Genomic DNA, 139,616 nt, shown 5'->3' with positions numbered 1-139,616 from the left:
AAGGGTTTTTTCTCTTGTATTAAAATCCCTCCTTTGCTGGCTGGCAGGAAAAGCTGCACTTCCCATGCTCAGCTATTTCCAGAGGCAAACCCAGAAATGAGGCAAGGGAGCCTTTGCCTCCACCCTGCTCCCTTAGCAAGAAGATTTTTATATTATTTTATCTACCACTGCTCATTCCCAAAAGGAAAACCTACAAAAGATTCCAGAAAATTTTGCCCTGTGGCTTTGGCCTTTCTATTTTGGTATTGTTAATTTGTACTGGCCAAAAACTTATTGTACTTGTAAGGGTTAAATGACAGATAAGCCAATAATCCTTTCAAACTTAAAACTTAAAATACAGAGATTTAAAGCACCCAAGAGCAAATAACAAATTTCAATAACAAATAACAATTTTTTTATTTGTTCAAATAACAGAAAAATATTGTAACAGGTGTCTCAGTTCTGTGTGATAGCAGAAGCACAGTGAAAATCAATGCTCTCCTTCAGAATGGAACTCATTATTTCTCAGGCAGGGTGGATTTTAAATATCATCTTTTGACCTCGTGCAGCTCCTTAGCAGAATCTAAGAGCTGTTAAATCACTGCCAGGCTGAACCAAGGGGAAATATTCAAGCCCGGCTCAATTATGATGTGCAAAGCAATCTGTGGAGAGGTGTTGGGTTTCCCACTGGGCACCTCAGGTTTGCTTTTCCTCAGGAAAGCTGCAGAAAGGGCTTGGCTTTCCTCTGGTTGATGCCTTGCAGACCAAAGCGGGACTTAAGTGGCGCCATGGACAGAAGGAACAGGATTTCTGATTCAGCCACCAAAGCCTGCTGCTCAGGAGATCTCATCCCGCAAGGGGAGATATCAGGGAATATGCAGGGGACCCCACACCTTCATCAAAGTCAAATAATGGAGCTGGAAAAGTTGGCAGGGTGGATATTTAGCAGCACTTTCAATAGAGAGCTCGGGGAGCAGAATTCCCTGGGAGAGCTGGAGCTGTGTGACAGTTTTGTGCTTTGTTTTCTTAAATGCTGTCCCTTTGGAAGCTCTCCTTAATGAAAAATTATTCAGCTATCCTGAAGTAATGCTTTCCTTTTAATGTGATAATTACTACCAATTTGCTGTCTAACTGGTGAGCAGAAAAGGCAAATAACTTGTGAGGCATATGCACAAATATTGCTATTGGGAAAATTAAATCACTGCTGGACTGCCCTTCCTTGCCCTGTTGGGAGCTGGAATGAGCAGGACATGCAACACAAGGTCTAATATTACTTTTTCTGAAGAGATAAGTGCATCTGGGCAGCTCTGTAAATGGTGAGCAAGAGCCCTCCATGATCAAAACCACCAGATCAAAGAACCTGGAGCAATCTGATATTCTCAATAAAGGCAAAGATGGAATTAACTAAGAGTACAGCTCCCACATTGAAGCAGCAGTGAATACAAGGTCATTAAGCCACCTGCATAATCAGTGAGCATGTATTAAAAGCAAAAAGTAATTTCTGTAAGGGAGAAAAGTCTGGAAAAAGGCCTTTTCTGATTGAAAATTTGTAATTGTTCCCAAAAAAATTGCTTGGCATGCTCATGTTAATGCTGTAATGAATGGATTTCAAACATCATTTTGTTTTCTTTGCGGTTCCAACAGAGCCTTGTCCAGTGTGCTGGAAGCTGGATAATCACACCCACTCTGGCTGGATATTTAAGGGGTCTAAGTAGCCAAAATGGGCATTTTCACATCATGCAACTGGTAGCTCACAGTGAAAAGTAGCAGCAGAACCTTCCAGTTACCATGAGTTATAGATGCATTTATACATATTTATATATATATATATATCTATGCATTTATACCTGTGTGTGTATAAGCCACGTTTCATTTTCCTTATGAAGCCACACTTGGAATCAGAGGCTGACAATTCACAGAAAATCTGGAATTATCTTGGTTTTGCAGTCACGTTTGTGCCTTGCACACATGAAAGCTGTTTTTGTTCATGTTGTTTTAATGAGAATTTAAGCACCCTCCGTTCTGCTGCCTTACACCCAGCTAGTTTCAATTAAAATGTGGAAAACAAACGAGACCCACACATTTACAAGGGTCATTTGAAGAGAAACTGGCACAAAGCAATTTAGAATTTACTTAGGAAGATGAACCAAGACCAGGAGAAGGACCAGGATCAGAATCAGGAGCAGGAGCAGGAGCAGGAGCAGGATGAGGACCAGGACCAGAATCAGGATCAAGATGAGGATCAGGGCCAAGACCAGGACCAGGACCACAACCAGAACCAGGACCAGTATCAGGATCAGGACCAGAACCAGGATCAAGATCAAGATGAGGATCAGGGCCAGGATCAGGATCAGGATCAGACCAGGACCTGGAGCAGGAGCAGGACCAGAACCAGGACTAGAATCAGGATCAGGATGAGGACCAGAATCAGGATCAGACCAGGACCTGGAGCAGGAGCAGGACCAGAACCAGGACTAGAATCAGGATCAGGATGAGGACCAGAATCAGGATCAGGATCAGAAGCAGGACCAGAACCAGGGCCAGGACTAGAACCAGGACCAGAACCAGGACCAGGATCAGGGCCAGGACCAGAACCAGGACCAGGATCAGGATCAGGATCAGGATCAGGATCAGGATCAGGGCCAGGGCCAGGACCAGAACCAGGACCAGGATCAGGGCCAGGACCAGGACCAGGATCAGGGCCAGGACCAGAACCAGGACCAGAACCAGGATCAGGATCAGGGCCAGGACCAGAACCAGGACCAGAACCAGGACCAGAACCAGAACCAGGACCAGGATCAGGGCCAGGACCAGGACCAGAACCAGGACCAGGACCAGGACCAGGACCAGGCTCTCCACAGGCTCTCCACAAAGGCCCTGTCCTGCAGGAGGGCCTGGTTTTAAGCAGCTCCCATCAGCAGTTCTGCTTTCTCCACCTGGCCACAAGTGTTTATGGACTCAGTGTTTCCCTGAGATTCATGCTGATCAACTCTGGAAGGAAATCAGCATTAGGAAGCAGAACAACAAATAATTGCCACAGACCCGTACTGCAAAACAGCCAATTTGGCTGAGATTCAAATGAAAAATTACTATTGCTCGGCCTTCATTTGCTATCTGCTGTATCAGAAGCTGTTATTAATCATATTCCCAGTTCAGACTCCAGAAATCATACCGTTTAATACCCAGCAGGAAGTGATACATCCACATAATCACCAGAGTGTACATATTTTGGCTGAATAATTGCTTTCTTTCGAGGGAGGAAGATTGTGGCCCATCACAATTCTTGTTTTGACAAAAAACTTCATTTTAAACAGACACCAGTATGGGAAGAGTCACTCAAGTGGAAAAATATAAGTATTGGATGGAACAGTGCACATTAAATGGCAATTAGAGCAGTTCCTTATTAAAAGCCAAACCCAAACCAAACCACAAGCCCAAGACAAATTACAAATCAATTACCTCTTGCTGTCAAGCACATGATAATTAAAGCTTGCTTGATGCCACACTGTGAGAGACTGGCAGGGGTTTTCTAATCTGAAAAACTCTGCAAGCTCTGACTTGTTACACTGGCCCACATCAGTAACAAAAATGCTTGAGAATGCCCAAAAACTGCTCCCAAAATCCATCAGAGGGCTCAGGGTGCTGCTGGGAGCCTCACTGGGAGGAGAACCCCAGAAATGGGACTGGGAGCAGCCACAAGCCACAACAGCAATGCAATGGACCATTGGTCACTGTGTGGTGTGGCTGCTGAAATGCAAATATTTACAACTCCAAACTCTCCATTTACATTTTCCAAACAAAATCAAACAGCCACTGCTGGCCATGGACATTGAAGGAAGTGCCCATGGGGGAAAATAATTTCCAGTGCATCAGCACCTCTTATATCATCAGTGATTCTGTTCATGCTGCTTTTATTGTCCTGGATGGAGGCAGTGGCACCTTCCCTGTGCTCCCTCAGGAAGCAGATTTGTGCTTTGGTTGTCCCCTGGCTGCTCTCTTTTGTGACACGCTGCCACAATTCCACATCCGTGCCTCTCGTTCTCCTGTTCCTGTTAGAAAATGCGGGTTTTTGGACAACAGATGATTGTTCTCTCTCTGGGGGGCTCCTGCAAAGACAGAAGAAACAGCTGTGAGGCTCACAGTGGTGTTTCTGAACAGTGGGAAGAGATCGTACCAGAATTTCACTCTGATTTACCCTGGCTGTGCCAGCCTGATCACATTTTCACTGCAGCCATGCTGACACTTAAAAGTTTGCCATAATGCACCGCAAAGGGATTTTTTTTTCCTCCTCCAAATAAAAGTAAGGAAGACTGGAAAGTTCCTGCTGCATCTGTAATCAAAAGCAGACTTCACACACTTTACAGCAAATTTCATTACACGTTTCAAAATGACCAAGACAGGATTTTGTGATTACTGCTGCAAGCTCTAGGTCTGAGAAGAGTTAAATAGTTAAAGGAGGAAGGCTTGTGCCACACATGGTAAATATTTCGTGCTGAATTTATCTAAGAGACCTCTTTTCCTCCATACCTTGTTCAGCTGGCTGTTTTCCACACAGGTTTGAGGTAACTCCCCTCAGGAGGTGCTGCAGGAGAATTCCTGTTGGCAGAGCAAGTGGGGAGGCCCAAAACAAGAGGTTCCTCCAACCCCTTCAAAAACTGAAGAATCAACCATTTTCCTGCCCCTTGCCAAGGCTTTTGATTGTTTTTGATGTTTAGAGGTGGACTTTGATGTCTAGAGGCAGTGTTGGGTTCGCAATTAGAAGAGCTTAAAGCACCCTCACCATTATTGATCCATCCTCAGTAATTCCATGGCTCTACAAACTCCCCCTGACAGCTGTTCCAAGGGCTTGCATCCTCTTTGTTCCCCACCCACCCTGATGGTGCAGCTCATGCCAAAGCTTTGCCATGATGCAGCTCATGCCAAAGACCAGCAGCTCCATGTCAGAACCGGGAAGAGCTATAATACAAACACTAATTTAATTTAGAGACTTATTATTTCCTTCTCTTCAGTTCTCTTGTCCTCCAGGAGATGAATTCATGTTTTATGGAGGTATTTTTATGCTGCAGGGATAAGGGTGTAACTACAGAGTAAAACAGGACACGCCAAAAGTTCCAAGAACCACGAACACTCAGTTCTTTCCTTTCCTAGGACCTATTGGCACAAAAGGATGGTGTGGGGGTTTTTTTCATCTTCTCACCTCTACTATCAATAGCAAAGATCATCCTCACAGCAGTTTCAGAGGAGGAGGTGACTGGAGGACATAACACAGCGCTGTTTTCAAGGAAAATTGTTTTCAGGTCCCTGCCAAGCACCATCAATACATTAATCATGGTTGTGCTGACACAGCCAGGCAGGTACAGCCCTCCAGCAGTGCTCTGCTCACTGGCAGGTGCTGGGGCTGCTTTTATCATCTTGAATATATAAATCACTAACTGGTTTATCACAGAAAAACTTCTCAGTGTCCACCTGGTGTTGGTTACACAATCCAAGACCAGCATGTAGGAAACAGAAGCAAAGATAAATAGCTCCTGCAGATTGTTTTTCATTATGATGAAAATGGGATTCTTGATGGAAGCTTCAAACCAAGCACTACTTGGATAACCACAGAAAAGTTAAAGCTGGGGGAATCTTTGCAGCCATTCAGTTCTGCAGCTTCTACAAGAAATTCACCTGCACAAGAAGAAAACAGGTGGGTCCTGGCAATGTGCTCCAGCCTGAGCAGCTGGGCAGGAGCTCGGTTTGGTGGAGCTCTGGGATCCATCCAGGCCTTTGTGCAGGCTGTGAGTGACCCTGCAGGGAGCCAGAGCTGGATCCGTGTGCAGGTAGGCACACCTGAAACTCCTCCAGATCCTCTCATCAGCCCCGGCCTCAAAACAGGAGCAGCCTGGTGGCCTTGCACTGGAGAGTTCCCTCCTTGGAGAGGGAACAGGGAGTCCTTGTCCGTGTCTGCTCACAGAGACAGGCACCCCAGCATGCAGGGACAGTGTGCAGGGACAACGTGCTGTGACAATGACACTGTGCTGTGACAGTGCTGTGACACTGCTGTGACATTGTGCTGTGACAATGACACTGTGCTGTGACAATGTGCTGTGACAATGACAGTGTGCTGTGACAGTGCTGTGACAATGTACAGGGACACTGTGCTGTGACAGTGCTGTGACAATGTGCTGTGACATTGTGCTGTGACAATGACACTGTGCTGTGACACTGTGCAGGGACAATGTGCAGGGACACTGTGCTGTGACACTGCTGTGACACTGTGCTGTGACATTGTGCTGTGACAATGTACAGGGACACTGTGCTGTGACACTGCTGTGACACTGTGCTGTGACATTGTGCTGTGACAATGACACTGTGCTGTGACAGTGCTGTGACAATGTGCTGTGACAATGACACTGTGCTGTGACACTGTGCAGGGACAATGACACTGTGCTGTGACACTGTGCAGGGACAATGTACAGGGACACTGTGCTGTGACAGTGCTGTGACACTGTGCTGTGACATTGTGCTGTGACAATGACACTGTGCTGTGACAGTGCTGTGACAATGTGCTGTGACAATGACACTGTGCTGTGACATTGTGCTGTGACAATGACACTGTGCTGTGACAGTGCTGTGACAATGTACAGGGACACTGTGCTGTGACAGTGCTGTGACATTGTGCTGTGACATTGTGCTGTGACAATGACACTGTGCTGTGACAATGTGCTGTGACATTGTGCTGTGACAATGTGCTGTATCCCTTCCTCTATGGAGACATGGTGCTTCAATATTAACCACCAAAACTGAGGAATTTCTGTTATCTTGCTCAAGCTTTTTGCTGTCGGATCTACAATCCTTAGCTGGAAATTTACAGCTTTCAGAAACCTTCCCGAATCATAAATATACGGTAAGAAAACTTTTTTGGTTGTTTGTTTGGCTTTTTTGTGTTTTGGTTTTTTTTCTTTTTTTTTTCATGATATCTAAAGATAAAATAATTTTTCATGTAGAACTTGAGTGTTAATCCTTCCCCATGTCTTGTAGAGGAACTTTTTTTGCAGTATCTAAGCAGGCTTCAAGAGAGCTGGAGAGGGATAGGGACAAGGAGTGACAGGGAATGGCTTCAAGCTGGCAGAGGGAAGACTGGGATTAATTACAAGGAAAAAATTCTTTATTTACTCACAGGGTGGGCAGGCCCTGGCACAGGTGCCCAGAGCAGCTGTGGCTGCCCCTGGGTCCCTGGCAGTGCCCAAGGCCAGGCTGGACGGGGCTGGGAGCACCCTGGCACTGTGGGAGATCAGGGGGTGGAGATCCCTTCAAGCTCCCTCTCAAAGCAAATCGTTCTATGAATGGAAATGTTCCAGACAAGAACATTTTCTGTTTCCTGTGCTGGTGACGTGGATGTTATGGCACACTGCACTCCAAGCACTTGCAGCAACCATTTAACGCTTTCATTTTTTTTCATTATATGTAATTTGGGACTCCTGGACAAGGAAGTGAGGAGTGCATGGATAACCAAACCAGCTAAAAGCTTTCAATTAGCTCAGTACATCGTTCAGTGCAATTAACATCAACGGGAGTTTGGATTTATACTTTTGTAAGCCAGTTTCTGAAACAGCTGCAGTGCTTAACTTTTAAAATCATTTCAGCATCACAACAACCTCAAAACTCCTGCTGCACTCAGGGAACTGAAGTAGACTCCTTTCCACTAAAATTAGTGCAATTATAGCTGCCTTAATGATGCCCCAAGCAGAGTGGAGAGCCTGTGGGCATTTTATTTTCTGTCCAAGAACAACTTAGACGCTATTTCTCCCTCTAAAAGCCTCAGGGAATCAGGAAGTTTTGTGAGAGAAGGAAAGCGGCAGAATGGAGACTTGTTCAATCTCTGACCCGGCATCCTGTGCCACACACAGAGATAAAAGTCTTTAAAAGAGAAGAAGCCAATCCATGCCAGGGTGGAAGACGTGCCCACAGCTCTGGGCACTGCCAGCCCAGCTGTCCCTGAGGATGGCTCCACCCAGGGTGCTGGACACTGCTGGCAGGGCAGCAGAGCTGTTTGTACAGCCTGGGGGAAATGAGGTCCTCAGAACCCACCTGGAGATTCTCCTGCAGCTCCTGAACTGCCTGACATGACCAGCCCGAGCTTCTCCTCCCACTGAGAGGGACCAGCCCTGCTCCGAGCAGCACAAATTATCAGCAAAGCCTCCAAAAGCACTGCTGCATGCTGCTTAAATACTTTGCATGATTAATGAGGAAAAAAATCACAGCTTCATTAAATGCCACTGCCCAATTAGAAAGACCAAGAAACACAAATGCCCAACATTTATACTGCTTTTTTATAATGAGCTGATCCTGAGCATAATGTGGGATCCCTGAGCTTATCCAAAGTGCCTTTTCCCCAGCTGGATCTGTAATTCCTTTTGCAGGATAACTGATCATTTAGCTACAGAGGATGCTCTGCTTTTTTGTGCTCTCCTCTGACTGCTGCAAACTCTGCTTTTCCCCCCAGAGCAACTTAATGAAGTTACTCTGCATTGTATCCAGCCTGCCAAGGGACACAGGGAGAGTGCTCAGCCTTCATTTGAGCTCAGAGAGAGGCAGAAACAAAAATGTGCAGAAACAGGAATGGGAATGGGAAAGGGAATAGGAATAGGAATAGGAATAGGAATAGGAATAGGAATAGGAATAGGAATAGGAATAGGAATAGGAGCTGGAGCTGGTGTTCCTGTGGGAGGACACAGCCTGCAAGCACAGAATTCCTGGCTACAGCTACTCAGGCAGCAGGACTGGGCTCCAGATATCCAAAACCTAAAAAGCTCTTTGGAAATCTGAATATTTTTTTTTTTTTTTTTTTTTTTTTTTTTTTTTTTTTTTTTTGTGTAAAGAAGTGCAGTGTTTAATCCATTTATTGGTTTAATTAACAAGTTATCGTGGCTGGCGGTTTGTCCTTATGGCTCACTGAGAATGGAGAAGTCAGTGGCACCAATGCCAAGGTCAGACCCAGGGTGTGGGGGACAGCTGTGGTGGCTCTGTCACTTCTCTGTAGCTCGTGGCCGCTCTGGATGTCACAGGCAGGAAGAAGAGAGATTTGGCAAAGCTGGAAAATTTTATAGCTGGAAAATTTTGTTGTTGTTACAGAATCACTGAAGATGGAAAAGACCTCCAGGAGCCCAAGCTGTGCCTGATCCCAGCTTGTCACCAGCCCAGAGCGCAGAGTGCCACATCCAGGGGTTCCTGGGACACCTGCAGGGCTGGGAAAGCAGAGGGGCACCAACCCCAAACACATCAAGTATCGGCCCTCAAGTGACCAAAAGTGCTCAGACACAATTCTGTAATTGCCAATTTGTTCCTTAACTGCTCTGCTTCCATTTTCTTTTATTTTTACATGGTGAACCAAGTGCTAATGAGCCTTGTGAATGGGCGAGGAAAGGCAGAGCTGTGTCACTTCCTTGGCGTGTGCTGGATTGGAGACTCTCCGGGCACTCAGCTTCATTCTCTGCTCCCTCCTGATTCCCTGGAGCTCCATGACACGGCAGGGAGAGACCAGGAACAGGCAGGAGTGGTGTCAGCCTCAGCGCTGAGAGCTCTTGCTGATCACCAAAGGACTTGTGCAATCTCTGCCTATATTTAGGAAATGGCCCCGTGAATGTGTCAGGTGCCTCCTTCAGGAGAGACAGCATCCTACAGACTGGCAGAGCTTCAGGCTGGGAAATGACACAGGAATGGAAAACAAAGATCCTTAGGAAAGGATTTTTCACATGGAATGGAAAACAAAGATCCTTGGAAATGGATTTTTCATAAGGAATGGTAAACAAAGATCTTTGGGAAAGGATTTTTCACAAGGAATGGAAAACAAAGATCCTTAGGAAAGGATTTTTCACAAGGAATGGAAAACAAAGATCCTTGGGAAAGGATTTTTCATAAGGAATGGAAAACAAAGATCCTTAGGAAAGGATTTTTCACAAGGAATGGAAAACAAAGATCCTTGGGAAAGGATTTTTCATAAGGAATGGAAAACAAAGATCCTTGGGAAAGGATTTTTCACATGGAATGGAAAACAAAGATCCTTGGAAATGGATTTTTCATAAGGAATGGTAAACAAAGATCTTTGGGAAAGGATTTTTCACAAGGAATGGAAAACAAAGATCCTTGGAAATGGATTTTTCACAAGGAATGGAAAACAAAGATCTTTGGGAAAGGATTTTTCATAAGGAATGGAAAACAAAGATCCTTGGGAAAGGATTTTTCACAAGGAATGGAAAACAAAGATCCTTAGGAAAGGATTTTTCACAAGGAATGGAAAACAAAGATCCTTGGGAAAGGATTTTTCATAAGGAATGGAAAACAAAGATCCTTGGGAAAGGATTTTTCACATGGAATGGAAAACAAAGATCCTTGGAAATGGATTTTTCATAAGGAATGGTAAACAAAGATCTTTGGGAAAGGATTTTTCACAAGGAATGGAAAACAAAGATCCTTAGGAAAGGATTTTTCACAAGGAATGGAAAACAAAGATCCTTGGAAATGGATTTTTCACAAGGAATGGAAAACAAAGATCTTTGGGAAAGGATTTTTCATAAGGAATGGAAAAAAAAGATCCTTGGGAAAGGATTTTTCCAGACCTGGTAAGGGCCTGCTGGAAAAAGGAGCAGATCAGGGTAACTGTTAGCACAAGCAAGTTCAAATCTGCTGCCTCAATCCATTTATTGGGCTGCTTGGATGCAAAGCTGAACTAATTTGCATTGATTTGTAATAACTTGCCCAAACTCACTCAGAAAATCCATCTGATGACCTAATATATCCTTATGGATGGAGAATGGCCCATTCTCTTCCCCCTCCCAGTTTCCAATAACTCTGAACTGGGAAGAACAGAACTGTGTTGCTTGAATTTCTGTGGGAGGCTTCTCAGAGTGCAGCATCTGTGCAGATTTCAAAGGTTTCTGAATGAAAAGAATCAGGAGATAAATGAGAATGAACTAACTCATCAGCATAATCAAAATAATAATTTAGTCACATTACAACTCAGACAGAAACAACAGCCCAAATGGGAAGCAGGATATAATTAGCCTCACTTTCCAGCAGTATTAATGAACCTAACAATGTGGTTAACATAACTGCTTAGTAATTGATGCATGCAAATTTAATGTTTCTCTCGCCATCAGCGGCAAAGAGAAGTTTGAGAGGAAATGACAGAATATGTTTGAATGAATGCTCTGCAAGGTGAAAGGCAGAGCCCTGAGTGCTGTTTTGGCAGCCTGAATCCCAGCCTGATTCACCAGCTCAGGAGCAGCTGCAGGACCCGGCCCGACCTGGGGACTGGGTGGGTTTGGGTCCCATCCCCACTGGGTGGAGTCTGAGCTACCTGGGAATGGTTCAAGATTGTGCTGAATCCTCGGCTGGGTCAGGATTCCACATCCGACACCCATTGCTGCTTTTTGGGAGACATGGAATTGGATGTACAGAATCTTTACATGTTTACAAAGGCTGCTCTGAAAAAGCAATAAAAGCAATCCTGTGTATTTTTAAAGAGCAGGGTTGAATAGGGGAGAAATAAATCCATCAAACCACAAATGAATTTGCCACACAAGTAAAATAAACGTCACTATTTGATCATCACACAAGATTCATCACAATGAAAAAAAAAAGCCAAAACCAAGAATAATTAAGCCAATGTGCATATCAGATTCTGAACTGAGCAAATTTGCTGCACTGAGCCTAGAATTTAAATGATCTTGTCTGTGGATGACTAAAGGTTACTGCTCTCACAATTCAAATGGAAAAATGTGTTCATCAAAAACATATCTATTAGCCTCACAATAGTAAGCACTCTGTGAATACAAAGAAGTTTCTTACGAATAGGTAATGCTGAAGGCTTACCCAGAAATGGGGAGCTGCCAATTTTCAGAAACAATTACTCAATTTGCCAGCAAACATATTTTCCTTCCTAGCTCTGGAAGGAGAGGCCTGGTTGTACTCACTCACTAATGCCCATGTTTGCAGCTCTATATACTTCGGTATTTTTAATTTTCTGGTAACTTGTCTTGATATAATTTTAGAGATTCTATTAAATATTTTATAGAGCAGCCCATTGTAAATCAATCTCCGACATAATGTACCATTATTTCCCATAGATCTTTTTCTGCAGCTCAAAAGCATTTCAATAAAGCTCTAAAAGCCCTGGCAATGACAACACTCCGTGTTGTGCATCACCATGGCAATGCTTCAGAAAATAGCTTTGATTTGGGGTCGGAAAGATCAAACATTAGATTAGATTGAAAGTACAGAGTTCATCCTGATACAACCTGAAACTATCATGGCCTAACTGGGCGTTCTCAGCTGCTGAGGCTGCAGGCAAGGCTGGGGCAGGAGGAATCCTGCTGGATGCTGAGGGGATTCAGATCTTCTACAGGACACGGTCAGAAAGTCTCAGAGCAGGGTTGAGGTCCAGTTTCCCAGAGCCTGGAATTCAAAGTTTGAGCCAAAAGGCAAAATTTCAAAGGAATTAATAAGAATTCAAAAGAAGAAATTGTTCTGGATTGTCTGTGGCTTTGTGTATCACTTAACCTTTCACTTAATGCTGCAGTGATGCAGCTGGACTGCTCTAAGGTGTGAATGGTGCTTTTGCCTCGGTGTGAGAGAGAAAGTAACGTGGTACATTTGAAACTTTTCCTGCTCAGTTGTCACCCCCAGAGCCCTCTGTGGGTCAGCCCTGCTGTGACAAACAGCCCTGCTGTGACAAACAAACAGCCCTGCTGTGACAAACAAACAGCCCTGCTGTGACAAACAGCCCTGCTGTGGCCTGGGCACAGCCTGCATGTGCTTTGGGTCCCCTGAGAGCAGATCCCAGCCCCAGCTCTTCTGCAGTTCATCCCTCCACACCCCCAAACCCTGACAGAGCTCCCCCAGGCTGGAAGCTCCATGGTTAATCTCAGCCCTAGAAAAGCATAACAGCAAGAAAGGAACTTTTTTATTATTAGAAGGGGTTGGTTGAGAGGTTTTTCGTGTTGCTTTATTGTGGGCTGTTTGTTTGGTTGTTTGATTTTTTTTAACCACAGATATTTTTTAAAGCACAAAAAAAAAAACCCCATCCTTGTTTGTGGGGTCAAGGTGGGTAGAAGAAACCCACAGATTGTTTCTTCCTTCTTTCCTCCTCCCCTCATAGGATAACTTCACAACTTGATTCAAAGGAACAGGCGTTGTTTCAAGTCTAGTGAAGTTCCTTCCTGCCCTCTGCCATGCAATATTCTCTCTCCATGGGAAGGATCCCTCTTCAAAACCTCCTCTCGCTCTGCCTGCACTCAGGGCACTCAACCTCAGGGTGTCCCAGCACTCAGAGGCTGCTGCTCTCTGCAGACAAAAAAGTAATCAAGGGCTCCGTGGCAGGAATTTCTCTTTATCACACAAAGGATTTTTAAGGACTCTTCCAGAGCTGGCAACTTGCAGAGGTCAGTTCTGTCACCCCAGGGTACAAAACCACAGCAGCACAGAAAATGGAAGAAGGGAACAAAGGATGGATGTGGAGGAGGCAGGGAGTTATCACCGGGCAGTTCAGTCCCAGCTCTGTGTGTGTGATACGGCTGCTTCAATTCAAAAATGGCAAAAATATGTGAAGGAAGAAAAATCCTGTGTTAGTTTGGAGGCTGGGGTGGCCACCCTGGAGAGCCCGTGCAAGGTTTCATCAGTGCCAGAAGAAAATCAAACACAGAGACAAAGAAACAAATGACCTATGAGTGATACAGGGGAGAATTCATCAGCAATGCTTAGCTGCAGACTGAGGGTGACTCAGAGCCAGGATATACAAAAGAGAGATGTCAAAGCATGGAAAAACAAAAGAAAATTTAAAATATTCCCTGGTCTTTCCAAAAGCTTGTGTCATCCATGTACTCTTTTATAAACACAAAAGCAATTGAAATTGTAAGTATTCCATTGGACGGTAAGGCTGTGTTTAAGAGCACTGTCCAGGCTCCATTCTCATCCAGGGACATAAAATGAGACATGGAGCTGCTCATGCAGTAATGCCAGCTTTGTAAAACCAAGAGATGACTTATTTACTGGTTAGTACTCTGCCAGACTATCACTTCTTCCTGGGAAAGCCAGGATTTAATGTGAGCTTTGCTGCCAGCAGAGCTGCAGGATGGGGCATTCAGCCTGTTCCCTCCTGGGGATAATTCAGAATATCCATGTGTGAGCCTCCTCTCTGCCTTCTCAGAACCCCAGAATCCCAAAAAGCCCATCCAAAGCCACGGGAAATCACATTTCCTTCAGCTTTTCTTCCACCGGGCAGTCCAAAGCAGCCAGAGTTTTCAAATTGGAAATCATTCTGTTAACTTCAGATTCTTTGCTCATTTCTATGGGCAGCTCTCTGCTAAAGGAGATGAGGTTTTTGACTTCAGCTCCGTGAATTTCAATCACTTCAGCTAAATTCAGATTACCTGATAATGGATGAATCACATCTAGGTCATTAACAACTGCACCTTCTGGAGCTGGCACTGAGCTCCGAGGGGAATTTGAAGGAATTGGATTATTTTCTCCTTCACCTTCCCGGCCAAGAGAGTGCCCAGAGCTCAGGAGATATCCCAGTGAGAGCCTGAAGGTGCACCAGGCTGCTGAGGCTCTGCCAGAGCATTAATTAGTCCTTCATTAAGGCTCGGGATCTGCATATTGGATTAATGCTCGGAGCAGCTGGCCAGCAAGGAGCTGTCCCACACCCCATGGGCAGCCAGCAGGACACAAGGCAGCTCCAAGCAGCCCTCAGTGCTCGTTAAAAAGCACTTTACAAAAGGATTTAGTCTTCAATAAAAACAAAATTTCATGTGAATGAGGAAGTAGCCACGTTCAAACGTTTCTGCAGCAGAGGACAAGAGTTGTTTGGGTTTTTTACAGAGATGCAAATACAGCTTTGAAGTACTTGCTCACCACCAGAATTCTTTTTATGTGCTTCAAGAAGTGTTCAAAAAAGCCACCAAATTTTTCTGAGGCACAATTAAACCTGAGCCTGAGAGCTCACAGTAGTCTTACACTGAGGTTTAAGGAAGAAAGTGAAGAAGAAATCTGAATTATTTGCAAACCAGTGACAAATCTGTTAATCAGATTTTTTGCTGTGCTTACACACCCCAAGTAACCCCAAAATCCCAAAGTACAACCAGTATTCATTACAGGTTATTCATCTGGGTTTGTTTTCTAGTTGCCAACCTCTGAGCACTCAAATGTGCAACCTTCAGGTCCTTTCATATTAACAAAGATATGAGAATGGGAATCTCACAAACTCTGTAACCTTTATGAAATGCACAACTGCATGTTTAGAATAAAATTGTATATTTAGAAGAGAAAAACAGTTGGTAATGTTCCATGATCTTCAAAAAATGTCCAGAATGTTGAATATTGGACATTCTTGACCTTTCTAATACACAAATTCTCCAGCTACAGAAGAAAAATGTAAAGTTTGCCCCTGGTATTCCACAGCAGGAAATAAAAAGCTGGATGAGGTGAGGTTTTTAAGTTAACATTAGGAATAGGTGAGGTTTTTAAGTTAACATTAGGAATTTTTTTTTCCTAAAAATAAAGGTGCCTTCATTCATTTGGAGCATTTGTAACAACTAAATTAAAAGCATGTAATCATGTAATAGAGACCCTAATTTGTGAGCACCTATGGCTGCTGCCTTAGAAATTCAATTCAGATGTTGATACCAACCAGTTAAATACAATGCAGGTACCCACAGAAATTATTCCAAATTTTATCTTCACTCCATTTAAAGCTTGCAGGAAATTATTTTAAGCACTTTTTGAAAGCTCCAGTGGCTTATGCAAGAACCCCTATTCTTAACCTAGATGGGAAACACTTTTCTAGCTGGCATTTTACATCATTTAAAAAAAAATAAATCTACTGCTGAGCGCGAATATACAGCTTAACATTTCAATTGGATTGGCATTGTCCACTGAAATATTCCCTGTGAACTGATTATCTCCTCATTCCTTCAACTAAAAATGTGAACAGCCCCAAGGTTTTTTAAGCATTTCTTGCTTAGACCATGGTTTGCTGCAAGGTCAGGCTGTGTTTGGCAGCGTGGGCAGAGGCAAATGTTGCCATGTGCACCCAGGGTCACATTTTCTGTCTGTTCCAGCCTAAAAGGGAAACTTTCTGAAAGGAGGGAAACTCCAGTTCCTGGTGCTGGAGCTGCTCCGTGCAGAGCAGTCCAGAGGAGCAGGCAGGAGTGGCACAGGGGTGTCACCCTGGTTTTTTAAGATTTTCTAAGCCTTCTGATGTTGACATTTTGTAGTGAACTTTCTCACTTTCTGTAAATAACTCATTGTTTTGCATTCCTTTATGGAAGAAGAGAAATTTGATGGACTGTTGGTTTGTCCAGTGTCATTGGAGAGGTGGCACTGTCACCCTCCAATCTGCTGTCACTTTTGGAAATCTATAAATGTTAAAGTAAGAAAATAAACTTCCCCTTTTTCCTTCACCTTGAGAACAGCAGCGTGAGCTTGTGTTCTTTCATGTCCTATAGGGACACAGGGGAGCCAGGGCTGCCTCTCTGCTTCTGGGGACAACATCTGGTTCTGGAGAAACAGCTGTGCAGACAGCTGGGGAGAAATCCTGCTCCAAGAGAAACTGTGGGAGACACCTGAGGAGAACATCTGGTTCTGGAAAAACAGCTGTGGAGACATCTGAGGAGAAATCCTATACCAAGAGGAACTGTGGGAGACACCTGGGGAGAACATCTGGTACCAGGATAAACAGCCATGGGAGACATCTGGGGAGAATATCTGGTTTCAAGAGAAACAGCTATGCAGACACCTGGGTACAATATCTGAACAGCTGTGCAGACACCTGGGGAGAATTCCTATTCCAAGAGGAACTGTGGGAGACAGCTGGGGAGAATTCCTATTCCAAGAGGAACTGTGGGAGACAGCTGGGGAGAATTCCTATTCCAGGAGGAACTGTGGGAGACAGCTGGGGAGAATTCCTATTCCAGGAGGAACTGTGTGAGTCTGGAGAAAAAAGAGCTGCACCAGAGCCACTGTGGGCCCTCTGAACGTCCCCCACTCTGTGACACCAGAGCAGCACAAGCTCCAGACTATTCCTTCCCAATTTCACATGTGCACACTTGCTGGAGGTGACTCAGGAGCTGCTTTATGTAAGTTATTGATCTGGGGTCTATCAGCTGCTAAAAATTCCTGTCTGCCACTGGCGGGTGAGAAAATCTACTCAGCTATCACAGCTGGATGACACTGTCACCAAAAGCAGAGGACAGCTGACCTGGCTCTTAATTAACATGCCCAGTTTCTATTAATTTCATCATCCCCAGCCCTGGTGGTGATGTCACACTGGAGCAACAGTGACCCAGCTAAAAGTGACGCTGCCCAGGCAGTTCCAGTCTTGTTGCATTAATAAAGGACATTTTCTGTGGTCACTATCCCCTGGCAGCTGCTTCTCAGATCATTTCTGTCCCCATCCCCAGCCTGTTCTTTCCCTTCCCTGCCCCTGCAGTTACCAGGAAAGGCAGAGGGTTTTTCCAGGCTGGTTTCCTCCTTTTTCCACTGCCTGTTTACATGCCAGGTTATTATTCTGGGGTCTCTGTGAGTGCTGAATGCTCTGTTTTTCACTTCAGTGCCATCTCCTCAACTTCAAAATGGACCAAAGGGTTCATAATTTCCTCCTAAATTCTTGAGTTGATTCTGGAAACAAAAAATAAATAATCTGAACTAAGCCCAAGCCCTTTCTGCTTGCTGAGAATTAAATATTGATATTAAATACTGGCTTACAAAAACTGCCATGTTCATCAGGAGAGTTCCTCTGCAAGTAAAACGAAGATAAAACAGAATTATAAATGCTCATGAAACTTCTGTCTGCACAGTGTTCTCCTGTCACAAGCATTTAGAAACACTTCACCCCTCACAAAACCAGAATTAAACATTTCTGGGCCCCATTGCATCAGAGTGTGAACTGCTTCACCCCAGCTTTTAGAATCAATTATTTTGTTGTAAAAATCCATAAAAGATGTGTACATTTTTCTTCCATTCTTTAAATAGATTTTAATGTTATTTCCATGGAAACCGCTCAGAAGCACATGCCTGATGTTTGTGGGTTCAAGGATCATCCAGGAGCTCCAAACCCCAAAGGCTGCATCAACAAGCTGAATTCCTAAGGTCCATTCCCAGCAATTGAGGCACACTGATGTTTATCTACTTCCCAAGCCAGCAGAAAACAGAGCTGCTTAGCCCAGAGAAGTTTAGAGCAGAAAATGTGTATTTTAGGCCTTTTTCTCCAGCACAATTACTTGTCCTGCAGTACTGTCTGAGGCAGCTGAAAGCTTTTAAATAACAGGCAAAATTGGGTTTTGTAACACCAAAAATGAGGAATTTTTTCTTTTCAGACCAGCAAAATTTGTTCCCACATTGGCAGCAGCAGGACTTCTCCCAAACCAAAGCCTCTTGGTTAGCTGTGGTGAATGTCACATCCATTAAAAGCTGATTATTCCCCAAACAACTCAGAACAAAGCAGGCAGCACCAGAGAAAGCTGAGGGTTTCTGGTTATTAGCAAACTCTTCAGTTTCTCAAGGGTTTAATACATCTGACACCCAATTAGAAGCAAAATATTCTCCCAATTTATTATTTTTCTTAATTATCTTGAAAGCATTTCTAGAAGACAAGTGACCAATTAGTCTGTGGGGTGAGACACCACAGAAACCACTTGGGGCTTGCACAGGACTGGATCTGCTCTTCTGTCAGACTGGCAATTAAGGCACAGATCACTCTGATTTACATCCATTTTATAATTGCAGCACTACTCATGTCACTGAGTAGCACCCAGCTAAACCAAGAGTGTTTGCAGGTTGTTTCTTTAGGATCTTTTGGAATTGGGTTATTTTTAGGACTTATCCAGGTTTCTGGAAAAAGAAGATCTGTTCACAGACAGCTTTTCTTCTGACCTTCCCTTGCACTTCTTCTGTTTCTTCTTTGCCTTGAATGCTTAATAACTTTGTACAACATTCAAGGTCCTTATAGCTTTCCATTTTTCAGCTCTCCTTTCTGATTGCCCTTTTAAATTCACCTTACTCTATGTCCTTGCTCTTCTTTCCCATTTTACCAGCTCTGGGATCACAACGGTGTAACTAAGAATTTGCCTCAGTGAGGTCAAGCGAGCAGTCTGCGACAAACCAATAAATTTGCTAAATCCATGAATAATAAGTGAATTCTCACGCCCTATCCCATAGGATAACAAATAATGAAGAATGCGTTACTCATTATTAATAAGAAATAATGAATAATGGGATATTTGGAAGAAATTCCTCACTGTGAGGGAGGTGAGATCCTGGAACAGAGGGCTCAGAGGAGCTGTGGCTGCCCCTGGATCCCTGGAATGTCCAAGGCCAGGCTGGACAGAGCTTGGAGCAGCCTGGGGCAGTGGAAGGTGTCCATGGCAGGGGTGGGATGGGCTGGTCTTTCAAATCCCTGCCAACCCAAACCATTCCACTCCCCACAAGGACTGGGCAGTGAGGGTGCTGTGCTGGGGCCACTTTCACCCTGGCAGAGCCCAGGGCCTGTCCCCATCCCTGCTCCAGGATCTGGCTGCCCCAAGGCTGCTGGAGGAGCCCCTTCCCAGCGGCTGGTTTCACAGCCAGCAGTGAGTCACAAATGCACTTCACAATTCAGCTCCCCAAAGCAGCCCAGCTGTGGAAAGCCAGCAGTGCCATCCACTGACTGAAGGATGTAAGGCAAGAGCTGGCAGGGCACAAATACCATCAGCAGGCTGGAAACATCCCTCTGGCGCAGGGATCTTGGCAAAGTCTTCCTGACTGGAGCCTGGTCTCCAGCAAGTTCCTGCAGTACATGTTCAGGTTTGTTAAAGGCTATGACAGCTGTCAGGTATGTTAAAGGATGTGTCAGGTATGTTAAAGGATGTGTCAGCTGTCAGGTATGTTAAAGGATGTGTCAGGTATGTTAAAGGCTATGACAGCTGTCAGGTATGTTAAAGGATGTGTCAGGTATGTTAAAGGATGGGTCAGCTGTCAGGTATGTTAAAGGATGTGTCAGGTATGTTAAAGGATGTGTCAGCTGTCAGATATGTTAAAGGATGTGTCAGGTATGTTAAAGGATGTGAAAGGATTTCACTGATACACACAGAGCATCTCTGCTCACACCCAGTGTGAGGGATGGGCACCTGTGCCAGTGTGACAGAGAACACACCAAATCACAGGTGGGCACACTCCCAGAGCCGCAGAGCAGGCTCTCTCCTCCTCCTGAGATCACACAATCAGGACCACGATGAAGCAAGAACAGAACACTCCTGGCACTATAACACAGCTGGGAGCATACCCAGAGCCCCAGGAAAGGTTCCTTGTTTTGTAAGATCTCAAAGCCAACAACCTCAGACACAATGACTCTGTTTATAGTGGTTCTACTTCACCAATTCACACTTGAAAGCATGGCATAAATCTTTTACAAATGATAGGTTAGATGCTTTAACAGAATGTTCCCCATTGTTAAATGTTACAAAGATCAGCAGACCAAAAAGCTGCTTAGAGCTGTGGCTGCAATTGACATTGTTCCCTAGCCATGGGCTCATTATAAGCTACCCACATCTGTGAAATGCCTGTATAGATGCAATATTGTCATTATTTAGAGTCTGGTTATTCAAGTAGTTACAATTTTTGGTGTATCTCAAATTCTGGCTGAAAAGGAGAGCAGAAGAAGATACCAAAAGAAGGCACCACCTCTCCTGCTGGTGTCAGGACACTCAGAATCACAGAAACATGGAATGGTTTGGGTTGGAACCTAAAGCTATGGCAGGGACACCTCCCACTGTCCCAGGGGGCTCCAAGCCCTGTCCAGCCTGGCCTTGGGCACTGCCAGGGATCCAGGGGCAGCCACAGCTGCTCTGGGCACCTGTGCCAGGGCCTGCCCACCCTCACAGACATGAATTATTTTCTAATATCCCATCTAACCCTGTGCCAGGTGCAAGAACAGAGATAAGGTGCAAGCCTGGGACCTCCCCTTGTGCAGAACTTGCTGTTTGTCCTTCTGCAGAGCGTAGGGCTGGCGGGGTTTGAGGACCCCTTGGTCCCTTTCTCCTGCTGTAGGGCTGTTCACAGGTGGGTTTCTCCTGGCCAGTCCCACCAGGACCTGCTGTACAAAGGTGTGTGTCCCTTGGAGCACAGAGTGCGTCACTCCTCCCCAAGGCCGTGTCCCAGCACAGCACCTGCAAGATGTGACAATTTCCAGTAACCTCGGACAAACAGGGGCTAATCACCGTGCCCAGCAATTCACAGCAGCCTTTTACGAGTTTTAACAGATTGAATATTGCATTGCAGTGAACCGTCTGACCAGAATCTCATTATGGCATTATGCAGTGAGAGGTGGAAAAGAGGGAATGTGGCCTTGGCTGGTACTTGCTCCATCTAAATGGACTGACAATTGGCTTTACAGTAATATTGGAGAGGAGCAGAGGGCAGCAAAATCTGCCCTTGGGAATGCGAGTTATGGGCTGCTACAAGAGGATGTTATCAACTATTTACACAGCTTTCCAGCCTGAAGGGGAAAGAACAACTGGCTCTTATGCTGGGAAAACAATTTGAAATTGCTGAACATTTAGAAAAACAAACACAAACCACGTAGAATGGTTTGGGTTGGAGGAGAATTTCATGATCATCCAGTCCCACCATGGTCAGGGACACCTCCCACTGTCCCAGGCTGCCCCAAGCTCTGTCCAACCTGGCCTTGGACAATCTGTTCCCTAACTGCCTGGAACATTTCTTGCCTAATTTTTCTTAAGTTCTCATGAAGCTGAATTATCATCAGTAGTGAGAGGAATCAAAAATTAAATCTAAAGTAGAAGCTTTTAAACTTAAAGAAGAATCTCAATGCAAATTTAAAAGTCTATGGGAATCAAATGAGGTGTGAAATGCCTTGGTGAGGCAAAGCAGTTTAAGCACTCAGCTGCCAAATTTGGCCCCATCATTTTTCACGTCACAAAATACCACTTTGCCTGTGTTAGTGGCAGCAGATGTTAAACAGAACTCAGCACACAGCATCATTTGCAGTCTCTCTGTGTTTGGCAATCAGCACAAGACACTGCTCTTTTGCTGGGCTGCTCCAAGTTTGAAAGCTCATTTCTAGAGGTGCAGGTCTGGAGCAGACACCTCACCTCAGAGTGGGCTGCACTGAATGATAAATAAATAACCATCAAAAATCTTCTCCAAATGCCAAAGCCCAGGCACAGGAGTGACTGTTTGCACTTCGGTGTAACATAAATATCAATCTAAGGGTAGAAGATGATAAATTCTTCACAGACATGAGTTATGCAAACTTTGCTGAGTACCAAAATGTGGAGGGATAGAATGTAAGGAAATAAAGACAGTGCAGAAGGTGGTCTCACACCTGAGGAGTTGCAGCTGTACCAATCACCAAAGATCAGGAACAGGCCTGCCCTTAATAGGCCACAGCTGTGTCCAATACAAAGAGTCCTGCAAAAGAGTGGGTTAGCTGGGTGAGGAGAGAGAGATGGAGTTTGTTGGCTGCATTGTGAAGAAGAAGGGGTCAGTGCTGTGGGGAGCTGTCCATGAGAAATCACCGAGAAGTTATGGGACTTTTGCAATAAGATGACAGCACCAAAAAAGATGAGTTTATGTTACAGCCTGTGTTCCAGTGGGGAATGGCTCCATGGCAAGCACATCTCAAGGAACCAGCAGTGGGTACAGCAGTCATTGCTCCTCACACGTAGCCCAGGTGAATGGTTTCAGCAAGGTGAGAGCTGCAGTGCTGCTGTGAAGGGAGGTTTGTGTGCCCCAGAGCTGCCAGAGCCAGGGCAGAAGGAGCTGAGCCACCCTTAGGGTGACACACAGCGGGTGCCAAGGAAGAGGTTCTGCTGTCACTCCTGTAGTTCAGCTGCTCCGTGAGGAAATAACCTCCCTGCGCTGCCGGGCTGTCAATCCCACACCCGGCAGGATGTGATTTGCACTCACACGTACCCAAAAGGCTGCACATCACACCGGCCAAATGGAAAAAGGTCTCATCAGAGGATCCCTGGTGAGGATCTTGTGGAGAGGAGAATTAATGCTGCTGCCTTGTGTCAACCAAGGTGTTGGAAAATATACCAAGTTTATTTTTTTTTTTTATTTTATAACTTTATTCAGTTTTCACAGAATCACAGAATGAACTGGGTTGGAAAAGGCTTTTGGTATCATCAAGTACAGCCTGTGTTCGCTTTTGCCCTGGGGAAGGGAATTAGAGTTCCTATCATGGGCATTGTCTCAACAGACTGAGAGTGGCACAGAAGACACTCAAAGGAGAACATCCATCAACGGCAATTAACGAACCATCAGCTCCAAACAACAGCCTGGGGTGGTCTGAGCACCTGGTCAGGGAAGAAGAGATAAGAATGAGGAGCAAATTAGCATCAGAAGCGATCTGTACCCAATAGGAAACCAAACATTGATAACTACGTGGCTTGCAACCAATCAACCTTGAACCAATGAATCTCTGTGGGTTTTGACTGCATAAAATTGGTGGAAAATCCAGTCAAATACATGTGTCACGGAATGATTTTTTCTGCAAACCCGGGCTGTGTGTAGATGAAATTATTTCTGTGATACACCCTGGCCAGAACAGCATCGTGGCCAGAAATAGAGTAGGGTTAAAGAGCAAGACCTGCTTGGTAGGGGAAGTTCCCCCCTGTGCACAGGATCCCACAAGTGATCATGTAAATTTCCCGATTAAGGAGGATCTGAGTTGCACCCACAGGTCCCCTTGCTTGGACAATCAGGGATTCCCACATCTCCAGGACAGGCCCACACAGCCCCGTTCTTCAAGGATTTCCAGGTAAAATAAACAAATAATTCCTTCTTTGCTGTCCTGTTGAGAAGTTTTTCTTGCCCTGAAGTCCTCTCAAAGATGAAAATGCCTGGGCTGGATTTCACTTGATTTAGCAATCCTAGCACTGCAGTCTTCTCCCCAAGAGTTAATGACTTTCTACTGGTTTTGCTTGAGGAGAAAGAAGTCCCTGAAAGCTGATTGTACGTATTCAAGGATCCGTGATCCAGAACTTCACTAATAAGTATGTTTATCAACTGCAGATGGATATTCCTTTCCTGATATCATTTTTATTCTTATTCAACTTATCAACTACCCCATTATCTTGTCTTCATGATTCAAACACTCTGGGAACATGATGTGAAAAAGCCAATGTACTAAAGAACAGGGCTACTTAAAACTAGTTCACATGCCATGCCCTTAATTTACTATAATATGAAAAAATTTACCTTAGCTTCTGTTCTAAATGAGGCTCATGATCAGTTCACAGCTCATCTCATTACATTTCTATGCATGACATTACTACATCTGTAATAATGCTAAATGACACAGCTTCCAGCACGAAGAAGAAATTGCCTCCCACTCTCACACAGGAACCACTTCCTACATGTCCATTAGAAGGCATTAAATTTTGGTGCCAGCACATTCACAATCCCTGAATTATTTGTAGATTAAATAATTCTAAAAACATGTAATGAATCTGCTCTCATGCAATTTAGAAAACTTAGCAGACTTCTAAGATTTCTTCATCATCAAAACATCCTTGTAGGTTGGCTAAGACATTCTCCCAAGCTGTTACTGAATTACTGATCTCATTATCCCTGCAAATGGATTTAACTCCTAAAGCTGCTCACTGCAGAGTCCCACAGGCAGCAGTGGTTGTATTTAGCTTGGGCTCTCAGCAAAGCTCAGACTGAACAACTCTGCATCCTGGATTTCTGGTTACAGAAATTGTACATCAGAGCACACTTCAGTTCTGGCACTGTTCCTCCAACGCTGTCAAACCACGAGAGATTTTGACTTCAGAAAGTCAAATTATGGAAGGGAAATTGTCATCTAAGAGCTTTATAATAGATACCTTGATAAAGAGTACCCCCTGTGTTACTACATTATACACATTCTGATAAAAACATGACAAACCTTTCTGACAAATTATAGAGCATGGTCATTATGGAAAAGTCTTTGCCTCACAGGAATTCAAATGCATCTCCTGGTGACATTTTACCTACTGCCTCTTCAATAGCTCTCAGCTCAAATCCCAGCTTCCCTTTTACTGATGATAAACAGTGACTGCAATAACACAAATAACACAAAACCAGAGCAGCACTCTCTGCCTGTAGGAAAATTGCAAATGGAAAATAAGAATTTATCTATGTAAAGACAGGCTGAGAGACGGAACAGGGGTTCAGACAGAGCACAAATGTAGTACATAAAGTATGTCAGTAATTTAGGTTTATTTTTAAATAACATATCCCTGAGCCATCTGGAATTGGGGTTCACATCTCCACACCCCACACTTGTGTTTCAGGACTGCAGGACACACTGTTGAGATCTGTGCATTTTTTTAGCAGCATGCATTTTGCAGCATGCCTCTTTTCAGTTTATCTTATATTTAGTGCAGACACCAAAACATTTTGAGATGTGTTTGTAAATATGTGTGTCTGTGCAGAAGCCTTTCCTTGAGCTGTTTCTGAAAGCTGTACCTTCTCCCCTTGGTTTTAGTTACAATGAGCAGGACAGATCTAATGTCTTTTTCTTATAAACCATCTTCACATTAAGGTGTCTCCAGCCTGGCTGTTTGCTCCCTTTTCACTAAGCATCTATCACTGGCTGTTTATCATATTGTTCCTTCCTGCTTCCAAACAAAACCTCCCACTGAGATTTGGGGGCAGCAGACAGCCGGGCTGTGCATATACAAGTGCCAGCCCTAATGCTTTCATGCCTCATTAAATGACCTCCTGCTCTTTTCTGCACTCGCCCAGGATTTTTGGCTGTCCAGCAGCAGCCACACATCTGTCACAGGAGAGCAGCTCCGTGGTCTCTGTCCCAGAGAGGCTCTGATGGATCTCCCAGACAGACACAGAGCCCAGAGCTGCCCCTGACATCTCCTTCGCTGAGACCAGAATTAACTCCTGGGATTTTTTTATTATTTAGAAAGAAAATGGACAGAGCTGTAGTGTGGTCTGCTCAGAGCACTGCCATGCCAATATCACCTGTCTGCTCCAGTGGTGTTGGTGTGCAAACAGTCACAGAAAACACACAGTCACAGCAAACTGCTTTGCAGCAGTAATAAACATTGAGATTGTGTTCTGAGAATTGTGTTCTTCTCCAAAGCATCCAGAGAGGGGCTGGATTTATGAAGCAAGAACTACAGGCAGTGTAAAGCGTGGAACTGGCAGTGCTGTTGAGACAGAACAGATTGTTTCAATACAAGAAGAGCTCTCAACCTCTCTTCCCCTGAGATCCTTTCTGAGACCCATCTGTTCTGTGGAGCCTTGCACTTGACAGCAGCCACCCAGCAGCACTGCACCACGCCGTGCTGGCCTGTGCAGCTCCACTCCGGGCTCCTGAACGGCAAATTCCTCTTATTTATGGACACAGTCCTCCCATTGTCCTCAGGCCTGTGTGCTCACATGGCTGTGGAAACACAGCGTGCCTGAAGAGGACAGGCTTTGCAGCTGGCAGAGAGCAGGATCTCATTGCTGGGGCTCCACCTGGGGAGGCAGCGTCAGGGATATTCACCCTTCACCCTGCCATGAGCAGCCGTGTCTGTGGTGGCACAGCAAAATGCATTTTTGTCTGCATTTCAGAAAAATGCAGGGATGAAACAAACCCTTGTGACCACAGTTGTGAAGGCAAGCTTGTGACAGCTCCCAGCTGTGTCGGGTGGTCATGGAGGAATGGATGGCATCCAGAGGGACCTGGACAGGCTTCAGAGGTGAGACTGCGAACCTGGTGAAGTTCATTCAGCAAGGCCAAGTGCAAGCTGCTGTGACTGGACCCAGGGAAGGGCTGGAGCTGTGCCAGGGAGGGTTAGGCTGGATTTTGGGAAAGGTTCTTCACCCAGAGGTGCTGGGCACTGCCCAGGCTCCCCAGGGAATGGGCACGGCCCAAGGTGCGCATTCAGACAGCGCTGCCAGGGATGCCCAGATGGGATTGTTGGGCTGTGAATTTCCCCCCTCTACATTTGAAGCCATCCCCCCTCGCCCTGTCACTGCAGTTCCTGAGGAAGAATCCCTCTCGTTTGTTGGGGAGTGTTGGGGCGTTCTGTGCAGAACCTGGAGCTGAACTGGATCATCCTTGTGGGTGCAGCCCAACTCGGGATATTCTGTAGCTCTGCGACCATTTATAAGTGCTTGCAGTGACATGACGAGAGGACATGACTTCAAAATGAAAGAGCGAAGGATTAGACTGGATATTAGGACGAAATAATTGGCGGTGAGGCCCTAACCCAGGCTGCCAAGAGGAGCCGTGACTGCCGCATCCCTGAGGAGTCCAGTGCCGGGCTGGCCACGGCCGGGACGAACCCGCTGTGCCACAGCACATATCCGCGCCTCGCCAACGCGAACGCTGCGGCTTTAAGGAGGCGGTCGGGGCGTGTGCCCGGCCCGTCATGCCGCTCGGGGGGCCGGGCCGCTGCCGTGTGCCGGCGGTGCCGCCATGTACCGCCTGTGCCGGCCGTCCCCGGTGCTGTCGCCGCTGCTGTCGCCGCTCCGCCTGCCCCGCTCCCCCTGCCCCGCCTGGGCCGCGCTGCCGCCGGGGCCGGGCCCGCGCCGCGCCCGCACCAAGGTACGTGAGGGCTGAGGGGCCGCCTGCCCGGCGGCGCTGAACGCCCCGATCTCACCCTGCTCCTCAGCTTTTCGGGGTGTATTTCAGTGTTTTTAACCTCAATCCCCTCTCCCAGCACCCATGGGATCAATAAATCGTGTTTATCTTGTTTTTGTGGGAGCTGGTTCGCACCTGCTGGTGGGCACGTTGGCAGTGTGAGCTTTATGTCTGCAGTGTAATTTGCAGCGTGGTTTCTGCTGCCTCGTTGTGAGGTGTGTTCTAGATGTGTTTTCATGCTTTGAATCGCCTGAATGATGCGAATAAAATCGGCTTTTTAGCTGAAATATTGTCGCAGAGTGACATGGAAATTGGCAGCGGCTTTACTTGCTAAGCTGGGCATTATTCCCTACGTGACTGCCCTGGGTACTCCAAATAATATCTCTTGAAATGGTTCTTTTTTAATGTTTTGCTTCAATACCATTCCTGGTGTGTGAGCCTGTGAATACAGGGGAATTGGAATGGACTTGAAAGATCAGAACAAACAATTTTTCAGTCCTTATGATCCATCCCAAAGACCCAGAGCTCATGCGTCACAAAAGAAAAATCTAAAGTTTTAAAACGACAAGAATCAGGATAAGCTAAGCTACACAATTTCCTGTTTCTGTGTTTGTATGACTTCCTGTCAAAATGAAATACAAAGTTACACAAATAATTACAAAAGATAAAAACAGCAAACAAATGTGGGGTTAGGGTTTGGGCGGGTGGTGTGCTTGCCTTGAGGGTTGTAAGACTGTCTTGTATGCTAATTTACACTCTTAGCAAGTGCAATAATTAATCAAGAATATTTTTCTTCGGGTTTGTATGCCTTGAAACCACAGTGGGACAGTGGTGGCAGGCACCTGGTGGCTCTACCTGTCCTGTGGTGGTGTCACATTGCCACAACTGCTGCTGAGCTCAGCTGGAAAGAAAGGACTCCTCTAATGTTTCCTGACTAATTAAGAGACAAATCCTGAGGTTTTTGTGGAAATGTTTTCTTCCTGTCAGTATTTCTTCTCTGGCGAGCATGGGGAGTTTCCCACACAACTGCCCTCCTTTGATTTCTTTTCAGATTGCTTTGGGATATGGCTTAGTACAAAGTTCTGCACTTGAAAGGTACCCAAATAGAAATCTATCAATGACTTCTGCTGTGACAAATATTTTCAGTGCAGCTGGGCGCTCCACACCAGCCCTGGCATGTCCCTGCAGTTGTTCCCTACATCGTAGCAACAGAGTTACTTGTGGCTGTCAACACTTGCAGTTCTCCCTTTGATCAGCTCATCCATTACGGGTGATTTAAAGGAACTTAAACTTTGGATCTCTTCCATCGGGGAGCTGTTGTGAGGTGGTACCAGGTGGGCTTGCAGTGCCCCTGGAACAAAGAGCTGTGCTCCGGGGAGTCACTGGGTGAAGCTGGGCAGTGGGTGGAAGCAAATAGCTCTCACACCTCAGTCTCATGGCTCCAGCCGCTGTCTGGGCGTGCCTTGGCACACATTGGGATCAAATAATCTGGTTTTAATTATGAAACCTGAATTGTGTAAGAATTTACACCAAGGTCAGTGCATTCCTTTGACAGGAATAGGTGGGAGAAGGGAGCTTGTCTGGGCTCTGCCACAGCATCTGCTGTGCTGATGTGCAGGAGCAGAAGTGAGTTTCTGTCTTCCCAAATCACTCTGTGTGCAAAACACTTCTTTCATAATTTCAGCTAACTGTAATATGATCTTTGCTTTATGCTAACAAATACTTCTAATTGTTTTCTTTTTAGGATGCAGCTGAGCCCCTCAAAAATGCAGCCACTGATCCCAGTGCTGAAAACAAGAAACTCAACAAATCCCAGCAGCTGAAGCAAGTTTTTAAAGAGTATGGTGCTGTAGGGGTTTCCTTCCATATTGGAATTTCCTTAGTATCTCTGGGAATCTTCTACCTGGCTGTGTCAAGGTGAGGTTTGTACAGCTGTCTGTCATCTCTAGATAGTGGTAAAAGTAAAATACATTTACCATTGTGCTCATCCCTGACAGGAGACAGGCACTTCATGCCTGTTGGACCTTCCCTCCTGCATTTTGAGTATGGATGGGTCCATAAATGGACCTGATCTCCCATCAGGCATGAGACAGCAGAGTTGTACATGGACATTTTGCACAGGTTCATCAGCAGGGAAAACAGCAGGCACAGCACCACCATAACTGACCAGGCAGAAAATGTATTTGTTCTGCAGATAGCTTTTATTCTTGTTTGGTCTGGGGAGATAGAGCCATGCAAAAGTTCTCTGGGGCTTAGAGATAAAGGTATTTTTCAGGGTGTTGAACACAGTTTGTGCAGTTGAAGTGCAGAAAATAACAGCCACTAGAAGAGGATTAGAGTGAAAATACAGGAGTCAGGTGGGGAATTGTGTGTGGCTTTGTTGGAATGCATGTTACACAAGGTATTCCAGCTGAGGAGACGGGAATGTGTTATTGCCCCAAACATTCCCTGCTGCTCATTCCTGACTCCAGTGGGAATAGGTGAATGCCTCATTTCTCCTGTTTACTACACTGTGGCACAGGGTGACAACATTTTTTTTCCTTCAGGTATGGTTGAATCCCTGATGAAATCTGCTATGTCTGTATTAATGAATTTGGTGGATAATGCCTATTTGAGCTCCTTAACACCTCCTTCAATTGGTAGATTTTAGACAATTTGTCATTTTGTAACACTAAGCCTACCAGCAGATACCTCAGGTGGTTTGTGCTTAGATGATACATTTCCCCAAGACGCAGAATATAGTTTAATATAAATTTGGGAAGATGAAATTCCAACAGAGATTCACAGTAACTCTTTAAAAATCACTTTGCAGAGAAACTTCATCTCTAAAGGCTGAGTAGGAATGTGACACATGAAGCTTTGTGAACAAACCCCCAGCAGTTTGTATTTTTAATCCTAACCTAAAGCAGCGTCTCTGCAGCAGCGTGGACCTGAGCACAGTGCTCATGGGCTCTGCCACAGCATCTGCTGTGCTGATGGGGAGGAGCAGAAGTGAGTTTGTCTTCCCAAATCATTCTATGTGCAAGACACTTCTTTCATAATTTCTGCTAAGTGTAATATAGATTCACAGTAACTCTTTAAGAATCACTGCAGAGAAGCTCCATCTCCAAAGGCTGAGTAGAACCATGATGCATGAACCCTTGTGAGCAAAGCCCCAGCAGTTCATCTTTTTAGTCCTAACCTAAAGCAGCATCTCCTCTCTGCAAACTTCACTTAAGTTACTTCACAGTAACTCTTTAAGAATCACTGCAGAGAAACTTCATCTCTGAAGGCTGAGTAGAGGCGTGACACGTGAGCCTTTATGAGCAGACCCCCAACAGTTTGTATTTTTGTATTTTTCATGCTAACCTAAAGCAGCACCTCCTCTGTCTCCGCAGCGGCGTGGACATGAGCGCGGTGCTGCTGAAGCTGGGTTTCAGCGAGGCCTCTCTGCAGTCCCGGATGGCAGCTGGCACCAGCACCTTCGTGCTGGCCTATGCTGTGCACAAGCTCTTCGCCCCCGTGCGCATCAGCATCACCGTGGTGTCCGTGCCCCTCGTGGTGCGCGCCTGCCGCAAGGCCGGCCTCTTCAAACCCCCTGCCTCGAGCCCCTGAGCCCCTGGCCGGCCTCTTCAAACCCCCTGCCTCGAGCCCCTGAGCCCCTGGCCGGCCTCTTCAAACCCCCTGCCTCCAGCCCCTGGCCAGCCTCTTCAAACCCCCTGCCTCCAGCCCCTGAGCCCCTGGCCGGCCTCTTCAAACCCCCTGCCTCCAGCCCCTGAGCCCCTGGCCGGCCTCTTCAAACCCCCTGCCTCCAGCCCCTGAGCCCCTGGCCGGCCTCTTCAAACCCCCTGCCTCCAGCCCCTGAGCCTCTGCCCGGCCTCTTCAAACCCCCTGCCTTGAGCCCCTGAACTCCTGAGCCTCTGGCCGGGCTCTTCAAACCCCCTGCCTCCAGCCCCTGAGCCCCTGGCCGGCCTCTTCAAACCCCCTGCCTCCAGTCCCTGAGCCCCTGGCCTGCTCTCCAGGGCAGCCACACAGCTCTGCAGGGCAAACGTTTCTTTCAAAGACTGCTCTGGGTTCAGGTCGATCTCATCTTGGTTTCTCACTTGTTCCTTCAGGTAAATGTCACTGTGAAAAGTGCTGTCCTTGTCTCCTGTCCCTTTTGCTGCTTATTCTTAGGACAAACCTGTTCAAATGGGAATATAAATGCTTGACAGTGAGCACAGTTCTGGGTCTTTATAAGCCAGCTTTTGAGCCTTTTTCTTTCTTTTAAAAACAGTCATAGCTTTCATTTATTGCTGTGTAGCTGAGAAACTGAGTCTCTTGCTAGCAGAATAAACAAAATCTCACTAGATGGGTACTTCTCTTGATAAGGGTAGGTATTGGAATCTAAAGTAGCAGGGTGTTTCTTTTGTTAGAAGAGGCTTTTGTTATAGCCCTTCTTGCAGTACAACACAGGCACTGAACTGACTTCAGTAGGAGCACCCACATGGAAAATTATTGCAGTCATACTTGGTTTAGGCACAATAGGTGAAGCACTGTTCTGAAACTATGTGTATTGCTTCCATAGTCCAAGATTTTATTGTTTGAAAATGTGCTGGCTGGGAGCCAGCCTTACTAAAGTCCCTTTGTTTTTAAATGTCTATAGACTCAGAAGAAACCCTGAGCCTACTGGGATCAATGTAACCAGAATTACCCATGTGAACGTACTCCAAACAGCATCAGGGCAGAAAGGAGCTGGGGGTTTTTAATAGTTTGAGATCTGGCTTTGTACTGGAAACACTTTTTAACTGCAAACATTCCAATTCCCAGCTTCCCAGGAAGAATTCCTGTGCTTTGGGCTGAGACTGGTGAATGTAGCAATGAGGGGGCTTTGCCTTTCCTTATGGGGGGGATACTGTGGTGTTAGAATGTAGTTACAGGGGTGGATATCCACGTTCCACTCAAGCTGCAGCCTGATCCTACAACTGATAAATTATTGTCACACTGGGGTAGGCCTGTGCTGCTGTGAGAGCCTGAGCAAGAGCTGGGGCTCTTTGGGACCTGCTGCCTGCTCCTTTCTGAGTTCTCTCTGTGCTTGCACTCACCCCAAGGTGGCTCTGACAGATCTGATTATGCAAAACTCTGATTTAAGTAAAATAGCAGGAAAATAGTCCAAAATAGCTTTCTAGTTTTGCTAAAATTTAGTGAATAGAGGAAGAAAGGGTGGAGTTTTGATAAGAGCTGGCTGAGGGAAGAAGAAGGAGCAAATAACTTCTTGTTATGAGCAGCCTCTTGCCTCCCCTCAGCCAGAACATTAAATTGCACCTTAACTCCTTCCCCCCCCAGAAATGCCCAGGTTTCATATGGATCAAGGATAAGAATTCCAAAATAACTCCAAGGCAGCCTTGTTTACTTCAGTTAGAATAATTTCTGAGAAAGATGCTTTGTCTTAAATGTAATAAGGAAGGAATATTCAAAGTTTTTTCAAAATCATAGAAGGCACCCAGCACTAGAGTTTTCTTCTATAAAGAAACAGCTTCATATAAATTGTGGCCAGAATTCTGATTACTTTTGTGGTTGTATAAACTACTGGCAGTTTGTTTAGATGAAGATTTTTGCAAAGTATATTTTAAATTAATTTGAGAATATATTTTGAATTCTGGAATCCTTGCTTGTAGAAGGATCATTTTTTAAAACTGTTTGTAAAATAGCAAAGTCTTATTCTGAAAAGACAATAAATTGCTTTCTCTTAGTTTGCTTTAAGTGTTTTCCTGGAAAAGAGTTGGCATTGATTTTGGTGGCAAGGGGCCTGACCCTTGGTGCATTTTAAGGAGTGTCCTATAAACATCTGGTCTTGCTATTTGCTGTTACCCAACATAATCTGGAAGTACTTCTGAGAGAAAGGGCTGGAAAATGTTTGAATAAATTAATTGGAAAAAGGACAGAGCAGGCCAAGCTCTCAATAAACCAAGCAGGTGAAGTAGCAGCACATTTGGTACTTACCTTGCACCCCTAAAGTGGGGCTGTGGGATGGTCAATGACTGTGTGGCACCAGCACTTTGAGCTTGCCTTCTGACAGAGGTGGGAATTCTACTTTGGGAATTCACCCCTGGGAGCAGCAGCTCAGCTGTGCTGGTGCTGACCAGGCAGTGCCACAAGGAAGCTCACCCTGCTGGATGCAGTATAACAAGTCTTTATTTTACAAAGTGAGTGCTCACATTTAAAACTAGAGACAAAACCAATTGCCACATCATTTTTGGAACACTTGAAAAAGGCATTCAGCTCAGTTGCAGGTTACACCACAGGTTACACCCTGAGCAGCCCAGGGAGGGAGGAGCAGGCATCTCCAGGATATTGCACTGTTCCAAAACCAGAACAACTTCCTCGTGGTGGAACAACAACCATTTCAGCACAAGAGCCTCCAACAGCTTCGTACTTACCCCAGCAAACTGGCCCACATGGAACTGGTTCCAAGTACATGAAATATTCCACAAGCTCCAGAGAAAAGTCAAATAATTTTATGCTGCAATTCGAGTTTAAGACACCAGCCAACCCAAGGATTTGCATCCCAATTGCCACTAGATTCCAAGACCTGCTTTTCCTATTGTAAGCATTACAGTAGTCACAGTACAGGGCTCCTCTTGTCCATCCCACAAGTCACCCTCCTCAAGCTATGTTTTGGAGGGGGCAGCACCATCACTCTTCCTGCTGGTGGGAGTCTTGGTGGAGTTTGCTGTGATCCAGGGATGGAGCAGCACATCCTTCAGGGGCAGCCGATGGAAGGGGTTGTGCTTCAGGAGCTTGGAAATTAAATCCCTTGCACCTTCTGTTACAAATGGAGGAAACTTGAATTCCACCTAGGGAAAAAAGGACATTAAAAATGATGCAAAAGTTCTTTAGCAATAACCAAATGATAGAACCAAAGGGCTCTATCCAAATTACCCCTTGAAAGCTGTGCCAGCCTTGTAAGCTGTGCACTTTCTGCCTATTGCTAAAATAATTTCATTATAACCCCATACAAGCTTCTCACTGCTTGTGAAAGTATTTGTATATTCTTGTGTTTGTCTTCATTATGCTTCAGAGTTTGCTGAAACCCTTCTAGAACTAAAAGCATGGCCCAGCTAATCCAGATAAGCACTGGCACTTACCCTGGAAATAGCTCTGTAGGTTTCTTGATAGGTTTTTGTTTCAAAAGGTGGTTTCCCTACAAGGAACTCGTAGCACAGAACTCCCAGGCTCCAAATATCCACCTTTTCATCATGTGTTCTTCCCTCAATCATTTCAGGAGGTAGGTAGTCAAGTGTCCCACAGAGAGTTGTTCTCCTGAAGAAAAGTCCAAGTTAATTATTGATTAAGATAATTAGAGGATATATTTCAAGAGCCAGATAAGAAGTAATGCTGGTAATCATCTGTACCTCAGCACCACCCAGAACAGCTGGGAAAGAAAAGCCAGCAGGGCATTTTCTACTTCTCCTGAAAGTATCTCAGTCCCTGCAATCAGTCAGTCCTAGCTCCTTTCTTCATCCCACATGCTAGAACAAACCTGTTCCTCCCTTCTAGGGTGCAATTTCCCACTGTCTCAGCAATAACCAAATTGCCAGAATAATGTTTGAGTCCAAGTGCAGGTTTGCCATCTCAGAGACCACGGTAACCCAACACCAACGTTCCTCTGAGGGTCAGCAAGGTTTGAACTAAAACCCAGGATAACAACCCTCTGTCACACCAGGTGCCTGTCAGGCCCTTTGTCACAGCAGCATTTCCCCAGGATTTCAGAAGCTCCCAGGTACCTCCCTTCCACAGCTGTGTGACAGAACTGACTCTACAGAAGGTTTCAGTGCACAAGAGAGTGAATTCTCACCTAGAGGATGGAGCATGCACAGACCACCCAAAGTCAGCAATTTTTAACTCTCCATTGGACCCCAGCAGCAAGTTCTCTGGCTTGATGTCCCTGTGGATCACACGCTTGGAGTGACAGTACGAGAGGGCATCTGCCAGTTCTGTGATGTACTGGGTGCAGAAAGAACAGCCTTTAAGCCACAATCTTTAAGATACTGTCACCTGAGTTTATCTGGCTGCAGCACAGCCTTTTAACCCATAATTATAATTTTTAGTCAAAGCAATTATTCCTTAACCCTTAACAGGCTTTGCCTTGCAATATTAAACAATTCTGAACATAAATTCTTGCACAGCCCTACGTCTCCCCAGTGATTCCCTGCCCAGATGCCAACCAGCAGCTAAGGAATCTCAGTTCCCCCAGAACTGAAGGGCTGGCTCTGTCCTGCAGAGATCCCAGACACAAGAGGAATGGAGAGGAAGCTGGAACAACCTACAGTAGCAGTTCTTTGCTCATCAAACTTGGTGAGCCTCTGGAGCTCCCTGTAGACCTCCCCACGAGGTGCATGCTCCAGGATCAGGTAGACTCTTGTCACATCATGGAAGTAGCCATATAATCTGAGAATGTTGGGGTGCCTGCAAAGAGATTTCAGTGTTCTTCTGAACCAGGTGTTTGTCCAAAACCTTTAATTTCCCTGTCCTGCTCCCCCCACTTCCAAGGCAAGCACAGGAATTTCAGCTCATCCATGTTCCTTCAGTTCACAACACACAAAATTTTATCGTAAAGAAATCTTATCATAATGAAGGTTACTTTGTTTATTTGCATGCAAAGAAAGCAGAGTAAATAGCCACTAAACCTTACCTAAGGTGAGACTGTATTTCCACTTCTCTTCGCAGCTGATGCTCCACACCAGCCTCCTCAAGCTGTGTTTTAAAGAGCACTTTCAGTGCAAGAATGAATTTGCTCTGTTTTTCACGTGCCAGGTACACATTCCCAAATTTTCCTTTCCCCAGAGGACGACCAATTTCAAAATCATCAAGAGACCACTGTCTTCTGCAAGAGGAAAGTTAAAAGTTGGAGTTGTGTTGGCTTTGACTCAGATTTACAGTTTACAACATTCCTGTTCAAAAGATGTTAGGTGCTCTAAACTAAATTTTAGTCTTTATGAAAACACCAAGAGAATGAAGGCATTGAGATTTCAAAAGGAAGTTCTGAAAGCTATTTTCTTCCCTCCTGAGGCTTCTGCAGACACTGCACCAACCACACTAGAACAAAATGAAGACTGTTTACCAAGCTGGGCTCTTTAGATACTCCTAACCCAGACGCATCACCAGGGCATGGCAAAACAACCTAAAGTTGCCATAAACAAATCCAGCTTCATCCCAAGTTAGCCTGCAGCCTCCTGCCCAGATGAAGGAGGTTTTGTTTTCAGGAGCACATCTCGTGATTGGGGCAGAGCTATCAGTGCTCTCTCTCCCCTGGGATGAGCTACTCTGCATTTAGCCCAAAGTTTTCTTTAGATTACAGCCAAGTCCTTGCTCCTGGCAATTACCAGGTCAAAGGCTGCTTTCCTTGTGTGTGCCTGCAGTGTGGGGGTCACCAGGCTCCAGAGCAAAGGAGCTCCAGCAGGGCTCAGTTATCTAGAGGTTAGGCACAGAACTTACTTTTTAGTCTCTTCACTTTTCTTATTGGTCTCTTCAGTTTTCTGTTTTGAGGTGTTTTCTCCTTCAGGATTCTGTGCTGTGTACAGAGAAGGAAATCAATTCATGAACCAGACCCATGGGAACACCTCTAACCCCTGAGCATCATCTGGAGCAGCTTTTAGAATCCTTTCCATGACAATTTAAGCAACCTAGCACAGCTGACTGCTGGGAAACAAACAGCCCTAGCAAAATGCAACTTAAAAAGCTTTCTGAGCATAAAAACCCATTAATTCTTTCCCCTCCCCAAACAAAAGTATCCTTGTGCATGAATCTTGGAGAACCTGTGAGGTCTCAATGCAAATTACATTAACTCCCATCTGGCTGTTGAGCACCTGGAAGTTTTTAACACCATATTGGCTCTAACTGGTTAATTCAGAGATAAATTCACAGGGATGGTGCAGCAACACCCGAGGCGAACCATGTGCTGCTCTTCTGTTTGGGGGCACCACCAAGAGCTTCCCTCCAGGACTGTCCCTGGATCAGCAGCAGCTTTAGGAGCATCCTGAGTGTCACAGCTGGGCTCACAGGGAAATCACCCTCGCAATTACCAGGTGCTGCAGCCTGTGGAGGTTTCTCACTGCTCTTGCTGGCAGCCTGAGGTCTCACAGTGGCCTGCTGGGGCGCTTTGGGCCGGGGCTGCTGCGCTGTTTTGTTGCTGGGTGGTTTTTGGGCTGTCAGTGCAGGTTTTTGGGGCTGCACGGGGACTCTCTGGGCGAAGTTTGCAGGACACAGAACTCGGGCCGGAGCTCCACTGGTGAGTGAGCGGCTCTGGGATGAGTGCTGTGACACAGGGACACGTTTGGGGGCATCCCCGATGGGATTGGTGACCTTCAGAGAGAAAGGAGAACGTGTTAATTGTGCAGCAGCACAGCAGAACCTTCACAGCCCCACTCAGGATGGCAAAACCACACAAAAGCACTTCAACAGAAACACTAAAAAACATGCATTGAGTAGTTAATTAAAAGGAAATTTTGCTTATGCTATTCAAAAACTTACCAGGCCTATTTAGTTTTATTTAAACTAGTCAGACAGTGTCTGTATTTCTAAATGTCCATTTTCTAAATGGAAAAAAAGACACAAATCAGGGTGATCTTGAGCACTGCTGCACATGTGTATCCACAGTAACGTTTGCACAGTGCTTGCTTTTAGAAACTGTATCTAAAACAATTTGATTATACACATGCACTTTCTCTTTAAGGGCTCTTAAATACTTATAATATAAAGAAGATTTCCCCATATAATAAGATATGCTAACATTAACAGTAATTTTTAAAAACCAGCTATGGGTTGTTTTCTCTAGGTGAAAGCTACTGAAAGACAAATTACTAGTTTGAAACCTGTAATTATTATGAAACAGGGAGAAACAAACCCAAAAAGTAAAAACTAAAGACCACCCCTAGAACAGACCAGAATTTTAATGGCAAACTCCCAGGCATGGAGACCAAGGGTGCAGCAGAGGAAGCTCTCAGGAAGAGGCACACAAACCGCGTATTTCGCACCATACCTTGGCAGCGCGGCCTGGGTACGCGGCGTGGTTCTCCTTCATGTTCCTGTCCATAGCGCCAGAGCGGGAGCGGCCCGTGCGGCTCGGGCTGAGGGCGAGAGGGGCTCGGTGAGCGGAGCACAGGGAATCCGGGTCCCTTATCGATTACCACTCGTTATCGACAGTGGGCCGGGATCGATTCCCCCTGCCCGCCCCACGCTGCCGCGGAGCCGCCGCCGCCTCAGGGCCGCCGGAGCTGTTTGAATTCAAACTGCCGCGCCTTAAATACCCCTTTAAACCCCCGCCGCCCGCCATTGGCCGCGCTCCCGCGGCCCGCGCACGCTGATTGGCTCATCCCGGGGGCGGCCCGCCCGCCCATTGGCTGCCGGACGCGCTCCGCCGCGTCGCGAGGGGCGCACGAGCCGCGCCCGCCCCTCGGCCGGCGTTGTCGCCGCGCGGCGCGTTACGCACTTTGCGTAGCGCCGCTCCCCCCGGCGCGCGCCGCCCGCGCACTTCCCGCCGGCCGAGCTGCCGCTTCCGCTACGCAAATCGCGTAACGCGCCGCGCTCCCACCTGTGGCCGCCGCCGCCTCCGCTCCGCTCCGCGCCCGGGAGCGCCGCCAGGTCAGTCCCGCTGCCGCCAGACTCCCCCCGAGACACCCCTGTCCACCCCCGGGCCAAACCGGGGAGCGGCGCTGCTGCCACCGCGCGTGGGGCCGAGCGCGAGCGGGGCCATTGTGTGGGTGCCCCCCCGGACGGGCCGAGCAGGGCCGGAGCCTCCCGGTGCGTCCCGGCCGAGCGGCCCCGGGCAGCGCCACGTGCCGCCAGCGCTGCGGGCCGAGCGCCAAGCGCCGAGGCACCGCCCGGGCCGGACCCCTCGCACCGCAGCCCCCGGCAGCGCCCAGAGCCGCGCGGCTCCCGAGGGGACGCCGGGACAGCGGGAGCGCGGCCGGTCAGCGAACGCGGCCCGCGAGCAGCGCAGCGAGCGCGGCGTGAGGCGCCGCCTGCCCGGAGCCCGCGGGTCCCTGCGAGGCGCCGCGGAGCGAGGAAACTCCAGCCGGCGCTCGGGGCTCGCGAAGAACTGCGATCCAAGGGAACTTTTCAGTGTCTCCGCGGTGCTGAAAACAAGAGCGAAGGAGAGCCTGGTTGTGTGTGTTGGTGTTTACAAGTGGTTCAGGATAGGTAAAAAGAAGATGTCGGGTCGCCGTGTCGCTGCAGCGTGTGACAGACGACAGCTGCCCCGGGGCATGGGGAGCATGGCAGCCCCGCTGCTCGACCCGCGCCCGCTCCGGCTGCCCTTTCTCGAGGCTGACGTGAGTAGCACTCGGGGAGGGGACGGTTTGCCTGGGGACGGGGCCGGGCCGGGCAGCAGCGCCAGCCGCTTCATTCCCAGCCCGTTCACGTCGCCGTGTTTGGGATCCGGGGTCTGGCGGAAGCGGCGCTCCGGAGCTTTGCGGCTGCGACACAAAAGAAGCCCCGGGCTCCCCCCGCGCCCGCTGGGGGCCGGGCCAGCGCCGCTCCCCCGCCCGCGGTCCCGCCCCGAGCGCGGCTCTGCGGCCTCCGCCAGGGCCCCGCTGCCCCCGGAAGGGGAACGTGGATGGACCCTCGGGATCCCCGGAAGGGGACGAATGGGGAGAGCGACCCCCGGGATCCCTGGAAAGGAGAATGGGGAGCGGGACCCCCGCAGGGGCCGGAATGGAGAGAAGGGACCCCCGGAAGGGGCGAAATGGCGAGAGGGGCCCCCAGGACCCCCGGAAGGGGGAACGGCGAGAAGGACCCCGGGATCGCCATCGCGGCGAGGGGGGCGGAATAGGGATCGGGGTCCACAAAGCGGGGTCGGGGTCCACAAAGCGGGGTCGGGGATCGGGACCCCCAGAGCGGGAACGGGGATCGAGGCCCCTCAAAGTGGGGTTGGGGATGGGGGTCCCCAAAGCGGCGTCGGGGTCCCTGGAGCGGGGTTGAGGATGGGGGTCCCCAAAACGGGATCGAGGCCCCCAAAGCGGGGTCGGGGTCCCCAAAACGGGACCGGGGTCCCCGCGGTTTCGCCCCCGTCCCCCATCCCGGGGGGCTCCCGCCTCCCGCACGTGACGCGGGGGGTGTGGCGCTCACGTGACGCCGCCCCGTTGTGTCGCCCCCCCCAAGAGCCGCCTCCCATCGATGTGCGGGCGCTCGATGCAGCAGCCTTCGCGGAGGAGCGTCCTGCGAGCCCGGCCGCCCCCGCCGCTGCCGCCGCCGCCGCTCGATGCGCTCCGCGCTCCCGCCGCCATCTTAGGGGCAGAGCGCGGGCGGCAGAAGGAAGGCTCGGTACGTACCGGCACCGCCGGGGCCGCCCGCCCGCGGCTCCGGCACCGCCCGCGCGGGGCCGCGGCCCCTCCGCGCCAGCGGGAGGGCGGGGAGGGCGCGGGGCGGGCGGCGGGCCCGGCGCGGCGCTGGGCTGTGCTGTCCTGCGCGCCCCGTGCATCCATCCATCGGAGCCCGGGCCCGCCGGCAGCACCGGCGGCTCCGCTGGCACATGCTGCCGGCTCTGCTCCGCTCAGCACGGCCCGCCTCGGTGTGTGGGCCAGGTTTGCATTGACACAGAAAACAAGCGCAACAGGTTTTTTCTTCCCTTTTCCCCCTCTTACCTCCCCCTTTTCCTCTCATTTTTCTCCCTTTTCTCCTCTCTCTTTTTCCTCTCTTCTTCTCTGTCTTCCTCCCCATCTCCCTTCTTTTCCTCCGTTTCCTCCTGCTTCTTCCTCCCCCTGCTCCCTTTTCCTTCCCTTTCTCCCACCTTTTCTTCACCCTTTCCTCTTCTTTCTTTCCCTTTTCCCTCCTCTTTCTCCACACTGTCCTCTCCCCATCTCTGCTCTCCACCAAAACCACAGCAGTATTTAGTGCCTGCCCTGAGGTTTGTTCCAAGGTTCTGGTGGTTTCATGCAACTCTCTTGTATGTGATTTCTGTTCTTCATTCCAGGCCCCCCCAAGGCAGTCCCTGCTCACAATGTATAGGACAAAAGTCAGTTTGAAAGACCGCCAGCAACTTTACAAACTGATAATTAGCCAGCTGCTCTATGATGGATACATCAACATTGCCAATGGCTTGATAAATGAGATCAAACCACAGTCTGTGTGTGCACCCTCTGAACAACTGCTGCACCTAATTAAGTTAGGTAAGCTGGAATCAAAAGCTGACATGAAAGTCTAGTTTCTAATTCCCCAGTGCATTAAGAGGTTGGTGTCACTGCAAAGACACCTTTGATGCAAAGGTGGTGTCTGGTAATAGCACAGCACTTGTACATCTGGTACAACCTTGGCCTCTGTGGGGTTTGAAGGGCATTCCTGTTTCATTACCAACAAACCAGATCCCTGAGTGCTGCCCAAATCTGTTTGGACTCCTCTAAGGACACTCAGGATTCTGGGTGTCTTCTGAAAACATCCCAGTGAATGGGGTCACTGAGCCCCCAGATCTGAGGGAAGATCACACCCTCACAGTTCTGCTGACTTCAGAAAGAAATAATTCCAATCTGGCTGTTCCTGACAGTGTCGGAGAGGGAGCAAGTCCTTCCATTGGCAATCTCTGCTGGCTTTTATAGATCAGTCCCCAGGGAACAGCTGCACACTCTGGGGTCTCAGCAGGGCTGTCACCTGCTGTCTCCCTGTGCTTCCTCTGGAAGTGCCACAGTGTGGGGAGAACAGGGGAACCCCTGAGCTGCTCTTGGAACAAGCTGGCCAAATCCTGGAAGAGCTCTGGCCATGACACCATGTGTAACTCAACTGGTTCTGCTGCCTGAACTAGCTGAGTTCTGAGGGTATGAATCTGTGAAGCTTTGTGTCTGTTTGAAATGCAAATTCTAGACATGAAAGAAGCAAAAAGATCACCACTGGGCTGAAAACTCTTGTATCTGCCCTGTTGCCTCTTCCAGTGCTGAACTCTGGTCTGTAGCTGCATCCTGGAAATAAAGATAAAAGTCTGGGAAGTGGGCTTGGACACCAGCAAGCTTTTCCCTTGCAGTGCAGGGATCGTTTGGCTTCAGAGTAATTAAATAGGAAAAGAATCAGTAAATACTTTGGGTTTTATACTTTAAAACTCACGTAATAAGGGTTGGAGCTTGTTGCTCCTCTGTGACCAGAGGCCTGTGACTGATGGTCAGTGCATTTATCAGCACTTCCCAATCTGATAAATCCCCAGAGCATTGATTGATCAGCCCTTCCTAATCCTGACTGGGGTATTCCCAGAGCATTGATCGGCACTTCCCAGTCCTCACTGGGGTATTCCAGACCATTGATCAGCCTTTCCCAGTCCTTACTGGGGTATTCCCAGACCATTGATCAGCCTTTCCCAGTCCTTACTGGGGTATTCCAGACCATTGATCAGCACTTCCCAGTCCTCACTGGGGTATTCCCAGACCATTGATCAGCCTTTCCCAGTCCTCACTGGGGTATTCCCAGACCATTGATCAGCCTTTCCCAGTCCTCACTGGGGCACTCCCAGAGCTCGTGAGGAGCTGTGCCTGCTCCAGCCCAGCTGTCCCTCCCTCCTCCCCAGAGCTGTGGGACCCAACCCGCTCTGCCAGCTCAGCTCTCCCCCCAGGGCTGCCTTTCCCAGGAGCGTGGCAGGCTCTGAGGAGCAGTGCTGAGTGCCACCCTGCTGTCCCCAGGCATGGAGAACGATGACAGCGCCGTGCAGTACGCCATCGGCCGCTCAGACACCGTGGCGCCGGGCACCGGCATCGACCTGGAGTTCGATGCTGACGTGCAGACCATGTCCCCTGAGGCCTCTGAGTACGAGACCTGCTACGTGACATCCCACAAGGGACCCTGCCGCGTGGCCACCTACAGCAGGGACGGGCAGCTGATAGCCACGGGCTCGGCCGACGCCTCCATCAAGATCCTGGACACCGAGAGGATGCTGGCCAAGAGCGCCATGCCCATCGAGGTGAGGGCTTGTACCATGATTGGAACTGTGTTCATGCCGTGCCCATCGAGGTGAGGGCTTGTACCATGATTGGAACTGTGTTCATGCCGTGCCCATCGAGGTGAGGGCTTGTACCAGGCTGGGAATTGTGTGTGTGCCATGCCCATCGAGGTGAGGGCTTGTACCATGATTGGATTGTGTTCATGCCATGCCCATCGAGGTGAGGGCTTGTACCATGATTGGAATTGCGTTCATGCCGTGCCCATCGAGGTGAGGGCTTGTACCATGATTGGATTGCGTTCATGCCGTGCCCATCGAGGTGAGGGCTTGTACCATGATTGGATTGCGTTCATGCCGTGCCCATCGAGGTGAGGGCTTGTACCATGATTGGAATTGCGTTCATGCCGTGCCCATCGAGGTGAGGGCTTGTACCATGATTGGATTGTGTTCATGCCATGCCCATCGAGGTGAGGGCTTGTACCAGGCTGGGAATTGTGTGTGTGCCACGCCCATCGAGGTGAGGGCTTGTACCAGGCTGGGAATTGTGTCCGTGCCATGCCCATTGAAATAATGAGTTGTAATCAATTGAAATCCTGTCCATGCCATGTCCATTGGGATAATGGGTTGTAATCACTTCTGGCATCCTATCCATGCCATGCCCATTGGGATAATGAATTGTAATCAATTGGAATCCCATTCATGCTATGCCCATTGGGATAATGGATTGTAATCACTTTTGGGAGTTCTCTCCATTTCATATCTGTACCTTGTGGCTGCCTCAGTGGGTTGGACTAAATACCTGTCTCAGCATATTCCCTACTTCAGCAGCTGCTCATAAAGTCCCTTTGAAGGAGGAAGAACCAGAGCAAGGACATGGTGTCACCCCTGGCAGCAGGGAGAGAGCTGAGCCAGGAGTGGCTTCTGCTGGGTGCCGATGGTGGCTGTAATGTCTGAGCACAGTTCATGTAAAACCCACCTGTGGCCTTGTAGCCCCCCTGGCCACCTGTGTTTTCTCTGGGTATTTCAGAACTGTTTCACACATTGCTTTGCTTTATCTTTCTCCAAGGCAGTTATCAGGTGGCAATGAAAAGTGAGACTTTTTGCACAGAGCACACCAGATTCTCAGCAGAGAGCTGCAGGTTTGGTGCAGCTTCTCTTGATTCTTCCCAGCAGTCAGTGTTTTGCTTTGGGCTGTTTATGAAGGTGATGTTTTCTTGCACCAGTTGTCTGCTACTGAAGTAGTTTGTCCTTGAGCCAAGTTGTTTTGACCTTCATAAAGACACAAGGATCTTATTTGTTGACATATAAAGGGCCTTCAGATAACCAAGGGAGCAGATTGTGTGCCTGCTTGTGTCAGAGAGGAGCTGCTGTTCAGCCACTCTGGCAAGCCTAAAACCTACTTTTCCTGTCAGAAAGCTGCTTTATTTTCCAAGAGCAGCAACATGTTGAGTGTTGTTTGTAGGTGATGATGAATGAGACAGCCCAGCAGAACATGGAGAACCACCCGGTGATCCGGACTCTGTACGATCACGTGGATGAGGTGACGTGTTTGGCTTTCCACCCAACAGAACAGATCCTGGCTTCTGGCTCAAGGGACTACACACTTAAATTGTTTGATTATTCAAAGCCTTCTGCCAAAAGAGCCTTCAAGTACATCCAGGTGAGACGCTGCTCAGAGCAGGCACAGCTCAGATGTCTGAGTGCTGAGGTGGTGTGGGCTGGGCTGTGCCTCAGGTTATCAGGGGTGCAGGAGCACACAGGAACAGCATTTGCAGAGCTTACAGAGATTGTGTCTTGATACTGTGCATCATGGACACTTGTATTTAAGAACAGAACCTGCCAGATTTTTATTCATTAGACCAACTCTAATCTGAATTGACTTGGAAGTCAGTTCTGTTATCTGTGATTTGGAGGAGCATTTGGGATTAGGTGTTGGGCTTGGGGAGGGTGATATCCTAAAATCAGGGGGCACTGCAGGCTGCTCTAGGACAGAAACAGTGCAGCCAGGAGCAGCCTGTCATTTCAATCCCACAGGAAACATTTTCCATTTTCTGCTGATAATTCCAGAAGGTTTTTTAGCACTTTACCAGCACCAACCCTTCCAGCTGAGCTTTTTCCCCTCCTCACCTCGCCGTGTGTTTCTAACCCCACAGGAAGCAGAGATGTTACGCTCCATTTCTTTCCACCCTTCTGGGGATTTCATCCTGGTGGGGACCCAGCACCCAACCCTTCGTCTGTACGACATCAACACCTTCCAGTGCTTCGTGTCCTGCAACCCCCAGGACCAGCACACGGACGCCATCTGCTCCGTCAACTACAACGCCAGCGCCAACATGTACGTGACAGGCAGCAAGGATGGCTGCATCAAACTCTGGGATGGGGTCTCCAACCGCTGCATCACCACCTTTGAGAAGGCACACGATGGAGCTGAAGTCTGTTCTGCTATTTTTTCCAAAAATTCCAAGTATATTTTGTCCAGTGGGAAAGACTCTGTGGCAAAGCTCTGGGAGATATCCACTGGGCGGACGCTGGTGAAATACACAGGTATGTGGCAGGTGACCTTCCAGACACCTTCTTTTCCAGGTGCTGAGCTGTGGCAGGGCTGGAAATACTGTCAGAAAATAATAATTCCTAAAGGCAATGGAGAAACTGCTGCTTTGAGAATAAATTGCCCAGGATTTTTAAAAATATTTCCATTAGACCAATTCCAGAAGAGAAGCTTGAAGCTTCTCTGTATCAGTGTACAAATATTTCAGTCTGAGTAGATTTTGGAGAATTTTCTGACATCATTTTTCACTCCATTATTCTGGAGGGAAGTTATCACTGAATTGGGGAAAAATAAGAAGAAACACTGAGGCTACTTCAGGGCAGTTGATTTAACCATTAACTCTGTGGCTCTGTAGCCATGGCAGTGCTCTGAAATGTACCTGCAGCTGGTTTGTTCCCTTTTTTGTGTATTTTTCCCCAGGGATGCAGTTGTGTGCAAGGTACTCTGACAGTGCCATGCCTGGATCTCAGCAGGATTTAGGGAATGATGAAGGCTGTGGAAGCTTTGCATGTGACAGCAGCTGTGTGAGAGGCTTTGGGGTCAAGCACTGAGGTGCTTAAGCAGTAGGAGCACAAAAGATGCTGGAAATGGAAATGGTGTGTGTCATCTTTTGGGGTTTGCAGGTCCCTGTTTGCAGTCAGCTCTGCTGGGAGCAGCCAGCAGGGAGCAGCACCTTCCCGGGAAACCTGCAGGATCCCAGGAGGGTCTGTGGGAAACACTCTTTATCTGAGGGCATGGCCCCTGTGCTGTGTGAGAAACACACTGAAAGGTCCTCAAGGATTGTCAGGCTCTCTGGGTTCTCCTCTCCTTGGTCACAGCTGAAAGCCTCATGCAGAAATACCAGGCAGAAATACTCCTAGGTAAAGGATTGGACATGGCGCAGCTGGAGAAGGTATTCCTTCTGTCCCCTTAGGAATTTTAGCATATATACATGGATAGCAGGAGGAATTTCCCCCTGGAAAGGGTGGTCAGGGGCTGCCCAGGGAGGTATGGAGGTATCCAGGGAACACCTGGAGATGGCACTCGGTGCTCTGGTGACAAGGTGGGGATGGGGCTCAGGCTGGACCCAAATCTTTCTGGTCCTGTGACACAACTACCAAAGAATATTTGTTACTGCACCACCTGTTGCTTGTGGAAGTGGTTGAACAGCAGAGAAAATTGATAGAAAATTGATGCTTAGGGAAAATGACTCACAGATGTGGTGGTGTTCATAGGGGTCCCAGGACGAGGGAAGAGATGAGAATCTTGACTCCGTGTTTCAGAAGGCTGGTTTATTATTTTATGATATATATTATATTAAAAGAGAATGATGTATTATATTAAAGGAGAATGATGTATTAAAACTCTACTAAAAGAATAGAAGAAAGGATTTCATCAGAAGGCTAGCAAGGAATAGAAAGGAATGATAAAATCTTGTGACTCTCAGAGAGTCCGAGCCAGCTGGACTGTGATTGGCCATTAATTAAAAACAACCACGTGAGACCAATCAAAGATGTACCTGTCGCATTCCACAGCAGTGGATAATCATTATTTATATTTCATTTCTGAATTAATTTCTCCTCTCAGCTTCTCAGGAGAAAGAATTTTTCATAAAATACATCTGTGACACATAGCTATGAAAACTCCTAACCCCCTGTTGTGCTGTGTGTGTATAGAACATGTCTGTGACACACATGTGTGAAAACTCCTAACGCCCCTGTTGTGCTGTGTGTGTATAGAACATGTCTGTGACACACATGTGTGAAATCTCCTAACCCGCGCTGTGCCGTGTGTGTATAAAATACATCCATGACACACATGTATGGAAACTCCTAACGCCCCTGTTGTGCTGTGTGTGTATAAAATACATCCATGACACATGTATGAAATCTCCTAACCCCCGCTGTGCCATGTGTGTATAAAATACATCCATGACACAAATGTATGAAATCTCCTAACGCCCCTGTTGTGCCGTGTGTGTATAAAATACATCCATGACACACATGTATGAAATCTCCTAACCCCCATTGTGCCGTGTGTGTATAAAATACATCCATGACACACATGTATGAAATCTCCTAACCCCCATTGTGCCGTGTGTGTATAAAATACATCCATGACACACATGTATGAAAGCTCCTAACCCCCGCTGTGCCGTGTGTGTATAAAATACATCCATGACACAAATGTATGGAAACTCCTAACGCCCCTGTTGTGCTGTGTGTGTATAAAATACATCCATGACACACATGTATGAAATCTCCTAACCCCCATTGTGCGGTGTGTGTGTAAAATACATCCATGACACACATGTATGAAAGCTCCTAACCCCCATTGTGCTGTGTGTGTATAAAATACATCCATGACACACATGTATGAAAGCTCCTAACCCCCATTGTGCCGTGTGTGTATAAAATACATCCATGACACACATGTATGAAAGCTCCTAACCCCCATTGTGCTGTGTGTGTATAAAATACATCCATGACACAAATGTATGGAAACTCCTAACGCCGCTGTTGTGCTGTGTGTGTATAAAATACATCCATGACACATGTATGAAATCTCCTAACCCCCTGTTGTGCCGTGTGTGTATAAAATACATCCATGACACACATGTATGAAATCTCCTAACCCGCGCTGTGCCGTGTGTGTATAAAATACATCCATGACACACATGTATGAAATCTCCTAACCCCTGCTGTGCCGTGTGTGTATAAAATACATCCATGACACACATGTATGAAATCTCCTAACCCCCATTGTGCCGTGTGTGTATAAAATACATCCATGACACACACGTATGAAATCTCCTAACCCCCATTGTGCCGTGTGTGTATAAAATACATCCATGACACACATGTATGAAATCTCCTAACCCCTGCTGTGCCGTGTGTGTATAAAATACATCCATGACACACGTATGAAAGCTCCTAACCCCCATTGTGCCGTGTGTGTATAAAATACATCCATGACACATGTATGAAATCTCCTAACCCCCATTGTGCCGTGTGTGTATAAAATACATCCATGACACACATGTATGAAATCTCCTAACCCCTGCTGTGCCGTGTGTGTATAAAATACATCCATGACACACATGTATGAAATCTCCTAACCCGCGCTGTGCCGTGTGTGCTCAGGTGCAGGTCTGAGCGGGCGCCAGGTGCACAGGACTCAGGCTGTGTTCAACCACACGGAGGACTACGTGCTGCTGCCCGACGAGCGCACCATCAGCCTGTGCTGCTGGGACTCGCGCACGGCCGAGCGCAGGAACCTGCTGTCGCTGGGCCACAACAGCATCGTGCGCTGCATCGTGCACTCGCCCACCAACCCCGGCTTCATGACCTGCAGCGACGACTACCGCGCCAGGTTCTGGTACAGGAGATCCACCACGGACTGAGGCGGCTCTGCGGTGCTGGCCCGCTGGGATTCTGTCACGCCCGGCAGGAAATGGCAAATATTGAGACTTTGCACCCCACGCTAATTTTTTTTATTAGCGTGCGTGGTTTAATTTTTGTAAGTCGTCTCTAATTGTACTGAAGGAGGGGGTGGAGGATGAAATGATCCTGGCAGGAAGGGCTAAGCTTGTTCCCCTGCCTGGAATCACACACGTGATAATGGGACTGTGTCCTGCTCAGAAGGAGCCGGTTCTGCTCTGTGTTGTGTCTGTGCAATCCCTCTGAACTCTGGCAGAGAAGAGATCACACAAAGAGCGGCAGAACTTGGTGTAGAAACTTTAACAAAGCCTTAAGCTGCCTTCAGCCACAATTCATTATTTGTAAAGCTCTGGTTTGTATCCTTCAGTCTGGGGTTTTGGTGAATTCTTTTGTGTTTTTTGTTTCTTGGCCGAGTAGGCCTGCAGTTCTGAGTTGTGCCATAAGAATTCAAACAGGATTTTCAATTGTTTAGATGAATTCAAGAAATGGTCTTCTAGTTCTCGTGTTAAAGTCAGACTTCATCTCATCCTCTTCTGAATTTATCTTAACAAGTGGGACCTCAGAGTGAATTCCTAATAGTTTTAAGGAATATCCACATTGCAATTAAATGTGACAGTGCTGCTGCAAGTGAAAATAATTTTGCCTTAGAGACCTTTAATATCCTCTCAAAGAAAGAAACCTGTGCATCTGAATTTTTGTTTGTGTACCTCAGAAATGTCACTGTTTCATTTGACTGAGAAATCTTTATCTATGTCTTACACAGCGCTTCAATGACATTCTTTTTTAATTAGTCACAAACCCAGTGCCCATTGTTGAGAAACTGTGCTTAAAACTTCTCCAAGTTGGAAAATTCTCTACTTATTCTCCCAGAGATCTGCCTGAGCAGAGCCTTAAATTTGTTTTTTGAGGCCTCCTCGTGCAGAACTCCTGGGCATCACAGCTGGGAGGCTCCTTGGGTCAGAGCTCAGCACTTGCCTTGGTGAGGGTTGTGAAATTGAGGTGGTTCTTGCTGCTGGATTAACTTCCATTATGACACTGAGGAATTGTCAAGGGCTGGTGAGGGTACAGGTTTTGTCTGTATTTAAATAAAGATTGCCTTTTAAAAAGCTCTTTGATACATAAAGAGGGAATTGTGTTTGTTTTCTGTATAACAAATGAGAAATGGTCAAATATGGGAGGCTGGGGCTTGGGGACTTGGGAATGATGCATTTGTTGTGTTCCACCTGAATCAGGTACAGACTCGAGATGTAGAATGTGGGAGATTTTTATTTAAATAATGAAATTTAATTTTCTCTTGAAAGCTCCCTCTATGCAGAACATTTCTGAGGCTGGATCCTCTTTGCTCCTGCTCTGCCTCTGTGTTCTGAGCCTTCAGGGGCAGTGGTGCCGAGGGATGGTGGTGCTGGTGCCTTTTTGGTGGGGCAACAGGAGAGGCAGAGCTGGGGGCAGGGAAAGGGAAGTCCTGGCACAGTCACTGAGGCGTGATGTGGGATGGGTGGCAGCAGTGGCTTTTTTAGTTTTGGAGTGCCACCTTTTTAATTCTGCTGAAGCACCTGTCTGTAATTCATGCACTTGTTACTGGTGTTTGGAATCTGCTTTTACCACCCTCTTTTTGTGGTTTATGTGTTGAAGCACCGCTGTGGCTGTGAACTGGGGGAGCTCTCACCTCAAGTTTCCGTAGCTCTGGGGGCTTGAACTCACAGGGCAAGAGCAAAAAGTCACTTCTATAACACAAAACCATCCTGCCATTGGTACCCCACTGCCTTTCCATATCCTGGGCATCCTCCTGAGGCCACGAGGTTGTTGGAGAAAGAAGGGCTGGGAAAAACAGCTAATCCTGTTGAGGGAGAAAACCCCAGGGTGAAATTCAGTGTGCAAGGCCAGGCTGGATGGGCTTGGGACAGCCTGCTCTGCTGGAAGGTGTCCCTGCCCATGGAATGAGGTGGTCCCTGAGCCCCTTGCAAGCCAAAGCATTCCCTGACTCTGGGAACACCTTTCCTGTGTGACTCTGGAGGTGCCAGGAATTGCTGATGCTCCTGCTCCTCATGCTGTGAGAGCTGAGACTGCCTGGAAAGCCGGAGGAGCTGCAGTGGAATCCTGCCCTTATCAGGGCTGTGCAGCTCCTCAGTGTGCCACGGCCCTGCTCTCACTGCTGCAAAAGAGGAAACAGGAGCCCGGGCAGAGGGCTCACACTTCCCACTGCTCAACTGCGACAAGCTGCTGCAGGGAGACCAAGGAAAATCCCGCTTGACACGGCGCTTTCTTACTTCAGTCGCCAAAAGGGCTTTTCTTGGGTTTTATTCTGCCCTCCTTTCATCTCTGCTGTCTCAGATATTATCTCACATGAGCAGCTTGTCTGCAGGCTGTGAGTGCTGCTAGGGCAGAGCTGTCAGATGGACTTTGCTGAGGGGAGTTCCCCACACGGGCACGGCTCGAGGGTCCCCATCCCTCTGGTTCCTCTGGCTCTCCGTGCTGCTCCAGGTGCACAATGACAACCATGGATAAAATCCCCAGGAGCAGCACACCTGCAAAGGTAGGGCTGGGTTATGGGCAGGGAAGGGTTTGGTGTTTGAATTCAGTGGGATTCTTGGTGATGTTGGAGTGGCAGCGATGAGAGCCCTCCAGTTCTGGCTCTTCATGGCCAGAGAGACACTGAGGGGCTGGAGCTGTCCAGGGCAGGGAATGGAGCTGGGGAGGGAATGGAGAATTCCTGAGGAGTGGGGAGGGAATGGAGAATTCCTGGGGAGTGGGGAGGGAATGGAGAATTCCTGGGGAGTGGGGAGGGAATGGAGAATTCCTGGGGAGTGGGGAGGGGCTCACCTGGAGCACAGGAGGATCCCCAGGGATCTTTTCCCTCTCTGCAATTCCCTGCCAGGGGGGGACAGGGACAGGGACAGGGACAGGAGCAGAGGGAACGGCCTCAGGGCAGCTCAGGGTGGGCACAGCAGGAATTTCCCCATGGAAAGGGGGTCAGGCACTGGAACTGCCCAGGGAGGGTTCAGTGCCCATCCTGGAGGTGCCCCAGGAACTCCTGGAGGTGGCACCCAGAGCTCTGGGCTGGCACAAGGTGGGGATGGGGCACAGCTGGGACTCAGAGGTCTCTGCCAGCCTCAGTTCTGTGGCTCTGAAGTTTTTGGGTTCCTCATCTCAAGGGACAGAAGGCTCCTGTACCTGATGTCCCCCTGTGCTTTTCATGGTGACAAAACCACTGACTGGGAGAAACATCTTCTGCTGAGGATGCTGGATAAAGCAGAATTGTGCTGGAAATAAACACATTTGTGAAATTATAAAGATACAACGTCAAGGTTGCACCTTACTGCTGTGCTGCAGTGACATCAGAGACACAGATCCTTTCTCTGCCAGCCCTGGTGCCCTCTTGCATGACAGAATTTCTTTCTGTTACAAGCAAACCAGAAAACATTTTGAAACACTCTGTGTTCCTATTTTGAAAGACAGGACCCAGTGTATAAGGTTTGTTGCATTTATTCCTGTATCCACATTCCATCTAGATTAATTCTCTATAGATCAGAGGCCCTGCTGCAGCTGTAAGGGTTGGAGAATGCTGAAATCTTGATTCAAAGTCAATGCCTTGCTGTCCTGCTGTCTGCAAGTCTAATAAGTGACTGGAATTAGGATTTTCATTGTGGATTATGATCTCAGTGTTTACTGTAAACAAACTGCCTCCTGGAAATTTAATACAAAGTGTAGTGGGGGGAAAGCTTAGTAGGAGCTCAATGAGTCATGTTTTTTACACTCCGAATTTTCCATCAAGGCTCGTAAAGATTAGGGGGCAACTTTTCACACTGAGTCATCAGTAACTGAGGCAGGGTATTTTTCATCTCTGTATAGAAGAATTTTCTATTTCTACATATATTTCCAGTTCTCTAGAGTGGATTGTCAATAAATCAATGTAATGGTGGCAAACTGATTGCCTGTTCTGCTGTGAGCACTGTAGACATGGCCAGAGCCCACCCAGTCAACTTCAGCTGAGTAATAAAACACCAAAATTATTTCTGCAACATCATTTACGAACTCTTTATAAGTCCCCTACCACCCTGGCAGTATGTTTATTATCATACTTGAATGATATAAAAATACAAATGGTTTTTTTATTTCTCTCTGGACTCGGCAGCGTTGCTGTGACAGGAAATGCTCTGCAATGACGATCCCTGTGCCCCAGCTATTGCACCTGCAGGGGAAAGCCCCTGTGAGGAGCTGGGGGTGAGTTCAGCAGGGCTGTTGTTGTGTTTGGTTGTTGTTGCTGCGTCTCCAGGGCCAGCACAGGAAGCCTTGCAGCCCTTGCTGCAACCTCAGACCCCTCCGAGCTCCTGCAGGGCCACAGCTTTGGCCGAGGGAAAATGGGAGAGGATTTGGGTGCGCTCCGAGTGGGTTTGGAGTTTTTCTCTCCCGGTTCACATCCTCACAAACACGGGCACGGGGGTGACAGAGACTCTGTGCCCAGGTCAGAGAGAGCTCCCCTGCCCAGCCCTGGCGCCTGGGAGGAGCTGGAGCTGCTGGGGAGGGCCCAGAGGAGGCTCCAGCACGGGCAGAGGGATGGAGCAGAGCTGGCATTGCTCACCTGCACAGGAGAAGCTCTGGGGTGAGCTCAGGGTGGCCTTGCAGGGCCTGGAGGAGCTGCAGGAAAGATGGAGAGAGAGGATTGACAAGGGATGGAGAGACAGCACACAGGGAATGGCTTCAAAGGGACAGAGAATAGGTTTAGGTGGGATATTAGGGAAAAATCTTTCCCTGTGAGGGTGCTGAGCCCTGGCAGAGGTGCCCAGAGCAGCCCCTGGATCCCTGGCAGTGCCCAAGGCCAGGCTGGAGCCCCCTGGGACAGTGGAAGGTGTCCCTGCATAGCAGGAATTCCCTCTGGGGTTCATTCATGGGAACGTTTAATTGCATTTTAAAGCAGTTCTGTGGCCACAAGCTGTGGGTTTGTAACTGATACCACCCCATCACTTCGAATGCTGGAGCACCTGAGAAACTCCAGGGCAGCAAATGAACGGCTCCTGATCAGCTGCATGAGGCGTCTGAAGGGCTCAAACTGCTGCTTCTGATGTTTAAAACATAAAAAAGAAAGAAGAGAAAAACCACAAAGGCATTGAAATGGGCTGGTTTGTGCCAGCAATTCTTTCTCCTCTGGACAGCAGCTCCCACCCCAGAGGTGTAGATTTGGTTGATGAAGGTTTTCAATTCAGCATTTTCTATTCAAGTTATTAAAGTCTTTTCTAGCTGCAGGATTGTGGCTTTGGGAGCCAGTGTCTAATTTAATCTTGAAGCTACTATGGAAAGAGGAAGGAAGAGGCTTTTACCAGAGAAAAGCCAACGTGTACAAAGGCAAAACCAGTAAAAATTTGCCAACCCTCAAGATATCCTGAGTCCAAAGTGGTAAAACCTGTGCACCAGCATGACCAGGACTCAGCTGCTGCCAAGCAAATAGCAACGAGTAATAATTTTAAATAACATTATATCTTAATAATATTCAAGGAGGTTTTTTTAAATAGTCTAAGAAAGAAAGCCCTTCAGCTGCAGGTCATGTTTAGCTTTCCTCCTTGGCTTTTCTGCCTCTGCAGGGTGAGGTGGTTTTGCAGGGGATTTATAACCACAAAGGAGATCTGTTCCGTTTTCTAAAGACTGATTAGAAGTGTATCAAAACTCACAGCACTTTGAAGTTAAAAAAAAAAAAAATTAAAAACCTAAACAAACAAACAAAAAGCCAAACACAACAAACCAGGAGTAAAAAACGCTGCAGAAAAACGCTTCCCAATGCAGCCCCTTTCCTGGTGCAGCCCTGCAGCCCGGGTTCTGTGTTCGAGCCGGGCAGGCTCTCCCTGCAGGGCAGCCCGTGTGTCCTGCACATCACCAGCTGCAGCCAGAGCTCCCTGCAGACAGCTCTGCCAGTAATGAGCTCCCCCCCCTGCCAGCGCTGCTGTCCTGGGGCTCCCAGAGCAGGAGGAGGCAGAGGCTGAGCTTTGCCTCCCCAGGCTCCCAGGCAGAGCCTCCAGAGCTGCTGAGCCGCCGGCAGGGCTGGGACATCCTCCTCATCCTCCTCCTCATCCTCCTCATCTTCCTCATCCTCCTCATCCTCCTCATCCTCCTCATCCTCATCCTCCTCCTCAGGTGATGGACTAACAGGGACACACAGCAAAATGAAGGTCAGTGTGAGTACTGGGCTCTTTTCTTTCTGCTGCAGTTGATTTATGGACTTTTCCTGATTCCATTTGTAGTGGACAGAGAGTAAAATCTGCATCTGGTGGGGTCTCTTTGCAGCGTGTGTGTTCAGCTGCTTTGCGCATCACTAACTGAATTTTTAAAATATAACCCAAATTAACTGTTTCTCAAGAGCACCGGCGTGGCAGAGGAGGGTGAGGGTTTGCTCTGTGTGCATTGAGTAATGACAAGTTTATTAGAAATGATCATGAGTGACTTGCACTGGTCACTTCCACATTTTCTTGGGGAAAAAAAAAACGAGGTGAAGAGTTGAGCAGTGCATTACCTCAAAGGAGATGATGGTTTTGCATTGACTCCCAGAAAATGGGTAATGGAAATGTCTCAAGAATTGAGGTCACTGTGTGATGAGGAAAAAGCCAAGTAATTTCAGTCTGAGCTCTGTGAGCCTGGGAAAGCCTTTGCACTCGAGGGTGAGGACTGGCCACATCCTGCAGGGGAGGAAAGCAGTGCTCATTTTTGGGAAATAGTCATTTTTGGGAAATAGTCATTTTTGGGAAATACTCTTTTCTCCTGGTGTATTGGGGGGATGAGTGACGGATCAAAGCCACTTTGCAGCCGTTTGTGCCTGGGCTTTGTGCAGAGCAGGGCTGGGGCTGTGGCAGGGGTGGCTCAGCTGGGCAGGCAGGCAGGGCTGGGCTGTCCCCATGTGTCCCCGCTAATGACAGCCAGGGAGCAGAGCCCAGCTGCTGCCCGGACCTGGGCACTCTCACCAGGGATTAGCCCAGCTGGAAACCCTCTCTGCCCGGAGAAACGGGACAATTTCAGCGATACTCGCGCAGAAACCATCCACTCCTCAGTTTATTCAGTGCATCTCATTCATCTCACAAACACCAGCTTTGCAGGGCTGCGCAGAGGGCAGGGTCAGGACAAGATTTTGGGGGTGAGGACGAGATTTGGGGGTGAGAACAAGATTTTGGGGGCTGCTCAGTGCAGCCAGGAAGATGCAGCGGTGAGAGTTGTGCTGCTGCTGCTTCTTGGTGGATCAGAATTGCCCACCCTGCCCTCAGCTCCCCACTGCTGCCACACCAGGGAAAAAGGGCACAGCACGCAGGGACAGCAGCCTGGCACCTCCAGCAGCAGGAATTCCTGAAAAATTCTATTTTTCAATGAAAAATGTCCATTTGCTCCTGCTGAGTTTCTTTGGGTTTCACAGGAGGGTGAGGACGCTGCTCTGAGGACACTTGTACTCAGCAGGACTTGCTGTAGAAGAAATAAACTACATTTAGACTACAAATAGAAATAAAATAGACTAAATTTAGAAATAAATGTAGTCAGGTGTAATTAAGAAACGAAAAGGTTTAAAAATTTTTAAAACCCTGAAGTGATTGGGTGCATATGGGAAAAAGAAAGGTTGAAGGACCCACACCCCTGGAATGGGCAATTTATTTTCCCTTGAGCATGGGCATGAGAGCACCCCTGTAAAAATGCTCTGAGTGGGGTGAAATCCTGGCTGAAATTTCCCCTTCTTGTGATTTTAACACACACAGCATTTGATTGACTTCATTTGTGGAGAAAAGAGAGTCTGGGGCAAATTAGCACAACTCCAGCTTGTAATTCCCACCTCTGCAGCAGTGCCCTGTGTGAAGCTGCAGGATTTGTAAGCTTCCTTTTTTTAAGTGCTGCTTCTGTATTTGATCAAATTTAGAATTCAAAACCTGTGATCAGCACCTGCTTCCACCCCCACAAAATCAATTAAAGCAACAAAAACAAGTCCTGATGTTCATCCCTCCTCAAAGCTCACACAAAACTTCTGCATGAGCTGAACATTTATTTTCCAAAATACACAAACGAAGCAAAGAAATGCAGAAGGACTTTCTGCAGGTCACAGGAAATGCAGCACATGCAGGTGGAGAATGATCTGAGCTTTTAAGGTAAATTTTCCTTTTTTTCTGTGCATGTTGATTTGAACTCTCTACAATTAACTGAGCAAAACTTCAGTGACTCAGAGTGGTCTGGGGTTTACAGGGAATTCTCAGGGAAAGCTGTTCCCAGCTCAGGGATGCTGGGGAATGTTTATTTCTGCAGCTTTGCTGGGAGGTGAAGAGATTAACTGGAAGCTGCTCTGTAAACATGTCCGAGGTGTCTCTGATGGATGAGCAGAACTGTTTAGCAAACACAGCCCTCTATCTCTTCCTCCTCAAATATTTTAAGTCCCACTTTCCTGCAGTAAAAGAGCTCACTCATATATTGATGTGCAACATGAGAAATATTTCAATCCACAAAAACTCCCAGGATTAAACTGGGAGTTTATTCTCAGTTTATAGAGAATAAACTCCCAGTTTATTTACGTGATCTCAATAGGGGTTTTTAGGAAGCAAATTGAAGATAATAAATGAAAAATATATTTTTTATCTGAAATGCTGTGAAATAGTGCAGTACCCATTCACATGGAATAATAGAGGGTAGCAAATTGAGATTTCTAAATACAAATTGAGTGGGACAACGGCATAGAGAAATTATTTTGTGAGGCTTGTGGGCAAGATGCCGAAATTATCACGTGCTGAACATCACTGTGTCCACTTGGATTTTTCTAGCAATGTTTTTATATATTTAATAATGATATTTTTTTCTCTGTTGCATGAAGATCAGGCTTGGGATAGGAGAGGCACCAGGAGATTTTAGTAACAGTGGGATGTTCCATCCTTAGCATAAATATCTATTGTGTACACAGAGCACAGATGTCGCTCTGAGGGTATAAAATTTTACATTATAGACCTGGGCACTGATCAGCTTTACTGCCCTTAATTACAATTTCTCCATTAATAAACATGAGGGAGCAGCTTTCATCCCTACTGCTCCCAGGGGCTGCCAGGGCTTTGTAGGGGAGCAGGGCTGGGCGAGGATCTGCAAACAACAAAGATGGGACCAGTCCAGTTTGGAGGGGAATTACTCTGTCCACATCTGAGCCACAATCCCATAAAGGAGATGCGCTTGCAGCAGGATGAGAACTTTCGGGGTGAGGCTGTTCCAGGGACCTGCACTGTCAATCCCCCAGTGTGGGACCCTCCTGCCTTGCCCTGTGGGCTCTGGGGGTCCCAGTGCCTCGGCAGGGGCTGCAGGGGACACTCTTTGCTCTTTCCCAGGTCTGTGCTTGGTCAGCAGCTTGTGTAAACCCACCCAGCGAGAGCAGAGCCCCAGCACTGCCTCTCAAGGTGCTTTTTGTGGGGCTTTTTGATGTTCTCTGTCTTAGGAGAGGTTTTACAAGGCTGCTGACGGGAATGGGGCAGCAAGCAGAGAAGGAAAATCACTTGGACCTCACCTGTGCTGCTTTAGTGCTCTTTACACGTTGGGTATTGAGGACACAACACACAAGGCACCAGAGAACACTGCACAGCCAGATATCAGGGATATCAAGGTATCAGTGCTGGGTATCAGGGAAATGCAGCTCCCAGTGCCCCCAGCACAGCCCCTGCTCACTGAGCATCCTGGAGGGCTTGGGATCTGGGAATGCAGCCCTTGTTTGGAGCCAGGGCAGGGATGTGGGGCTCACAGGAGAGGAGGGGGGATCCCTCACACACCCCCGGGGAGCTGGGGGACCAGGCAGGGCAGGGCTCTGCCTCACAGCCCTGCAGAGAACCCCAACCATGGCCCTGCAGGCACAGGGGCAGCGAGCACTCACCCCCTGAGCTGCTGCTGGGCTGCTGAAATGCTCTGCACCTTCCTGACACACTCTATTCCTTGCTGACATACTCCGCACCTTCCTGAAATACTCTACATTTTGCTGAAATACTGAAATACGACGGGGGATGGCAAAGATGTGCACTCCAGATCCACAGTATTGAGGGTTTGTCCTGAAACTTGGAATTTAATTTAATTAAGCCCTGCCTTAGCTGGAAAACCTTTAGGGTTTGTTTTTTGGGTTTAATTTCCTTTCTAATCTCTTCTTTTTAAGAGCTCCACTGACCCTGCCTGTGCATGTTCTGACAATCTCAGTTCAGTCATGTTCTACAGACTGGAGTTTAGGGCTTCTCTCCATCACTTCTTTGGTCAAAGCCTTCATTTTTCCATTCCATCTCTCTGGATGGGATATGAGATGATCCATGAACAGATCCGTTCTCTAGCCAGGTCAGGTTCCCCAGAGTGCCCTATGATTTAATTGATTCATTAATAATCTCCTGCTTGGCTTGATTTGGGATGATTCTAGAGGTTCCTGGGTTTGTGTTGATCACAGATGTGGTCAGCAAAATCTGAGCCACAGTGTCCTGCCTCAGCCTGGCTCGGGCTGGGGGCTGCTGGCCCTGGGACATTTGGACATTTTTATTGGCCAAACCAAGGGAATGTGTGCTGTGCCTCCAGCAGGGACCCCTCTGATGGAAAGGTTTGGGTCTCTGGTTATAAAATGAGGCTCAGCAGCATCTTGAGGGTGCTGTTTCCACAGGAAAAGGGAAATGTCAATATTTAGATGCCTTCTAAAACCACAATGTGAACCAAAGGTTTCTCTCAGCTGTGTGGGTGCACGTAGGAAGGGCAACCTTGCTGCGTGTGCCCCACCAGGCTCACGCCCTGAGCCCAGCCTTGCTGGCCCTTCACCCTTTTCCTGTGTGTGCCTGGATGAGGCTCTGCATGTGGAAAAGGGGCAGAAGAAGAGGGTCTGTCCCTCAGGAGTGTGTCTGTGCAGCACCCAGCCCAAGGAGCAAGCAGTGTTGATGGATAACATGAAAAGTTGGCTGTTCTCCATTTTTTTGAGAGGGTCTGTCCCTCAGGAGTGTGTCTGTGCAGCACCCAGCCCAAGGAGCCAGCAGTGTTGATGGATAACATGAAAAGTTGGCTGTTCTTCATGTTTTGTCAGTGTGGAGCCCAGGCCTGGCCCAGGGGGGGATTCCTGACTCCAACATTTGGCATTGTCCCCATCCAAAGTGACTCCCATGTTCCAGGCACGAGCCAGGCTGGAGCAGGAGGCCAAGGGGGCTGCTGTCCCCCCTGGCAGCTGCCCTGTCCCACAAAAAGCCATTGTTCAGGAAATGCCTGCAGCCGACAGCGGGCCCTGGTCGTCAGCTGAGCTGACACATTTGAGTTCTTGTGCTGCAGCCTCAGGCCAGCTGCTGCCCCACAGCAAATGCTCTGCACAAAAATACAAGGCATCACGTTTCCTATTTGGGTGCTATCTCTCTGGACATTACTTGCCCTTTCTGATAAGAAATTCATGCTGAGGCACAGCCAGTGTCCCACTGACCGGGGAGGATACAGTCCATTTTAAAGCTAAAAGCAAAATCTATCTTGTACTGAAAAGAAACCTAAAAATTGCCATCCACAGCTTTCTCTACCCTTTGCAAAAATGCCTCAGGTGACTAAAGCTACCTGCTGGCTCTGGCTGCCCCATCCCTGGAAGGCTGGACAGGGCTTGGAGCAGCCTGGGACAGTGGAAGGTGTCCCTGCCATGGCAGGGGTGGGATGGGATGATATTTAAGGTCCCTTCCCACCCAAATCATTCCATGATTCTGTGATCTTGTAATGAATAATTATGAGATGAAGAATTCACAGAATGACAATGGGAAAAACACCTATTTTTTATATAGGAGACACAGAATAGATCCCTATTTTATATAGGGATCACAGAATAGATCCCTATTTTTTATACAGGGATCACAGAATAGATCCCTGTTTTTTATATAGGGATCACAGAATAGATGCCTATTTTCCATATAGGGATCACAGAATAGATCCCTATTTTTTATACAGGGATCACAGAATAGATCCCTGTTTTTTATATAGGGATCACAGAATAGATGCCTATTTTCCATATAGGGATCACAGAATAGATCCCTGTTTTTTATATAAACCATTAGGGTTGAAAAGGACCCCTGGAGATCACCGAGTCCAGCCCCAGTGCCAAGGCAGGGTCACCTGGAGCAGGTGGCAGGAATGCATCCACCCAGGTGGGTTTGGGTGTCTCCAGAGAGGGAGATCCACATCCTCCCTGGACAGCTGTTCTTCCAGGGCTCTCACAGAAAGAGGTTCTTCCTCATTTTGAGGTGGAACTTCTTGTGTTTTAGCTTGCAAATTCAATATATGTAAGTCTAATATAATAAATCTAAATAATGATTAGGAGTGCTCTTTAAAGGCCTTGAGGAGGAAAAGGTGATGAAGAAATGTATCACAGTAATATTATTATCTATTTCTTTATTGCACTGACCATAGCAGACACAAAGTATGGGAATAAATCACATGGACTCCATTTTCTTCATGGTGGAACAAGCCCATTCTTTATTCACACAACTCCTTCTTATACAGTTTTACAGACCTGGTGTGGGACTCCAATTGGTCGGGAGCTTTCTTGTTAATTACTTTATTGGTCATTAACAAGTTGTTATCCTGTATTGACTGGTCACTCAAACCCTGGTGTGGACATGCAGGAAAAGTTGTTTGTGAGAGATAGTTTTCATTTTTCTATCTAATGGAGTAAAAACTGGTTGTTTTTCACCCAGGAATAGATTGTTATGTTAACAAACTGCTCACACCAAGATTGCTTTACATGGGAACTTGCAAAGTGCCATCTTGTCTTAGAAGAAATGACAGACAGCAGAGCAGCTTGATTTTATGAAGCCTTTCTTGATGATTTTCCTGCCTTACTGCAACAACCAAGTGCCACACTTAACTGTGATGGCAAAGATGTGCTCTCCAGCTCCACAGTATTGAGGGTTTGTCCTGAAAGTTGGCATTTAATGAAGCCCGGCCTTAGCTGGAAAACCTTTAGGGTTTGTGTTTTGGGTTTTATTTCCTTTCTAATCTCTTCCTCCTAAGAGCTCCACTGACCCTGCTTGATGATTTTCCAGCTCAGTGCTGCAGAGAGGCTGTTCAATGTGCAAAGGGGTGGGTGAATCAAACCGAGACCCAGGTGGGGAAAGGATCCCAGCAGGGTGGGAACAGCAGGGTGGAAGCAGGGAGCCTGGCACGGTGTGACAAAGTGACAAAGTGACACTGTGTGTGCGCTCGTGTCCCCAGCACAGCCTGGCCAAGGCTCTCTACGACAACAAGGCGGAGTGCTCGGACGAGCTGGCGTTCCGCAGAGGGGACATCGTGACGGTGCTGGAGCAGCACGTGGCGGGCAGCCAGGGCTGGTGGCACTGCTCCCTGCACGGCCACCACGGGCTGGCCCCTGCCAACCGCCTGCAGCTCCTGCCGCCCTGCCCGGAGCCGCCAGCCGCACACGGCATCTACCAGGTGCCCTCCGTGCCCTCTGCGCCAACAGTGCCCGCGGTGCCCACGGCGCCCTCGGCCACCTACGAGAAGATGGAGGGCTGGGTCCAGCCCCAGCTCGTGTACCAGGTGCCAGCCCTGGCAGCACAGCTGCTCAGTGAGAGGACCAAGCGCTCCACGCACCAGGTGAGCTCTGGAATAACCTGGTGTTGGTGTTAAAACAATGGCTGGGAGGGGGGAATAAGGACGATGGGATTTTCAGTGGGGTTTGCAACAGAGGGAATGATGGGTTTTAGGAAATTCCCATCAATTCATAGCATGGGTTAAGAAATGCTGCTCAGCGAGAGAACCAAATGCTCCATGCGCATTCTAAAAAACCCAGATGTTGCTGTTGAAACAATGGCTGGGAGCAGGGAAATAAGAAAACCTGAGATGTTCAGTGGAGTTTGCAGCAGAGGAATGATGGTTTTTAGGAAACTCCCATCAGCTGCTCAATGAGAGGACCAAGCGCTCCACACACCATTCAGGTGAGCTCTGAAAAACCCAGATGTTGTTGTTAAAACAATGGCTGGGAGCAGGGAAATAAGAAAGCCTGAGATTTTCAGTGCAGTTTGCAGCAGAAGAATTGATGATGTTTAGGAAATTCCCATCAGTTTATAGCATAGGGTGAGAAATGCTGCTCTGGGGGACAGATGAGAGTCTCTACGTTCTGTGCTCCCTCACCTTTCTGACAGTTTGAAACAGCTGTAAAACAGGGCAGGAAGTAAAGAATATACCATTTGTTTGGGAGAATCTATAAATTATTTACAAAGTTAAAATAACAAGACACAGAGCTTTCTCCAGCAGCCATCCAGAGCCCTCCGGGCACATGTGGAGTCTTTACATCCATCTGCACAGGAACATGATTCATAATTTTTAAAAAATCACCCTGTGGTGTGTGATTGCTGGGTTTGGTCTGGGTTTTACTGTCTTCAGCAGCTCAGCAAGCTCAGAATGCTGCTGCCTGTCTCTTGTGCTGTCCCTAGGCTTGCACCAAGCAGCAGCCCCTGCCAGACACAGAAGGACACAAAGTTTTGCTCTGTGCCCTCAGTTTCTCTCCCAGCCCTTTATTGCTGCTGCTGAGACGTTGACCAAGGTGTACAGGAGGAGAGTTTGCCACCAGTTCCCCCAGTTATAGAGGAGAACAAACTGGTTTTCCAGGGTTTCATTACAGCTCCATGGCCTGGCTCTTCGTTCTCCCAGCTCCTCGTGTTTGACACTCAAACATACACAGAACATGCAATTTGATTACATCTCACTGGTTTTTACCATCAAAACCTTGTGCTTTCTTCAGGAAAAAAATGAGTGGGGAACGTTTCGTAATGAAAGGGAAATAGAGCAGGTGGGGACAGAGTTTGAGTGTGAGGTTTTGTTCAGTCCTGTGAGCTCTCCAGCCCTGGGTGCCTCTTTATTCTGTGTATGGAAATCACATTTGAAATTCTAATTGAGAAAGGAACAGGAAGAAGATTCAGCTATGTGGTGTTTTAGGCTGATTCAATGATGGTTTGATTTATGGGGCTCATTGAGCCCCCTTGCCTCCTGCTGTGGGGAAGGCCAGTTGATGGAAACCTCCTTGCTGCTTCCTGCTGGGTGCCAGCTGGGGGCTGGAAAACAACAAACTCAGGGCATCCCTGGTGACCAAAACCTCCTTTTCAGCTGCAGTGCACGACCACAGCTCAAACTCAAACTGAGTACAGCTACACGAGACTCTTCTGCACTTGCTGTCATTGATTTCCCCACATTCCTGACCCTAAAGGAGCCTCTGGCAAACTGTATCAGAGATTGGCATCCATTTTCCATGTTGTGCCAGCAAATCAGGTGGAAAATGTCATCTATTCATTATGTGGATGAATGGTCTGGCAGAGCAGCTCCTTGGCTCTCCCTGCCTCATTTCATGAATTTATCCACCTAAGCTGTGCCTAGTCTGAGAATGACAAAGAATGGAGAATGAAAAAGAATGAAGAATGAAAAAGAAATGTCCTTTTTGATGGTTATCCAGAAGCTGAGAGTGGGGCTGCCTGTGGCACAGTGTCCCAGCTGTCCCCACACCAGCTGCACCCCGGTGGTCACAGGCTGTCCCCAAGGCAGGGGAGCTCAGGGAGCACAGAACAATCCAGACCATCTCACAGAGATCCTGTGGCACAGCTGGCAAAGCTCCTGCCATACTCAGCTGTGCTCTGAGCAGCTGGGAAAAGCCACTGTGAGTCTTTGGGGGAGCTGACTGAAAGCAGTGAAACAAGAATGAATCCCTCAGAGCCGGGGTGTTTCACCCCACAGAGAAACCTCCTTGCTTCTGCCTCACACCCAGGGCACTTTCTGGTTCTACTGCCACTTCCAAAAGTGCCAACAGGTGATATCCAGTGAGTTTCCTTTCTGCTGGATTCTCAGATTTGTCCATCTGGAAGCAGACCTGGCCTAAGGATGGCTTTTACCTTTTACCCTTTCACTCAGGGAAGCTGTGCCCCTGTTTGTGAGGAAGATGCTCCTATTCAGGCACAGGCTGCCCAGGATTCCCCATCCCTGGAGGAGTTCCAGGGGTTTGGAGCAGCCTGGGATGGTGGAAGGTGTCCTTGTCCTTTGCAGGAGGTGGAAGAGATGGTCTTGCAGATCCCTCCCAACCCAAAGCATTTTGTGGCTCTGTGATTCTCTGTCACAGCACTCAGGGGATTTGTGCTCACTCCTCATTCCCTGTTCCCACATGAGAGCTGAACCGGGCAGAGTGAAGCTGCACTCTTCCTCCTCTCCCATATTTCCCCTACATTTAGCTGCTGCAGGACTTGCTCAATGGGAATCACTCCCTCCAGTTTAAAACCAATTTAACATTTCCTGTAATATCTCACCCCAGCAGTGTTTCTGGAGGTCAGTGCTTTGCAAGGGCCCATTTATAAATCAGCTGAGGGCAGCCAGGCTCAAGGCAGGCTGGATGAACAAAATTCCGTCTTTTGGTGATTGATTCTAAAAAAGAAAAGTCCTAACCCAGCATTCATATTTTGTGACATTAATTGTCCCACAGATCTGGTCATGGCTGCTCAAATTATGTTTTAATCAAGCTGACTGCAAAGATACAATTCCCTGTTTATGGAGCTGGACAGGACATCAAGGTTTAATCCTTCCAAATGAGTCATTTGTTCATAACTACAGAATAATGCTCAGCCTGCACTTTTCTGCTGCTCTGACATTAAATTGGCTTGACCCAATGACTGTGGCCTTGGAGAAGTCAAAATTTCCCCACTTCCTTTTTTAAGTGGTTCTGCTTTTGGGCAGTTTAAAGCTTTAAGTGATAACTGCAGCTGGATTTTCTCCAAACCTTTTCTGCCCTGTGGTTAGTAAGGCAGATTGTCTTTGTGCCAGGTCAGATCTTATCTAAAATGTACCAGAAATGCTGGTAAGGGAGAATTATTTGAGAATAAACATGCTATTGTCTGTGAGGTCAGCTCCTGTCTCTCACTTTCAGTGAAGAGCTGAAGGTTTTTATCACTTAAGAGTGATTACTCCAGCAGTGGATTTTTGTGATTACATCAGTGGATTTTTCAGCTGAATGACTTTTCGAAGCTTCCTGCTGATGCAGTTTATTGTTTATTATTATTATCATTATCATTATCATTATTAAAATTAACATTAATATTTTTTCTCCCCTCCAAGCACCTGTCTACCCTGCCCAGAGCCTGCAGGGCCTCAGCCCCCAACATCAGGGGTGAGGTGTACGATGTCCCCTCCTCGCAGCACCGAGGGTCCCCCCTGCCACAGGTGAGTCCTGTCCCTCCCTCCTTGGAGCACCTCAGAGCACATCTGCAGCTCAGTTCTACTCCCACCCTGTTTGCTTTTTGCCAAATTGGGAAGAAAATCATCTGGTTTTAGCTCAAAACCTCAGTTCTCCAGAGTTTCTTAAATATTTAGAGCAATGTGTCTTAAGTCTGCTGCATATCTAATAAATATTTCCATTTTTTCTGTCAGTAAGGCATTTCCCCATGGATTCTGAAGCAGAGGGGTTGACACTGATACAGAAAATTCAGTAAGACATCAGTAGTGTCACTCTCTCTGCCTGAGAATTATAACAGAAAAAATGGAAGTGCTTACTAGAAATGCACCAGATTTAAGACATGTTGCTCTCTAAATTTCTAAGAAACTCAGGAGAACTGAGGTTTTGAGCTAAATATAGATAATTTTCTTCCCAATTTTACAGAAAGCAAATAGGGCGACAGTAGAATTGAGCTGTCACCCTCTCTGCCTTGGAATCCGTGAGGAAATGTGGTGCTGTCATTTGCTGGGGGTGATTTGGGGGTGTTCAGAGAAGAGTCACAAGCCCACGTCCACAAGGAATTAAATGTCACCCCATCACCTTCCTCCTGGGAAAAACACACCCTGGATTTGGTCACACCACTGTGACGTGTCCTGTTACACAATCCTGTCCCTGCTGCTGTCCCACTGCCCTGGGCTCAGTGAATGTCACATGTCACATGTCACCCTGATTTTTTTAAGATTTTCTAAACCTTCTGATGGTTACATTCTTGTAACAAACTTTCTCACACACTTTATGTAAATAACTCATTGTTTTGCATTCTTTTATGGAAGAGGAGAAATTTGATGGACTGTTGGTTTGTCCAGTGTCCTTGGAGAGGTGGCACTGTCACCCTGCAATCCACTGTCACTTTTGGAAATCTATAAATGTTAGAGTGCAGGCTTGAGCCCACCATTATCCACAGATTTCCTGGGTGATCCTTGCTCAGACCCAACCCACTCATGTCTGGCCCAAAGCCTTTGATCCCACTCAGGGCCCCAGTGGGCTCTAAAAGGATTAAAAGAAATAATTTATTTTCCTTTTGAGCAGAGTGGTGCCACTCCCCCCAGCACAAGGAAGGGCTCCATGCTGGGCAGATCCACTGAGAGCTTCCAGGCAGAGCAGAAGCAGCTTTACAAGATGCCATCCAAGGCAGAAAGAGGAGGAGCTGGCAGCCAGGACTCACCAGCAGGCAGTGTAAGTAAGGCTTGGTGGGCACACAATAATCTGTCACTCCTGCCTTGGAGCAGGGACAGGTTTCCCATCTCTTCCCCACTGTTTCTTACACAACAAATGGTCCTGAATGCCCCTTTTCCAGCTTAGACTCCAGCTGTACGCACAAATATTTGTATCAAGCAAAAATTAAATTTATTGAAGGTGTTTGAGCAGAGTCAGTGGTGTCTGTTGGTGATTTATTGCTTGAAAGGGTGTGCATGTGAGTGGGGAAAAATCAAGTGTCTACAGATTTCACTGGCTATGGATTCTGCTGTAGGATCTATCACCTGTGCTCCAAATATTTTACCTTTTATACATGCAGCTTGGGCATGTTAGAGAATAAAAAATACAGGCAGCCTTTCTGGGGTGCTGTTCCATTGACATCAGTGGAGCTGCACACATTTGTGTGCCCTGAGAATTCAGTTCTGCTTCTCATTCTCGTTTATAAAGATGGCTTATGAACCCTCTGTGCTCTGTTGCAGTTATATGATGTCCCTCCCAAAAGAGAGCCCGATGACTCAGAAAATAAACCTCAGAAGAAGTTCTGGGGCCATTACAACACCTTGCCAAACCCTCGGAAGTCCGAATGGATTTACGATATTCCAGTTTCCCCTGAAAATTCCGGATTCAAACCCAGCCCTCCTGGGCAGGCTGGGGAGAAGCAGATGCTGTATGACATTCCCCCAGCCAGGTACAAGGCTCCAGCCGAAGCCAGGGCTGGGAACCCACAGCTGTACGACATTCCACCACCAGCACAGCGGAAATTAACGCTTCCAGAAATCCCCCTGTACGACGTCCCACCCTCGCGGGACGCGCTCCTCCTGCCACAGAACGGCAGCTCTGAGCTGCCCCCGAGGCTCCTGGCTGCCAAGGCTGACAGTCAGATCTCTGAGGAGAGCGTTTATGATATTCCCAAAGGTTTGCCCAGTGCTGGGCACTCCAAGAAAGAGATGGAAAACAACAGTGACCAAGCACACGGTGCTTCTCCACAGCTCTGCGTGGATGCCAAGTCGGAAAATGACAGTTTGTGTGTCTCTAGTGTGGACAGCAGAAGCAGCACTCTCTCCTCATCCTCCAGCTCTTCTGCTGAGTCGTTTTCTAGGCTGTCACCATCACCAGAGCCTGTCCAAGAAATCAAACTGGAGCTGGAAGCAGCCATCGAGACCCTGACCCGGCTGCAGCACGGCGTGTCCAGCTCCGTCGCCAGTTTAATGATCTTTGTGAGCAGCAAGTGGAGGTTGCAGGAGCACCTGGAGAAAAACCTGGAGGAGATCCACAGAGCAGTGGACCACATAAAGGTGTCACTGGGAGAGTTCCTGGCCTTTGCTCAAGCCCTGAAGGGAAACGCCTCCAACCTCACGGATAGCAACCTGCAGGCCAGAATTAAAAAGCAGCTGGAAATCCTCATGAGCTCCTACAAAATATTGACAGAAACGAGGGAAGCGCTCAACAGCTGCAGCTGGGCCCTGGAGGCTTTGGTGCTCAGGAAGCCCCAGAACAACCCTGATGACCTGGATCGCTTTGTTATGGTGGCCAGGACAATTCCAGATGATATCAAGAGGTTTGTGTCCATCATCATTGCCAACGGGAAGCTGCTCTTCAGGAGGAACGAGAAGGAGCAAGAAAAGAAGCAACCAAAAGTGAACCTGGAATGCAAAATGGCAAAACAGATCCCAATGCCAAGAAGAGTAGAAATTGAGTCACTGCAGAGAAATGCTCCTGAGAAACCCAGCCAAAGCCAGGTCCCTGTGCAGAAACCAGAAGAGAACTGCAGTGAGGATTGTGATTATGTCCAGCTACAGGTCAGTGATACCGGCGTTTCCTCTCTGAACTCCTCACCCTCTGCAGATGTTGGGCTGTTCACTAGCAGCACTATTTTACTTTGCAGTGCCACATTCAGTTTGCACTACATCCCCTTTCCAGATTTACACAGATCCAGGATTTTGGGACAGTGCTGGATGGCACGTGTACAATGAGCATTAATTTTAATCAACAGAGGAAATCAAGCATTTTTATCATTCTTGCCAGCTTGAATTCATTTGGGAAGTAGGTTTCATTGGAAGTTAGCAATACCTTACTTCTCTTTTTTCTCTTCCTGCCACTACACTGTGTTTGGCACGACAAGAGATGTTCCTTCCTAACTTGGATGGAAATCCCATTTGCATAGAAATTAAACTCTGTGAATTATCACATTTATTTGCTGGAATAATTCTGGATGATTGTAAGAATCTCCTTAGAATCACTAAAGTATCTACTAAGAATATCTCCCTTAGTTTCCCAAAGAAATGCTGTTTGTCCTTAATATTTAGGGAATGTTACACTGAAATGTTTTGTTGATGTTGGTTCAGTCTCAGATCTTGCAGGATCATTTTTAGGAGGAAAAAAGCTGCAGCTCCTTCTAAAAAATCCCCCATTTCTATTTGCAACATGAAGGCTGCAGAACAAGTAGTTGTTTCCCTATGAAATAAGAGAAAACCACATTTATATTTAAATACTTTATGTAGTTGTTTCAACTTTGCTTTCATTTTAATTTGCAACAGGCACAGAAAGTCATTTCAGGTAAAGAAGTAGCAAAGAAGAGTACAGAGTCAAACCCAAAGGTATTTCTGACTTTGAAAATATTATTTAAGAGGGCTTTTAATCCTTGATTTCTGTGCTTGCTAAAACTCAGAGTAATTTGCATTCAGACATGCATCTCTACACATACAGACCTATCTGCTTCTCAGAGATCATTTCCCAGAATTACTGCTGAGAACCTGTGAAGAGCACTTATTTTCCTCAATCAAACAACTCTAGTTTAAAGTCATACAGTTTATTTTATTGCCTTTCAGCATCATTTGAGATAAGACTGCGAGAATCAGTATTTCAAAGTATCTTATCATGCACTGGCACTAAACTGACTCTTGTCTTGTGCATTTTAATCATTCATAACCCCAATTAAGTCCATTAAAGATCAATGTTTTGTATTATTTGAAAGCTTCAAGGCCAGACTGTGTAAAGGACTGATGTTTAGCTGCAGCACTTTGTGTGCTATCCAATATTAAAACTGTATTTAGGGGAAAAGAGCAATCAGGAGAATTTCCAACACTTTATGGAAAGAGAAATTACTGTAAAGGCTCCAGGGTGTGGTGATTTGGAGACCACAAAAATTCAGGGTAGAGCAACCAAAGAACCACCAGCGTGTGACACCAGGCTGAATATTTTCCTGTTTTAACCCTTCCTCCAGGTCTTGCCATGCGCAAAAAAGACTGAAAACGGCAGCAGGCAGGAGCCTGGCAGGAGAACGCCCCTCCCCGAGCACTGCAGGCTGTGCTTCGCCGCCCTGCACAAGGCCCTGGGCGTGTTCAGCGCCAGCCTCAGCAGCCAGCAGCCCCCCGAAATCTTCATCTCCCACAGCAAGCTCATCATCATGGTGGGCCAGAGGCTGGTGGATTCCCTGTGCCAGGAGAGCCAGGACAGGGAGGCCCGCGGCGACATCCTGCACAGCAGCAGCCGCTTCTGCAGCCTGCTCAAGAACCTGGCCCTGGCCACCAAAAGCGCCGCCCTGAAATTCCCCAACGCCGAGGCCAGCCGGGAGCTGCGGGAGCAGGCCGAGCAGCTGGCCCAGTACACGCAGCAGTTCAGGGCCATGATGGACTGAGGGGCCACTGCTGCTCCCGGGCACCTGAACTCCACCAGGAACTCCCTGGGTGCTGGTGCAGATCCCCACACTCAGAATTCCCACCAGGAATTCCCTGGGTGCTGGTTCTGGGGAACATCCCCTCACTCACAACTCCCACCACGGATTCACTGTGTGCCAGTACAGGTGAAGACCCCCAGTCAGAACTCTTACCAGGAATTCCCAGGTTCAGGTGAAGATCCCCTCACTCAGAATTCCCACCAGGAACTCCCTGGTATCAGGTGAAGATCCCCTCACTCAGAATTCTCACCAGGAATTCACTGTGTGCCAGTGCAGGTGAAGACCCCCAGTCAGAACTCTTACCAGGAATTCCCAGGTTCAGGTGAAGATCCCCTCACTCAGAATTCCCACCAGGAACTCCCTGGTATCAGGTGAAGATCCCCTCACTCAGAATTCTCACCAGGAATTCACTGTGTGCCAGTGCAGGTGAAGATCCCCACATTCAGAATTCCCACCATGAACTCCCTGGGTGCTGGTGAAGATCCCCACACTCAGAAATCCCACCAGGAATACCCTGGTTCAGGTGCAGATCCCCTCACTCAGAATTCCCTCCAAGAACTCCCTGGTAGCAGATGAAGATCCCTACTCAGAATTCCCACCAGGAGTTCCCTGGGTGCTGGTTCAGGTGCAGATCCCCTCAAGCAGAATTCCCACCAGGAATTTCCCTGGTAGCAGGTGAAGATCCCCACATTCTGAACTCCCACCAGGAATTCACTGTGTGCCAGTGCAGGTGAAGATCTCCCCCACTCAGAATTCCCACCAGGAACTCCCTGGTAGCAGGTGAAGATCCCCCCATTCAGAATTCCCACCAGGAGCTCCCTGGGTGCCACTGCAGTTGAAGATCCCCACAGCAGCTGATGCAGAAGAATTAAATCTGCACTTTCTTCTCCACTGTTCACATCCTGCCTGGAAAATGTCATTGTCACAGTGGCTGGGTGGGAATGTTTGCTGTGTATTGGAGCAAAAGTTGTTGATTATTGGACTGATTTCTTATTTTTTTTTTTTGTTCTCTATGTATGTCTGATAAATGTATTTTCCTTTTTAATTGTTTTTTCTACTCCTGTAAAGTCTGTCTTTAAAAGTAGCTGCATAATGTTCTGTAACTTATGATATCCCAATATCAATTGTTTCTCGAGGACTTTACTCAAAGGTTTTAATTACAGGGTTGTTTTGTTGTTTTTTTTTTTTTTTTTTTTTAACAGCTACAAAGCTAATTTTTGGTTTTAACAAATGTAACACAGTACAAAGTCTGGTGAATAGGAAATGCACCAGGCTGGTACCTGAGCACAGAGGGAAACTTTGGGAGAAGCCCTGACTCTGATAAATCCACAGGGAGCACACCATCCTGTCACAATCCGGAGCTCAGAGCACTTATCCAGCTGAGAAAAACCCATTTATTTCTAAATAAATAATCACTAAAGGCGCAGAGGCTTGGGGCAGCTGGACAGGAGATGTTGTTCCTGCGGGGGGGCTCCAGCCCAGCCCTCAGAGCCTCGGTCTGTGCAGCTTTTTAACTTTATCCCTTAATTTTCTGGACATGAACATTTCTGGGTGTGACAAAGACACTGCAGCCTCGCGGGGCTACACCCGTGCTAACTGTAGTCCTAATTAATTTATTTTACGGCTGCAAAAATGGCCTTTGCTGGGTGTCCGCCCTCACAAGGGACAATCACGGTGTGAGCGGCCCCGACGACCCGCTGCCCCCTCAGCATGGTTCTCCTTGTCCCCCCCGTGTTTTCGGGTGATTTATCGCCGACATGGGTCACTATATCGCGATATCGCTCTCGGGGCAGCGCTCGCACCCCACAGGGAATTCCTGTGGGTTAAACTCGCTCCAGTACCGCGGTGACAGCGCTGAGGGCGGGACGCGCCTCCTCAGCGCCCTCGCCAGCCCTCACCGCCCCGGGAGCGCCTGGTTTGGCCGCAAATGCTCCCGAAATGGGTATCCCGGGGGATTTCCTCATAAAAATAAAGGATAAACCTGCGGGAAAGGGGCGGGAAGGGCGCTGGGAACACCTCTTCCCCCCCGCCCCCCCCCCCCCGCGCTGAGTTGGTACGTTCCGCACACCCCCGGTCCCGGCGCGATGGGCTCGCCCGCCTCGCCCCGCCCAGGCAGCAAGGCCACGCCCCCAGCCAGCCGTTGCTAAGCAACACTGAACGCTTCTAAGCGATCGTTGCTAGGCAATAGCGTCATTGGAGTGCGCCGGAAATGGATCGGCGTACCCGGAAGTGCGCGAGGAAGGAGAACCCGGAAGAGCCATGGGATGCGATGGCGGCACCATCCCCAAGCGGCACGAGCTGGTCAAGGGGCCCCGCAAAGTCGAGAAGGTCCGGGGGGAGATTTCCGTGAGGGCTGGGGGGCTGCGGGGCTGCGGGGACGGGGAGGCACAGGGGCCCCTGTGTTAGTGTGGCGCTGGGGGCGGCTCAGGGCGGGGCCTGTGTGCTGTGGGGAGGGAATGGAGAATTCCTGAGGAGTGGGAAGGGAATGGAGAATTCCTGAGGAGTGGGGAGGGAATGGAGAATTCCTGAGGAGTGGGAAGGGAATGGAGAATTCCTGAGGGGCTGGGAAGGGAATGGAGAATTCCTGAGGAGTGGGAAGGGAATGGAGAATTCCTGAGGAGTGGGAAGGGAATGGAGAATTCCTGAGGGAGCTGGGAAGGGAATGGAGAATTCCTGAGGAGTGGGGAGGGAATGGAGAATTCCTGAGGAGTGGGAAGGGAATGGAGAATTCCTGAGGGAGCTGGGAAGGGAATGGAGAATTCCTGAGGAGTGGGGAGGGAATGGAGAATTCCTGAGGGAGCTGGAAGGGAATGGAGAATTCCTGAGGGAGCTGGAAGGGAATGGAGAATTCCTGAGGGAGCTGGGGAGGGAATGGAGAATTCCTGGGGAGTGGGGAGGGAATGGAGAATTCCTGAAGAGTGGGAAGGGAATGGAGAATCCCTGAGGGAGCTGGAAGGGAATGGAGAATTCCTGAGGAGTGGGGAGGGAATGGAGAATTCCTGAGGAGTGGGGAGGGAATGGAGAATTCCTGGGGAGTGGGGAGGGAATGGAGAATTCCTGGGGAGTGGGGAGGGGCTCACCTGGAGCACAGGAGGATCCCCAGGGATCTTTTCCCTCTGGAATTCCCTGCCAGGGGGGGACAGGGACAGGGACAGGAGCAGAGGGAACGGCCTCAGGGCAGCTCAGGGTGGGCACAGCAGGAATTTCCCCATGCAAAGGGGGTCAGACAATGGAAATGCCCTGGGAGTGCTGGAGAACTGATCAGGAATTTCACCAAAATCTTTGGCTGAAGTTATTTTATGAATTAACTCTGCACAAAGCAGGTTTGGTAAGAAACCTGGGGGTTGTTGAATGCTTCGCGTATGAGCTGATTTTATGCTTAAATAATTTACAATTTTTTCAACTAATGAGTGTTTTTCTCCCTGCAGGTTGACAAAGTTGCTGAGTTGGTGGCCAGGTGGTTCTACTGTGCCCTGAGCCAGGAGAAGCTGCGCCGGCCCATCGTGGCCTGTGAGCTGGGCAGGTGGGAATGTGCCAGGGACTCCTCAGGAGCTAAAATAAAATTATAAATTCTAAATGCAACACTAAATAATGTAAAATTAATTCAAGTATATTAAATTTATTTTATATAAAAATATAAAATCAATTAAAATTATAAATATGATTTATAACGACAAAATTAAATAATTTAAAGTTAATAAAAATATATTAAAATAATTTTATATAAAATATAAAATAAATTAAGATTATAAATATAAAGGTACAGATACAAAATTAAGTAATATAAAATTAATTGAAATATATATATAAAATTTAATGTAGTATATTAAATATTAATTATGTAATAGATTCTATTATAATGTTATAGTAGTCTATTAAAATTAGATAACTATATAATCAATTATTTAAATATTTAGTAATTTAATTTATTAATAATCGATTGAACTTATAAATATAAAATATTGAATACGAAATTAAGTGATATAAAATTAAATTTATTAAAATAAAATCCCATGTATTATATTAAATACTAATTATATATAATATTATATTATATTATATTATATTATATTATATTATATTATATTATATTATATTATAGCATTATATTAAAATAGTAAAATTAATTAAATACGAAAATATAAGAGCTATTACAGTTATAAATATAAAATTATATATATGAAACATTATGGCAACCCAGTATAACCACTGGGATTTTTATGTTGCAGGCTGTACAACAAAGATGCCATCATTGAATATTTGTTGGACAAATCCCCTGATAAAACCCCCATGGAATCTGCATCCCATATCAAGAGCATTAAGGTAAACAGCTTGTGTTTAACTTTGTGAGAAGTTAAAACAAAATGTTAATTCATGAGTCCTGCTGTAACTACAGATTAATGTGTTCAAACAACAAAACACAATGGCAGAAATGTTAAGGATTGTTATAAGGATGGCTCAAAAATCACAGGGAAAAAAGCTTAAGGTTTCACAGAATTCCTAAAATGACCAGGTTGGAAGAGACTTTCCAGATCATTGAGTCCTGCCCAGCCCCAGCACCTCAACCAAACCCTGGCACCCAGTGCCACATCCAGGCTTTGTTAAACACACCCAGGGATGTTTAATTCCCTGGGCAGCCATTCCAGAGCTTTCTCACCTTTCTGGAAAAAACCTTTTTCTAAAATCCAGCCTAAATTTCCCTTGGCACAGCTTGAGCTGGTTGTGTCAGTTCCTGGAGAAGGAGCCCAGCCCAGCTGAGCACAGGCACCTTTCAGGGGGGGTTTAAAGAGTGGTGGGGGCACCCCTGAGGGCACCCCTGAGTCTCCTTTTCTGCAGGCTGAGCACCCCCAGCTCCCTCAGGGCTCCCTCTCAGGGTTTGTGCTCCCAGCCCCTCCATGTCCTTCCCAGACTGAGGGCCCAGAGCTGGCACAGCACTCCAGCTGTGCCCCCAGCAGTGCCCTCCCGTTTCTGATGCAGGTTTGTGTTTTTCCTTTGCAGAACGTGACAGAGCTGCAGCTGGTGGATAACCCAGCCTGGTGTGGGGACAAGGAGAGCATCAAGGGGGACAAGTACGACGACCTGCAGGCTGCACGCTTCATCTGCCCCGTGGTGGGGCTGGAGATGAACGGCAGGCACAGGTCAGGGCTCTGCAAGCTGCACACAGAGCAGGGAAACTGCCTGGGAATGGGAGCCAGGAGCTAACCCAGGGCTGGGGGGAATATCTGCCTGGCTGGCAGCTTTAAAGGTTGAACTTTCAGAGCTCAAGAGGCTTCTGGGTGTTCTTTCATGGTATGTTTAAGAGGAAAGGTAAAAGTTCACCTTTTCCTGAATGAATTGAGATGTGTAATGAAGGAGAAAGGGCAACGTTGGCAGAGGAAAATGCCTAAAGGTTGTTGGGGGCTGAAGCACAGCAGATGGGATGTGACCTCCCTTAGAGTCACACCAAGGAGTTGGAATCATGGATTGATTTGGGTTGGGAGGGACCTTAAAGCTCCTCCAGTGCCACCCCTGCCATGGCAGGGACACCTTCCACTGTCCCAGGGGGCTCCAGCCCATCCAGCCTGGCCTTGGCACTGCCAGGGATCCAGGGGCAGCCCCAGCTGCTCTGGGCAAGGATTTTCCTGCCCAGTATCCCATCCATCCCTGCCCCCTGGCAGTTTGAAGCCATTCCCTGTGTGCTGTCCCTCCATCCCTGTCCAAACCTCTCTCCATCTTTCCTGGGGCTCCTCCAGGCCCTGCAGAGCCACACTGAGCTCACCCCAGAGCTTCTCCTGTGAACAATCCCAGCTTTCCCAGCCTTTCCTCACATTCTGTCTCTCCCTGTGTCACATCAGACTGGAGATGGATTCTCTGTCCCAGCCCTGCAGTAAATCTGTATTTTACTGCTCTGGGGCAGGAGATTTCCTCACAGCCTGGTTTGGGCAGAGCAGCAACTTCTGTGTCACCTGAGGGATGACAAGAGGAGGAGTTCACAGCTTAATGGTTGCAAAGAATTTCTTCTCCAGAGAGGGATTAGCCAGGAGATACTCAAGATAAAAAACCAAAATACCTCTTGTGATTTAATATAGCCAGTATTTTTCATTCATTTTTTACATTGTGCAAATTAATAATAAATTAATTACCCACTTAACTATGCTGGTTGTTTGATTAGGTGCAAGAACTTGTAAAGAAGGTGGGCTGTGACCTGCTAGCACTGCACAGATTTCGCTTAATTCCACAAAAATTATTGTGTGTTGTCTTTTGTTGGCAGGTTTTGCTTCCTGAGGAACTGTGGCTGTGTGTTCTCTGAGCGTGCTCTCAAGGAAATTAAAGCAGAAGTTTGTCACAAGGTGAGTTTTGCCAGCTGTGGAAGCAGCTGGGCCACGTGTGTGTTTATACAATTGCATTCACTGCTCTAAAAAGGGAGTTTTTAATCTCAGTACGCAAGTTGAAATGGAACTTGTGAAAGTTCTGTTCCATGATGGCCTTAAGTATTTCTACATGGCCTTTTAAATTAAAAAAATATTCTAAATAATTATAAAAATCAGTATTTTTGTTCTCAGAGTTCAATTGTGCAGTAACTACTTTTTTTTCCCAATATTTGGTACTAATTTCAGTTCTTAAAAGGGTGATTGGTTTGGTTCTGGGAGTTTTGTTTGATTGGTAATTTTTTCTTCCTGAATGCACATTACTTGTGTTTTCTCATTACCTGTTCTATGGTTAAACTGGTTGTATGTTCAGGTTATGTTTTGTATTTTTGAGGACATTGGGCATTGCTTTTTTTATTTTTGGGTGGGGCCAACTTTGTAGAATTCTCAGCAGTTCTGTAAATTATTGTAGAAAATACTGACCTAATTTCACATAGCTGATCTCATTGTACAGGGGTTTTTTTTGTAGCTAAGGACAATGATAAAATGAGCAAATACCCTTTTTTCCTATCACTGCTTTCATTATCAGCAAGATTGGGCAGTTATTTAATTTCTGTGAACACCCTGATATTGTATAAAACATGGAGTATATTTACATTAAACAAGACTTGGGAGAGAAACACTTTTGTCTTGGCAAATTTTTGAATTTTGTAAGGTTTAATCTCATATTGCTGCTTTCAATGCTCATTTTGTTCTGTCCTAATGGCTTTGTTTCCTCTTGGCAGATATTAATTTATTTTTAATGAGTTTTTTTTGTTTGCATCTAAATTTTTGTTGATGGATGGGTGTAACCAGAGCATAAAATGCAGGAGTGAGATGTTTTGCCCATGGTTTGGCCAGTCTGATAATTTTATAAAAACCAAATGAATCTCACATATTTTTTTCCTGGCATTTTTTCAGTAATGAGTATTTAGCATGCAACTGGAAATTCTTCATAATATTCAGAAAGATTCTTCTAGAAATAATTGATAAAGAAGTTCCTGTGCATGTAAAATATGTTAGAAGTGTGTGGGGACAGGAATGAGGTTCTGGGATTGGTGCTGGAGTCCTTCTGGGGGTCACTTTGAAAGTCACATCCAACTTCCAAAAATGTACTCAAAGATTACATTTAAAATGTACTTTCTTGGATCACTCCAAAGTTTATTCTGGACTTGTTTTCACAGTCAAGTAAACACAAACTTGAACCAGTGCCCTAAATATTCAGCTCTGTGCCATACCAAACACTTAACCCCAGGTTTAATTTAGATATGAAGCTTTTCTGAATTTATGCCCATGGCTGTCAGATGCAGAGCTGGGTGTGCAGCAGTGGTTCCTGGGTCACTTTGGAACTTTCTGCTCCTAGGGCACCAAATTAACAAATATTTGCTGAGGTCTGATTGAGAAGTTCTTAATAACACAGAATTCATGTGTGAAGGCTTTTCATGTGTGTTTCAAGGTGATGTGGTCATGTAATCACAATAATGAGTTGAATACTATTTCTTATTACTTGAGAATGGTTTAATGATGATTTTCCTAAAATTTTGTTTCAAATCCAAAATCCTTTAAGCAAAGAAGGTCATGCTGCAAAGAAATTCCAAGTCATACCACAATTGTATTTTCAGAGGCCTTTTTGTGCAGGTTTTTTGCCTGGTTCAGTTTCTGCAAAAGGAGCCCATGATACACAGTGCCTGGCTATTGAACTTTTCATTTTAATTCAATTTGCAAGTGATGCACAACAATTTTTGTGTGTGGTGGTGCCAGGGGTGAAAGCTGGAGACTGGATTTGCTGCACTGATGGCAATGAGGAACCTTCCATTCTCATTGTAAAAGACATCATGGAGTAGATAAATGCTGGCAGTGCCCCACAGTGGACTGGAGAGAAATTAATTATGAATATTGCCGTGATTAGTACATGCCAGACACCCATTAGCTTCAGTCATGGTTTGGAGAGAGACTCTCAACAAGCTCAGCATGAACATGTGCCTGGCTTTTATTTTCCTTTTCTTTTTTAGCTTTTTTTCCCTCCATAAAAAAAACTATCTCCAGCAATATTTAGCCTCAGGATAAGTCCTGGATTATCCATGAAACCCAGCACAGGCCTTTGGGTTGAGTTTGTAAATAAATAGGGACCAGCTGGCCTTTCTTTAGGTTAAAGTTCATTTGCAGAAATGATGTTTCCAATAAACTTGTGTGGGAAAATGAGGAGTTCCAGCAACCTGGGAATAAGTTGGGAACAAGGAACTTGCATGTCCTGTTGTTGGGTCATTTGATTTTTTTGGGAATAGGCTCAATCAAAATAGGCCAGTTTTCTTGTAAAAACTCAGGGATGTTTTGGGTGCATATTGAAGATTGCATTGAAATTGCTCCATTTAAATTTTTATTATTTCATTTTTATTAATAATTTGCAGTTTTTAATCAAGTGAGTTGTCCAGGTGTTACTGCACTTGCTGCAGGCTCTTTGCTTCTCTCAGTCAAGTATACTGGGATGGAGAAACATTTGAAAAATGGCTTTTTGCTCAGTTTTTCTGTAATCCCTGGCCTCAAATCTTCCCTGTCTCCTTGCCCTAAACTCCTGCAGAGACTCAGAACAGAGACTTGGAGATAAACATGTGCTGCACGATCCTTCTGTCATTAGGAGCAAAGCCTGGAAGGGCAGCAGTGATGTTGCCATGCTACAAAATGAAATTAGGGATGTGGCTGGCCATGGGAAACAAAAACAACCCCTCACCCCCCAGTGGCATGGGCTGTGTCACAAGCTGCTTGTCACTTATGTACAATCTCTGAAATTTTAACATCAACTTCGTTATTCAAAACATTTCACGAGACATTCAGTGGCCAAGACTTTATTCTGTTATTTCTCCGTATTTTATCTTTGTTCAGTCACTGCTTCCATTTTATTATTTTCATGCTTTGGCTGTGAACATGAGGAATATTAATTTTCCAGCTAAACAAGTCACTCAATGAATTATGAACTTCCCCCTTCGAATTCAGGCATTCTTTGGGAACGAACCCATCGCGACCAGAATAAATAAACCCATTTACGTGCAGGATTGTGCTTTACCCTCGATGCACAGAGAAGCTGTGGCTGTGCACACGCACATTTCCTGCTGTTTGCTGCCCAGGACGTGCTGTGAGGGGCTGGCTCACACATCCAGCTGCATGTTGAAGGGGCTGTGCTCCTGCAGGCGCCAGTGCTGCTCGACGGGCACCCGAGCCTGGCGCAGCGCCTTGAGCCGCAGCCGCCGCTCCAGGCACTCCAGGGCCAGCGGGTTGCTGCCGGCCTCAAACTTGTTGGCAAACAGGTGGGGGGACTCAATAATCCACTGCAGGTCCCCCAGGCCATAAATGCAGATGTCTCTGACGTAATGACCTGCAGAGATAAATTGGAGAGGTGTGGCAGCAGCGGGAAGATGAGCAGAAGCGTTTTTTTAAAAGAGTTTTTCTCACCTTTGGGTTTCTCCATAGAAATGGAGCTGGAGGATAATGCCACAATTTATAAAGACATTTAGAATGTTTATGTTTTACATAAATAGATGTTTGTTACCTCCAGCTGCTTCCCTGCCATGTTGCTCTGCTCAATAAAATCTTGTAGGTGGGCATCAGATGTTCTGAGCTCCTGCTGGGATTCCCTGCTCGATCACACCCGGCTTCAGCTTGCACACTTGGGGATTTTAATTATTTCTGCATGCTTTCCATGTGGCCAGCACTATTCTGTCCTATTGTTGTTCAAATTGAAGGGATTCAAGCCAATATTGATGAAAGTTCCTGACAAACATCCTTGTCAGGTAAAGCCCCTCCACTGAGACTTGATCAGTCAAATTAGTGCATTGGTAATTAGGGGCTGAAAGAAGCGTTGTCAGTGTATGGATACTGTGCTCATCTCAAAATATATAAAATATGCAACTAACATACATTAATATAACATTTATCTAAAATCTCTTCAATTGGATATAGTGCAGTAATTTATAGGGTGCCTTGTTTTATTTAACACTTCCAAAATAAATTATATATGACCACTGATGCGCATTTAACAGCTGCTTTAAATAATATGTAATCAATTAATGCTCACCAGTGAATGAAATTTAAGTTAATGATCAAAACTGACGTTACCTTTGCAGCCTTTGTGTGAGAGCCCTTCTTGATCTTTCCATTTAATGGCTCTTAGGTCTCCGTCCCAGCCTGCATTGGGTGTAGCCCCTGGAGCATCTTTCAAAACAAAAGGCTCTGATAAGATTCTTTTCTGCTTATTCCAGGGAAAATTTTCACTGCTGGACACTTCTTAACTGCAGTCACATTAACTATTTATTTGCAGATATTTATGTCATAAGACCAGGTATCATTCTCAGTATTATTGCTTTTTAAAATTTCTTTAGAGCAAAAGCTTTCATGCAGTAAAAAACTTGTTTTTAACCAGCATTTTCCCAAATCCTGGTCTGCACTGCCATAGCCATTTCCTGCAATCAAGCTTTGTTTCTCAGCCACCAGAGATGACTTTTCTAAAGGGCAGCAGCAAAGCTGAAGAAATTATTTTATTTCTGCATTTCAGAGCTGTTCAGCTCCGAGCTCACAGCCTCTCCCTGCCCTGCTGGGTTTATTTGCAGCAGAAATACCCAACTCTTACCAGGTAATCGATTGAGGGTGACCCAGTAGTGCTCATCAGGGCTGTAGGTGTCCCTGGACCACTCCAGCAGAGCTTTAGCCCGGGCATCACTCAGGGTGAAGCGCACAAAGGCCCTGCTGAGGATGTAATAGGCACTGCCAAAATAGATGGTGAGGTTATGTGGGGGCTGAGCCTTCCTGACCTTTGCTGGGTACACGTAGGGCACTCCTGAGTGCACAAACTCCCTGTAGCTGACCTCTGTCCTGTGCTTCACATGCAGGGGCTGCACTATCCCAGGAGTGATGTTCTTACCGTTCCACTTGGTTTTTATGTATTCTATGATTTCTTTATTTGTTTTCAGGGGGTAATCTTGCCCACAGAGATTAATAACATAATTCCACTGAACTTTGGAGTTAACGAGGTCTCTCATGCAATTAATGTCAGCTTGTAATCTTGAAAACCCTGCATAAACAACGTGTTCTCTTTTGGAGGAAATAAAAATATTTTCAAAGCAGTTAACGATGTTCTGTACAGCAGTTTTATAACCTCTGGGTGACTTTTCATCAATGTGGATGCAGTAAATATTCTGAGGCATATAAATAGCTCTTAGCAGCCTCACAAACATTTCCAGCTCCTTGTGAATTGTAATAATGTATGCCAAGGAGAAATTTCCTTCTTCCTCTGACAGTGGGCTGGTGATAAAATGCAAAGTCTTCAGCACTGTGGAGCAGCTGCAGGAAGTCTGAATGCAGCTCAGGGCTTTGGGCTGGTAGGACTTCTGACAAAAGTTTCCAATTTTAGAGGCTGCAGGTTTCCCCACAAAAAGAGCAGAGCAAAGTTCATCGGGGTAAAAACCACACTCTGCTCTTTTAACCCGGAACTTTTGCTCATCTGACTCGTCATAAAGTGGAACCGTTAGGTAAATGAAGGTGTAGATGGACATACAGGCGGCAACACACACTAAAAATCTGGATTTCTTTGCATGAAGTGGGTTCATCTTTTACTTCCAGCTCCTGTCTTCTTATCATAGTCCAATTAAACATTCAGATCATCTGAAAGGAAAAGTGAGATAGAGGGAAAGAACCTGTTTATTTTTTTAAATAGATGCCACGTTTGTGCTGCATTTATAAATGCTGGGATTGCTACCAGGAGGAACTGTGTGTGCCCACTCAGCACTCAGCCCTGGGAATGCAGAGCCACAAGGCAGGAATTTTTTCTTTCCAGGACAAAATGATCTCAAAATGGTACAAAAGGACCCAAAATGGCTTTGAATTCTTCACTGCTTGACCAAGGTCTGAGCCCCTCAGGTGGGAGATGATCCCTGAGCTAAGAATTGAGCTCCTCTGAGTGCTCAGGAGCAGCTGCTGCTGAGATTTCCTCAAGGCCTGGGAAACTTGAAGTTCTGCCAGAGGATCAGAATTCAGTAAATTAAATCAACAGAAAATTTATTAAATAAACAGAAGGAAGAGGCTAAAACGTAATCCAGAAAATACACTGGGTTTTATCCTTATAAAGGCAGCTAATGTTTCTGACTCTGAGATTTTTATTTTTTTTTCCTCTGACATCTTTGTATTTGAGCTTTGGAAAACTGAACAAGGGGACAACACTCATTTCTTATTTTTGGTATTTGTGCATACCCTGAGATAAGGACACAATGCCAGTACTGGCATTCTGAGATAACAAATTTGCAGCACTATTAGCACAGGAGTTTTTCCAATGTGGTTTTTTCCTTACCTTTGCCTTGTTGAACAGTCAGAAGAATGAGAGTGCAGCAGTCCTGAATCCCACAGCAATTACATGAAGTCTTTATCCTTGAAGCACAAAATTCTAGAGAAAGATACCAAGGAGAAGGTGCATCAATCCTCATTGAGCTCAATACTTAATTTTTTAAACATTTTAAATTTATTTTAAAGGTAATTAATTTTCTCTTCTTTCATTCCATGATTTTTTAAACAAAATTTGCACGTCACCTTGAAATATTTTACATGTTGCAGCTGTCAAAATCATGAAGTATTTGGCTTTCACAGAAACAGAGAAAAATAGATTTTTATAAAGATAGCTTCATTAGAAGAATGCTGCTGTGGTTAGAAGGCTCGAGGTTTTCATTAGAAAGAAGTGGAAAATACTTTTTTTTTAATAAAACATTCAGTATGTCCTTTAAAAGCTTGAAAATAAAGAGGGCATTGTAATTAAAGCACCAATGAGACATGAAATTCAAAAAGCATCAAGAAAACAAACTGAACCCAGGGAAGGGATCCTCCATATTCCCACATTTTTAAGATCTTGTTAGGCTGTTGGGAAGGAATGTATTTATCTTTTTCTCCTTACTGGCATGCACTGGATTTCATGCTGGAATGGTGCCTCCTTCCCACTGACGTTCCAGAGAGCAGAGCTGCCTGTCAGGTGCAGGGCTCCTCCATCTTCCTGGGATGCTCTTCAGGCAGCTCAAAGCCAAACAGGAGGCAGGCAGCTCCCAGGAGGGGATTTCAGCCTTGCAGCTCCTCAGGGATCCATTCACTGGGTAAACAACCTTGATGGGAGCCTTCCATCCACCCCAGCAAAACGCTGCAGCAAATCAGGTCCGTGGCAACCTCTGGATGCTGTGCAGAGAGCAGGAGAGCAGGGATGCCACTGCAAGGGGAAAAGCAGCATTTCTGCATTAAAAATGACATTAAATCCATTAATTTGATTTGCACAGAACCCTCTCTGTGCCAGAGCCCAGAGGGGTTTCTTGAGGACCATGATGTTCATACCCAGGGGCTGGATTTGGGGAAACACTGATTTCTGTAGAGCCCTAATTACCATCATTACACAATATTACTTAAACTTATGAAGAAGAAGGTAAAGAAGAATGTGAAGAAGGACTACCTTCTGCTCTAAAACTTCTATTTTGCTTTATATATATATTACTACATTCTAAACCTTTACATTTTAAGTTTTCTATTATGTGATATTGCACACTTCTATTCAAACGACACACTTAGAATCTTAGTTCTGTTATTTAATTTTGGAAGCTTTTTTATGGCTTCAGGTTAAATGTAGTGTTCTCTTGGGGGTTAGTGTCTGGTAGTACAGAAAGTTTAAAATTCTCAGCAGCTAGGATTCTAACAGAGCTGGACTTGGATAAACTCTTTATTCTGAGGGAATAATTGGCAGGAGGAACATTGAGATTCCTCTGAATTAGTGAATGTCATGAGATCTCTGTGGTGTCACAGGGAAGGTTCATTCTGAATATAAGAATTACACTAAAAACAGCAGGCAGATGTAAAAATATTTAGGATTTTATACCTGATTAAATATAAAATAACACCAAGATTGCGGGTTCATCACTGTACAGATCATTTATTTGGGGGTTGAACTCAGTGATCCTCGTGGGTCCCTTCCAACTTGGAATATTCTCTGAACCTGTCCAGAATGAGGGTGCTTGGGAGGTTTTTATCCTTAAATACATTTTGGACAGGTTGCAAAGTGTAATTCCAGAGAGCCAAGCTGTAAGCTGCTTGTTTCATACCCCTGAATTTTTATTACCCTGCAAGTAATAGCTTCTGGGGCTTTTCAGGCTGTTAAGTGCTTACCATGGATTTTTTCCTACTAGACTGTGTGACATCTAGAAACTGTATTTTTATGGCAGCATAAAAATACACAAACAGCCCATAATCAGGTAAGAGGCAGCAATTCCTCTCCAGTTTTAACATGTTTATGGGGAACTGCAAGAGCATTTGACATCTTTCAGCCTCGGGAGGATATTATGGAATGAAAGCTTTTTGGTACCAGACTTAGAGCTGGAATTGCAGCTGTCAGTGCCACTGGATATGAAATTTGTTGTTTAGCAGCATTCTCTCAGCCCTATCTGCTTGAGGGATTTTTATCCCAAATTTCCTGCTGCCCTTGAGGAGCAAGAGATCCTGTTGGGAATGTCCACTGTCCACGATGACCCTGCTGGGACTGTCTTGCCCTTGAGTCTCATTATGTAAGAGTGCCATGACAAGGATTTTCTGTTAGCAGAATGTCTCTGAAACTCATCATTTCTTACCTTGTGCACAGGTTTTCTAAATCTAGAGTTGTATGAATTTTTAAAACTCCTGCAAGTAGTGTGTGACATTCTTGGAATGACAGAAAAAACAGCAGAGATTTCCAAGCACCTTTGTGGATGCTTTTAAGGACGTGGCTTCACAGAAAATTGCTGTAAGCCTAAGATACTCCATCTCAATTAACAAAGTAAACTCTAGAGGAAAGGGGAATTATGATGATGACTGGAAAAGGCTGTGAAATGGAGACCCCATTAGCACACACTGTGCCTTTTGTGGTAACAACTCCATTTGCTTTTTGCCATTGCATTTAGGACTGCATCACTGCACCTTGAAACATTCTGGTTTCTCTGTGCTCTTTGCCTAATATTAAAGTTTAGATCAAGTTTGCTTCGTATGACCTTGTAATTTAGTGAGACAAATGACTTGGGAATGCTTCATCTACTAATGAAATGCTGAAAAAGCATTAAATACTTATTTCAACTTTTTTACAGCTGATTTTTTTTGTTTGAAAGGTATTTACACAGGTATTAATGTAGACATTTTATAAACAAGAGAAGACTAATTCAATCCTTTTAAAAATGTTAAAATCAGTTCTTTTAAACGTTTTTCCCATTGCTTTTTGTTTAAAAGGGGGTCAGAACATGGAGTCTGCTTCTGGACTTGGAGATGCATTGAGTAAAAATAGTTCTCCATCAAACCCAGTTATTTAAATAATTATTTAAAAACACTGCGTAATTTGCATATACAGCCAATTTATGAAGTTTTAGTGTTTGTGTTTGCTATTTTTCCTCTTTTCCTGTTACGTTTTTTTCCCCTTGTGTATTTGACCTCACAGTAATTTAAAACAAAAACAATGCAAGCTACTTAAACCCTTAAGTTCTAGAGCTGTAAAAATAATAAGTTGCATAAATACCGTGATTTTTAGAATACAATTAGCACTAATGACCTCCATCCTTCGTAAAGAAGGAAAGGAAGTGTAAAGCTTGGCGCAGCGTTTTCTCAGTAAAATGACCACTTTACATAAGAAAAAAGCAAGAAGAAAAAGATGCAGCCTTACCTGGTCCAGGAGACGGCAGCATAATAATAATTATAATAATAAAAAAGATGATTTGGGGGCTCATTGTCCTTCAGCAGGGCTGGCGGTGCCGTTAACCATTAACGGAGCGCTCCATCCCGCAGTGCTGTCCGGGAACGCTGCTGCCTTCCCGGCAGAACAGCCGGAACCGGGCTGGGAGTATTGCCCGGGGCTGGGAATGTTATCCAGGAGCAGGGAATATTGCACGGGGCTGGGAATATCACCCGGGGCTGGGAATATCACCCAGGAGCAGGAACAACGCCGTGTGTGCCCCCTTGTCCCACCTGAGCTCCCCGAGCTGCGGCTGCAGCACTGGCAGCTGCCTCCGCCGCCGCCTCTTCCTCCTCCTCCTCCTCCTCCCCCTGCCCTTAACTCTTCGCCTGCCGAAACTTTCCGGTTCTGCTGCCCGGCATTCGCAGGGGCTGGCAGCTGAAAAGAGAATAAATCTCCTTGAAAAGGATCTCTCGTGAAAAGCGAAATATCCCCTGGAAGCACAGACCTCACTTGGGAGAAGCGGCTTAGCGGGAGTTAGAAAGAATTAAAGTGTAAGTCAGCGAAAGAATTCAGTGTGAGTGCCTCTTGTAAATGTAACAGCCTCTGCAAAACGGGGATCAAGCCCTGAGATAAGAAAAAAAGGGTTTGAATGGAACTGCTGGCCCTTGTGCAGAGCAGGGTCTGGCCCTGGTGGGTCAGGAGATAAGGAGGAGGTTTAGGTGTTATTACTGCGACTTGTGTGGGCGCAGTTGATGAGAGAGAGACGGTGAATCTTGTTTCTTGAATTAGAAGGTTTGATTTATTAATATATGATATAATGTATTATAGTTATATTAATAGAATATAGAGAGAGGTTTTGCAGAGTTGTTAGTTAAGTTAAGAATAGATAGAAAAGAATTTACAACAAAGTTGTGTCTAGGGATTCAGTCCGCTAGCTTGCACTGATGATTGGCTTTTAATTATAAACATAGAAAATGAGTTAATCAAGGTGAATCTTGTTGCATTCCACAGCAGCTGACAATAATTGTTTACCTTCTCTTCGGGGGCCTCTGGCCTCCCGAAGACACAGAAATCTGAAAGAAAGGATTTCTGTGGAGAAATGTCTGCGACAAGGTGTGAGTGCTGTGGCTGAATGCTTCTGTCAGCAAAGGACCAGCCCTGCTGGGCCAGGAAAATGAGAAGAGCTGATACAAAAGGCTAGAAAAATAGATTGGTAATGGATAGGAGGCAGAAGGACATAATAATTATAAATCACAGAATGTAAATAAACAGAATGTAAGTGTTGTAGCAGTAAAGTGAGGTGTATGTGATAAATGTGTGTGATAGAGCCGTGTGCCATGTTTGGAACACTCAGATAAAGAAACCACAAGTTCTGTAAGACCCAGCCCTTCAAACTCTAATTTTTAGATTAGCAAACAAACAAGGGCAGAGCCCCGAATTGTAAAATTTCAAAAGTCTGTGTAAAATGAACCCCAGGCAGAAATGCAGTAGGAGGTGTTGACCCTATGTGTTCTCTGGTGCCAGAAAGGCGTGGAGCAGATTTCTTTGAACCATCCTTCACACACACACAGTTTGCTGTTACAGTCTTTTAAAGGTTCTTTAATAAGTGGAAAGTTGAGCTTAAATGTGCTGGGATTGGGAGGAAACATTCTGATAAAAATAGCATGTTGGTCTGAAATAAACAGAGAAATCCTCGAAGTTCAGGCACAGCTGCAGGTGTGACAGGTACAAAATTATCACTGATTTTAAGATAAACTCTGTAAAATGAGGATTTCTCTTGAGCTGGTTTTGAAGTAAACACTGCAGCTCCTGAGTGGAAGTTCACATTCTGTGAATGACTGAGTGGGAAATTTCCACTGCTCCCAACTCGTCCTTTGCTCCCTGACCCATTGCATGTCTGGCTTAGGTGACATTTTAAAAAAAACATGTTCAGCAAATCTTACGCTCCTGAACTTTTAATGGCTAAACCTCTGGAAATTTCTCTCTCTTAAAACAAGTTTTAGTTAAATGTGGCAAGCAAGAATAATTCTTAATACATGAGCTTGTGTGGCTGGGAGATGAACAGTGAGATGATCAATCCTCCTCCTAAATGTCCCTGTTTGAAGAGGGACACTCAGGTTGTGGCCATCCATGTCCCATGTCCTGGTGGGAATTTTGCATTTCCTGGTAATGGTTATGTTCAGGAGAACTGCAGGAATTCACTGTTTAAATGTAGGAAAGAGCCTTTAGGTTTCTCTGAAGACACCAGGCTGTAACACTGGTGTAAATATTTAGGTATGAAAACATATTTGTTTTTTTATTTGTGTTTTTATCTGTTTTTTTATCTGTTGTTTATTTGTGTTACATTAAGACTGGAGTAGTCATGCACAGAACTGCATTTTAGATGCCATAAAAAAATAAATGTGTCCATGTAGTTTACAGCAAGAAATAATGTACAACTCTTGTCTTAGGCAGCTGAAACTGTAAACTCTAGAATTCAGAAAGTCATCTTAAATTAAGAGTTCATTAGTACTTTAAAAATCTTGTATTTTATACTTTAATGTAATTTAGGAATGTCCACTACTCAAGGTGCTAAAAACTCAGCAAGTACCTTCATCTATATTTAAAGGCCCAAGATAAACAAGGCACAGCAGAGGAGACCCTGTGATATCATAAAAGAAACATCTGCCCCAAGACCTTAATTAATTAATCTGAAGGAAGAAACATCTGAATTTGCAGAACTGAAACTTCTTTCTGCTTTTTATCTCATTAAGATGTTTGGAAGGGTATGGTCTCTGACATAATCCAATGTTGTCATGGCAAATTTTTTTTTTTTTTCAGGGAATGGAAAGAACACTGTCCTCATTTCCTTGTTTCTTGTAAATACTTTTCAGTTTTGAACAATTCAGCCTGTGTTTTCCAGAAGGGAACCTGAATTTGGTTGCTCTTTTAAAAATGCAACATTTAATGGAATTAGTCTGCTGACAAAATATGTTTGAAAAATGCTGTGTTAGGAAACCACCCTAGAAAAGAAATTGTGGGGCTTCTATAAAGGAATTTGTGGGGCTTCTTTAGAGCCACGTCAGCTGCCAGCTCCTGTCACAGAATGAAGACTGAAATTCTTGATTTTGACTTTCAATTTCGTCAATTCTTGATTTGACTTTCAATTTTGACAATCAGTTTCTTGATTTTGGACTGAAAGTCTTGATTTTGACTTTCAATTTCGTCAATTCTTGATTTGACTTTCAATTTTGACAATCAATTTCTTGATTTTGGACTGAAATTCTTGCTTTTTTTTTTTTCTTCTCACTCCCAAGTGTGAGATCACCCCAGGCTGGGATTTCTCCTTGAGTAGAAATGGAGAAATGTGAGCTATTCCCCCATTTCCTGGGTGTGACTTTTCCTGCCTGCTGTGCCCCTCTCTAACCCTGGTTCTCCTCTCAGTCTCAGGTTCATGTTTGAAGCTGTGCTCAGCACTTGAGCAAAGTCCTGCCCATGTGTCCTTTCATTTGTTTAATTCCTCCTGCAAATACAGGAGTAACCTTTCTAAACCTTCATTTAGAAAAAAGAGAGTAATGGCAGAGGTAGGATTATAAATTAATCTTGCAGATTAATAGAAAGCATTTAACAAGATAACAAAAAAAAACAAAACCCAAAACCAACCAAGCAAAAAACAAAAACCCAAAAACAAACAAACAACCCCAAAAAACCAACCAAAAAAACCCCCAAAACAAAAACAAATAAAAAAAAAAAAAAAAAGGCAAATTGAGATCTTAGACAAGAAAACATCATGGTCAATGGGCTGGTACATCAAATTATTGCAAATGTGCACAGGAAAACATTTGTGCCTTCAACCATGAAACATGTGGAGGTACACAGAGCACATTACAGCCATTATCCAGATTAATTTATGAAAGTAGTTGGAAACTTGGGAGTGTTTGATAAATCAGATAAGGGTATGGTCTCTGTGATAGAATCCAGTGAGGCAGCAAGGCAAGGGTAATGAATTATTCTGCCTTTATGACTCCTTTTTATTCCCACAGTAAAATTAAAACAACCAAACAAACCCAAATAAAAAACCCTTCATGTTTTTCTGTCTACCAGTTGAAGAGAAAAATTTGCTGTCTGTTCCACATGTGGAGGAATAACACCTTTGCTCCCATCAGTTGTTGTTTCTTATCTCACTAAGGTGAAAGACACATTCAAGAGCAGAATGGCATCCAGGTCTTAATCAGATGCATTCATAACTAAAAATCAGAAGGTACTTTTGGGTTTTAGCTGTGGGGTTCAGTAAATTGAGTCGATATTAATTAGGAATACTTTCAAGTACATTTGTGCCAGTAAAACAAGGAAACCATGAAAAGAAAATACACAAATAAAATAATTAGTTCAGACTGTTGTTTATAGGAGACAGAAAAAGAAATATGCGATTTTGTCCTTTCTTTTCTTTCATGAAGTGTGGTGTTCCCTTTCAAGAGGAAGATGTGATTGTCCTTAATGGTAATAAAGAGGATGTGGAAATTCTGAAGAAAAGGATGGAGGAAAGAAGACTTAAAAGTAAATTGGAAAAGGTGAGATTTTTATACATTATTTATTATCTAATTAGATTTATATATTTTATATAATTGCATTTATTATATAATTATAATTTATTATAAAATGAAAAGAATTCTTGTCTGCAGTGAATCTGCTCTTAGATTTGCTGATCTTTATAAAGATGGAGGACTTTACTCCATGAGCTGTGCTGTATTCAGACACTACTTTGGAAAGCAGTGGGGTTTTTTGTGTGTATTTGGCCAATAACATCTCGAAGTTGTACATCCTAAACTTTCTCCTGACCAGCAGGAAGTGCCTTGTGCACTCAAAAGGGGTAAAATGGAACAATATTTTGTGGTTTTCTTGAAATGAATTCATTCTAGTAATGAGCTACATAATCCCTGTATTTCTTGTGGCAGTTCCCGATGACAGCATCAGTTTTTTGATCTTATAAAATAAGATGGTTTTTATTGGCCTCTGTCAGAACCAGGATGTTGGGGTCTGTGCATTCCTGGGCTGGTGCTGTAAGAGTGTGGAAATTGAGGATGTTTTGTGGTTCTCAGAGTCCTCAGCAATCACTGCTGCCCTAATTCCCACCGTGCTGTTCATGCCTTTGCATTTTGCTGTCTGCCCAGGTAAAATGCAGTGGAAATGAAATCCTTCAGCTCTGCCCCGTGAGCTGGGAGCTGTTCTGTGCTTGTCAGATGGCATTTCTGCATTTGGGGATTTGTCAGCACTGCTGTTTTCCCTGAACTCCCTGGAGGATGCCAGAGCAAGCAAACCTTTGGTGCTGACTCAGTTCAGGGTGCTCAGGCTTAGCTGGATCTCAGGAACATAAATCATAAATCATAAATCTGATGCTTTCAGCCTCTGAGACTCGAGATGGAGGTTTCATCCCTTGATTTTGCCATGCAAATATTTCCCTGGTTTGTTCTCAAACAAATGCTTGTTTACTTGCTGGGGAGCATATGATTCCTCCTCATCACAGGGGCTGTATTCATCTGTGCCAGTGCAGCATCTCTGGGCCTGGGCAATACATCAAAAGGATACTTTTCCATAAAAATCCTGCTGCTCTGCTTCCTGTTTTTCACAGTCTCTGCATCTCATGTCTGATGACTTCTGACATAAAAGTGATAATCTCATGGTGTCTGTTCAGAGGGTTTTTTCTTTTTTTTCCCCCTCAGTGCTTGGTAGTTAAAAGTTTGGGGTGAAAAATCAATTTATAATTTGCTGCTAGACTGTTGCAGATCTCAGCAGATGAGTGAGTGGTTGGTGGCACTCGGTTTTCTTTAGGAACTGGGCCCTAACAAAGCACCTGTAGTTTTGGAGCAAATAATACTGAATAATCTGGGAGGTGATGCTGCCCACAATTTCTGCCCAGCAAAGTGCCTGAGTGTGCAGGGCAGCTGTGGCTTTAGGGTGACAGCACAAAGGACACCGTGCCCTGCTCCTGGGGCTCTGTGTGCCCTGGAGGAACATGCAAATGGGATTTGTTTGGTTGGTGGAGAATTACGGGACAGGATTTGCAAATCTCCCAGCCTCAGGTGGTGACCTTGGTGCCCCAGCTGGTCCCTGCAGCTGGAACCAGCTCTGCTGTCCCTGCACTTCTGAGCCTGGGAGCCCCAGTGCCCATGGCAGCACAATTCCCACTGTCCTGGTGCTGTTATCCAGATCCCTTCCCTTCCCTTCCCTTCCCTTCCCTTCCCTTCCCTTCCCTTCCCTTCCCTTCCCTTCCCTTCCCTTCCCTTCCCTTCCCTTCCCTTCCCTTCCCTTCCCTTCCCTTCCCTTCCCTTCCCTTCCCTTCCCTTCCCTTCCCTTCCCTTCCCTTCCCTTCCCTTCCCTTCCCTTCCCTTCCCTTCCCTTCCCTTCCCTTCCCTGTTTGGGGCAGGAAGCACAAACCCCTTTTCTTTATCCCCATGAGACAAAGCCTCAGGAAGATGCAGCTGGGATCAGGATAAAAATGATTCAAGCTCAGCTGTCACTGTGCCCATACTGAAATCTCTCCAGTCTGTGTTCTGCATGGTGAATTTATGCATCCATGGAGTTACAGAACATCTGGGAAATGACTTTTCTTGGTGAATCCACCCCTAGAAAAGGTGGGAGTCCCCTGCACTGTGACCGTGTTCACAGGGGTTTTCGGATGAGGGAAGAGATGAGGATCTGACTCCATGTTTCAGAAGACTGATTGATTATTTTATGATATATATTACATTAAAACTATACTAAAGGAATAGAAGAAAAGGTTTCATCAGAAGGCTGGCTAAGAATAGAATCAGAAAGAATGATAACAAAGGTTTGTGCCTTGGCTCTCTGTCCAACCCAGCTGACTGTGATCGGCCATTAATTAGAAACATCCAACATGAGCCCAATCCCAGATGCACCTGTTGCATTCCACAGCAGCAGAAAATCAATGTTCACATTTTGTTCCTGAGGCCTCTCAGGAACAAATCCTTTCCTAAGGAAAGGATTTTTCATGAAAAGATGTCTGTGGCATGTCCCTGGGGTTTGCCAGGAGCCTGACGGGCAGAATGGACAGGACTGCTCTGTCTGGGGAAGGTTGGCTGCGATGAGCTTTAGGCTCCTGCCCACCCAAAGCATTCCTGGAGCTGCCTCCAGCACAGCCCTGATCCTCTGCCACCCCCTCCTGGGGCAGCCTTGCAGCAACATTGGCTGTGGCATTTCACACAGAATCACAGAAGTTCAAGACTGGAAGAGACCTATAAGATCATCAAGTCCAGTCGATGTTCTAACTGTTCAACTAGATCATGGCAGCAAGTGCCACATCCAGTCTTTTTTTGAATTCTTCAAGGGATGATGACTCCACCACCTCACTGGGTAAATGATTCCAGTATCTGACCACTTCTTCTGTGAAATATTTCCTTCTTAATTCTAACTTACATCTCGCTTGACGCAGCTTGAGACTGTGTCCTCTTGTTCTATCCGTTGTCGCCCGGAGAAAGAGGCCGACCCCCAGCTCACCACAGCCACCCTTCAGGAAGTTGTAGAGAGCGATGAGGTCGCCCCTGAGTCTCCTTTTCTCCAGGCTGAACAACCCCAGCTCCCTCAGTCGCTCTTCTATGGCTTGTGCTCCAAGCCCCTTATTAGTCTCGTTGCCCTCCTCTGGACACGCTCAAGTAACTCGATGTCCCTCCTAAAGTGAGGGGCCCAGAACTGGATGCAAAACTCCAGGTGAGGCCTCACCAGTGCCGAGTACAGGGGAAGAATGACCTCTCTGTTCCTGCTGGCCACTCCATTTCTGATACTGGCCAGGATGGCATTGGCCCTCTTGGCCACCTGGGCACACTGCTGGCTCATATTTAATCGAGTGTCAACCAGCACCCCCAGGTCCCTTTCCACCTGAGCACTGTCCAGCCACTCCATCCCCAGCTTATATCTCCTCTGCTTCACAGCAGGGGCTCTCCTGAGCTTTACAACAGAATTCAATATATTTATTTTCTTTGAGTTTGTGCAGCTGTCTTACAACATGTTCACAATTCAGAATGTGTCCAGTGAGAATAATGCTAATGACTGTTATAGTGCATCTTTTTATGTAATCAAAGCCATTCTTCTTGTTTTTTCTGTTTCTTAATCTGTACAAACATAAATTAATGTGGAAAATCTGCTGCACAGATGCTTTTTAAATAGTTAGATTAACTATTTGCATCTTTTCTTCCCAAACAATACTGCAGCAGAGGGTTCAGTTATTGGCAGGTGCCCAGGAGGAATTTTTTGTGGACTAAACAAAATTGAGTGGATACAAGATTCCAGATTCTTCTGACATTTTTATTGAAAAACATCTTTATTTATTACAATTAATTGTGTCTTATTAATGTTGTGCAATTTATTGTGCTGCTGGGTGGGTTCTGATGATCATTTAATGAAATAACACACCCCCCTTTTCAAAGTATGCAACCCAAAATATTAAATCCAGACAAATCCAATTTTGTCCTGCATAGTTTTCTTTAATGTAACTGCAGGGTTCTCAAGATTATTATTTTTTCCATGTAGAAATAATACAAAAAATGTGGAAGTAAGAGTTCTACTGGGTAAGAAATAAAAATATTGTGAATTCAATTGTGTGTGTATCAAATATGAATTGGGAGTTTTATCTCCTTTCAGTCTGTACAGATTTCTGCTTGTGTTGTTTCAGAAATCAAAGAAAGGCAAGACAGCAGCAGCAGCTTCTCAGCAAGAGCCCTCTGCAGGTAATATTCTCAAATTCTGTCTCACCTTCTGAGTCCTGAAGCTGTCAGGATTTCATTTTTCTGTTTTTTAAAATTTATTTATTTTTTTAGATTCTCCAGGTCCTTCAAAAGCTAAGAGTGGAAAGGATTGTGTCAATTCCAGCTCTGGGGAAAGCAGGCAGATAATCTTCACCAAAAGTTCAGGTTGGTGATTAATCCTGATGTGAAAATGGGGCCAGATTTGCTTGTTTATGTCATTCTAATATTGCTTTAAGTTGGGAACTTGACTTAATGAAATTAGAAATTCTTCTTTACACACTCTTGGGTTTGCTGTGTCTGTTTTCCTGGCTGTGATGTAGTGGGGGAGAATTTGCAGTTTCCTGATGTACAGTTGATCAAAAACTATGGTATGGCATTTTATTTGAATGAATTTTGTTAAAAAACCCTGATTATTTAACTTCTAATCCTCTGTTTTACCTGCTGATTTGCTGTGGGACCTTGGGAACACTGGAATAGAACTTTAGGATGAACTGATGAACCTACAGCAGCCTTAAATCCAAAGAATGGTGCCTTCTCTTTATTTAATATTTATTTATTCTGCTGTTTAATGTCCCCACACTGATATTTTCAAACAGAATAGGTACATCTTTAGAGTCTGAGGTTTCTGTGGGAAGAATTAAACCCTGCACCTTAAAAAATCAGAATAATTGGAAGAATTTGAGAATGATGATCTGCAGATAAACTGGGAGAAGCTGAAATTCCATCAGCAATGCCTGACCTGCCCTCTACTGTCTGCTTTTATACAGGAGAGACTTGTAAAAATATTTCATCCCAGCTGATGAGAATTGCTCCTGGATGTTGTAATTTTAATAATATTAATTAATTTTTTATTTTCTGAGGGTGTAAAAAAAAAAAAAAGTGCTTTTTGAAACTGTTTCTGTTGGGATTGCACACTCAGTTCTGTCAGGATTTGGGGTGGCACACACAATTCTGTGAGGATTTGGCATAGCACTCACAAAACTGTGAGGATTTGGGGTTGCACACACAATTTTGGGGTTGCACACTCAATTCTGTGAGGATTTAGGGTTGCACACAAAATTTTGGGGTTGCACACAATTCTGTGAGAATTTGGGTTGCACACCCAATTCTGTGAGAATTTGGGTTGCACACACAATTTTGTGAGGATTTGGGTTGCACATCCAATTCTTTGAGGATTTGAGGTGGCACACCAAATTCTGTGAGGATTTGGGGTTGCACATCCAATTCTGTGAGGATTTGGGATTAATTCTGTGAGGATTTGGGGTTGCACACCCAATTCTTTGAGGATTTGAGGTGGCACGCACAATTTTGGGGTTGCACACCCAATTCTGTGAGGATTTGGGGTTGCACACCCAATTCTGTGAGGATTTGGGATTAATTCTGTGAGGATTTAGGGTTGCACACCCAATTCTTGGGAACCCCTGTGCCTTACTTTGACTCAGGATGTTGAATTTCTGCATTCATTTCTCTGCACCAGAGACTTGGCGTTTTCAAACACCATCCATTCAACTTGGGAGATGAAATGGTAAAAAAAAAAAAAGGGTTTTTATGTAGCAGGAGATAAAATACACTGAGAGAAATGGTCTGAGGAGCAGAGGATGGGCATTTCCCCACTGCAGACATCTCCTGATGCTGAGAATTGTTGTTGGCCATAACTTTGCAGAGAATGAAGGGAGCAGAGGGGTTCCCTGGGGGAAGGTGTGGCACAAGCTCAGTTTTTGGCATTTGGGAGCTGATTTCCAAACAGTACTGCAGGCTGTGGGGGCTTTCATGTTGCTAAACACCAGAGCTCATCAGGCATTTTTCACTTGGAGGAATAAGTGTTGTCAGTTCTGAATTGCAGTGCAAGAGATTTGCAGAATTCCTCTCTCAAATTTCTAAATCTATTTTGAGTGTGAATTCTAAAAGCTGTTGCATCCAGTTATGGGAAATATTTATGAGAGAGCTGAAAAATGCATATATTTAAATTTTCAAACACTGTTTTTCATCTTTATTGAACCACCTTTGTCCATTGTAAGCTGTCATGCTTCATTGTGTTCCTTTTTCCCCTCAGAGAATGGAAACCCAGCAGTCCCAGGAAAAGTCAATAAAGCTTCCAGCAGCACCAAGAGATCCATTGCAGACAGCGAGGACAAGTCTGAGGCTTACAAATCTATTTTTACAACTCACAGCTCAGCAAAGCGTTCCAAGGAGGAGTGTTCCAACTGGGTTACTCACACAGCTTACTATTTCTGAAACAATGAGGAGCACCCTGGCTGCTTCCCTCCTTCCCCATGGTTCCCTCTGTGCAGAGCTTTGGTGCTGCAATTCCTTTTTGTGAGTTGGTTATAAACCTGGCCATAGCTGGAGAACCTGTGTCAGCTGCAGCTTCTGCTGAATATGAAGCAGACCAGCAGAATCCATGTTGTAGCAGCAGATTTCATTCTGAAATGTTGGAATTTTTGCACAAAAATTCTCCTTTTCTCCTCCCAGTTGGATGTTATCCTCACAGTGTCCTCAGGAGGAGGAGAGGAGAAGTTCCTGCTCTCCTCCTCTGTTGATTTGTGCCACAAAATAATTGTGTAATTACAGCTTTCAGTGTATTACTACAGAATTCAAGCCCTCTGTAACTTTCTGACAGCAAAAATAGAAATTATGTCGTTAATGTTATTATTTTTTTTTTGTCAAGCCAACTGGGCCCTCAGTAGAACTTTATATTTCTAAAAGCTTCTGCAGATTTTTTCAAATAATTTACCTTTGACAGAGTGGATGAGAGCACAGTCATGAAAATGTTTGTGCAACATCCTTGTCCACTTTGTTGTAGCCTGTTTCTAGCAGCAGAATATTCCCTTGCTAATGTCTGAATCCCATAATACCCACATGGAACGACCAGAGGGAAGGCTGGAACTTCTTCACTTTCCTCTCTCCCTCTTTTAAAATTGAAATCTGCTTTTCTAATCCTGGCACAAACTAACCAGAATAGAAATGCAGAAAGTAGGAGGCTTTAAAAACCACTGCATGATGTTACCTTGTTACCTTTGTGTGTGAAAATGATTAATTATCTTTGTAATATAATTTTAAAAGTGTCCCCATGTATAATTGGCAGTAGTTACCTGGAGATTCAAATGCTCTGTTGATATTTGCATAGGTGGTCTCCATGATTCAAACAGCTTGAATGAAACTGCTGGGATTTTATTATTATTTTGATAGGTATAATTAAAAATTGGTTTGCTGCAGAGTTTCTATGGTGGTAATAAGAATTTTTTGTTTCCCAGAGATGTGAGCACATCAAACAGTTTGAGGTTTGTGGGAGCTTCCAGGAAGCACTCAGGCACATTTTGTATGCATGGCTGGGGATCAGCTTTGTTCTTGTTCTGTATTCTTTTCATTATGGTCCTTTATTATTTGTTGCTTACAGATAATGAAATTTCTGCACTAAAGGTGTCCCACAGTAGGGTTTTTATTTGCAGTTTAATTCTGTTTGACAACACGTGTTAAAATCCTCTTTGTGTTTTATAGGACTGCACTTTTCTTTTACTTCCAGCAGTTATAAATCCTAAAGGGAATTAGTTTAATGCTTTTGATGTAGTTAATACTTTGCTAAAAATACACAGAGAAACATAATATTCAGTTTATTTGTCTTTGTTAGTGATAAATCAGGCAAGCTGTTGGTCCCAGGTTTTCCTGCCCACAGGGCCATAACAGAAACTCTTTTTCTTCTGATTTTCTCATTTATTAGAACAAATTCCTGCCTGATTCTTCCTGTACCCCTGGGTCCATCAGCTCTGTCTCTCTGCCAGGGCTGTGTCCAATATTCCCCCATCCCCACCTTACACCATTTATGGTTTCTGGAGGTGTTTGCAGTGGGGGCTTTTCCTTCCCTTTACAGAGCTCCAGCTGGGACGGAATGTGATGTATTGTTGGCATGTGGAATATGAAATCTCGTTGGAATATGAAATATTTCTGGTCTGTGATGCAGTTCTTGCCACAGCTGGTGGCAGACAGGAGCCCAGAGTGCCACTGGTGCTGTTGGCAGCGCAGGATGGGCTCTGGAACGTTGACTTGGCAATTTTTAATGGATTCAAGGGAATAGTTTGCTGCAGGATGTTTGCTTTGTTGTGGTTTGCTCTTTGTTGGAGAGGGCAATTTAATTTTCTTTTAATGTAGGTGAATTTGAATGCTGGTGAAAGTTGAAGACTGCAGAAGCCTCAGAATGTGAAATCTGTGTTTTGTGAGGTGCCACATGAGTCTCTGGCAGCACTGCATCCATGGGGCACTGCTGGGGAATTCATGGGGCAGTTTTGTTTCCATGCTGCTCAAGCCTTGGCCTCCCTTCTGAAAATCTTAAAAAAATCCAGTTAGTGCCAGTTGTGTAACTGGGGGCTGTTTTGGTGTGGAATTTGGGGATGGGATTGAAATGCGGCAAATTCCTTCTCACTCTGGTGGTGAAAGCTGACCCGGGTATGCACAAGGGGAAGGTTCTGTGTCCTGAATCAGCATCCTGGAGCTGCCTCAGTTCTTTCCACTTTGCTGCCTCTGAATCCCAAAACCTGAGGGAGTTCCCACACCCAGCCCATCCTCAGTGGTCAGAGCTGCAGCTTCATTTGTTCTCCAGCTGCCACACCATGAGATCATCACATGCCACTCAAATTGGCCAAGAAAGCTGAAAATTCCCTTCCAAACATGATGCCTGTTAGGTTAAAATATTTCTTACTAATGTCCTATTCTTAGCTGAACTGAACAAACAGAGTTGTCTGTGAGTGTCCTGCCTTGTGTGGGCCCAGACCCCAGTGCACTTGGGAGATTCTGCTTCAGATTCAGACCCTGCCAAATCGTTTCTTCGTTGCATTTAAAAATAAAAAGGCTGTTTAGACATTACAATCCACAGAGGGGCTGAAATCAGCATGTCCTAAGCTGAATACAAATCACAGACAAAAAGGGTTTTGTTGGGAGGGTCACAAATGGAACTGATTACTGCTAGAGTGTGGATTTCCTTCTGGAGGATGGAGCTGATGGAATTCCTTCCTGACAGCTAGAAATTATAATTGAGTTGGGTTTTTTTCCTTAAAACCAAGCTTCAAAATGAGTAAGAGGGATGGAATCCAAACCCCTCTGCAGCTCTGCCTGTAAACCAGGGTTGTAATGTGAATATCCATCCCAGAGCCCAGATCCTGGGGAGGAGCTGCTGCCAACGTCAGAGCTGTGGCTTTGTCAAGCACTGAACTTCTTGTGGATCCAAGGATCTCTTACAGGTCAGTGACAGAATTCAATTTACAGACTGACCACAGATCTCATTTGGGAAAGAACCGGTTTCATTGTGGCTTTGAGTAAAATGAAATTCTCTTGAAAATGTTTCCCTGCCAGCTCTTTGTGACACATCCAGCAGAGCCCAGCCTTTGTGTGGGATCTCCGAGAGGTTTTCTCAAAACTCGGGGGCTCACTGCTGGATAAACCCGTTCCCCTTGCAGATGTGTTCAGCTCTGCTGCTTTTTCCACCCAGTTTTCCCCTTGTTTCTTTTGTCTCTTTTGTCTCTTTCTTTCTGCTGCCCTCAGAAATGTCCTCAGTGATGGAGGAGGGCAGGGAACAGGGAATGATGAGGGTGATGATCCTCTGGTTTTTCAGCCCCTTTTGCTCCCTTGTGGCTGATCTCCATTTGTCCTGCAGCCAAGACTGGCTAAATTTTCTCCTTGTTCCAGCTCATGTCCTGAATGTGACAGGGGCTGGAGTCAGGGTAGATTTGGAGTTTGTCACTCCTCCATCAGCAGGAATTTCCCCATGGAAAGGCCTTGGAACTGCCATGGGGGGGGGGTTTGGGGTGCCCATCCATCCCTGGGGGTGGCACCCAGAGCTCTGGGCTGGGGACAAGGTGGGACTGGATGGTCCTGGAGCTCTTTTCTAACCATAATAATTCCATAATTCTCTGCAAGGCTGACCTGACTCTAAATTCTATGTTGTTAGCCTAAAATAGAAACAATTTGACAGTCTAAGTTTTCCTAGCAGTCATGAATATCACATTTTTGTGCTATGAGTTTCCTCTTTTTTTTTTTTTTAATTAAGAGCAATTTCTTTTAATTAAAACTAATTCCAAGGAATGCCTTGGTCTCAGTGATAAGTGAGGTTTGCCCTGTGCTGGCTGGGATGGGTGCAGCTTTCTGCAACTTGCCTACAAAGCTAAAGAAATGCAAAGCAGCTTATTGCTCAATTCTGCTGACTTTAGCAACCGGGGAGGACAAATTAAAAAAAGAAAAAGGAGAATATCTAGTCTCAACCTGGGCATTTAATGGGTCCCAAAATGTGCTGAACTCTTTAGTCTAAATGGGCTCTTTAGTGTGGTGTCAAATAAGTTAAAAAGCGAGGGAGCTTTACAAAGCTGCCTTCATTGTTTAAACTTGTTTCACTCATGTTAAGGCTAATGTACATTTATTCAGACTGACAAAGTGCTGAATTTACACAACAGGGATAGTAATAATTAGGTCAGATACTTTTCAAATGGCAGCAGGGGGGTGGGAATACTTGACTCTTTCATGCTTATGAATGGCAATGGTTATTAGCGCTGGCCAGGCCGACCACAATACCTGCAAATAAATGCTCCTGTCAGCCCTGGATTGCCCTGCACGGCCGGTGCCACCTCCAGCTGCTGCCTGCCTGCCCCAGCCGCTGGGAACACCCATTCCCAATGGCAGCACTTGGAATTTTAGTGAGCCCAGCGCTGAACTTTGGATCTGAGCTCCTCTTCACTGCCCGGCACCAATAAATTAAATTAACAAAATTGAGAAGCCGGCCGTTTAAACAGCATTGTCTGCTCACTTGGATGGAGTTGAGCTCTGATGTTTCACGTTGGATTACCCGGTTCTTACACACTGATGGTGCTGCCCTGAACCATTCCAGTGTCCCGGGGCAGGTGAGGTGTCCACGCCTCGCACCTTCCTCAGCTATTTGGTGCTGCTGACTCCTGGGACAGAGCCCCGCATTAGTCAGCCCGTGGAGCTCATCCAGCACTGCAGGATTTCTTTCTCCAAGAGCTTTTTTTCCCCCTTGTCTTTCCAAATATTTGAACAAGCGCTGTTGTTTCATTCAGTGCCGCCCAATCTGAATTGCTGTCAGCAGTGGCCGGCCTGGGCTGCTTGGATCTCTTAAACTGCAGCCCTTTACTCCCCCATTGAGGTTTCAGCTGCCCCAAGCTCATTCGGTTTGCATGTTCCCATTCCTTTAGGAATCATTAAACCCATCCCAGCGCTCTGGTCCCAATGGATGCAGCGGGGAGGCTCCATGGACAGCGCCAGCCGGCGCTCCAGTGGGCAAAATCCCCCCCAAAAAAGCTGGAATTTCACTGAACGGACCAAGTTTCAGTGCCGCACACAGCTTTTCCCCAGCTCCCTGCGAACGAGCACCTGTAAATGAGTGAGGGGCGCTCCTGGGGATGCAGCCCGGGCAATGCGGGATCCGCAGCAGGAGCAGGCGCCTGGAGCATCCCGAAATGCTGTGGGATGCATCGATCCCGAAGGAATGGCTGAGCACGGGGGTGGATTGAGTTTCTTCGAGACTTTTTTGGGTTTATTTGGTTTTATTTAAGGAGTTTGGAGCCAAAATCAGCCCGCGGGCCGAGGCCGGGCTGCTCTTCCCGGTGGCGGCCACGAGGGGGCGGCAGCGGCTCGGGCACGGCAGCGCCGGGACAGACAGAGGGACAGACAGAGGGACAGACAGAGGGACAGACAGAGGGACAGCGGGAATAGAGAGGGGATCGGGGGGGATAGGGGGGACAGGGAGGGGACAGAGAGGGGATAGAGGGGGACAGGGAGGGGACAGAGAGGGGATAGATGGGGGATAGGGGGGAGAGAGAGAGAGGACAGGGGACAGAGAGGGGACAGAGAGGGGATAGAAGGGGACAGGAGGGGATAGCGGGGACAGAGAGAGGAGGGAGGGACAGAGGAGAGAGAGGGGACAGAGAATCACAGGGGGCAACAGAGAGGGACGGAGAGGGGACAGAGAGGACAGGAGGGAGAGAGAGGGGATAGGAGGGGACATAGAGGGGGTAGAGACGGGACAGAGAGGGGATGGGAGACAGAGAAGGACAAAGCGGGATAGAGGGGACAGACAGGGGACGGGGGGGGACAGAGAGGGACAAGAGAGGGGACAAAGAGGGGCAGGAGAACAGAACGGCAGGGCTGTCCATACCCGTCCCTTCCCAGCCTCGGGCAGCCCGAGCGGTTCCCATCTCCCCTTTGCCCCCTCGGGCTGTGCCGCTGCCCCGCGGCTCCGGGGCACGGGCGGCGCTGCAGGAGCCGCGCTGCTGGGAAAATCCGGGATTTCGGGGCAAATCCATCGCCTCTGCCCTCCTTCCCTGCTCTCTCGGCTGTTTCACACACCCGATTTTTGTGTACACCTCATACCGAGGAGTCCATCCCAGCGGGGACATCAATGGTGACAAAGAGGTGGCGGCACAGAGGGAGAGGCAGAGCCCGAGCTCCCAAGTGACAGCAGCAGGATTCATTTCACTGCTTCATACACTGATTTTGCGAAGTCAGTCGGTCAGAAAATAAAGAGTTTGTTACACAGACAATTCCTGTCTCTCAGAGCTTGTTTCCGTCCCAGATCAGAATGAAAAGCACAAACTGCTCCCCCAAGAAATGTTCTGTAAGATGATGATTTGGGAGAATTGTTCCAGCAATGTTCAAATATTTTCTTAATAAAAACAAGCTACTCAGAGAATTAACATTGCATATATCCTAAAGTTGAAACGAAATAAAACATTTTGCTCTGTCATCTCCTAAAAACGATGTAAATAGCTGAATGTTTAGGATTTAAATCCTATTTTCTGGCATCTGTATTAATTTGAAACATTTTCTCCTTGCAGGGTTTAGTGCTTCACGTTTGATTTGGAGAAATCTTGGAGTCAAGTTGGAATTTCAGAAACAAAAGAGGGAAAGAAAAACTTGTCTTCTATTTTAGGGTCCTGCAGTACTGGAAATGCAAAGGCTGCAGAGTGAATATTTAATGAGTGCATGAGAATCCCAAAAAGTGTAAAGCAAATGCCATGCAGCAGTCGCCTTGCCTCGTTCAGCATTAAGACATTAAAAATAGATTTACAGATTTCATCATGCGATTGCAACATTCACACAGGTTGGGATTTTTAATTTAACTTTGAACTGGATCATGCAGATTGCAGGCAGACCAGAATGGACTTTATTCTAATGGGAGAATTTGCTTTATGCAGGATTAACATATCAAAGGCAGGGCAGGATTTGGGGAGAAGATGGCACAAGGATGGGTTGGCACCCAGGGGAGCTGCTGGCACTGGAGGGGATTTCAGGCCATGAATTTGGGTGGCACTTGCTCTGCTCTTGTCACATTCCTTGTGTTCCCATTGGGATTGGTTCAGGCTGATAAATTGTGCTCCAATCCTCCCTTGCTGTTTGGGCTCTGGCCAAACAGAGGTGGCACCATCCTGGTTTAAAAAAATAACTGAAACGTTAAGGAAAAGTGTGTTGGCACTGCTGGCTGGGTGAGTTAATTAGTGCTGGGTGAGTTAATCGGTGCCATCCCCTCCCGCTCCCTCCTCACAGGTGCCGGCACACCCTCACTGAGGGGTGGCTCAGGATGGCTTCAACATCAGCCAGAAATTATTGACAGGAGATAAATTCAAGGCAGGCACGGGTTTCCAGGGTTTGTGTCCCCAGCAGGGCTGCAGAATTTGGGGGTGCAGTGGGAAGGGTGATGACAGAAAGGACAGGGGCAGGTCCTGGCCCCAGGGTGGTGCAGGGCATCCCTGCCGTGCTCTGGGTGCTCCCCTTGGGAATGCACCTGCAGCTGTGCTGGGTGTGACTGCTGCCCTTCAAACAGCCCCAGCAATGGCATCCTCGGCTCTTCCACTCCAGCAGGACCAGAGAAACCTTCCCCAGAAAGGCAGGACACCCCTGTGAGCCCCCCAAGGGGTCATTTTGTGTCTGTCACATTTTACTGTGCACCCAACACGAGGACATCAGATGGCATCACACCCCCTGCCACCTCCCAGGGCAGGATATCCATCAGCAGGAGCAGTCTGGTGTGAAAATGTGAAAATGTGAAAATGTGATAATCCAACCCAGCTCTTTGAGCAGAGGCTCCCCTCAACAGCTGAATTCCCAGTGTCACATCAGTGAGTTTTTCCTGCAGGGTGGAATAAAACACTCTGCTCCCACTCAGCCCTCACTGCTGTGGTGGATTCTGAGTGCTCTGCAGGGCTGGTGGCATGTCACCCATGTCACCATCACAGGGTTATCCCTGGTTCCCAGTCACAAAATGATCCATATGAGAGCAGCCCAGCAATGGCACGAACGAAAGGAATGAACACAACCCTGCAATTGTGTCTGAGACCTCTGGAGCCTTCTGGGAAGCACCACTCAACCCCCAGCATGGAACATCCCCTCAGCCACAGCGTTGGGCAAGAGCCTTGACCAGAGCAACCATTATTGACTTCAAAACCTCCCAGAGCTGCGTGGCCACAGCAATGCAGGGCAAAACTGGAGCAGGCAGAGCAAAGCAGAGCGGGGCGGGCTTGCAGAGATCCCTTCCTGCAGATATCCACAGCTGCAGAGCTTCCTGCAGGGACTTGCCCTGGCTGGGCTGCAGTGTGGGCATGGGCACACGCAGGGGAGAAATGCTGGATGGATTGGCAGGGAGCAGAGAGAGAATTCCTGCAGGATTGGGGCTGCTGCACATGCAGAGAATTCCTGCTGGATTGGCAGGGAGCAGAGAATTCCTGCAGGATTGGCAGGGAGCAGAGAATTCCTGCAGGATTGGGGCTGCTGCACATGCAGAGAATTCCTGCAGGATTGGCAGGGAGCAGAGAGAGAATTCCTGCAGGATTGGGGCTGCTGCACATGCAGAGAATTCCTGCAGGATTGGCAGGGAGCAGAGAATTCCTGCAGGATTGGGGCTGCTGCACATGCAGAGAATTCCTGCTGGATTGGCAGGGAGCAGAGAATTCCTGCAGGATTGGCAGGGAGCAGAGAATTCCTGCAGGATTGGGGCTGCTGCACATGCAGAGAATTCCTGCTGGATTGGCAGGGAGCAGAGAATTCCTGCAGGATTGGGGCTGCTGCACATGCAGAGAATTCCTGCTGGATTGGCAGGGAGCAGAGAATTCCTGCAGGATTGGCAGGGAGCAGAGAATTCCTGCTGGATTGGGGCTGCTGCACATGCAGAGAATTCCTGCAGGATTGGCAGGGAGCAGAGAGAGAATTCCTGCAGGATTGGGGCTGCTGCACATGCAGAGAATTCCTGCTGGATTGGCAGGGAGCAGAGAATTCCTGCAGGATTGGCAGGGAGCAGAGAGAGAATTCCTGCAGGATTGGGGCTGCTGCACATGCAGAGAATTCCTGCAGGATTGGCAGGGAGCAGAGAGAGAATTCCTGCAGGATTGGGGCTGCTCAGGGAGAGGTGACAGTTCTGGTCATTGGCTGGGAACTGAGTTATCTCCTTCCTCCTCCCTGAGTTACCTCTATCTTCAGAAATGGAACATGAGGTGCTTTGTGAGCTCCTGGCGCTGGGAGCTGTCCTGAGGATGAGGATGCTGTGTTCTGCCAGGGCACAAATGAAGCTCTTGCTTTAACACTTGGCCTTTTTGGAAATGTGCACTCTCCAGCCAGCTCCAGCAGCTCAGGCCTTCACGGGCCCTTTGCAAACAGCCTGTGCATGATAGCAAAGAAAAATAAACTTTTGTTCGCTGTGTGCTGCTCCCTCAGATGCGCTGGGAGGAGGCTGAGGAATCAAAGTGGGAGATGCTGAGAGCTGGCCTCTGTTAGCAGCTGGTCAGAAACAGCAAACCCAGCAAATCCTGCATTTGAGGGGCACAGACACTGCCCAGAGTATTGATCATTTTTTACACCAAAATATTGGATTTTAGTGTTACAGCAAAACTGCCAAGAAGGAGATTATGCCACATAAGACACCCAAAGTGTCACGGTGCTTTTATGGTATTTTTTCACATGATCTCTTTGCCTTTATTCTTCTAAAGCAGAAATCACCTGCCTGAGGAGTCTGGGCTGTCTAAGAGTTGGGATCCATCCATAGTGTTGGGTAAAATTCATGGTAGCATCTGCAACTGTATTTGCTGATTTTATCTGTTCTTCTTTTCAGGTTATCCTGTATTTAATGAGAGGGGGAGTTTTTTCCTGAGATAAAATTTCAGATTTATCTGAAGCAAAGAAGCAAGTGCTTGTGAAATGAGTTCATTCCTCCCCATCAGAGCTGGGTTCAAGACTCAGAGATTATTGAAAGTGTTTTCACTCATTCAGCTTGGAGCATTCCCATGGGATTTTTAACCTCTGAGCATGTTTCCTTTCATCAGCAGCAATTGCAGAACTCTGCAATGACTTTTTCTCCTTTGGTGCAAAAGTTAAATATGAATTTATGGCGTGATTGCATTGAGATTTCAGAACTGGGCTGCAAAAATCGAAGTTGCTGTCATCTTACCTGCCTGGAGATTACAGACAGATAACACTTGCTAAACACCCCATACCTTGGATGATATATTGATCTCCAGAGGATTTTTATTAAGCTGCTCTGAAATTATTCCCAAAGGATGCAAACCTCGGCTTAGCTACAATTGCTACCCACAGTCTTTAAAGAACATTCTGAAACCTTTTTGCTAAACAATCTGCTCAGCTGCTACCAGCTTTTACCCAATATTCAAATGACACTTCTTTCCTTTTCAACCCTTGCCAAGCTGAGGTTATTAAGAAAGAGATACAAATTAAAAGGATTAAAAATGCAACTCTAATTAAACACATATGAGCAGTTAAAAGTCGGCTCTGCCCTGGTTATCTGCGCACACAGAAATATCACACACAACCCAAAGCAGCCAAAGTCTCCATTAGGAGCTCGCTGAAGGCACCACCAGAGCAATCACACCCTGTGCCTCCTCTGCAGCTGCTGCTGGGGAGGAATTGAGGAGCTTTTTTAGAATGGGTCTTGAAATATTTGTTAGAATGGGATGAGTCTTGAGGTATTTTTTAGAATGAGATGAGTCTTGAAGTGTTTTTTGGAATGAGTCTTGAAATATTTGTTAGAATGAGATGAGTCTTGAAATATTGTTTTAGAATGAGTCTTGAAGTGTTTTTTAGAATGAGATGAGTATTGAAATATTTTTTAGAATGAGATGAGTATCGAAATATTGTTTTAGAATGAGATGAGTCTTGAAATATTTTTTAGCATGAGTATCGAAATATTTTTTAGTATGAGATGAGTCTTGAAATATTTTTTAGAATGAGATGAGTCTTGGGGTATTTTTAGAATGAGATGAGTCTTGAAGTGTTTTTTGGAATGAGATGAGTCCTGAAGTGTTTTTTGGAATGAGTCTTGAAATATTTGTTAGAATGAGATGAGTCTTGAAATATTGTTTTAGAATGAGTCTTGAAGTGTTTTTTAGAATGAGATGAGTATTGAAATATTTTTTAGAATGAGATGAGTATCAAAATATTGTTTTAGAATGAGATGAGTCTTGAAATATTTTTTAGCATGAGTATCGAAATATTTTTTAGTATGAGATGAGTCTTGAAATATTTTTTAGAATGAGATGAGTCTTGAGGTATTTTTTAGAATAAGTCTTATATTCTTTAGAATGAGTCTTGAAATATTTTTTTAGAATGAATCTTGAAATAATTTTAATATGAGATGAGTCTTGAAATATTTTTTAGAATGAATCTTGAAATATTTTTCAGGATGAGTCTTCAAGCGCTTTTTAGATGAGATGAGCCGTTGCTCTCCCCACTTTCGAGGAAGCAGCAGCTGAGGGTGGGAGGAAGGAGAGGATTCTCCCCTTGCATCCCCCGTGGGTTTGAGCTCTGGTTGTCCCCAAAATCTGAGCCAGGGTGGGGTGGCTGCCCTTTCCCAGCAGATCTGGGGTTTCTCTTGGGTTTCTCCTCACAAGAATGTGCTACAAAAACACGCCAAGCCACGGTGAATCTCTCCATGACGAAAGTGAGTTGGTATCTCTTAAATAAGTATCCAAACAAGCCCTTGAAGACACATAATCACCAAGCAGCATCTGTGATCACAGCTCGGTGTTTTAAAGGATTAGGGGGGGATTAGGACCGTTTGTAAATTCCTCGCCGACCTTTTGTACGGCGGGGATGGAATATTTTTTTTAAGGAATTCACAGACTGTCTGCTAAAAGCCTTTATTCCCCTGATTTGTGCTGGGTGTGGACTGCTCTGGGATTTTTTCGAAAGGCGGCATAACATGGCTCATCAATCTAGGCTGCACATAAATCCTGCTTTGTATGATTCCTAATGGGTTCCTGCTCCTCGTGAAGAGTGGGAAAACCTCCTTGCACTGGGGAATAACAGGTCCTGTCATTGTGCCACTGGTGCTGCTGGTTTAACACCCCACCTGGGGGGGAAATGAGCAGGGTTTGATCCCCAAGAGGAGTTCCAGAAAAGCCTCTCATGGCTCCTGTGGGCCCATCATGATTGGTTTGAACATTAAATAGTCAGGGCTATCCAGACAGGGTAACAGGACTTTCCTGCTTTTTCTGGGAATGGGAGAAGCTGGACAGGGGAGGGGAGGAACACCCTGCCCCGTGCCTGCATCCAGGTGAGGTGAGCTGGCATTGTTTGGAGGCACTGAGGGTCAGACAGGGGTGCTCAGAGCATCCCTTGGGCCAAGGGAATAGGAAATATTGCATTAAAAAAAAAAAAATAAAAAATCTGTGTGCTTGAATGGTTCATTTTGCCATATTCCTTCTGGCTGCTGTCATCTTCTCCCCAGAGGGAGAATTCCACCCTGCTGAGGGTGTGGGGATGGAATTCCTGGGCTGCCCAGCTCTGCCTGCAGCTCCCAGCCAGGTGCAGCAGTCCCTGCCTGCCTGCAGGTGTGCCAAGGACAGGGCAGTAAAACAGCCTGCAAACTGGGAGCTTTCCGCTCATTTGTGTTCTCAAAAAGTCTGAATGTTCAAAGCTCTGCAAGTGACATTTCCTCTGCAATTTTATCACTTTTCCTTTAGCCAAAAGCCAACCTTGACCACGAAATCTGCTTTTTGTGTGTGATCTCCTGCTGCTCTGGAGACATCTCAGAGCTGTGATCCTGGACTGGAGAATAATTCTGGACACCCCTTTAGGAGAGCAAAATCTGCCTTTGACAATTCTGCACCTTCTCATCTGCATTTTCTGATTTCTCTTATTTTTATGCTTTTTACCAAGGTACAACCATAAGGAATTGAAAAGATAGATAGATAGATAGATAGATAGATAGATAGATAGATAGATAGATTAGATATTAGATCATAGATATCCCTGGCAGTGTCCAAGGCCAGCTTGGAGCAGCCTGGTCTGATGGAAGGTGTCCCAGCCCATGGCAGGGCTGGAATGAGAGAAGCTTTAAGATCCCTTCCAACCAAACCTTCTGTGATTCCATGATTTATAGAGGGAAGGGAGGGTCCCCTCAATGTCAGCCTTCTGACCCTTTGCTGTTATCTGAGCTGGGGACTCGGGTGAAAATTGGGGTTTTGTTAAAAATCCAAGCACCAGCATCCTCCCTGCCAGGGAAAGAGAGAGGGATGCCATCCCATCCCATCCCACCCCATCCCATCCCATCCATCCCATCCCATCCCATCCCATCCCATCCATCCCATCCCATCCCACCCCATCCATCCCATCCCATCCCACCCCATCCATCCCATCCCATCCCACCCCATCCATCCCATCCCATCCCATCCATCCCATCCCATCCCATCCCATCCCATCCATCCCATCCCATCCCATCCCATCCCATCCCATCCCATCCCATCCCATCCATCCCATCCATCCCATCCCATCCCATCCCATCCCACCCCATCCCATCCCATCCATCCCATCCCATCCCATCCATCCCATCCCATCCCACCCCATCCATCCCATCCCATCCCACCCCATCCATCCCATCCCATCCCATCCCACCCCATCCATCCCATCCCATCCCATCCATCCCATCCCATCCCATCCCACCCCATCCATCCCATCCCATCCCATCCATCCCATCCATCCCACCCCACCCCATCCCACCCCATGTCTGTTTGGCAGCTCCTTTTCTCCCTCCCGCCTCTCCTTTGCCTGTATTTAGAGCAGGGTGCCCTTGCCAGGCCCTGAGTGGGGAATTAGGGCACGGGATGTGAATTTTTGTCCCTGATTGTCCCTCGGAGGTGGCCCCAGGGCCGGGCTGAGGAGGTGCAGGAGCTCTGTGTGTCCCTGAGCAGAGGTGCAGGAGCTCTGTGTGTCTGTGTGTCCATAACCAAGGTGCAGGAGCTCTGTGTGTCTGTGTGTCCATAACCAAGGTGCAGGAGCTCTGTGTGTCTGTGTGTCCATAACCAAGGTGCAGGAGCTCTGTGCGTCCATAACCAAGGTGCAGGAGCTCTGTGTGTCCCTAACCAAGGTGCAGGAGCTCTGTGTGTCCCTAACCAGAGGTGCAGGAGCTCTGTGTGTCCATAACCAAGGTGCAGGAGCCCTGTGTGTCCCCAAGCAGAGGTGCAGGAGCCCTGTGTGTCTGTGTGTCCCTAACCAAGGTGCAGGAGCCCTGTGTGTCCCTAACCAGAGGTGCAGGAGCTCTGTGTGTCTGTGTGTCCCTAACCAAGGTGCAGGAGCTCTGTGTGTCCCCAAGCAGAGGTGCCGGAGCTCTGTGTGTCTGTGTGTCCATAACCAAGCTGCAGGAGCTCTGTGTGTCCATAACCAAGGTGCAGGAGCTCTGTGTGTCTGTGTGTCCCTAACCAAGGTGCAGGAGCTCTGTGTGTCCCTAACCAAGGTGCAGGAGCTCTGTGTGTCCCTAACCAAGGTGCAGGAGCTCTGTGTGTCCGTAACCAAGCTGCTCCCCTGCACAAACACACCCACGGGGTTCTGCAGGGTCAGCCCCGAGGAAAGGCAGCAATTCACAGCAGTTTAATTAACTGTGAGCCACTGAAATGCAGTCACCTGCCAGGGAGAGCAGAGCCAGCCCCATCGGGGTGTGAAATGGGGGAAATGTCCCGGTTTGGGAGCGGAGTGGGTGTAAACCTTCCCCTCAAAGCGGGCAGGGATCAGCACACACAGGCCCATTATTGCTAATTGCAGCTTCACCTTTTAGCCAGGTATTTAAAAATGAGCTAATCCTTGCATATTTAATGTCCTGTTTCTTCATGAGCACGGGGATTAATTGGGAAATGGGAGGAACTGGGAGAGAGGGGCAGGGGCAGAGCAGCCCTGGGGTGCCTGCCCTCCCTCCCTGCTGGGCAGGGCAATGGAAAAGCACTTTAAAAATGAGGATTTTGCTCTTTTTGGTCTGTTCCTCTCCTCCTCCGTCCTTCAGTAACTCCTGGGTGACTGATAGCGACCTTCCAGGCCCGGAGTCTGCAGTTACCAGCCGGGAAATGCCCTTCCCATTGGTCATTATTGCCCAATTAGCAATTGCAATATTTCACAAACGTGACAATGACACCGGCTGCCCTCTGCAGGGCTGGGGGCTGCGGAGCACTCGGCATTTCCCTGAGAAACCGGGCAGTCACAAAATTTCCTTGTAGTCACAAAATTTCCCAATTTTCTTCATTTTTTTCCCTTCAATTGCATCTCCTTTGACGGGAACTCCATTCCAGAGTGTTTGCAAGTCCTTCTTTTCTGTTTCCAGCATTTTTGTTTCCAGCTGAGGCCATGGCCAGGCCCAGGAGAGGTGCCTCCATCCCAGCTGTGCCACGAGGAAATTCGTATTTGTATTTTCCCAAATACAGTGCCTGGGAATGGGCTCTATCTCTGCCTGGCAGGGAGAGCGGCGGGAGAGGGAAGTGAATTTAATGTGCAGGAAAAGCAAAGCAGAAACTGCCCCTGATGGGCACCTGGTGCCCATGGGAGCCCCCTGGAGCCACTTCCAGTCACTGATCCAGCAGAAAATGCATGGAGTGACCCAGGAGCTGAGAAAGAGAAGGAAAAGAAGGAAAAGGAGAAATGCCCAGTCCCTTTTGGCTGTGTTGGTGCCCCAGGAAAGGGCAGCCTGAGGCCATGGGCAGTGCCAGTGAATGTGGGCACTGATCCCCGTCCAGCAGCCCAGGGGTGCAGGGACACCTGGATTCATCCCTGCTGGGTGGGCACACGCTGTGACACTCTGTGCACACCCCAGCTGGCCCCCAAAACCATCACAGCACTGAACCAGGTGGGCAGGGAATGGCTCCTCTGGCCCTGGGTGCCTCCAGACAGGGTTTGGCATCTCCTGGCAGTGAGGGAGTCACTCTGGGGCAGCAAATCCGTGTCAGTAATTAAAGTGAGCTTCACCTGCAGGCCCTGAGTGCTTGGTGCATGTCCCAGGAGCTGTGGGGTGAATGCAGAGAGCACAGCCTGGCCTGGGAGCTCCTGTCCTGCCAGGATCCTTGCAGGGAAGGATCACGAGGTGTGGAAATGTTCTCCCGCGTTAAATCACCAAATTAAAGGTGTGGAGCCAAACAGGAATACACCTGAAATAGTATTTACTACTGTAAATGGTGCAGAAAATGAACGTGGATGGGATTCTGCAGAGCCACTCTGCAGGTTGCAGTTGTTCACTGGGGATCCCTGGGCTGCAGCCAACGTCTCTGTTTGCTTTGGAGAGCCAGAGTCCTTTTATTTGTGCTAATAGTGCCCCTGCGATAAGAGAGAAAAATCACAGAGATAAATCCAACCTGCCACTGCAGCATTGCTGAGGGTGGGAGGAACACAAAGCAACTGCAGGGTCTGTGTTGAGAATGAGCTTTTGGAGGGTCACAGGTGATGGAGAACATCTCCTGCTCCATCCACCAAACCCTGGATAAATCCCTGGCTGTCCCTGGGCCCTGTTTGCTTTTCCTCAGACCAGTTTCCCAGCTAATGCTTTTCAGAGACAGGCCTGAAATTAAGATTTCCATATTTATGTGCCCATTAACATAGATACATTAAAAAACTTAATGAGCTTATGTAACAATTTGCTGTGTGACATGGCTGGGGAGAGGATCTGTACTTAGGGAGATAAGGATGGCATTTGCAATGGCACCAGCTCGGGGAAAATTACAAGGAGCAGCAATTGCATGGTGCAGGGAGAGGCTGTGCTGAGACTGCAGCCTGCAGGGCTGTCCCAGCCTGCTGTGTGTGGGGAGCCTGCCCAGAGCCTCCTCCTGCCCATTCCAGCATTTCATTTCCCTGCCTGAAAGGAAGAAAAATGAAATTTCCTTTCGGGAAGGGAAACGAAATCTTGCAATTTCAATTGGGCAAGCTTTGGTCCATGTCCCTGCACTTGACGGCTTCCCATGCCTTTTGACGGCTTTCACTTTGGCCAAGATATTTTATTATTTTTTAAAGTATCCATACCATGTCCCTCATCTCTTCCCCTCAAAGTTGTGTCCTTGATTTTTTTTTCCTTCCTCCTTGATTTTTTCCCCTGCTTTTGCACCATCTCTGAGGTTAGTTTTGGCCTCTTTTGATCCTTTGCCTGCACCTCATGTAATCCCGGTCCACTTGTAGTCCGATTTCTTGTAGTGACAAAATTTCCCAATTTTTTTTCCCCCTTCCATTGCATTTCCTTTGATGGGATCTCCATTCCAGAGCGTTTGCAAGCCCTCCTTTTCTGTTTCCAGCATTCACTGGGGATGTCACAGCCTCCACCCAGAGTTTTCCACGTCCCGGGGAGGGGATGAGGCCGCGCTGGGAGTCAGCATCACCTGGGTGCTGGGCAAGGTGCTCTGGGCACATCTGCAGGGGCAGGGCTGTCCCTGGGCCTGCTCAGGGCTGGCTGGGCGTGCCAGGGCTGGGGAGGCCTCCAGACGCAGCTCAGAGGGAGCTGGCACAGCTGCAGAGGCACTGACGCAGCTCCTGGGCGTCCCAGCGCACCCAGGGCTCCGCAGCTCCCGGCTCAGCTCGGGGCAGGGTGAGCCGCGGGTTTGTGGCTCGCGGAAACGCTTTACATGTGCCTGCTTCCCGCTGCCCTGCTCCGAGCCAGGGAACAGCTCAGCCCAGGAGTGTTGGTGGTGCTCCTGCGTGTGTGGGCAGTGCAGGGCTGCTGAGGGCAGGCAGAGTGTGGCACATTCTCACTCTGGGGCTGCTGGAGATGAGGATTCTCCTCCCCTGCTTGTGTGCAGACAGGATCCTCGCCACCGACCACGGGCACAGCACGCTCTCCTGAGATCCTGAGGGGGGATTTTAGGGAGGGAGGGCTCAGGATTTTAAAAGGAGAGTGCTCAAACTCTTCCCCTCCCAGTTTGTGCAGTTTTATTCAGACAATCAACAGCATGAGGCTCTTCCACTCATCATCCCAGGAAACCAGCACTGGGCAAAAGCTGTGGCAGCAAGGTGTGAACTCATCCCTCCCTCCACGCACTGGGAAGCCTCCCTGTGACCATCCACACCCCTGTGTTATTAAGCAGGGCCAGCTTTGGGCTCCAGAAGGCACTGAGGGCATGGAGAGGTTTGGCTGGCTGTGCTGGAATGAGCCATGGGCACAGGGCATGGAGCCCATGTCCCTAGGCATGGACAGGGAGCCCGGGCATTCCTGGGCACGGACGGGGAGCCTGGGCATTGCTGGTGCCCTGGAGGACCCTCACACAGGGCCTTATTTCCCTGGCCATCGTGATGGCTTTATTGATGTCTGGGCAGAGGAGGTGACTGTGATTCGGGAACATGGAACAGCCTCGACTCCTTTTCCCAGCAGGGAGCACCATGGTGATTTGGGAGCACCAAAGTGATTTAGGAGCGGGGAGCACAGTAGGGATTTGGGAGCAGGGAGCAGCCCTGGTGCCCAGCTCAGTGCCAGTTCTGTGAGCAGATCCCAGCCCAGCCCAGCAGAAGGAGTGAGGATTCCTTGGCAGGAGGCAGCCAGGCTGAGCCCCACTGAAGGATGAGCACTTCAGCTGGGCTGTTCTGTGTCTGCACAGGACAGAGCAGCCTTTATCACTCTCCTCTGCTGGCACAGCTCCCCACGGGCACAGGGAGAACCATCCCATCCCACCCCATCCCATCCCATCCCATCCCATCCCATCCCATCCCATCCCATCCCATCCCATCCCATCCATCCCCTCCCACCCCATCCCATCCCATCCCATCCCCATCCCATCCCATCCCCATCCCATCCCATCCCATCCCACCCCACCCCACCCCATCCCACCCCATCCCAGGACTCTGTGCCAGGCTCCCCAGATCCCGGGCTGGGCTGGGGTCACCCTGAGCCCCCCTGTACCCTCCTGGCTGCCTGGTTGAGCTCTGGGCTGCCCCAGCATTTGCATGGGTGCAGCCTGACCTGCTTGGAGCCGTGTCTGCCGCTGCATTTGCATCCCTGGGGCTGAGCTGGTTTTGTTTCATGCTGTGATTGTTTTCCATTCTAATGCAGCACCACAAGGAAGTGGTGACCTGGTTCCTGTCTCAGCACCAGGGCTGGCTCTCAAAGGCACCATCCACCTCACACCAGTGCAGCTCTCAGTGCAAGATCCACCTTCCCTGCCCTCCAAATTCCCTCTCATTCCAAAGCACAGCTCCCCGTGCCCCAGAGCAGCTCTTCTCACATCCCCAAGGCTTCCTTCCCTCAGCTGCTGTCCAAGGCTCCCAGCATTGTTAATCCCAGCTCTCTGGACACCCAGCTCCCCTAACAATCCAAATTGGATCAGGGCTGCCTTCCTGCCGAGCCACTCAAAGCACAGGGCTGGAGTCAGCTTTGGAGCGTCTGTGCATTGGTTTTGGGGACAGGGGGACAGACCAGGTCAGGCTGCAATGGGGTGGGCAAAAGACATCTCACACAGCATTAAACTGCTGCAAGTTACTGCCAGCTTCATTTTCCATACATTTCCATTGGTACAGTGAATTTATACTGACTTAGGGCTTTCCAGTGTTGGATTTTTGTAGGAGGAAGAGGAAGAGATTTAAAGCTGCTCGTGCTGTGTTGCCTGGTGGTGTCTGGACTGTGGCTCCTAAATCCCAGGAAACCCAGAAATGCAGATGCCTGAGATGCTGCCTGAATTCACATTGGAACTGAATCACCCTGAGTCATCTTGCCTCTGTTTTGTGGGGTTTTAATAGAAGAAAAATCACCTGGACACCCCAAACCTGTGTCCCTCTGCAGCCCCACCTGCATGAAATCACCTGGACGTGGACAAGAGCCTTCAAACCAGCAGGAATTCTTTCACCTTGGGGTATCCCCTCTGTGCCTCTGCAGCACTAGTGTACAGGAATTGTCACATTTTACATGGAAAAAATAAATCTGTTAAAGAACCACTCAGCCCCTGTATGTGTTGGCTAGAGTGACCAAAATCAACTTGAGAGAGCTTGTCCCCCATTTGTGATGCAGTTCAGATTTTGTGCAGCTGAGTTTGATGGAGAGCTCCGGGAAAAAATGGCCATTTAGAGGGATTAGGAATTTTGCAGAAACTGGACCATGGAAGTCACAGAGTAACTGAATATGTTTTCTTTACTTAAATTGCCTGCAGGGAAAATCCTCAGCTTCAACTCACATGACCCATTGTCCTGGCATCAAGGTCAGTTCCCTTATTTCATCACCCCTGAGCAGTGAAAGGTAACAAGAAATAAGGGAACTTATTTGGAAATTCCTTCCCTCCTGCTCAGGGACTGTCTGCATCTCTGCTTTATATTGTGCCCAAAGTCACCTTGGGAGGTGTTTGGGCAATTTTCCTCCCATGTCTGTGTGTGTCTGTGGATGTACATGGAGAATGTTTTAAAAATTATATTTTACATGCTTGATGGATACCCTGGCAGTGCATGGGCTGCAGGAGCCCTCAAAGGCAGGGATGGAAAGGACACTTTGTACCTGGTGCCCATCTCTGTCCACAGAGGAACCTTCCCCAAACATCAGCATTGTGCCCCAGCCACTGTTTGCATGAAACATCATCACCAACCTTTATTTTTTATAATATGAATTGTGTCTATTGAGCCAAGAGCCTGTTTATGTTTTTTATTTACAGGAAACAGCCTAACTAAATATATGAGTCCTGATTTCACTTTTAGCATTGTGGTGCTTTGGCTGTTTGGGGTTTTTTATCTTTTCATTTGAGCCTGTTCCCTGCAAGGGGAGCTGGATTTGGTTACACAGAGTCCAGCAATGACAGCCTTTGGAGCAACACTGCTAACAGCTCCTGGTGGACATAAAAAGGAGGGAATTTTAAAAAATCAGAGCATCTCTCCAGAATGGAAGGATCAGAGCCCTGAGGAGGCATCTCGGGGTCATTGGGCAGAGATGGAATCGGGGACCACAGCCCCCACTCCTCTCCTGCTTCCACCAGAGCTGAATCCAGCTCTGGCCCCTGCTGGGATTGTCACCCTTGTTCTATGAATGAGCAGAGCAGGGTAAATGCAGCTGCTGTCACATTTGTGCTCATGCCCTGCCCCAGGGACAGGGCCGGGCTGGGATCTGGCTGTTCCTGTGCCCTGTGCCCTGCTGTGGCTGCAGGCAGGCTCCTGGGAACCCTCTCTCTGCCAGGTATCCCTCTCCTGCCTCAAACCACCCAGCCTGACAGAACCTCTGGTGCACAAAAGCCAGAGGAACTGCTCTGCAGGAGCCCCAGGCAGCTGCACACGGCTGCAGAGCCTCTGCCACATGCCAGGGAGCATCTCAGCCCGGGCCCAGCAGTGCCTGCTGCCAGAGCCTGTCCCTGCTGCCCAGGAATTGCCAAACACCCTCTGGGCTGCAGGCTCAGGGCACACCATGGCCAGGGCACTCTGCTCCTCCAGCTCCAGAAGGAGGGAGCAGGAGGAAAACACAGCTGGGATGGTGTTTATTAAGAAAATTAATAGGTTTGGGGGGAAATGAAGAAAGTGTGGGCACTTCTCACTTCCTGCAGAGGTGAGGGCTGGAAGCTGAGGCTGGGAGCTGGGCAGGGATTCATTCCTGCAGTGCAGCCCCTCTCCACTCCCCATCACCTTCACTTTTGGGGGGCCCAGCCCACCCACAGCCCTGATGGTGCAGACTGCGCCTCCCACACCGGTGTGGAATCACAGAATGACAGAATGACGGACTCACAGAATGACAGAATGACAGAACCACGGAATCACAGAATCACAGAATGGTTTGTCTGGGAGGTGCCTGACAGACGGCGCAGCTCCAGCCCCGTGCCCTGGGCAGGGACCCCTCCCGCCAGCCCAGCTCGCTGCGAGCCCCGTCCAGGCCGCCCTCGGGCACGGCTGGCAGCGGGGCAGGTGCCCGGAGCCCCCGGGCTGCCATTCCGGGCCGCGGCAGCCTCGGGGGAGCTGCCCGGGGCTCTGCGGCCGGGGGGGCCCGGCCAGGGCGAGGAGAGGCTCCCGGCAGGCAGGGATTCCAGGGATGCTCAGACACCGCCCCCCGCACCCCCGGAGCGCCCCGAAGGGAGGAGAAACGGCGGAACAGCGGGGGGAAAGCCTGGGAACGTGCGGGCTGTGCTCGGCAGGGCCATCCGGCCGGGCTGGGTCTCGGTGCCTGGGCTGGGGACGGGGGGACAGCGGGACGGGGTGCGGTGGGGATGCTCCCTCCGCGCCCCTCCGCTGGCCATGGCTGTGCTGCGGAGCATCCCCTGGCACGTTCGTACCGCGGCCCCGGTGCCGGGGACCCCCTGAGCTCCCCGGGAGCTGCTCCGGCCCTGGGGTGCGGGCGGGGGTCCTGCCCCTCGGGGGGGACACCCCAACCTGCGCCCCAACCCGCGCAGTGTCCCGGGGCCGCGGGGCAGCCCCCGCCTTTGTGCAGCTCGACAGGAGCCCAGGCGACAATCCGGACAGGTTGCTGCAGCCTCATTAACAATACAGATATGTGTGTGTTTAAATAATTTTTTTAGAGGAAGAAGGATGTAACTAATTAGCATCCCCACGCTCTCTTTTAATTGCTGCCAAATAGGAAAACTACAGCGTGTGACAGAGGCGCAGCAGTGGGCTCTGGCTCCCCTCCCGAAGCGTGTTCACGCCTGGGGGTGCTCCGTGCTCCCCACGGGAAACTGCAGCCTCGTCAGAAAGGGAACTCATCCCCCACGGAGCAGGGACCTCTTCTGCCCGGAATCAGGGGATATCCCCGGAGTCAGAGCACCAATTTTAATTTTTTTTTTTTTAATAAGTAAATAAAAGCCGCCACCTGTCAGCGCCCACCTCCCTGCCCGGCTGCGGGTCGGACCGTGCTCTGCCCCAGTCTCAGAGGCGTGTCCGGGGCGGTTCGGTGTCCGTGCAGCAGCATCTCACATTTCACACATCCCCGGAGCGCGCTGGGAGCGGAGCGTGTGGCCGGGCCGGCTGCGGCTCCGCGGGGACCGACCCGGGCTCTGAGCGAGGCGCGGAGCGCTGCGGAACGGGACGGGGCCGGGAATAGCGCCGGGCTGGGAACGGCACCGGGCTGGGAACGGCACCGGGCTGGGAACGGCAACGGGCTGGGAACGGCACCGGGCTGGGAACGGCACCGGGCCGGGAACGGCACCGGGCCGGGAATGGCACCGGGCTGGGAACGGCACCGGGCTGGGACCGCCACTGTGCCCAGAGGGAGCGGCTCCAAGAGCCTCAACCCTCCCTGAGCTCAGAGAAAACCGGAGCAGCTGAGCTGCCGTGTGCCCGCACCAAAGCATCCCTGGGCAGGGCCCGCATCCATCACCTGCCGGGCACCCGTGCCCGCCCTTCCCTTCCCTTCCCTTCCCTTCCCTTCCCTTCCCTTCCCTTCCCTTCCCTTCCCTTCCCTTCCCTTCCCTTCCCTTCCCTTCCCTTCCCTTCCCTTCCCTTCCCTTCCCTTCCATCCCCTCGTGCTCCCCGCGGGTCCCCGGCAGCGGCTGCGGGCGCACAACGAGGAGCAAGTGGGTGTACGGGAAAGTTTCTCTCAAACTCGGTCGTGTTCAGCCTCCTCTCTGCCCTCTTGGCTTGCTGTTTAGGAAGCCAAGTGTTTATTTCGGTCGCCTTGTTTAGGTAATTTCTTATACGTCCCTCATCGTCTTCATGTCTTTATGAATATTATTCCTAATACACAATAAATAACGCGAATTCATCTTTGTGAGTTTGGCCACCAAAACGAAGGTGTACAATCCCAAAGAATGATAAAATCATGTTCGTTTCTCAGTGTGACATTTCTGAACAGAAACAAAATCTGCCTTCCGAGGTTATAATAAAAATAACCAACGTTGTTACAATTCCCCTTTGGAAGGAAGAAGAGCTGATCCCAAACCAGGGAGGTTCGACGGTTCCCTTCTTCGTTTCTTTCTAAATCCATCTTGTCCCTTTAATACAAATGAACTTCAAGCTCCCCCTGTATTTTACTATTTAGATTCCTCGTCTTAATGACGCCAGGAGCAGCGCAAGCACACTCGCTAATAATCGTCGCGAACTGCATTTCAAAGAAACATCCCTGGAAGAAAAACACCGTCGTTAAAAAAAATAAAAATAAATAGAGACTCCACCAAAAATGATAATGTGGAGTCGCTGATGATGACGGGCTTAATGCAACTGCTGCAAATCAGCACCTGCGTGCTAGATAAGGCAGATAACACCTCCAACAGTTACTTCCAGCACCCCCGTCCTCCTCGCGTTTATTTTTAGATCATTCATTTAATCTGATGGAGGGGTTTATGGTGTTTGGATTTTTTTTTTTTTAAATTTTAATTAACGCTCTTGTTATTTTTCTTCCCTGATCTTTAAGGGGGGGGGGGGGGGGGAAGTGAGTGAAGTGTGAGCTGGTTAAATCTGGAGACGTGGGTCTATCTCGGGCCTTTAACAGCAGCTCTGGGGCGGCTCGTCCCCGGCTCTGATAGCTGAGATCTCCGCAGCCAGCACTGCCCAGGGTCAGCTTTTGTCTCTGCCACAATAAACAAACACTTGCTCCTCTCATGGAAATGAGCAGCGATCCGGATGCACCTCAAAACACTGGGAGAAGTCGTTGCTTTTGAAAACGATGTTCATTTTGTCTGACACACATAACTGCATAGATCAAATGCCTGCAGAAAGGTAGCAATTTGGCAGGGAAGTATTTTCTAAGCTTAGATGAAAGTGTGCTCACGGCGTCCGAAAATGCCTGTCTCACCTCCCACCTGCTTCCCCAGCCCCGAGTTTGCGCGAAAAGATTAGACAGACGGGATTTTCGTTAAAAAAAAAAAAAAAAAAAAAAAAAAAAAAAAAGTTTAAAAGTTAAAACAAAAAGAAGCCGATGCGAGGAACCAGTTGCAAAATTCACAGAGCCCCGGACCGGGGACGCTGAATCAGGGCTGCTTTACCTACCGGGGCTTCGACACCACTGCAATAATCTTGTCGGATCATTAAGTAAATTACACCTTAAACATTGGTAGCTTACAAGTTGTAATCAGTAATTCAAACTCTTGACAATTATGCAAATTGAAACCCCGGCTGCGCTCGGACTTTCTCGCTTTCGCTGCCAGGACTTTTTCCCGAGTTTATTTCGCCCAAAACCACCGCCGGCCGTGGGGGCGGCGCAGCGCGGGGTTCAGCAGAGCCCATACACGCGGGGAGGAGCGGGGAAAACACAGCTCTGCTCCCCAAACCCGCGCAGAGCGGGGCAGCCGCGGCCATCCCGGGGTGCCCACGCGTGCCCCCGTCGCTCCCCACGGCAGCGCCCCCGGCCCGCAGCCGAGCAGGGGCGCGGAGGGGCGCGGGCTCCGCGCTGCCCGCCCGCCCTGCGCGGCCGCGGAAGGAGTGGCTTGGGGCTGCGCGCTCCCTCCTGAGTGGCTGGCGGCCGCGGCGCCCGAGCCATCCCTGGGGAGGAGTTAGGATAATCCTATTGCCATTAAGGGCGTCTGGGCTGGGAAAAAAAGCCCGAGTGACCACAAGCAGCGCGGAGGGTTAGTCCGTCCGCTGCCTTCATGCCTGCCAACTGAGCTCCGTCCGGGGCGCCGCTGCTCTCGCCCAGCGCCGGCGTGGATTTACCGCCCGTGGCGGGGGCCGAGCTGTTCTGTCCGCGGCACCGCGCACCTGGTCCGGACGCTGGACGCCATGTTGTGGAAACTAGCAGATAATGTCAAGTACGAAGAGGACTGCGAGGTGAGAGGCTGCGGGGAGGGGTGGCCGCCGGGGGACGGGGGTGCTGCCGGGGCAGCGCGGGGCTCCGCCGCCCCCGGCCCCGCTCGCTGCCAGCCCCGCCGCCTCCCCGCCGGAGCGGCAGCGCTCCCTGCCCCAAGAGCCCGCTTGGCCTTTTTTCTTTTTCCCTTTTATCCTTTTTCCTTTGGAGGTGCGAATTTTTATAATTTTTATTTTCGTATTTTTATATTTTTCTATTTTTCTTTGCGGAGTCTTTTGAACTCTTGAATTGAATGGGTCCCAGCTAGGAGAGCCGAGCTCGCATCCCGCATCGAGCAGCTCCCGCACCCCGGAGCCGCGGGGCTGTGGGAGCGGAGCGCACCGCAGGGATGCGGAGGGGCCGGCAGGTAGCAGCTGCTGAGCCGGGCAGGGCGAGCCCTTCCTTCCTTCCCACGTTTTTCCTCCCCGGGAGCAGCTCCCACCCGCCTCGAGGTGCTCCCGGGTTTTGATCTCTCCGAACTCGTCTGTGCCCCCCCGGCTCCGCCTGCTCGGCTCCTACAGATTAGCCGCAGTGCCCGCTTCACGCTCCATTGGGACCCCATTCACCTCTTATTAACTAGCCCTGTTATTTTAATGACCGTGAAGCCAGAAGCTGCTAAATCCCTGGATCAGCTCAATGTAGACGTTTCAGCTCTGAGCGCTGGGATTGGGAATGGGGCAGGAGCGGCGATGGCACGGCTGGAGGCAGCACCGCGCTCCCTCCCGGCGGGCAGAGCCGGCAGCCCCGGCCCGGGCGCCCCTCGGGGTGGGGAGGATGGCAGGGCCGGGGGTCCCCATCGCTCCGAGCCCCCCGGCCCCGCCGAGGCAGCGCGGCGGAAACGCGGCTGCGTCTCTGATTTGAATTTTTGTGATTTTAATGATTCCCCCGCTGACTCGCACGAGCGGGAGAAGGGTTGCTCTGGTGTAGTTGCGATGAGGAGAGCAGCGAGACCTGCTTTGTAACCTCCTCCCTGGGAGCGGGGCGGATTCCTTCCGCGAAGCGCCTTAAAAACTCCAAACTCTGGGCAGCAGCGGGGCGGCTCTCGCTCTCCTCTCTCCTCTCTCCTTCCCAAGCGCCACCACCCGCGGCCGCCGCGTCCCCCGAGCCCGCTGACGGCCACCCCGCTGTCCCCCACCCCTGTGTGCTTTCCAGGACCGGCACGATGGCAGCAGCAACGGGAACCCGCGGCTGCCGCACCTCTCCGCCGTCAGCCAGCACCTGTACAGCCCGGCCCCGCCGCTCTCGCACTCGGGCGCCTCCGACTTCCAGCCGCCCTACTTCCCCCCGCCCTACCAGCCGCTGCCTTACTCGCAGTCCAGCGACCCCTACTCGCACCTCGGGGACCCCTTCTCCATCAACCCGCTGCACCAGCCGCCGCCGCCGCCGCCCAGCCAGCAGCAGAGCGCTTGGCCGAACCGGCAGAGCCAGGAGGCGGCGGGGCTGGCCCCGCACGGCCGGCCCGGGCTGGTGCCGCACCTCTCGGCGCTGGAGAGCGGCTCCGCCGGCAGCCGCCGCGACGCTTTCCGCCGCTCCGAGCTGCTGCTGCCCCACGGGCACGGCCTGGACGCCTCGGCGCTGGCCGATAACCTGGGCCTGCACGACATGGCCCACCAGATGGAGGAGGTGCAGGTAAAGGGAGCCTGAGCCCCCTCGGCAAAGCGGGACGGGCGCCGTGTCCTCCCGCACATCCCATCCCCGTCCGCGCAGAGAAATCCGCGTTTTGTCCCCTTCGCCCCTCGGGCTGCGGGTGCGCGGGAGGGAATGGGTTTCCCTAAACCCTCTCGGCTCTTCCAGGTGCGAAACTTTCTCCCCCTTTCTCTTTCCAGAATGTGGAAGATCAACACTTACTAATGCATGACCAGACAGTCATTAGAAAAGGTCAGTAAGGTGGCACCGCAGTTTTACTTTCCCTTGTCAATAGTTAAAAGTTTCATGACGCGCCGGTGAAGTGACGCCCTATTACTTTTATAAAGAACGATCCTTTGGGATCGGGAGGGCGGAGGAGTTTTTATTCCACTCTTTGTCGCTGGATTTTTCTGATGCTGTCCGAGGGACAAACTGCCCTGGGCTGTGAGACACGGCTGTCCCCCCTCGTGTGCTCTTCTGTTGTGGCTTTAATCGGAACCAGGACCTTGAACCGATTTTAATCTTTCCTGAAGTACGTGTGTGTAAAGTGACACGGGGCGTTTCCTTTGTTTGTTTGTTTAAAGTTTTTTGTTGTTGATATCACTCGAAGATAGTTTTGTTTTTTTTTTTTTTCCCCAAATTTTTTTAACCTCTTCACAAGACTTGAGTAAAGACCGAATTCGCTGGCAGAAGACTGTTTGGCTTTATCTTAATCGAAATTGGTTTGTAGCCGAGGTTTTGAGAAAGGAGGAAGACGTATTGACTCAATTTACAGTAATTTAGGTTTTTTTTTCTTGCTTTTGTTTTTAAACAAATTTGTGCTTGAAAAAAAAAATCAGAAGTTTCCTCTGAAGACTTCAAACAAATACCTAACTGAGGAAAAGCAGAAGTGTGTGTCAGAGCGCTGATTGCTGCCTTTAGCTCATGGGAGAATAATTTTGCTGTCAGATGCACCACTGACAAATCTTCCCCCTCCGGGAGTGGGGCCGACCTCGGCTCTTTAACCCTTTCAGCAGCAGAACCGGGCGGATTCGCGAGGGGATGGAAAAGCCCGGATCTGTGGTTTGCTCCTTCCAAAGCCTTTTGTTGTCCCTCCTCACCCAAAGGCTGAAGCTCCTAACGAGCAGCAGCTCCTTTACTTTCGGTTCTCCCCTGGGCTGCGTCCCTCCCTGTTGTGCTGCTCTCTGGTAGGAATTTGCTTGGGATTAAATGCCAAGGGCGGTTTCTCAAATCTGCGTGTGCGAGGTGGAAGATGGAGCCCAGCAGGAGCCGGGAGGTTTCTCCCTGCCCTGGCTCGGGAAGAGTTTTGGCAGTAGCTGGAGGATGCTAATTTGGAGTGTGTTGTAGCGTGGAGTTTTTGTGAGCGCGGCTTTGCTACCTTGCAGCCTGCTGGTGTGGGGTTTGTGTGCTTTGAGAAGCATTCTTGGTTGTGTTCGGCAATCCGGTGGCAAAATCCAGCTGGCCAGGAATAGTTTTGGGGCCATTTGGGTGGATGGATGCTGGGGATGGGGGCCAGTGTGGTGAGCATTTAACACCAAACAAAATCCTCTCTCCCGGCTTGTTTTTATAGAAAAAAAACCCACTTGCCACTCTATTTAATTTCCCCTTTTACAAAAATCCCTGTTTTCCCTCTCCACCCTCAGGTCCCATCTCCCTAACGAAGAACAGTGCTCTGAGCCTGCCGTGCCAGAAGGACGGCTTGATCGGGGTGGTGATCAACCCCAACGAGGTGTTCTGCTCCGTGCCGGGCCGCCTGTCCCTGCTCAGCTCCACGTCCAAGTACAAAGTGACAGTGGCAGAGGTGCAGAGGCGGCTCTCGCCCCCGGAGTGTCTCAATGCCTCCCTGCTAGGAGGAGTCCTGCGAAGGTAGGACGGGGACCCTCCCTGCCCTGCCAGCCTCCCCTCCCTGTGCCCTGTTTGTGTTTTTATTGTGTGGAAGGTTGGATGGACCCTGCCTGCCCTGCCAGCCTCCCCTCGTGCCCTGTTTGTATTGGTATTTTTCTTGTTTTACTGTGTGTGGAAGGTTGGATGGACCCTGCCTGCCCTGCCAGCCTCCTCCTGCGCTCTATTTGTATTGGTATTTTTCTGGTTTTACTGTGTGTGGAAGGATGGATGGACCCTCCCTGCCCTGCCAGCCTCCCCTCGTGCCCTGTTTTTATTTGCATTTTTCTTGTTTTACTGTGTGTGGAAGGTTGGATGGACCCCTGTGCCCTGTTTGTATTTGTGTTTTCCTTGTTTTGCTGTGTGTGGAAGGTAGGATGGAGCCTCCCTGCCCTGCCAGCCTCTCACCCCTGCGCTCGTGTTTGCATTTTCCCTGTTTTGCTGTGTGTGAGCAGCACAGCCACACCAGCACAGCCACAGAGCCTCTCAGGCAGCTCCTGATTTTTTATCAGCCCAACGACGCTGAATCCTAATAGGCTTTGGAAATAAAACTTCTTTGCACTTCTGCTGCCTCTGGAGAAGTGCTATTAACAGCTCTGACAGTGATTCTCGTGCTCTGTTTAGAGCTGGGGGTTTTGTCTCAAAACCAGCACGTGGAGCTGTCTCTGATTCCCAAAACCCTGTGGAATGATTTTTTTTATTAAATCTCGTGGTCCTGATTAATCATTACAAGGACATTTTCCACATCCTTTTCTGCATACACTTAATTTGGCTTGTGATCATTCTACAACTGTTGGTTTCAGTGGTGCACTTTAAAATATTTTGATTTTGACCCGCTGTGTTTCATCCTGGCTGGATTGGAGTAGAGCATTTAAAAAGTAGGTCACTTGAAAAGAGCCTGTTTTTTATCTTCTCCCCACCCCAGTAGAACCCTATTGAATGTCAGTAACTGGAATTTCTCATCTTAAAAAGAAGTGCTCCCTGAAGATAAATAAGGCCATTTTTTTTTTCCTCTTTAATTACAGAGCCAAATCTAAAAATGGTGGCAGATCATTAAGGGAAAAACTGGATAAAATTGGCTTGAATCTTCCTGCTGGCAGAAGGAAAGCTGCAAATGTGACACTGTTGACATCTTTGGTGGAAGGTCAGTCCCCGAGTGTGTCTTAAAAATAAACTTTCTCCCCTTGTGCACAGCTTTTATCCTCTGGGCAAAGCATGGAAAGGTTAGAAAGTCCCTGAAATGAATCTGGGGTTTTTGTTTGTTTTGAAGTGAGCGTGGTGGGGATGTTGCAGCACCTAAGGAGGGGCTGTGCTGTTCTCTCACCCAAACCCAGCCAAACTTGCAGGGATGCAGAATTCCTGCCCGCCAGGATGATGGGGCACCTTTGCCCACTCTGTCTCCCGAGGGATGTTTTAGGTTTCAAAGGGGGTGAAACTCGTGGCATTGCTGGGTTTGGTTTCTTGTTGGGAAACCCGGGGACTCTGGGGCAGCTGAGCGCAGCCCTGCCCCACCTCAGCGGTGTCCTCAGAAGCTTTGCTAATAAACGAGCTTATAAAGTGAGATTTATAGCTTTGGGCTTCCTGCTAGGAAATTGGAGCCCCTTTAATGTGGGCCATGCTCTGTGGACCCTCTGTCAGTGGGGCTGACCTGAAGGGTGTGTATAAATGTGTGTATATATGTGTGTGTGTGTGGTTTACATTTGGTGTTCCTGTTTCAAGCAGCTCCTGGTAGTGGCACAGTTTAATAGGAATACAGGCAGCAACTGAAATGGGAAGAGTGAAAAATGATCTAACAATACCTTCCTGCTGTTTATAATGCAGCAACTTGCTTTTAAAAGCTTTGCTTGGGAGTTTTGGAGAGCTGATGTGTGTGCACAGGCACATTGCACTGATCTCACCAATCTTTTATTTTAATTGTTTTAATGAAAAAAGGAGTGACCTGGTTATACACCTTGCAGTTTGGTTTTCTGTCTGAAAATTTTTATGAAAAAATATTTCAAAAGCATACTAAACTGAAAACTTTTATTATAGTGTGAGATTTATTTGGCAGATATTTAAAAATATCAGTGGACAATTTGATCTTGACTGAATTGAGTCCTTTCCTGTACAGTTATTCTGGATAGAGACAGGAACTTTTCTTTCTAGTACTAAAGCAAGAGAATTCTTTTTTGTAGCAGTCACCCTGTAAATTTCTTTTTTCTCGATACAAACTTACAAAGAAACAGATCCATCAATTAAAATATCGTAGCAAGTGACAGAATGGTGTTGCTTTCCAAAACAGAAATACACTTCAGAAATCCACAACGTTTTTTCCTTAACGTCCCTGATTTCCTTACAATAAATGATATTTTAGCATTTACCAAGCCCTCCCTTTCACCCCCCCAGGTGAAGCTGTGCATCTTGCTCGTGACTTTGGCTACGTGTGTGAGACAGAATTTCCTTCCAAAGCAGTGGCTGAATATTTAACCAGACCACACATGGGCCGCAACGAGATGGCAAACAGGAAGAACATGCTGCTTGCTGCAAAGTAAGCTTCCAGCTTGGATTTTATTTTTTCTCCCCTTCTTGAACGTGTTTTTGTCTGACTCTGACTGTCTGCGACTGGGGGATAGTTCGGTGGATTTTTGTGTGTAATTTTAATTAGGAAGATGAAGCAATTCTTTTTATTTGGTTTTGGTTTGAATTCAGCTGTGGCAGCAGTTTTATTTTAGTCTGAACCAATAATAAGGGTAACAGTTCTGTAGGTAACTAAAGCAGTTCGGAACAGTTCTGTTCAAATGCAGTGAAAACTTCAGGAAAAATGCTACGCCAGGACAGCCCTAAGGAAAAGGTGTCTCTTGCAGCAGTTTTATTTTAGTCTCAACCAATAATAAGGGTAACAGTTCTGTAGGTAACTAAAGTAGTTCGGACCAGTTCTGTTCAAATGCAGTGAAAGCTTCAGGAAAAATCCTACACAGGAGAGAGAGCCCTAGGGACAAGGGGACCCTAAGGACAAAGGGACCTTAAGGAAAAGGTGACCCTAAGGACAAGGTGTCTGTAGGTGTGGCAGGGCCAGGAGTGGAGCAGGGGAAGCTCAGCCCCTGTGTGCTCCCTTTGGCGAGCTTCCAATGGGACCCTGGAGCTGCTGGAGAGTCCCTTTTTCCCTCTTCTGGCTGGAGATGTTTATAGTTCACTGGAAGCATCCTTTGGAGGTGTGAAAAGTCCCTGTGCTCCAATAAATCCCTGTCACAGACCTGGGTGAAGGGGAAGGAAGGGGAAAGTAGAGGAGCTTTGTTGTGGCTGTTCTGCAGACCCTCGTGCCTGTGATAAACCCTGTCCTGAGCAGGTCCCTGGGCTGAGTTAAGCTTATCCAAAACTGACTTTGTAGAGCTCAACTTTCCCCTTTCCCCTGCTGAGCTCCTCTCCCAGGCTCAGGTTTAGCAGAGCTTTGGTTTGTTCTGCTCTGGGATGGTTTCTGGTCTGGGGTGGATGGAATTCCCTGCTTTTGGCAGCACCCTCACTCTGCAGAGGGGCTGAGAAAAACCTGCCTGAGCTGCTGAGAAAGGTGCCCTGGCTTTGTGCTCACATCAGGAGTGCAAAACACACTCCTGCTGTTGAATCCATTCAGCCTTCTTATAAAAAAGATCTTTTACAATAATAGGTCTCTTAAAAATGTATAAATCTAAAAATCTACTCTCCCTTGCCTATAGTTTAAACACTGTGCTAATTTTTCCCAAGCACTCCTCCTTCTCTTGAGTATTTTCCTTATTGGCATTGTTACTGGCATTCATAAAAATCCCCTGGAAGACGTTTGTGATTGAGAAATTCTGATAAAGTGATGATTCTGTTAAGATTGCTCAGCTCCTGTGAAATCCCTTCAAGGGGACAGATTTACAAGCAGCAAACAACATATGCTGGAGCATTATTAGGCACTCATGTTTTGCCAGGCATATGTGTGAGTGTTTGCAGGATCAGGGCCTCGGCCTCCCTACATATACATGGAATATACACAACTAAATTAAATCTCCTCTTCAGCTGCTCCAGTTCTCAGAGGAACCAGCACTGAATTCCCACCCCAAATCTGGAGCAAACGATGCAGAGCCAGGCAGGCACCAGAGGTGCAGAGTTTGTTTTGCAGAGTGTTTTTGTGATGGGGATGCAGCAGAAGGTTCGTCAGGAAGTGGTGCTAATAAACCAAAACCTGGAAATCCAATCCAGTTTGGAATTTCTCCTAGTTCCTGCCACAAATGCCAAACGATCGATGCAGATCTCTTTGTTATTTCAGTTTATTTGTGATTCACTTTCTGTGTCTAAGGATATTGCAGCTTTATCCACACGTTTATTTGGGTTTGTTTCCGCGGTGTAAAGCGTGAGCCCCTTGTGTGTTGCAGGCAGATCTGTAAGGAATTCACAGACCTCCTCACTCAGGACAGAACCCCCCTTGGAAACACGCGGCCCAGCCCCATCTTGGACCCTGGCATCCAGGGCTGTTTGACTCATTTCAGCCTGATCACACATGGCTTTGGGAGCGCTGCCATCTGCGCTGCCATGACATCCGTGCAGAACTACCTAAACGAGGCGTTAAAAATAGCAGACAAATCCTACATGAACGCTGGCGACCAGAGCCCCGCAGAGACCAACAAAACCATCGACAAAATGGACAAGCACAGGAAGTGAGAGGAAAACCAGACTCTGCCCTTCCTCCTACACAGACTCTCATCTCCTTGCCAGGGGGAACATAGAGATTTGGGTGGTTTTATTTTTTTTTTTTTCTTTCTTTTTTTTTTTTTTTTTTTTTTTTACGAAACAAGGGGAAAAAGGGGAGGAAAATAAAAATCATTCAGGATCTTCACTCCTGCTGGATCCGTGGGACACAAGTGTTGCTAAAAGCTGCAGTATCCCTGTTGTGTGGAGCAATGGCCTGGAGATAAGTACTCCGCACGAGTGTATTGAATCCTTTGCTGTTACAGTGGTGCTATAAGGGGGGGTTGATGGAATTATCCACAGAGATTTATTTAGATTCCTTTTCCACATCTCAGTATCTCGTGGCTGACCAGCTTCATGTGTAGTTTTTAAGAGACAGATTTTAGATGGAAGCCTGTTCTGCTCTCTGATACAATTTCAGGGTTTTTTCTCTCAAAACGCAACAGTAACAATAAAACAGTATTAAGCAGTGGTATAGAGATTTATGTACGTTAAATTTTTTTTATAAACACCTGAAAATAGTAGAATTATTCTGTGGGATTGTTTTTAAAAATCCGTTTGGTTTCTTTCTTTTTTTTTTTTTTCTCTTTTTTTTTTTCCTTTATTTTCAGATTAACATAGAGTACTAAAATCCTTCTAGACTTCAGATGGCATTTGACATGCTAAATTTTTACAGAAATATTCAGGCTTTTAAAAGCTGCAGCAACGTTGGCTGCAGTTTATATTATCTTGGTATTGTTTTAACGAGGACTAGTTCAAAATGAAAATACTTTTAGAAAATTCACTTTCTGTGTCTAAGGATATTGCAGCTTTATTCACATATTTATATTGTCTTGTTTTTAAATTTGGGGGGGAACTTGAAAGAATAGGCACATAACTTTTTTTAAATTTTTTTTTTTTTTGCCTACTAAGGCCAAAAAATACTTCCAGGGAGGCTTTATGTGTATTAAGGGAAGCAGTGTGTTGAATGTAAATATTTATTTATGTGTAATTTAATCGGATTTGTAAATAATGGTGAACTTTTTAATACTTTTTTTTATAAATGGGTTTCAAATTTTAATTTTGGTAAGTATTTCAAAGGTAATGGGTAAGCTAAACATATCTTTAGGTTTATGCACAGGTATGTTATACAGGGTATTTAAGACTTTTTTTTTTAATCTCGATTCTTGCCACTGAAGATTAGATTTTAATCTGAGGTGTTTGTTCACAAAGCAATAATTTTGTGCATCATTCACCTGGTAACTGAGTAGACATGCAAAAAAGACAAACCTGAGTGTGTGAGTTAGTGTGTATGTGAATAACGGAGGTTCTGAGCTATCTTCACATATTTGTAAATGTTCCCACTATAATTCTGATGTATATGATAACCATATAATAAAAGTATTCTGGCTAGAAGCATGGAATGTTTTGTTAACTGAGAGCAGCTCTGTTTTCTTTCTCTGCTGGGGGAGTGTGGGGCACATGAGTAGCACTGGGGGACATTATGTATTGAGTCATAATTGCAGCACTTTGTTCGGATTAACAGAACAGAAAGATGAAGCTGTTTGCCAGTAAAACTAATGGTTTCAATTAAACACGTTATGTATCTCCAAGAATCTTTTCTTTTTTTTTTTCCTTCCTTTCCTAAGATGTCATGATCTTGCCTGTTTAACCAGGCAGCTCAAACGCAAACCCTGCGAGGCTGCCTCTCAATAAAAACCAATCCCACCAGCTTTGTCTCCTGCTCAGTCTGCCTGCATTGCAATAATCTGTGTCCAAATATTCACAAAAACACGGGGTGTGGAATTTGAGAGGTCTCCCATCCGTTTTTGGCCGAATTTTGCTGATTTGAGGAAGTTTAGGGTTTGCAGGAAGTTCCCCAAAGTGCTTCGTGCCATAGGAGTGAGGCAGGAGCTGGAATTTTTGGTGTATCGGATGCAAAATATCTGAACAAACCTTCCTGAAGAGAAATTTAGCTCGTTTTCCCAGTGCTTTCTGAAACAGGAACCTAAATTGGGTTTTAGTGTGTGTCCTTGGCCCTGCAGAGCTGCTCAGCCCTTGAGGAAGGTGGCACTGGGCTGTCAGGGAGGATCCAGCTCCCATCATGGCACTGCTTCTTCCAGAAAGGTGCAAAGAGGCAAAACGTCCCATTTCTGAACGCTTTGCTTACAAACCGTTTTTATCTTCTCATTTTCCCTTTAAAGGCTGCAGGAAATCCACTGGGGGTGCGCAGGGAGAAGAAAAGAGAGGGAAGCACAAAGCCTTGAGTGCCTGTCAGTGCTGAACTGGGAGGAAAAGCTGGCTTGGAGCTGCAATCCAGTCCCCTTCCCTCCTAAAGAGGTGTGAAATTCCAGCCTTTGCATTTGTTAGACTCATTGTAGCATTTCAGAAATGAGCATTTTGGACCATCTGTAGGCACAGGCACAGCCAGGACACATGATGACTAACAGAACTCCTGAAAAACACAAACAAGCTGCCCTCCTGAAGGGTATTTTTGTGGAGTTTATATATTTATGCAGAGAAACCTGCTGGGTATGGTGAGAGCTTGTTTAGAGAATGCAATGACACAGTTTTGTGCCTTTTTTCCTTTTTTTTTTTTTCCTTTTTTTTTTTTTTCCTCTCTTTTTCCTCTTTTTTTTTTCCTCTTTTTTTTTTCCTCTTTTTTTTCCTCTTTTTTTTCCTCTTTTTTTTCCTCTTTTTTTTTCCTCTTTTTTTTCCTCTTTTTTTTTCCTCTTTTTTTTTCCTCTTTTTTTTTCCTTTTTTTTTCCCTCTTTTTTTCCCTCTTTTTTTTTCCTCTTTTTTTTTTCCTCTTTTTTTTCCCTCTTTCTGCTGCTGGGCTGCTTACCCAGCATATATAGGAAGATATTTGAGCTACCGGACAATGGAATCTTGCTTCATTTTTTTTTTTTTAATTTTTTTTATTAATGCACAAAACCAGGCAGTGAAATAATTGCCCCTTGGGATAGGAAATAAGGATGTTTCCATTTATTCCTGCGTGCATTCAAGCAAAGCCAGTCAATTGTCTAATGTACTGACTCGGGTTCTATTCATATGTGTGGGACACTGGAAATGTGGAGTTTCCATTACCTTAGAGCCTTTCTTTACTCTAATTTTCAACTGGGATATTCTTTTGAAGCCCAACCACCTTCTAAGCTGTGCCAGCACCATGAAACAACAGCAAAGTCTTCTGTTCCATCCCCTGAAAAGGACATTTTAACTTGTCTCACCCAAAGTTGATCATCTTAAGGGATATGTGCACTCAAGAAGGCATGTGCTTCTTCCTGATCCTCAAATTTCATGTTTTTACTGTTTTTACACTGATTATTCCTGAGCTGGCTAAAAGATAAAGAAGTTTTAGTGTAAGGCTCTTCAGAAATTCCATTTTTCATTTCCTTTGAAAATGGACCATTCACATTACTCTGTCCAATCTCCCATTTAAAGAAGAGATTTGGTCATAATGTGAAGGAAAAGCTTTAAACTATCAGGGGTTTAAAAGTAAAAAATTAGTAAAGTGCTGCCCTCCTACAAAAATTTGATACCCAGCCATAAAATAGTAGAATTTATGTCACTCAGTAAAAAATTGTCTTGTGGAAAAAGAAAATAAAGAAAATATCTCATCCATCTCTGGCCTGGGTGGCTGCTGGGCACCAGAATGTTGATCCCAGGTGTATCCATGGAGCTGCTTCCTTCCCCCTGTGGCACCCAGGGCATCACCTGAGAGAGCCCTGATTACCACACAGCATTAATTGCAAATTAGGATTAGTCAAGAGTCCACCTCACCAAACTGGGACTTCATGGCATTGCTGCTTTCAGTTCAAAAAGAAAGTTTTTTCCCTGGTGTTTGCAGCTTCAGAGAGAAATAATGATGAGAAACCAGTAAAATATTAAATAAAAATAGAACTTTTGTCTTAATTTAGTAACTGATTTCAGTTCACTTTATTCCTGACTCAGTTTTAATTTGCCCTCCACTTATTCCACTGTTATTTATTGTTTCTCCCTGACTCTTGGCTGCAGCCCTGCTGCCTGTCCCTTCAGAATTTTGCAATATGAACAAACCCAGAAATGCAGCTTGAAATGGGGCTGCCTTGCTGTGGTAGCTGGCTTTGCTTTGTTGCAGCCCTTTTTTCTCTGTTTTTTTCCTGCATGGAGTGTTTATGTACATCCTTGTAGATATTTTGGCCTAATTATGGTTTGGAGCCTCTCTCCTGACAGGGGTTTGGGCTGCCTTTGGCAACTTATTCTGCAATAACTATTTTATTTTATTTTATTTTATTTTATTTTATTTTATTTTATTTTATTTTATTTTATTTTATTTTTTATTTTATATTTTATTTTATTTTATTTTATTTTATTTTATTTTTTTAAAAATGAGGTGCTGTTCACACTTTGTTCCCAAACTGTTACTTCACTGAGGGAACACAAGGTAAGGGACAAAGACGCTTCCCTGTCACTAAAATAAATCTCTGAATGATGTGCGTATTGATAATGAGGTTTTGTGTGGGGAACCTGGAGCCAGTTTTGTCAAAGCCTTCAGGATCCATTTGGGATGGTGAACTGAGCCACGGGAAATGAATTTGGGGATTTGTTCCCAAAGCCAGACGTGTTTTTGTGAAATCTGGGTGTTACCCAAGCACTTGTGGCACTCAGGACATTTCTGTGCCTCGTGTCCCACCATCCATGGGTGACCTCTGCCAAAATCCCTCAGGGGCTCCCCTGCAACCATTTTTTAGGAGATTTTCAGATTCTGTCCTGTATCATTTGCTGCCTTCTCCCTCTTCCCTTTTCACTTCCTCAGGGTTATAGAAATAAGTTTATTGCCAGTTTCAGATGCCCCTCTGCAGCCACTGGATGCTCCTGTGTCTCACAGGGATGCTCCAGCTGGTTTCCATGTACCATTGTTGTGTAAGGGCTGCCCACAAATATTCCCTTTTCCCTCCCTTTTAGCTAAACAGCCCCTTTTTGACTGGTTCTTGTGAAGGCCTTTCTCACAGTGCCACGACACATTCCCTAAATACTCATGCAGAATATTTTTTGCCCATAATTCAGAATTGACAGCATGGAATAATACAGACACTTCCTCTGTGCCACAAAGCTCAAATACTTGTGAGTGCAGCAGAAAGTGCAGAGAAGGAACCAAAGAACAGGAGACATCTCTTGGGTGAGCTTAGATTTTATATTTCCAGGTCAATCAGCATAAAACCAAGGGGGAAGTGGCAGTTAAAACCAAGGGCTGGAAAGATAATGTTCTCCAGCTGATTGCTGCAATAAAACAATTATTTGTAATTGATTGAAACAGTTCTTTAGCGACAGAAAGTGGCTGAAAATTCTGCCAGCTCCATGGCTAAAGAGAGAGAAAGGAAAATATTTGATTTCAGCTCTCTGGCAGGAGGGATCCTGTCTGGAGGCAGGAATTACTTCTGCCAGATCTTCATCCTGTCCTTCCCTCTTTGCAGCTCCATGGAGAAAGGAGAAAACCCCAAACTCCATGAACAGCTGCAGGTGTGGGGATTGCTGGAGAGCCGAGAGCACAGAGCTGGGTGCTGGATTGGAGCTGGGATAGAGGCACACATATTTTGGAGAAACAGTAATTAACCTCCAGCACAGCGCCAGGACAGCTACCTGGGACCAGTAATTTTCTCCAACTCTTGCCTGAGCTCATTTGTCAAGCTTTGAATCTTTAAATCCATTACTCTAATTAATTAAGAATCTCTAATTACCAAAAAATGGCGCTCTATATTTAGGGTTAAGGTGTGGTGAAATCCAGAGAAAACACGGGAGAAGCTGAGGGTGTTCAGAGCAGGAGGTGCCAGGAAAATGTGTGTTTTCAGAAGCCAAATGGTCAAAGTGTCAGTGACCTCTAGGGCAGGTCCTAAACTGCCAGAAATCACTGTCCACTGCTTGGACATGGATCCTTGTGTCCTAAAAAGCACTGATCACCAAACTTGTCAGCAGAGATGCTGATATCAGAGCCCCAAAGCTGAGTAACCCTTGGCATTAAAACAAACAAGAGAAAAGTGTTAATTTCTAAACCAGAAGCACATGGGATGAGGCTCTGGTTCTTTACAACCTTAACAAGAAACACCCGTGGGGACAGCGCTGGACCCATCAGTGCACACCTGAAGGTCTTTTATTGCTTATTAAGTTCAAAATCGCTTTTAACCGGCCTGTGAGCAGCCGATGCGGATGAGGCAAAGCTGTAACGTGGACAGAGGCATCACTTGGAGCTAAAGTTTGGCCTTTTTGCAGAGGATCCTGTTTTCCAGCCCTCACAGGAGTTCCTATAAACCCAGGCTTCAGCTTTTGGGGATCTGAGTGGGGGTTTGGGGCCGGATGGCTCCAGCACAGCAGCAGAAATAAACCTGAAATTCTTTTTTCTGGGTGCTGCCCCTCGCTGAGGATTTTCCAGCCCCATCCTCCAGCCAAGGTAAGCGCTGATAGCAGAGTGGAGCCAGGGCACATCTGCATGTGTATGAGGTCGTTGAGAGCAGGGTTAAACCTATGCATGTTTGTGTGAGAGTGCCCTCGGAGCCTCAATACCGCCCCAATAACGGGGAACCTTTGTGCTGCTGGCCAGCAAACGCCCGCACTTAGCGGCTTTGTTTGCTCAGAGATAAGGGCTGATAAGATGCCGTTGTGAGGCGCTCCTGTTGATTTTCCCGCAGAGAGCAGAAATGCGCTCCACAAATGTCTCCAGAAGTGCGATCCGCAAAAAATGCTGGGCTGGGGGGAGGATTCAGGGTGATTTCTGTTGAAGTCTGTAGTAAAAATTTTTTCTGGTGATTTTCCTCACGACTTACGTGACTGTGGTGTTTAAAAAAAAAAACCCAAGAGCGTAGCTAAAATTAATCCTTTTTTTTGTATTTGCTGGCAAGGTAGGGCAGTGATTGGCATGAGAGACGTAAGGATGAGAACGAGTATTTGGGTGAGAACTCAAAAAGTGAGAGAAAGGTGTTAAAACCGATTACGGCTTTTCTTTTGTATTCATTTTCCTCAGATGAGTCACGATGAATAATAAAAAAAAAAAAAAGCTTTTATCGGTCAGGATGAGGGAAATGCTCTTCTTTTCTGGAAAACCTCGAGGGTTCCGCCTTGGCAGCGCTGGGTGCGGGATGCGGGGATGCTCCGGCCGTGTCCCCCCGGGCTGTCCCCGGTGCCGGCGGTTCTGTCCCGGGTCGGGTCCCCGGGCGGTCCCGCAGGCCGGGGCTGGGCC

At 47.1% G+C, this 139,616-nt stretch overlaps 7 protein-coding genes across 9 annotated transcripts; 5 read left to right on the top strand and 2 right to left on the bottom strand.

The window, feature by feature from the left end:
• Positions 1-27,368: 27,368 nt before the first annotated feature.
• Positions 27,369-33,305, top strand: FAM210B (family with sequence similarity 210 member B). Its single transcript, XM_058814768.1, has 3 exons — positions 27,369-27,559; positions 29,340-29,512; positions 30,973-33,305. The coding sequence occupies exons 1-3, from the start codon at positions 27,431-27,433 to the stop codon at positions 31,187-31,189; spliced, it is 519 nt and encodes a 172-aa protein (XP_058670751.1). The 5' UTR covers positions 27,369-27,430; the 3' UTR covers positions 31,190-33,305.
• A 396-nt stretch (positions 33,306-33,701) lies between these two features.
• AURKA (aurora kinase A) lies at positions 33,702-38,823 on the bottom strand. Of its 2 annotated transcripts, none has more exons than XM_058814722.1 (8): positions 38,595-38,823; positions 37,639-37,918; positions 37,052-37,127; positions 36,249-36,440; positions 35,884-36,022; positions 35,412-35,560; positions 34,702-34,876; positions 33,702-34,410 (listed from the first exon to the last, which is right to left on the bottom strand). In XM_058814722.1, exons 1-8 carry the CDS (start codon positions 38,646-38,648, stop codon positions 34,225-34,227), a joined length of 1,251 nt encoding a protein of 416 aa, XP_058670705.1. In that variant the 5' UTR covers positions 38,649-38,823; the 3' UTR covers positions 33,702-34,224. The 2 variants fall into 2 exon arrangements, with proteins under 2 accessions (XP_058670705.1, XP_058670706.1); XM_058814723.1 differs by having other exon boundaries at positions 38,590-38,778.
• A 395-nt stretch (positions 38,824-39,218) lies between these two features.
• On the top strand, positions 39,219-50,524 carry CSTF1 (cleavage stimulation factor subunit 1). Its single transcript, XM_058814623.1, has 7 exons — positions 39,219-39,885; positions 40,715-40,876; positions 41,526-41,721; positions 43,210-43,487; positions 44,929-45,126; positions 45,620-46,010; positions 49,137-50,524. The coding sequence occupies exons 1-7, from the start codon at positions 39,766-39,768 to the stop codon at positions 49,394-49,396; spliced, it is 1,605 nt and encodes a 534-aa protein (XP_058670606.1). The 5' UTR covers positions 39,219-39,765; the 3' UTR covers positions 49,397-50,524.
• A 5,061-nt stretch (positions 50,525-55,585) lies between these two features.
• On the top strand, positions 55,586-71,476 carry CASS4 (Cas scaffold protein family member 4). Its single transcript, XM_058814890.1, has 7 exons — positions 55,586-55,597; positions 62,610-62,990; positions 66,486-66,590; positions 67,672-67,818; positions 68,319-69,638; positions 70,377-70,436; positions 71,063-71,476. The coding sequence occupies exons 1-7, from the start codon at positions 55,586-55,588 to the stop codon at positions 71,474-71,476; spliced, it is 2,439 nt and encodes an 812-aa protein (XP_058670873.1).
• A 2,279-nt stretch (positions 71,477-73,755) lies between these two features.
• Positions 73,756-99,556, top strand: RTF2 (replication termination factor 2). Of its 2 annotated transcripts, none has more exons than XM_058814641.1 (9): positions 73,756-73,843; positions 74,944-75,038; positions 75,745-75,838; positions 76,514-76,653; positions 77,766-77,844; positions 92,038-92,151; positions 96,267-96,321; positions 96,412-96,504; positions 98,393-99,556. In XM_058814641.1, the coding sequence occupies exons 1-9, from the start codon at positions 73,775-73,777 to the stop codon at positions 98,572-98,574; spliced, it is 921 nt and encodes a 306-aa protein (XP_058670624.1). In that variant the 5' UTR covers positions 73,756-73,774; the 3' UTR covers positions 98,575-99,556. The 2 variants fall into 2 exon arrangements, with proteins under 2 accessions (XP_058670624.1, XP_058670626.1); XM_058814643.1 differs by lacking the exon at positions 98,393-99,556 and adding an exon at positions 97,107-97,203.
• On the bottom strand, positions 80,741-87,747 carry GCNT2 (glucosaminyl (N-acetyl) transferase 2 (I blood group)). The gene is made up of 6 exons (XM_058814640.1): positions 87,590-87,747; positions 84,830-85,132; positions 84,236-84,328; positions 82,523-83,553; positions 82,012-82,107; positions 80,741-81,271 (listed from the first exon to the last, which is right to left on the bottom strand). The coding sequence occupies exons 4-6, from the start codon at positions 83,496-83,498 to the stop codon at positions 81,045-81,047; spliced, it is 1,299 nt and encodes a 432-aa protein (XP_058670623.1). The 5' UTR covers positions 83,499-83,553; positions 84,236-84,328; positions 84,830-85,132; positions 87,590-87,747; the 3' UTR covers positions 80,741-81,044.
• A 24,449-nt stretch (positions 99,557-124,005) lies between the features above and the next one.
• On the top strand, positions 124,006-132,406 carry TFAP2C (transcription factor AP-2 gamma). Its single transcript, XM_058814796.1, has 7 exons — positions 124,006-124,221; positions 125,390-125,866; positions 126,064-126,115; positions 127,507-127,729; positions 128,770-128,888; positions 130,130-130,271; positions 132,115-132,406. Exons 1-7 carry the CDS (start codon positions 124,174-124,176, stop codon positions 132,398-132,400), a joined length of 1,347 nt encoding a protein of 448 aa, XP_058670779.1. The 5' UTR covers positions 124,006-124,173; the 3' UTR covers positions 132,401-132,406.
• Positions 132,407-139,616: the final 7,210 nt, after the last annotated feature.

The sequence above is a fragment of the Ammospiza caudacuta genome, chromosome 15 (genome assembly GCF_027887145.1).
Source record: "Ammospiza caudacuta isolate bAmmCau1 chromosome 15, bAmmCau1.pri, whole genome shotgun sequence".
NCBI lineage: Eukaryota > Metazoa > Chordata > Aves > Passeriformes > Passerellidae > Ammospiza > Ammospiza caudacuta.
This window is presented reverse-complemented; position numbering and strand designations above follow the sequence as displayed.

Coding starts and splice junctions, on each gene's coding strand:
- FAM210B (XM_058814768.1), top strand. CDS start 27,431: ATGTACCGCCTGTGCCGGCCGTCCCCGGTGCTGTCGCCGCTGCTGTCG. Junction 27,560..29,339: donor CGCGCCGCGCCCGCACCAAG/GTACGTGAGGGC, acceptor TTTTCTTTTTAG/GATGCAGCTGAGCCCCTCAA. Junction 29,513..30,972: donor TTCTACCTGGCTGTGTCAAG/GTGAGGTTTGTA, acceptor CTGTCTCCGCAG/CGGCGTGGACATGAGCGCGG.
- AURKA (XM_058814722.1), bottom strand. CDS start 38,648: ATGGACAGGAACATGAAGGAGAACCACGCCGCGTACCCAGGCCGCGCT. Junction 36,023..36,248: donor GAAATACAGTCTCACCTTAG/GTAAGGTTTAGT, acceptor ATCTCTTTGCAG/GCACCCCAACATTCTCAGAT. Junction 34,411..34,701: donor CCTACAGAGCTATTTCCAGG/GTAAGTGCCAGT, acceptor TTTTTTCCCTAG/GTGGAATTCAAGTTTCCTCC.
- CSTF1 (XM_058814623.1), top strand. CDS start 39,766: ATGTCGGGTCGCCGTGTCGCTGCAGCGTGTGACAGACGACAGCTGCCC. Junction 39,886..40,714: donor TGCCCTTTCTCGAGGCTGAC/GTGAGTAGCACT, acceptor GCCCCCCCCAAG/AGCCGCCTCCCATCGATGTG. Junction 40,877..41,525: donor GGCGGCAGAAGGAAGGCTCG/GTACGTACCGGC, acceptor TCTTCATTCCAG/GCCCCCCCAAGGCAGTCCCT.
- CASS4 (XM_058814890.1), top strand. Junction 66,591..67,671: donor GAGGGTCCCCCCTGCCACAG/GTGAGTCCTGTC, acceptor CCTTTTGAGCAG/AGTGGTGCCACTCCCCCCAG. Junction 70,437..71,062: donor GTACAGAGTCAAACCCAAAG/GTATTTCTGACT, acceptor CCCTTCCTCCAG/GTCTTGCCATGCGCAAAAAA.
- RTF2 (XM_058814641.1), top strand. CDS start 73,775: ATGGGATGCGATGGCGGCACCATCCCCAAGCGGCACGAGCTGGTCAAG. Junction 77,845..92,037: donor AAGCAGAAGTTTGTCACAAG/GTGAGTTTTGCC, acceptor TCTTTCATGAAG/TGTGGTGTTCCCTTTCAAGA. Junction 92,152..96,266: donor TTAAAAGTAAATTGGAAAAG/GTGAGATTTTTA, acceptor GTGTTGTTTCAG/AAATCAAAGAAAGGCAAGAC.
- GCNT2 (XM_058814640.1), bottom strand. CDS start 83,498: ATGAACCCACTTCATGCAAAGAAATCCAGATTTTTAGTGTGTGTTGCC. Junction 82,108..82,522: donor CACCCTCAATCGATTACCTG/GTAAGAGTTGGG, acceptor TTGTTTTGAAAG/ATGCTCCAGGGGCTACACCC. Junction 81,272..82,011: donor CTCACACAAAGGCTGCAAAG/GTAACGTCAGTT, acceptor TTATCTCTGCAG/GTCATTACGTCAGAGACATC.
- TFAP2C (XM_058814796.1), top strand. CDS start 124,174: ATGTTGTGGAAACTAGCAGATAATGTCAAGTACGAAGAGGACTGCGAG. Junction 124,222..125,389: donor AGTACGAAGAGGACTGCGAG/GTGAGAGGCTGC, acceptor TGTGCTTTCCAG/GACCGGCACGATGGCAGCAG. Junction 130,272..132,114: donor AACATGCTGCTTGCTGCAAA/GTAAGCTTCCAG, acceptor TGTGTGTTGCAG/GCAGATCTGTAAGGAATTCA.